Source organism: Xenopus laevis, chromosome 2L, assembly GCF_017654675.1.
Source record: "Xenopus laevis strain J_2021 chromosome 2L, Xenopus_laevis_v10.1, whole genome shotgun sequence".
In the NCBI taxonomy this organism is placed as follows: Eukaryota; Metazoa; Chordata; class Amphibia; order Anura; family Pipidae; genus Xenopus; species Xenopus laevis.
This window is the reverse complement of record NC_054373.1, coordinates 44,280,386-44,416,318: the sequence shown is the minus strand read 5'-3', so window position 1 is coordinate 44,416,318 and position 135,933 is coordinate 44,280,386. Positions and strand designations below refer to the sequence as shown.

At 39.5% G+C, this 135,933-nt stretch overlaps 1 protein-coding gene and 1 long non-coding RNA gene across 15 annotated transcripts; one reads left to right on the top strand and one right to left on the bottom strand.

Annotated features, from left to right (window-relative positions):
* Positions 1-19,857: 19,857 nt before the first annotated feature.
* LOC108708012 lies at positions 19,858-28,639 on the bottom strand. Of its 2 annotated transcripts, XR_005965310.1 has the most exons (4): positions 28,510-28,597; positions 24,643-24,759; positions 23,702-23,781; positions 19,858-20,584 (listed from the first exon to the last, which is right to left on the bottom strand). It is a non-coding gene; the product is annotated as an uncharacterized LOC108708012 (long non-coding RNA). The 2 variants fall into 2 exon arrangements; XR_001934363.2 differs by lacking the exon at positions 24,643-24,759 and having other exon boundaries at positions 28,510-28,639.
* Positions 28,148-120,864, top strand: map7d2.L (MAP7 domain containing 2 L homeolog). Of its 13 annotated transcripts, none has more exons than XM_041581801.1 (18): positions 28,150-28,799; positions 68,966-69,043; positions 73,820-73,983; positions 87,789-87,900; positions 88,465-88,569; positions 91,951-92,061; positions 96,745-96,870; positions 100,928-101,079; positions 105,724-105,851; positions 110,039-110,244; positions 110,868-111,012; positions 111,132-111,336; positions 113,360-113,464; positions 114,185-114,238; positions 116,859-116,928; positions 117,493-117,682; positions 119,915-120,190; positions 120,401-120,864. In XM_041581801.1, exons 1-17 carry the CDS (start codon positions 28,739-28,741, stop codon positions 120,162-120,164), a joined length of 2,262 nt encoding a protein of 753 aa, XP_041437735.1. In that variant the 5' UTR covers positions 28,150-28,738; the 3' UTR covers positions 120,165-120,190; positions 120,401-120,864. The 13 variants fall into 13 exon arrangements, with proteins under 13 accessions (XP_041437738.1, XP_041437739.1, XP_041437735.1 ...); XM_018246255.2 differs by having other exon boundaries at positions 28,154-28,799; positions 110,871-111,012; XM_041581802.1 differs by lacking the exon at positions 28,150-28,799 and adding an exon at positions 61,782-61,859.
* The last annotated feature ends 15,069 nt before the right edge of the window (positions 120,865-135,933 follow it).

The window sequence follows — 135,933 nt, the reverse complement described above, 5'->3', positions numbered from 1 at the left end:
TCCTTTGGATCAACTAGCAGTTAGGCAGATTAAAAAAAAAAAAAGTTGAACTTGATGAACGTGTGTCTTTTTTCAACCTTACTTACTATGTTACTATCTAATTTAAAGGTGAACAAACCCCTTTAAAAAATAAAACGATGTAACCTAAAGACATCTTAAACACTTTGCAGTCTGTTATGTCATATTTGCTTCTGTTGAATACAGCATTTCCTATGTGTTTTTGTTAGTGACCCCAGGCAAACAGAATAAGTAGCGATGCTTAAGCCTTTAAAGGGGAAGTAAAGTCAAAATAAGGCTAGAAATGCTGTATTTTGTATACTAAACATAAACATGAGCTCACTGCACCACAAGCTTAATCAAACAAATGATTTATGTTTTCAAAGTTGGCCACAGAGAGTCACCATCTTGTAACTTTGTTAAACATCTGTGCAAGACCAAGCCTCTGCACATGCTCAGTGTGGTCTGGGCTGCTTATGGATCATCATAAATTATCAAAACAGCACAAGTCAAATAACATCTGCCAGAAGCTGATACAGCAAGACTGATTAATAATCAGAATAGGCAGACTGCACTGGGTCCTGTGTTGTCATGTAATCTAATGTGGATTTTATAGATTTTATATTGTTTAATACAAACTTTCTCCAATTCTGCAGAACCAGTGGCTGCAGCAAATTAATCCTCCAACTAGATCCCAGTTTATCTGTTTAAATCTGGCTCCATGATCTTTGTCCCTGCAGCTGGAGTTGAAAACAGTAAAGGGGATATAAAGGCAAAAATAAAATCCAATACAAATCTCTACACAGTCGCCGACTGCTCTACAGGGAAACAAACAAAGCTGCTTGAGTTCTGCATGGCTGGGAAGTAAGGCGGGGGCTCCCCCTGCTGTTCATAAGTATGATTGTTTCCCTGCAGAGCAGTTAGGGACCGTCTGACAATTCCTATCCACAGCAGTAAATGAAGGGAGAATTTCACTGCATACAGTCAGGTTTCTTATAAAAATGGTAGACATTTTTTAATTAAAGTATATTGGAGATAGGTTTCTTTTTCATTAAAGAAAGTAAAAATGGGATTTTATTTTTTTGCCTTTACATGCCCTTTAAGTGCCACAAATCGTAGAATCTACAGTCTGTGGATAAAGGGATTGAGGTGCCACAGATGATGTGTAGCACTTCTGCATTGTAGAGCAGAGGAGCGACTTGTAAAGCCACTCGCTCCATCCTGCTCGTTCCCCTGCCCCTAGGCAACAAGCTTTTTTTAAAAAATTTTTATTTAGAGCTCTAAATCTCATTTCAGAAGTGGAACTACACAACTACTCAGGCAGATTTAGAAAGCCTGAAAAAAACAATGTATAGTTTTCCTAGGTAAACTAAAAATCCCCCCCCCCAGGAAATGTCCCTAAAATAAAAGAACACAAAATGTTCAAAAATACATCTGGAGTGCAAATAAAATGTGACATTCTGCTGGCACTTAAAGGGTTAATCATGGCTACGGTTCCAGCCTGGCAAGCAAACTGCTGGATGCAGGAGCTGATGTGGCCACCAGTTTCTATCATACAGACACAACCTTGCTTGCTTTTATTGCAGCTGCAGTGTAACCGCATCTCCACTCCTGCCAATTACCTAAATGCAAGAAATGATTGGACAGAGATGCACATCTCCCAACTGTCCCGTTTTTCACGGGACAGTGCCGATATTGACAGCTCAACCCACAGTCCCGGGTTTTTTACTAAAATGTCCGACTTTCTCTTTGATCTCCTGCACTGAACAGCCAGAAAAAGAAACAAGATTTCTTACTTAATTGCCTTTTGGCAGAGAGCCCAGAATAGATACTTTTGTAACAATTTAAGAAAAGCAGGTCTCTTGGGAGAACTTAGACTCAGTTTAAAGGGCAATTCACCTTAATTAGCAAAACCGTAACAACACATACAAACCACAGAAATGTGTTCAAACTTTCATAACCTGCCAAATTGTGTAAAATGGACATGGTAATTAGGGGGTGTGGTCCCTCTTTCTATTTCCAAAGGAGGTATGAAGATGTACAGCCTGTGAACCGCAAACTTTTCAAAGACTCCCCCAGCAGCAGCACCTCCACAGGAATAAGACTGTGTGCGTCTGGAAACAGCAGTAGCTCTCCTAAGCCTTAGGCCGGGGTTCCTTGCCTTCTCAGTCCCCCCATTTCCAGTCACCAGCCGGTTTCCCACTCTGGTAATGCATGTAGGGATTGTTTATGATACTGCTAAATTTCTAGGCAGTAACCAGCCTATTCTGACACATCACACAATAAAAGAGATTAAAAAATGGATGGAGATTCCCTTCCACCACTATCACACACAACAATGAAGATGATTACAGAAACATTATGCCCACCATATTTTAGTCCCAATTTCCTACAAGCGTTAAGGCATTAAACAACTCCCCCAGCCTTTTCTGATTATCGGTGCTTGGTTATTGCTCAGGATTGTGTCACACTTGAAGATATACAGGTATGGGATGCGTTATCCAGAAAACTCTGGATTACAGAATGACCATGTCCCATAGACTCCATTTTATCCAAATAATCCAATTTTTTAAAAATGATTTCCCTTATTCTCTGTAATAATAAAACAGTACCTTGTACTTGATCCAAACTAATATACTGTATAATGAATCCTTATTGGAAGCAAAACCAGCCTATTGGGTTAATTTAATGTTTTCATTATTTTATAGCAGATTGAAGGTATGAAGATTCAAATTACAGAAAGATCCGTTATCTGGAAAACAGCAGGTCCCGAGCATTCTGGATAACAAGTCCCATACCTGTATATCAGTACATGAACATATATATATATATATATATATATATATATATATATATATATATATATATATATATATATATATATATATATATATATATATACAGATATATACAAAAAGGTTAGTAACAGCACTCACGCTTAGGAAAATGTAGATGTGGTGCTCGTCCTCCGGGATGCTCCGGTTAGCTTCCCATAATATGTAAAGACGAAAAGATGGACAGCACTCACTTGTTAATGCTTAAATTCTGTATTGAAAGATAAAAACTTCACATCACCATATATGTGCACATATCATTCGGCGACGTTTCGAGCCATGTTGGCCCTTTCTCAAGCCATGTGTATCAATGGTATAAAGGCATAATCCGTACTCAAAATGGAATTTAAAGTCCAGAGAAGGAAGTGACATGCAATGTATTTTTCACACATAGTGCGGGGCTTCCACCCCATAACCTGAATAGAATCAAAGATAATTAATACATATTTAGTATGATTACAGCAATTGTTACTCACACATACTTTGCAAAAAATGTGGCAAATTAATTATAAAAATAAATACAAATCATAATCTTTATTAAGACCGTAAGGGTGAAGTGTGTGTAGTTTATTGATCCACCACACCTCACGCTGTTTCAATCTTAGCTCTCGATCCCCCCCTCTATTCAGTGGAGGTACAGTTTCCAGCACCATGTATCGTAGCTGGTCACTTGTGTGTCCATGCTCCCGAAAATGCCTAGAAAGTGGCAATGCTAGATTACCTGATTTGATTGTTGATTTATGTTGGGAAATCCGTGACTTCACTTTCTGCACAGTTTCCCCAACATATAGTTTGTTGCATGGGCACACGATCACGTAAACCACATACTGTGACAAACAAGTGTGGTAGCCCCTAATTTGGATTGTCTCCCCAGTATCAGGATGTATAAAATTTTTTCCTCGAATTACATGTTTACATTGTACACAATTTAAACACTGGTACATACCCGTATTTCTGATGCCCAAAAAAGTATTAGTGCCAACATCCTCTTTAGATGTATTGGTTCTAGATAACACAGAACCAATTGTTTTGCCCCTTTTGTACGAGGTCATGGGAGGTGAGGCAAACTCCCTTATTGTGGGATATGCTCTACGTAGTATATACCAGTGTTTACGCAAAATCACATTAACCTTGTTACTCATTGGTCCATATTCACTAATAAAAGTGGTCCTCGGTTCCCTAGTTCTCCTTGTTCTTTTGCTTTTAATTATTTTCTCTGCTCTTTCGAGAACCTGTGAAGGGTAACCTTTCTGTCTGAATTTATCTCTCATCTGTCCAACTTGTACCTCTCTCACTGTGGGATTACTCACTACTCTTTGCACCCGCATCATTTGGCTGATCGGTATAGATTGTTTAGTATGCATCGGATGATTACTCCCATAGTGTAATATTTGGTTTCGATCAGTGGGCTTTGAATATAACCTAGTCTGCAGGCCATGGTCTCTATAAATTAGAACATCCAAAAAAGAAATTTCATTAATACTAAACACATGTGAAAATTTGATGGACGGGTGAAACGCGATGATCTCTATCAGACACACGCAGTGGCCTGGTGGAGATATATCGACTATATATTCGTAGTGTGGCGGGGTGACGTTGGCTCCCTATCACGGTTCCACGAACGCCTGAACGGGTTTCACCCGTCCATCAAATTTTCACATGTGTTTAGTATTAATGAAATTTCTTTTTTGGATGTTCTAATTTATAGAGACCATGGCCTGCAGACTAGGTTATATTCAAAGCCCACTGATCGAAACCAAATATTACACTATGGGAGTAATCATCCGATGCATACTAAACAATCTATACCGATCAGCCAAATGATGCGGGTGCAAAGAGTAGTGAGTAATCCCACAGTGAGAGAGGTACAAGTTGGACAGATGAGAGATAAATTCAGACAGAGAGGTTACCCTTCACAGGTTCTCGAAAGAGCAGAGAAAAAAATTAAAAGCAAAAGAACAAGGAGAACTAGGGAACCGAGGACCACTTTTATTAGTGAATATGGACCAATGAGTAACAAGGTTAATGTGATTTTGCGTAAACACTGGTATATACTACGTAGAGCATATCCCACAATAAGGGAGTTTGCCTCACCTCCCATGACCTCGTACAAAAGGGGCAAAACAATTGGTTCTGTGTTATCTAGAACCAATACATCTAAAGAGGATGTTGGCACTAATACTTTTTTGGGCATCAGAAATACGGGTATGTACCAGTGTTTAAATTGTGTACAATGTAAACATGTAATTCGAGGAAAAATTTTTTATACATCCTGATACTGGGGAGACAATCCAAATTAGGGGCTACCACACTTGTTTGTCACAGTATGTGGTTTACGTGATCGTGTGCCCATGCAACAAACTATATGTTGGGGAAACTGTGCAGAAAGTGAAGTCACGGATTTCCCAACATAAATCAACAATCAAATCAGGTAATCTAGCATTGCCACTTTCTAGGCATTTTCGGGAGCATGGACACACAAGTGACCAGCTACGATACATGGTGCTGGAAACTGTACCTCCACTGAATAGAGGGGGGGATCGAGAGCTAAGATTGAAACAGCGTGAGGTGTGGTGGATCAATAAACTACACACACTTCACCCTTACGGTCTTAATAAAGATTATGATTTGTATTTATTTTTATAATTAATTTGCCACATTTTTTGCAAAGTATGTGTGAGTAACAATTGCTGTAATCATACTAAATATGTATTAATTATCTTTGATTCTATTCAGGTTATGGGGTGGAAGCCCCGCACTATGTGTGAAAAATACATTGCATGTCACTTCCTTCTCTGGACTTTAAATTCCATTTTGAGTACGGATTATGCCTTTATACCATTGATACACATGGCTTGAGAAAGGGCCAACATGGCTCGAAACGTCGCCGAATGATATGTGCACATATATGGTGATGTGAAGTTTTTATCTTTCAATACAGAATTTAAGCATTAACAAGTGAGTGCTGTCCATCTTTTCGTCTTTATATATATATATATATATATATATATATATATATATATATATATATATATATATATATATATATATATGAGTAGTGGTAGTAGTGTATGAGTAGAATGCTAATGTAACCTAGTTAACTGGTACACAATATATGACTTTGGTCACTAGGTGGCATCATAACAAAGCCTAAGTATAACGTATGCATATTAAAGGGCAAGTAAAGTATATATTGTAAACCTTCCAGTGATTACAATTTCTAACCTTAAGCCCCAGGTCAGTGATCCTCTTCACAGAGTGTTGCACGGGGCGTGGGATAGAATTCTGATAACACCGCCATGTTCTGAATTCTTATTTAAAACAGGCCATTTGTTGCCAAGTAATAGTCTATTTGCAGGTGCTGGACAGATACAAACTTTAAATGTAAAACAAATGGTTTTTGTGTTCCACCTGCCACTGAGAAACTTTGTGATAAGGTGCAATATCCCAAAATAGATTCTATTTGTTCTCCCTAATTGGATCAGTCTACTATTAACCCTAGTAACAGTCTCCAGTTACAGTCATATGAAAAAGTTTGGGAACCCCTCTCAGCCTGCATAATAATTTACCCCACTTTCACTCCACATAATTTACTACACTGAATTAATTAGTAATCAGCCTTGTATTGTGACTTTTATATTCTATGTATACTGTATATTGTGAGTTGGTCCCTAAGCTCAGGGATCTGACAACAGCCCAGAGCACCCTGAACCAAATCCTTGAATTCAGCCCCTAGTTTTAGAATTATTTTTTAGCTTGTAATCTTTCCTGTTTGTTCTTAGCATTCACCATTATTTATCTCACCAGAATTAATGGCTCTTTATTACTTATGCACACTCTGTATGGCAGAAATAGCCAGTTAGGATAGAGAAGGTCCAGTGACCGCTAACTGTAATTGTCCTAATGCTTTAAATATATATATATGGACCTTTATGGAAGTGTAAACCAAATTATTATTTCTTTTTGGGTGGAAGGGGGCAAGAAATGGTGGGAAATCAGTGGAGGTAATACAATATATAAAGTTACTTAACATTATTTTTTAACCTTTTATACTGTTTCATAATATATTAGTTTTGCTGAGTATTTGGTGAATGAGGCACACTATGCTCATGTGAACAATGACATTTGATTGCACAATGTTAATAATGACGGCTGGATCATTTTAAGAAAAACTAGCATGTCTGGATCTAATCTAAAGACAGAGTTTGAATGGGATCCCTGTAATCTAATTGCATTGCTGAAAGATCTCTCCAAACTGATGATCAAGCAGGAAAAACGTTAGGCAAATCGGGGTAACTCTGAAGGCATAGTGGCCCTTAATGAACATCATATTCTGTGTTGAATGTTTTTATCTACTATACAACTCCTACACCTGTCAGTATTCTCTTCTAGATGTTAGGCTGTAAAGCAAATAAAGAGAAGCTAAATTGCCTCGCAAGATTTCTTAGAGGATCATTTCTTAATGGTGGAGCAATATGGACCATTTGACCTCACCAGTGTGGTGGTTTATTGTTTATACATTAAATTCAAAGGGAAAAGTCAACAAGCCTAAAGGCCCCCATACACGGTAACCCGATAAAAGATGCTGACAGATCGAGTCGGCAGCTTATTGGCCCGTGTGTCGCGCCATCCAACGGGCATCCCCGATCTATATCTGGCCGAAAGTCGGGCAGATGTTGATTGGGCAGGGCAAAAAATCCCGTCGGATCGCGGTCGCATCTGTTTGTTGATGCGGCACCGCAATTGGACCGTATTGACAGCAATATGATCCAATCGTTGGGCCTAGAGCCCACAATTGGATCAGCCCAATATCAACCCCACCTCAATGTGGGCATATCGGGGAGAGATCCTCTCATTTGGTGACATCGCCAAACGAGTGGATCTCCCTGTGTATGGCCACCTTCAGACATATATATTGTCACTGACAAAGCATGCGACATTCATGATGGCATCTACTTGTTATTATCTTCCCAAGATCTTACTTAGGGGACTTTGTTGCTTGTTTGTTTGTTATATCTGTTGGTCTTTTCTTAACCCTTTAAGTGCCAGCAGAATTTCACATTTTGGTTACGCGAAATGCCAGCCGTTTTTGAAACATTTTGTGCTCTCTCACTTTAGGGGCATTTTCTGAGGGGAAACCTATAGTTTACCTAGGAAAACTATACATTGTTTTTTTCGGTAGAAACTGAGCTTTCTAAATCTGCCGGAGTTTTCATGTATTTCCACCTGTGCAAAAAAATTTATAGTGCTAAATACCAAAAAAAAATGAAAAATTACCATTTTTCATCGTATATCAATTTATACCAGAAAAATATTTCATTTTAGGGATGAAAATCCAACTGATTTGGAAAGCCTTATGTCTCTCGAACGTGCCAATACCAGATATGTATAGTTTTAGGGAGATTTAGGATTTCTGTACAGCAAAAACTCCCGGCAGTATATTACCGAATTTTGAAAGCACTAAGGCAGAAAACGGCATGCTTTAGATTCCAAGGCAAAAAATCCTGAAACCGTAGGTTTACCCCAGAAAACCATACATTTTTGAAAAGTACACATTCTGCCGATTACAAAATGGGTAACTATGTCTCTCTACTCCCAACTACCAAACATAAAAGCTTGTCTGAAAATAGCGGTTTTTCAAAAAAAAATTCAAAATTCTGAAAAATCATTTCAAAGGTTTTATTTTGCTGCTCCGCATATCCCAAACTATATTAGGTACCAAGAAAAAGCACCTGAAATATGATTGCCAGGGGTCCACTGAACAGTTTGATACCCATTATGCATAGGTTTACCAAAGTATCTGGCATTTAGAGACACCAATATGAAGTTAGCACATCCAAATTGATCAGGACTTTACTTCAGCTACTGAGAAATCAACACATTGACTGCATTTTTTGTGGGGTAAAAACACAGAAATATATGTTTACCCCCCAAACCCATATATTTTTGGAAAGTACACATTCTACTGAATCTAAAATGGGTACCCATGCCTTTCTGCTCCAAACTACTGAGTCGCAAGGCTTTCCCAAAATTGTCGGTTTTGGTGAAATATCTGAAAATTGCCTCAAACCTTCAACTTCCCAGCACCATATCGCCCATGTATCATTACGTACTAAGAAAAAGCACCCTAAATATGATTGCCAGGGTTCCTCTGAACATTTTGGTGGTCATTGTTCATAAGTTTACCAAAGTATCTGGCATTTAGAGGCCCCAAAATGAAGTTAGCGCATACAAACAGTCCCGTGGGTAACTTCAGCTAATGAAAGATCAACACATTGACTGCATTTTTGTGGGGTAAAAACACAGAAATATATGTTTACCCCCCAAAACCCATATATTTTTGGAAAGTACACATTCTACCGAATCTAAAATGGGTACCCATGCCTTTCTGCTCCAAACTACTGAGTCGCAAGGCTTTCCCAAAATTGTCGGTTTTGGTGAAATATCTGAAAATTGCCTCAAAGCTTCAACTTCCCAGCACCATATCACCCATGTATCGTTACGCACCAAGAAAAAGCACCCTAAATATGATTGCCAGGGTTCCTCCAAACAATTTGGTGGCCATTGTTCATAGGTTTACCAAAGTATCTGGCATTTAGAGGCCTCAAAATGAAGTTAGCGTATACAAATAGTCCTGTGGGTAACTTCATCTAATGAAAAATCAACACATTGACTGCATTTTTGTGGGGTAAAAACACAGAAATATATGTTTACCCCCCAAACCCATATATTTTTGGAAAGTACACATTCTACTGAATCTAAAATGGGTACCCATGCCTTTCTGCTCCAAACTACTGAGTCGCAAGGCTTTCCCAAAGTTGTCGGTTTTGGTGAAATATCTGAAAATTGCCTCAAAGCTTCAACTTCCCAGCACCATATCACCCATGTGTCATTACGTACTAAGAAAAAGCACCCTAAATATGATTGCCAGGGTTCCTCTGAACATTTTGGTGGTCATTGTTCATAAGTTTACCAAAGTATCTGGCATTTAGAGGCCCCAAAATGAAGTTAGCGCATACAAACAGTCCCGTGGGTAACTTCAGCTAATGAAAGATCAACACATTGACTGCATTTTTGTGGGGTAAAAACACAGAAATATATGTTTACCCCCCAAAACCCATATATTTTTGGAAAGTACACATTCTACCGAATCTAAAATGGGTACCCATGCCTTTCTGCTCCAAACTACTGAGTCGCAAGGCTTTCCCAAAGTTGTCGGTTTTGGTGAAATATCTGAAAATTGCCTCAAAGCTTCAACTTCCCAGCACCATATCACCCATGTGTCATTACGTACTAAGAAAAAGCACCCTAAATATGATTGCCAGGGTTCCTCTGAACATTTTGGTGGCCATTGTTCATAAGTTTACCAAAGTATCTGGCATTTAGAGGCCCCAAAATGAAGTTAGCGCATACAAACAGTCCCGTGGGTAACTTCAGCTAATGAAAAATCAACACATTGACTGCATTTTTGTGGGGTAAAAACACAGAAATATATGTTTACCCCCCAAACCCATACATTTTTGGAAAGTACACATTCTACAGAATCTAAAATGGGTACCCATGCCTTTCTGCTCCAAACTACTGAGTCGCAAGGCTTTCCCACATTTGTCGGTTTTGGTGAAATATATGAAAATTGCCTCAAAGCTTCAACTTCCCAGCACCATATCACCCATGTATCGTTATGCACCAAGAAAAAGCACCCTAAATATGATTGCCAGGGTTCCTCCGAACAGTTTGGTGGCCATTGTTCATAGGTTTACCAAAGTATCTGGCATTTAGAGGCCCCAAAATGAAGTTAGCGCATACAAATAGTCCTGTGGGTAACTTCAGCTAATGAAAGATCAACACATTGACTGCATTTTTGTGGGGTAAAAACACAGAAATATATGTTTACCCCCCAAACCCATACATTTTTGGAAAGTACACATTCTACAGAATCTAAAATGGGTACCCATGCCTTATTGCTCCAAACTACCGAGTCGCAAGGCTTTCCCAAAGTTGCCGGTTTTGGTGAAATATCTGAAAATTGCCTCAAAGCTTCAACTTCCCAGCACCATATCACCCATGTGTCATTACGTACTAAGAAAAAGCACCCTAAATATGATTGCCAGGGTTCCTCTGAACATTTTGGTGGCCATTGTTCATAAGTTTACCAAAGTATCTGGCATTTAGAGGCCCCAAAATGAAGTTAGCGCATACAAACAGTCCCGTGGGTAACTTCAGCTAATGAAAAATCAACACATTGACTGCATTTTTGCGGGGTAAAAACACAGAAATATATGTTTACCCCCCAAACCCATATATTTTTGGAAAGTACACATTCTACGGAATCTAAAATGGGTACCCATGCCTTTCTGCTCCAAACTACTGAGTCGCAAGGCTTTGCCAAATTTGGCGGTTTTGGTGAAATATCTGGAAATTGCCTCAAAGCTTCAACTTTCCAGCATCGTATTGTCCATGTATCATTACCAGCATAAAGCATCCTAAATATAAACATAGGGGTCTACTAAACAGTTTGATGCCCAATATGCATAGATATACCAAACTATGTGGCGCACAGAGACCCCCAAATGACAATATGTATAGACATTTTCACGGCTGACGCGCTGGCTGCTGCAATATAACCACTCGGTGTGTGTATTATGCGACATTAGACCACCTAACAGTACAGAGACCCCAGAAAACCATATATTTTCAGAAAGTACAGATTCTGACGAATCCAATATGGGTAAATAAGTGTTTCTACTGCAAACTGCCAAACTGAAAAGCAATGCTGAACATAACGGTTTTTATCAAATTTCTGAAAATCGTCACAAAGCTTGAATTTTACCCCATTATATGCCCCACATTTCGTAACTTATCAGCATAAAACATCCTAAATATGAACGCCAGGGGTCTACTAAACACTTTGATGCCCAATATGCATAGATATACCAAACTATGTGGCGCACAGAGACCACCAAATGACAATAGTGTATATACATTTTCACGGCTGACGCGCGCTGGCTGCTGCAATATGAGCACCTGGTGTGTGTAATATGCGACATTAGACCCCCCTAACAGTACAGAGACCCCAGAAAACCATATATTTTCAGAAAGTACACATTCTGACGAATCCAATATGGGTAAATATGTGTTCCTACTGCAAACTGCCAAACTGCAAAGCAATGCTGAACGTAACGGTTTTTATCAAATTTCTGAAAATCGTCACAAAGCTTGAATTTTACCCCATTATATGCCCCACATTTCGTAACTTATCAGCATAAAACATCCCAAATATGAACGCCAGGGGTCTACTGAACACTTTGATGCCCAGTATGCATAGATATACCAAACTATGTGGCGCACAGAGACCCCCAAATGACAATAGTGTATATACATTTTCACGGCTGACGCACTGGCAGCTGCAATATAAGCACCTGGTGTGTGTATTATGCGACATTAGACCCCCCTAACAGTACAGAGACCCCAGAAAACCATATATTTTCAGAAAGTACACATTCTGACGAATCCAATATGGGTAAATAAGTGTTTCTACTGCAAACTGCCAAACTGCAAAGCAATGCTGAACATAACGGTTTTTATCAAATTTCTGAAAATTGTCAGAAAGCTTGAATTTTACCCCATTATATGCCACACATTTCGTACCGTATCAGCATAAAACATCCTAAATATGAACGCCAGGGGTCTACTGAACACTTTGATGCCCAATTTGCATAGATATACTAAACTATGTGGCGCACAGAGACCCCCAAATGACAATAGTGTATATACATTTTCACGGCTGACGCGCTGGCTGCTGCAATATGAGCACCTGGTGTGTGTATTATGCGACATTAGACCCCCCTAAAAGTACAGAGACCCCAGAAAACCATATATTTTCAGAAAGTACACATTCTGACGAATCCAATATGGGTAAATAAGTGTTTCTACTGCAAACTGCCAGACTGCAAATCAATGCTGAACGTAACCGTTTTTATCAAATTTCTGAAAATCGTCACAAAGCTTGAATTTTACCCCATTATATGCCCCACATTTCGTAACTTATCAGCATAAAACATCCTAAATATGAACGCCAGGGGTCTACTGAACACTTTGATGCCCAATATGCATAGATATACCAAACTATGTGGCGCACAGAGACCCCCAAATGACAATAGTGTATATACATTTTCACAGCTGACGCGCTGGCTGCTGCAATATAAGCACCTGGTGTGTGTATTATGCGACATTAGACCCCCCTAACAGTACAAAGACCCCAGAAAACCATATATTTTCAGAAAGTACACATTCTGACGAATCCAATATGGGTAAATAAGTGTTTCTACTGCAAACTGCCAAACTGCAAAGCAATGCTGAACATAACGGTTTTTATCAAATTTCTGAAAATTGTCAGAAAGCTTGAATTTTACCCCATTATATGCCACACATTTCGTAACGTATCAGCATAAAACATCCTAAATATGAACGCCAGGGGTCTACTGAACACTTTGATGCCCAATTTGCATAGATATACTAAACTATGTGGCGCACAGAGACCCCCAAATGACAATAGTGTATATACATTTTCACGGCTGACGCGCTGGCTGCTGCAATATGAGCACCTGGTGTGTGTATTATGCGACATTAGACCCCCCTAAAAGTACAGAGACCCCAGAAAACCATATATTTTCAGAAAGTACACATTCTGACGAATCCAATATGGGTAAATAAGTGTTTCTACTGCAAACTGCCAGACTGCAAATCAATGCTGAACGTAACCGTTTTTATCAAATTTCTGAAAATCGTCACAAAGCTTGAATTTTACCCCATTATATGCCCCACATTTCGTAACTTATCAGCATAAAACATCCTAAATATGAACGCCAGGGGTCTACTGAACACTTTGATGCCCAATATGCATAGATATACCAAACTATGTGGCGCACAGAGACCCCCAAATGACAATAGTGTATATACATTTTCACAGCTGACGCGCTGGCTGCTGCAATATAAGCACCTGGTGTGTGTATTATGCGACATTAGACCCCCCTAACAGTACAAAGACCCCAGAAAACCATATATTTTCAGAAAGTACACATTCTGACGAATCCAATATGGGTAAATAAGTGTTTCTACTGCAAACTGCCAAACTGCAAAGCAATGCTGAACATAACGGTTTTTATCAAATTTCTGAAAATTGTCAGAAAGCTTGAATTTTACCCCATTATATGCCCCACATTTCGTAACGTATCAGCATAAAACATCCTAAATATGAACGCCAGAGGTCTACTGAACACTTTGATGCCCAAAATGCATAGATATACCAAACTATGTGGCGCACAGAGACCCCCAAATGGATATATAGTAGATAAAATTTACAAGGCAAAACAAAATAAGGCAGTAAAGGGTGAAATGCAAAAAAATCCAATAAAACCACAAAAATCAATGTTTTTTTTCCAGACTAGTGTTATCAGCTGTCAGAATCACAGTTTGAATATTTTAGATGGGCCAAACAGGTTATACGGCTAGAAAAAAGTGAACACAATATATGCAGAGCTGAAAATGCAATAAAATGGCTAAAAATTCAATAAAATGGCTAAAAATGCACCAAAATACCCAAAATTGCAATATAATCACCGAAATAACATACAAAAGGTATTGCACAGTACGGTTAGCGAATACGCTATGCGTAATGGCAATAAAACATTTTTTTCAGCCAAAAAAAGAAACGATGCGATAAGAAAAAAAAAAAAAAGGCCACAATGCCATGTATGTGCGTGTGCGTGTGTACAAATGGTAAATTACATGTTATGTGCGCGTGTGTGCGTGTGCACATGTGTGTAAGTGCAGTGAGTGTAAGTGACCCCCCCAATCCCCAAAAATGTATGTGTAAGTGTGTGTAAGTGTGAATCTAAGTGTGTATTACTGTAATAAGTGTGTGTTGGTGTGTTTGTGTGTGTAATTGTTGCACTAACCTGAAAAAATCGCTGGAGACTGTTGCAGGCGATCAGGAAGAGCCCCTGGAAGACATCTGCCTCGTGGTTCCTGTCTGTGTGCTGTGGGGGCGGAGATCGACGATCCGGTGCAGGCTGCAGCAGCAGGACACGTAAGTAACACGTGCCTGCTGCTGTTTTTGGGCCCCTGGGCGATCGCGCCCCAGGGGCCACTCGATCCCCTGCTCTGCTCGTTGCCTAGGGGCAGGGGATCGAGCAGGAACGGAGCGAGCGGCTCTAACAGCCGCTCCTCCGCTCCTGAAACAGGAAATGCTGCAGAACGTAGAATCTACGTTCTGTGGCATTTCAAGTACCTTTGCCACAGAACGTAGATTCTACGATCTGTGGCATTTAAAAGGTTAAATCATTTATGTTTCCTCTGGGCCTCCTGCAGTTTGATAGATGCTCTCCCATCATGGCCCATTCATGGACTCAACATCTTCCCAGGCTCCAGTTGTTGCATGTGTGCTAATCAGACACTCTTACCAATGGCTTCTTTGTTACTGAAAGAGAGTGAGAGGTACAGAGAACGACATACAAAGGAACAGTACATGTAAAATAGTCACAGACTAAAAACCACTGGGATAAAGAAGTGAATGGGAGAGGGGAACGTATACAATACATGATGCTGCTTTATAGGGCTTGTGTCTCTAAACAAACACATATTGGAAAGTTCAGTGTGTATAGAAACAACTGTAGTACAACCATAGAAGTGATTGTTTCTCTGAGATGCATCTTTGTGAATGGCAATACCTTCCAGTGTACACAGTTTATAGATATTATGACTCTACAGTTGGAGTGGAAAAGAAGACACTGCTTGTCAAACTGCAAGGCACCATGGGGGCTATTTTGATATTTATATCTGCTATTTATTTGAATGCGTTCTCCTCCCAAAATGTAAAGTATGTTTATTTAAGAATGTGAGGTAAGTTAAAAAGTAATATTTACTACTGCAGATATAGGACACATGTCCCCTTGCAGCCATCTTCCAGAGATACCCGAGGAGACGACACCTACCTGTGATGTGGAAATGCCCAAGAATGAGCTGGAGATACAAAATAATGAAAATGAAGCAGAGACTGAGCTAATAAAGATTTCTTGCAAAAGAGGAAGCAATAAGAGGAAAATAAAGTCTTGCAAGAAGGAACAGAAGACTGACAAGCCAAAGTTAAAGCGAAAAAGATATTTTGCCTTTTATCAATGCTTTGTTCCTGTGCCAAAACAGATCCGCTGTAATGTATAGTTACAGATACTGGTTCCCTTGTGTTTATGGAACTCTTCCTGTAGCTACAATCAGTAGAGAGACATCAGCTTCCATCACCAGAGAGACTGAAAAAACCTGTTGCTTTTATAAATCTGGTCATAGATTTGATATCCACATTACATGCCAGTCTGGACTGTCAACGATGAACCTGACCAAAATCCATGTATTATAGATATTATGTATGGCTTAAGGGTACAGTGTCAGACCATCCTCACCAATACGGATCATCCTCTCCTCTGATCACGGCCGCAGTTAATGAGAAAAGTGGTAATCTGCATGTAATAAGGCATGTGGGGTTGGATCGTCCAAGCAGATGAGGAGGGGGGTCCTTGAGCTTGCAAGGAGAGCCCTCAAAGTCACAGCCCTGGGGGCCCCCGGACATTCCTATCCAACTCTGTAAGGATAACAACTGTGCTACATACATTTTGCAAGAAATTGCTTTTTTTTATTGTAATAAACACAGTAGTCACAGCACTACTGCACATTTATTAGTGCTCTTTCGTAGCATTGAATGAGGGCTCATTTACAACCTGCTACTTCAGTTGAGTACCCAAACAAAGGCAGTTTCTATTTCTGAGATCCGGCATCCCATATTAAGTTGTCCATCAAGTCTAGAGTTTTACTCTGACCAAAATCCTGATTATTACAGCCATTAAATTCATGTGTAACCTGCACTCTTTTACTGATAATCTTTTAATCATAAATGGAGCAATATGAAGAGAAGAGAAGGAAATTTGTCACAGTCTCACGTGATGAATATGGTACAGGTGTGCAAGCTAATATCCAGAGTGGTTGGGACCCGGGGTTTTCTGGATAAGGCATATTTCTAGAATTTGGATCACCATAGGGGTCATTTACATATGCAAATGCACTATGAAGTACAAGCTCAATGTTTTTTCCCAAACAATGCACCCCAGAATTCATCATCATGATAGCAAGGGGACATTACATTTGACTAATTTTTTTGTGTTTTTTTGGCACAATAGACATTAGAAATAGAAATTCTAATATGAATTCATGAGATTTTATGCTGCTGTGAAACTATGCAATGTTTAACCAGAATTCTGGCAGAATTGTAGGCACCCACAAAACATTTTTACATCTAAACCTTTACAGCTGATTTATGAGCAAATTGCACAACTGCAGTTGCTATAGTTACTACCAATCAGGTTTTCGCTTTCATTTCCCAGCTTATAGTAGATAATTGCTGATTGGTTTCTATTGGCAACAGGACTTCAATTTAGGGGAAGCTAGGAGTTGTAGGTGAGCAATATGATGGCTGTTGTAAACGTATACAGGTATGGGACCTGTTATCCAGAATGCTCAGAACCTGGGGTTTTCCGGATAACAGATCTTTCTGTAATTTTGGTCTTCATGCCTTATGTCTACTAGAAATTCATTCAAACATTAAATAAACCCAATAGGCTGGTTTTGCTTCCAATGATTAATTATATCTTAGTTGGGGTCAAGTATAAGCTACTGTTTTATTATTACAGAGAAAAAGGAAATCATTTTTAAAAATTTGGATAATTTGGATATAATGGAGTCTATGGAAGACAGCCATTCCGTAATTCGGAGCTTTCTGGATATCGGGTTTCCGGATAAGGGATCCTATACCTGTATTTAGTATATGGGCAGCAGAGACTTAGCTTACCTATTACCTAACCTTCACTCAATTACTATGTACATGCAGCCATTGGATAAAGGTATGTGCTGTTTTTAGAGATCTATATTAGCAAATATTTGTTCTTCACTCTTTAGTCCACAGCAAAGGTAATATATGAACTTCTATCACTTATATTTTCTGCCTCTATTCAGTGATAATCTGGATAATAAGTAAAAAGTAATGTTCATATCACTGCACTGAATGTGAATTCATATTTAGTGTAATTTAATTAAGCCAATTGGTATGGGAGCTACAATACTTGATACTGCAAGCTATCTGTGCTAAATTTTCTTTTCATCTAAAATGTAAAAAGATCACCCAATCATGGCTGAATTGGCCGATTTTTGTGGAGAAAAGGGTCACAAATAAGGGGGGCAACATGGTAAGAAGAGACTGGAGAAAATAAATAAAATGTGTAGGGAGGGGGGATGATGCAAAAGGTAGAGTAGAAGCTGAATATATATATTACAAAGTGAGAAGAAGCTGAAGAGAAAAGGAAATAAAGGATGAATAATGTGGAACTTTGGCTCTGAGCAGGGAAAGATTTTGATTTGATCAGATCTAGGTGTCTTATACCCCAATCCTCTCATAGGTACCAGAAAAACCATGATCACTAGCAAACAGAATTTGACTAGTACTAATCACTTCTTTACACACCTCTGCAACTACCATGACTTCCCACTGAAGAATTGCTAAAACAAGATCTTGATACAGTCACTCTACAGGTCCTCTCAATTCCTATGGGAATATCTTTGGGCCATTGAACTTGGACCCATGCAAATAATTTTCTATTGGCCCCAGAAGGTATATCCATTAGCTTCTGCATCAAGGCTAAATATATGATAGTCAGCAAATCACTCATTCCTGTTTTGTCCTTCAGCAGGAAGTGCACCATATGGGTTCTCTGAGTAGTCAACAAGTGGATATATTCATTCTCTAACCAATACTCCTTCAGTACATGTCCTAAGCTATATTTATTGCTGGTATAAATTCATGCCAAGTGATCTCTGTTTTTTTAGGGTGTTCCTCTGCACCACTGTCCAGCTATTGCCTTCTGTTTCCACATGGCAGTAACAACTAGCGGAGGGGAAGACTCAGACTTGATCACATACTGGGAGGATGCACCGAATCCAGGATTCAGTTTGGTATTCGGCGAGTCTTTCATGAAGGATTAAGTGGTTCGGCCGAATCCAAAACAGTGGATTTGGTGCATCCATCACATACACTCCACTTGGGCTGTCTCTTTGGAGTTTGTCACAATCTATTGGCAAATCTATAAAATATATGTAATATAGACTACTAATATTTAGCACTGCAATATGAAAAAATGTGACCAGTCTGCAAAATTGGAAAATGGTCTGTCAAAACTGCCTGTCATTATTAAAAATAGTGCCCTTAGAAACCTCAATATATCACCCTGGGGTTGAGGCATAGTTTAATGATATAGTAAAGCTCAGAGGTCCATAAAAACCCTAGATGCAAGTGGGAACCAATACAAAACTGGTAACAGCCTTGCTCATGCTCACCAGCCACGTGCCGGACCGGGCCAGCGGGACACCTGAAAAAAACCCGGTGGGCCACAGAGAGCTGGCGCTCCTGACCTCCCCTGCCCGGTCTCATAAAGAAGAAGCGAAGCAGGTAAGCGCCGGGGGGGGGAGGAGTCCCTGCGCCTGGGGAGGGGGACCCTTGGGAGTGCGGGGACCCTGATATGGCAGCCCTGGTGGCCATGACCCCCCCCAGTCTGACCCTACACCCGGCATTGGAGTGGCTATAAAATAAAGGATATTTTTGGCGAATTATGTAGAAGTTCCGTCTTAAAGGGTAATTACACATGGAACACTTTTTCGCCTATGGATAAGCACATCTCCCATGGATGTCAAAGCAACAGAAAATCCCTTCCACTCTGTAAAAATTCAAATCATGCAATGAACCCTGTGTTATTGAGCAAAAATCTGGAAGCACAGCAAAGTGCTGGACCTTGTATAGAAGACTCCTACCTCCTCTTTCTTTTGCCATTTGTTAAACCTAGTGAATTCCACAAATGATATTGGGTGGGGGGGAAAAGTAAAAAAGTAAAATTTAAAAAAAAAGTAAAAAGTTTACAGATTTCATAGCCAAAAAATAAGGAGCCACTGATTTTTTTTTTCATTTATTACTACTCTTCACAACCCAAAGAATGTATATTGTGTGCAAAAGAATAGAAAGATTTGGTCAGGCAATACAACTTGGTATTAAAGTATAATATACACCTTTGTATACCAGTTTGTTCTCTTATATAATGTGCTTGAAAACTCCAGAAAAAACTGAAAGTTGTAAAACTCAAACAAAAATTAACAGCAGAAGCTCCACAATTTACAATTTCTACCTGAACCTTTACTGTAAATGCATTAATGTACCAACAGTGGGCATCATAACTACAAGAAATTGCAATAAAAATGCCCCATGTACCAGAGCCCAAACACCCCAACCCAACTGTGTTTTCCTTGAAAGAGCTCTATTATATATGTAAAAGTAGAATTAAATAACAGTAAAAGCTTTTCTTGAAAATGAAGCTGAAAGCACTAGTGGTTGGAATTATACTTGCAATCAAAATGCCTCTCATGCTAAAGCCGCTTCCCATTTACTTGAATGAAATTCTGACTGTCTGTGTCACCCACTTTTGCTAGGAGGTGGGTATAACACTGAATAGATTACTATAAAAGATATATTGCTATCAGAACAACGGTCACCAGGGTGCAGGCTGGGTCCATGTGAACTTCAACAATAGGTAGTAATCGGAATAAAACGTGGATCAATGATTAAGTGCAACAAAGCAATATATTGAGTGCTGACGATCTTTGAGTTGAACCTAAACACAAACATATATTTGCATCAGTTAGTGCTACATAAAGGAACTGACAGCCTTATATACTAGTATTAAACGTTATCTAAAATACACTCAATTGATGTGCTCTTCCGAGGAACAGAATTTATTATATTTAGCAAGCAATGAATGATGACTGTGGCAGATAAGTATTCATATGCTTGCTTAAATTTTATTGCTGTAGAAAATAATGATCTTCTATAGTAGTTACAGGCAAAGATAGATGAGTTTGGAGCTTCGGTGCTCTGGTTTATTTGAGGGGGGGGTAAAATTAAACACAGTGGGGCAGATTTACTAAAGATCGAAGTAGCTAACGTTAGTGACAATTCGCTAGCTTTGCCAACAGCAGGGACATCACCAATTCACTAACAGGCGCAAGCGCTAATTCGCTAGCACAGTTTCGGACCCTATCACCAGGCATATTTTCCCTCTGGTGAACAGGTGTTACTCCACAAATTCACTAAAGTGTGGATTTTACTGAACGTTACCTCTTTCACCAGAGTTGACCTCACCACCTCAGACCAGACAAAGTGCTAAAAAGAAGCTAGATCTTCCTCAATCTTCTGTCACTTACATTATATCCTGTTTGCTGAAAATGCATTAAAGTTCCAAAAACGCTGGCGACTTTTCTGAAGCAGAATTGCCTGCAAAAATCCTGACAAGCTTTTTTTGGGTAACCGTTTTTTTCCAGACATTTTATATGGAACATTCCTTTTACAGTGGGCTCATGTGTAGGGCATTATACTAACTCTTTTGTTTTTATTAAGGTTCCCTGGACAAATTTAAGAAAAAGTGGTAACTTCAAGCATTTGCACCAACATTAATAGTAAAGACCTCCATACAACTTTAAATCACCCGCCATATGCAAATTGACCTAAGTGCAAAATCACATGCATTTTTTTTAGGCACAAACGAACGCTAGCACATCTTCACTATGAAATGCTCATACTGCTGAAGTAACACTAGCGATAAGTCGCCAGCGTTCGGTGCCCAGGGCGCAACTTCACATATTAGTGAATTAGCGTAGTGGTAGCGAATTTCCGCCTGGCGAAGTGGTGCGTAGTGTACGAATCGGTCGTTGTCGACAATTCGCGCTTTAGTAAATCTGCCCCAGTGTTGGAAGCAGGCAGGTTACGCCAATGATTGTAACAAAGTGACCCATCACAATGAGTTAGAACTGTACCGCAATCTTGGCAGTACATTTTTGGCTCTAGAGCACCTGGGATTCCATTCACAGATTTAAGTTTTATTGTTTTGTCACCTTAAATTCTCTAGTTAATTCCTCCACTGGTATCACAGTATGGGTCTGATGCTCCACTGACTCTCGGCACAGCAAGCAAATTTCCAGCGCATCCACTTAATCAAAGAGTTTCATTGGTTCCTGGTGTTTTTCACATTGCCTTACTAATATGAGAAATGTTATAAACAGCAAGGGGTCCAGTCATTTCCACCATATTCTCCATAAGACAGAAATGGAAAAATTTGCATCTGGATATGTTTTGGCACTGGGAACATTCCCCTCCAAGTGGATCTCAGCAAAAATGGTGCCCATATTCAACAGAAACAGGTTCTGTAAAGCAATCGGGGCAAATAGAGCAAGTCAGCTCTTCTTTCATTCACTAACTGGATTTCTATTTGCTTCATCCATTGCTGTAAGAAAACAAACGCTAATACACAATGTCATCATTCAACCCACACCAAGAGATGTCCTTTTTTATATTGTAATTACCAATTTGCATGATTCTCTCTTTGTTTCCAAAGAATCCCAGTCAATGTTTAACTTGATAACAAACTACTAAAACAAATACACCATTATGTCTATTTAGTTACCTGAATGGTCCCTGGATCTACTTCTCTTTTAGGGTAAGGACACACTGGACGATTTGTCGCCAACGTTTTTAAAAGTAAATCGCGGCGACAAGACGATCGTCTTTTTTGAACAGACGATTCACAGCGACTATTGGCACAGAGCGATTTGTATCCCATTACTCTGTGCGGTACGTGTCCACCCAAACCGGAAACGGTTTGTGCTTCCCGCTGTAACCTGGCGTCTTTACGTTCTTGCGTCATTGCGTTCGCATTGTAATTTTAATACAATTGCTGCTACTTATCTGTATGTGTGTGCGTGTCTAGGAGATTTCAGTGCTTTTCTAAGTACATGCAATTTCTGATAAATCGCTCGGAAAAGGGTCTCAGTGCGTTTTGGAACTACAGGCGATTCACAAACGCGCTGTGGGCACAGGAGCTGGCGTCTTTCATTTGGTTTTGTTCAGAGACAAAACGAGCGATATGTCGCCGCGATTTGCTTTTTAAAAACGTTGGCGACAAATCGTCCAGTGTGTCCTTACCCTTATACACATCATTTCAACACATTCATTAGATCACACATCAGATACAAGTCACATATGTATGGAGAACAGGCTTTGTTTGTCCTACAGAATAGATCCCTTGAATTTAGTGTGCTCCCAAGTCCCAATGCACTACAAAGCCACATTTACAAAAAGCCGAAATACAAATGTTTCCATTGGTACTTCCCTTTAGTAGTCATGTCTATGTCTGAGGATGTAAGACCTCACAGAAATGACATAGACCAAGGCCAAGATTTATGATTGGGCGCCCCTATGCCAGAGGGTCCTGTGACTGCTTCTCCGCCGTCCCTTACATCTGCGGGCATGCACAGATTTCCATCGGAGCAGTGGGGATTAGGCACACAGGAGATTTAAAGAGGTCTCAGATCTCTTGTGCATTCCTGGTGCTTCTGAACAAATAGGATGTGACTGAGCGGCATGCTGCCCCTGTCTGCCACCCTAAGCCTGGGCCTTTGTGGCCTTCCCACAAAGCAGGGCAACTCATTCTATATGCATCAACCAATAAAAGGAGACATAACGTTAAACCCCATCAAGTCATTTGGGCAATAATGAATAATATATGTGCAGCTTTCACTGTGGGCTAAAAAATGTGCGTGACTAGTAGGGTTTTGGAAGAATTTTTAAAAAAAATCAGCCTGAGACACACATAAGCAGATCCTTCCTATATTGAGAGGAGTATAATGCTCTGGCTGATAATTGTATTTTTACACCTTATGTTTCCTTTAATACTCACTGATTGATGTGTGCATTCTGCCACTAGGTGGTGTTGCTGCAGAGAATCACTGAAAGCAGATGGAAACAACAAGTCCATACCTGTCAAGCAAAACATGCAAAAATACAGTTTTTAATAATTTCATGTACATATTCCTTAGGTCAAAGAAAGCCATTTGTTTCCTTTTTATGCTAAACAGGGTGAGTTTTTTATTGCAGTGGAACATCATGTCTACCTATCTTCACATATTAACATTTTATGCATGTGTCTCTGCACCTAACTCCTCAACATGCAGTAGGAACCACAGCAGCAGCCAGTTACCTACTACTGTATATAGCATATTCATAGGCTGAACTATATTGGTGGTATGATGAAAACAAAGCTTTGAATCCTCAGGGCCACAAAAATGCACTCTTGAGGTACATAGGGTTCAGGGGCCTCCAACTGGACAGCCCTGACAGCAAATATCTACACAGCTCCCAAAGTCAAGAATGTGTCCCTCAATATTCCTCCTTAAGTTGGTCCCTTTAGACAGTCTACCCAATTTACTGTATATCTGGCCAAAACTCAGATATTGTCAAATAAGGCAATCCCAAATCCCAGGCAAATACTGGACTCTGGTCTAGGCATCACATGCCACAATTACTTTGGGTCTGGCCTTCAGATCTCACTGCACAACAATTCACAGGCTCCAACTGAGATGAGCAAGCGAGGAAACAAACATAAATTCCAGGGAAGGAGCTGATAAGGACAAAGCTAAATGTATTCAAACTGAAAAACAACCGAGGGGACCAAGTGCTCAGATCAGCCTGATTTGGCCCTGGGTTGGCAAACGATCTGCTTCTTTGATGAGCTCACCTACCAAGCAGAATGATTAATGTGCAGCTAGTTATAGCCATATGCAGAAATATGTTCACTAGTGATGTTCGGGTTGAACCGAAAACCAGGAAATGAAGGTTTACCTGTGGGTTGGGTGCATCAGGTTGGATGCAAGATACCTTCTTAAAGGACCATCATTAGTAATCACAGGGCCCGAATTATTAGCCCACTGGTTAACTAGGCTCCATGGGTGGTGGGCCCTGCAAACAAGCAGAATGGGGCCCAATGGTAAAAAATTGCATTATACATGTCTCACAACTGCCCGTACAAATCAATCAATTAGAACTGGGAATGGAAAATTCTTGGAGTGCCATAGCTCCACTGGTTCTGGGGCCAATGGCCACTTCTCTGATAAGTATATATCAAGCATGATTATGCCAAAACCCTGTCCATGATTCACCCAAACCCTGCCCATGGGGGCCCTGAGTGTGTACCCCCTTTATGGTGCCCTGCTTTATATCTATTGCCATTGTTCTGTCATTGTTTTCCTTAAGGGTAATGGCACATGGGGGGCTTTGGGTGACAAGCTTTTACTTGGCTTAGGTAATATTGCATCAGTCTTTTTATATAACAAGTGTGAGCAGGAAACTGCCATTCAAGTCAATGAAGACACCTCAGTGGCATGTTTTTGGGCTACTTAAATAATGTGATGGACATGTTCTACTGTTCTGTAACTGAAGGCAGCAGAGCCCTGACACAAATTCCACCCATTTGCACCAATTATAGCTGAAGGCTGAGCACCGTTTAAGGATATCATTTACTGAAAATTGGTGCCTTTTGTGGATTATATAGAGAATAATGGACAACTTCTTATAAAATATAAGGATAAGTCTCTGAGAGGAAGCATGAAGACTTTCGGGTTTATTCGGCCACGCAACTCCCTCGTGACTAATATATTGAAATAACACTCTGTGGAATTGGGTCAAGGTGTATTTTAGGAAAGTAAGGAGACTCCCTGAGAAGAGGGAACGCCTGCCCAGCAGAGTGCTGTAAGTTCTAGCTGCCACTGGGCACCTCACTCACACAATAAAACACCAGACACAGGTTCCCCTTTTAATGGGGGAGGTCAGCCACAGCTTTTATTGAAACCATTAAGAAAAAACAATAACCCAGCATTGCCGTGTTATACCACATTAAGGTTACACCAGATGCTAGCCACCGCAGTCGCAGCGGGCATGTGAAGAGAACACTATTGACCAGACCCAAATGGCAAGGACCAAAAAAAATTATCATCATTGACACTCACCTTTAGGGTAGGAAAGATGGTATATAATGCAAACATCCCCAGTTCCTTCTTAGGGACCACACCCAGAGGGGAGACTCTCAAGTTCGGGAATGGTGGGGAAGAAAAGGGGCCCACCATCCTACCCAATTCCACCTCCTTTTGTAATTTTTTTAGCTACTACCTCAAGGTGTTCTCGAACAGACTTTAGATTAGGGATGCACCGAATCCAGGATTCGGGATTCGGCCTTTTTCAGCAGGATTTGGATTCGGCCGAATCCTTCTGCCTGGCCGAACCGAATCCAAATCCTAATTTGCATATGTAAATTAGGGGTGGGGAGAGAAATCACTTGACTTTTTGTCAAAAAACAAGTAAAATGTTTTCCCCTTCCCACCCCTAATTTGCATATGCAAATTAGGGTTCAGATTCGGTTCGGTATTCGGCCGAATCTTTCGTAAAGGGTTCGGGGGTTCGGCCAAATCCAAAAAAGTGGATTCGGTGCATCCCTACTTTAGATTGCCAGAGAACATGGGTTTGAATTTATCTTGAAAGGAATAAAGAAACTGAACACAACAAGGCACCCGAGAAGGGCTGACTCCCGCTTCTTTTTCTTGGGGTCTAACCAGGGGGACATCTCCAGGATTCTCAGTGGGGACCTCTGGCCTACTTGGGGATTGGTTGGGCTCTTGGCCTTCTTGTAGCATCTGAGGACTGAATTGGCTCCCCACAGAAGGAGCAATCATGCTTAAACTTTCAGGATCTAAAATATCTAAAGTGCCCTTCACTGAACAACCAGCATGCTCCGGGGCACCTAGTGGCCGATGGGCCAAGCCAGCGACTCCTGGTAGAAAGGGTGGCGGCCTCTGTGACATCATAAGCTGGATCCACACATTAGTGGCTTTCCTGTTACATCCTACATCAGACAACAGGCTAATTTCCTCCAGAATTCTTCATCATGCCGCCACCATGCCGAACCCCCGTGGACTAGTGATGTGTGGGTTTCGTTTTCCACGACCCGCAGCCGACCCGACCTCCCTCAATCCGCCCCCACCTGACTTCCCCTTCCTCTTACAGACCTGCGCTGCCCCGCCGTTGATGTCACAAAAGGCGTGAGGTGAGCAGGCATGCGCCTATTAAACCGTGACCTACAAATGGGGAAGCAAGGTTGGCCCAAACGCGCAGGTCTCTCTGTGAATTACGCCGGCCCCCACATCACTACCATGGACTTTATAAGCCCCATAAATTAAATCCTCATATATATAATGCTCTAAACACTTCTAGGGGAATTTTTTCCCAACCACACAAGCCAAAACAGTAAATGCCTGGAGCCAATTGCCAAAAGTTTTGGCAACCTTGGGTGTTTTGTCGTCACTCTTGTCAAATCTCTTCTCCCGGTCAACTGTAACCTGATCCGTGTAAATCAGGGACTGGGATTCAAAATTGGCCCTGGACTTTCAAGTACACAGAGGCCCAAACATCCCCCACCAGCCCACTAAATAGTGACTGTCTATGGCAGGGGTGTCCAACCTTTTGGCTTCTCTGGGCCACATTGGAAAAAGAAAAATTGTCTGGGGCCACACATGAAATACACAAACACTTTTGATTTGTAAAATTAAAGAAAATATACAGAAAAGAACTACAATACCAGTTGGATAACCAGATGAAGCTATACATTGGAATATGGGACACCTGGATATTAAATAGACTTATTATTATATTATTACTAACTGGGCAATGGGCAGAGTCCCCCCTACTCCATAGGTCACCACATTGTTACAACCTGGCATAGTAAGTCTGTTCCTAACAAGACGTCAGACTGAGGTGGTTAATGTGTCTGGACTTAGAGAGCACAAAGTGTTATTTCACTCTCATTTTCTCTTTATTTCCATACATTTATTTCTTAACTCCTTTCTTTTTTTCCCTTCTCTTCCTTTCCTGTCTCCTTCAAGCTGGGCCACATTTATATCCATCCTGAGCAGCAGGTTGGACCCCCTGGTCTATGGCAACTTACAGCAGCCCCTCTTACATTCTCCAGAAGCTACAGACTACCAGTCCGGGCCTGCCTGCTACCCATAGTGTGGGCCCTCCTGCCTGATGGAATGGAGCCCACACTGACTCATGGGGTTGAGGAGAGTGGTGGGGGCTCTGTGCCAGGAAAGATATGGTAAAGGGCTCCAGCCAGGACTGTAATGTGGGGAATGAAAGAAGACGGGGTCGCTAGCAGAGGAGCCCTCAGTAGCAGGAGTCCTGTCTGCAGGCTGAGAGGGAGGGAGCCTGGGGGAGTGAGCAGAGGTGGTGCCTGTGGAAGGAGCAGGGGTTAATGAGGGAAGTACAGGGGCAGCTGCTCTGAGCTTCTGTTTAGCTCGGGATTTACCAGGAGCTGTAGCAGGGGAGAAGCCTGAAGGAGCTGATGAAGGGCCCGCCTCCTCCATGACTTCAGCAGCTGCTGCCCTAGCTCTCCTAGCTGCTCTCCTCCGCTCACTTATAACTGCAGACACGGCTCTTATTTTAGCTGGTGGGGGACTGGGGCTGAGGTGGGTGTGAGTGTAAGACAGTCCCAGGGACCCTCCTTCCAGCCCCTCCCCCCCGGGAGCCACCACTCAGCTCATCACACTCAGCTCATCACACACAGCTCAACACAGGTAAAGCGGATTCATGAGATGCCAAGAGGCAAATCTGCTGGTCCCGCCTCCTGCTCCTCCTACCCAGCTCATTCCCAGCACTCACCTCTCACACTGTCTGTGACTGAGGACTGGGACACTGCGCTGCCCACCGGCGGCCTCAACACCCTCGTACACGGCTTTGCTGAGCTGCTGCTGACTAAGAGATCTCCTCATTCCCACCCTCCAGATGTGACAGGTGGGAGGAGACAACGCTGCAGTCAGTGCGCCTGGATATACACGGGAGGAAGAGACAAGTACCAGGATCGGAATAGACATTTATTGGAGACTGGAAGATGGCGGAAGGGACTGCAAAGACTTCCCCGCAGAGCCCCGGGGTGTCACCAGTGAGTCCAGGTAAGAGGCTCCTGGGGGAGATGCGCTAGTCACAAGGGCACGTAGTGACAGACAGACAGCTCTCCTGAATGGGGTCAGCTTGTTTTTAACCTGCGGATTTAGCTCAAATGGTCTCATCCAAGTATTCTGATCACCGGATTGGATGGATCAAGAGCTGCTTTAGCGGGGAAAGGGCTAATCCTGGGGAGGGAGGGGAGAGAGGCTGCCGGGGAATGTATACGAGCAAATACAGGCCTGGGAATATACAGGAATAAGCATAGGGAAGGGCAAGGGAATATACAGGAATGAGCATAGGGAAATGCCTGGGAATATACAGGAATGAGCACAGGGAAAGCCAATGGAATATACAGGAATGAGCATAGGGAAAGGCTACAGAATATACAGGAATGAGCATAGGGAAGGGCTAGGGAATATAAAGGAATGAGCATAGGGAAAGACTAGGGAATATACAGGAATGAGCATAGGGAATAGATATGGAATATACAGCAATGAGCATAGAGAAATGCCTGGGAATGTACAGGAATGAGTTTATGGAAATACCTGGGGATATACAGGAATGAGCAAGGGGATGTACAGGAACAGTCAGGTAGGGAGACCGGAAACTGTACAGGAGTAGACATAAGGAATTAAGCAGGCCAGACGGGATATACAGGAGCAGCCATAGGGAATTCTATAGATAAGACTGGTAAAGGACAGGAGCAGCTTTCAGTGGTTATAAAGAGAAAGCAGGTAATATGAATAAACAATCCCGTCAGTGGTTATACGGAGCGTGCAGGTATAATACAGGGAGGCCAGGCATTCCTGCATGCAGTGATCAGAGGTTGTAGCAAGCAGCTAAGGAACATGGAATGAGCAGCCAGTCAATACATAAACATATATACCAGAGCAACTACAGGGGATAGTATAGAGAAGACTTGGAATTGAGAGGAATTAGCCTGTAATGTACAAGGAATACAGGGGATGTATACACTGAGCATGCATGACATGCACAGGAGCAGAGTATACAGTGAACATGCATGAAATGCACAGGAGCATAGTATACAGTGAGCATGCATGACATGCACAGGAGCAGAGTATACAGTGAACATGCATGGAATATACAGGAGCAGCCATTAGATAATTAACAGGTTTTCTTCTGCAATAACAGTGTAAAGGTACAGTGAGCAGAGTATACAGTGAACATTCATGAAATGCACAAGAGCAGATTATACAGTGAGCATGCATGGCATGCACAGGAGCAGAGTATACAGTTAGCATGCATGGAATATACAGGAGCAGCCATTAGAAAATTAACAGGTTTTCTGCTGCAATAACAGTGTAAAGGTACAGTGAGCAAAGTGCACAAGGGGTGGTGCATGCTCTCTGCCCTGAGCAGGGAAATCAACCACGTCTGTGTTGTGTTTTATCATTTACCAGAACTATTCAGCCCCACAATCAGGAGGTCCTCTGTCGACATCTGTTGATTTGCATAGAGTTTGATACGTAATAGCTAATCACAATTTTGCTAGTGCTATTTGCAATGTAGAGAGATCAGATGGTCTGTGTGATAATAACTCCCTGTTCATTCCTAAGTTAGAGTCATCCTATTGCTCTTGATTTTGAGTTGCATTTTGCATGAACCAATGTAACAGCTCCTGCATCTGTTTTAGGTGAGTTTCAGATTCTGTGTTTGTTTTGCCTTTGCTGAGCTGCAAACTATTTGGCAGCAAACGCCCAACAGCAATGGTCTTTCTCGGCCCACCAACGGCAGAATTTGCTCTACTGGTTAAACCTGTCCTAGGACTCCTAAAAAAGAATTTGTTGTAGAATAATCTGGTTTTCATATTGCTGGGAACACCTGTAAGATTTGCATTTCATAGACTTGGTGGAAAAGTTATTATTGCAGTGATTTCTGCTCCTTCCCACACGTACACTTTATTTTGTTTAATAATGCAATACTACCCTTTCACTTTCCCACTATCATTTGAGACATGGATATTCTTTTCCCTTCACTTGTTTGTTGCTAAAGTGGTTCCCCGCCCCCCATCATTTCATACACATCTCCATTACTGGAAATCGTCCTTGTAATCTGCTCCAGTGCAGCTCAGCAAAGTGTGTAATGGTTTTTGCCACTAAACTTTGTTTTTGTTTTTTTTTTTTTTTACTGTAATGGATCCCTGGGTGCTTTCTTTGTAAACACCCGGTGTGTTCTATGAGACTGGGTGTTATGGCATCTTAAGGTGGCCATACACGGGCAGATAAAGCTGCCGATATCGGTCGTTTGGACCGATTTGACAGCTTATCTGCCCGTGTATGGGGGCTTCCGACGGGTCTTCCCGATCGATATCTGGCCACGATATCGATCGGGAAGGTTGGATTTTTAACCGACCGACCCATCGGAGCCCCTTGGCGCATCGTAATTCGATCGTTCGGCCATACGGCTGAACGTTCGAATTACCCCCCGATATAGCCATGCTGTTTAGTGGCATATCGGGGAAAGATCCGCTCACCTTTAGTCTTCAAATAATGGAAAACACTGAATGATTTTTAGGATATTGGTTGATTAATGATTCTATGTTATGCATTTGCAGAATTGAATGAATGTATGTAAAAGAGGCAGACAAGTACTTGGTGGTTGTTACATTAAAGGGGACCCGTCACCCAAAAAAAATATTCAAAATCCTATTTTATCACATTAGTCAAGCAAAATGAACTTTAATTACACTATATAAATTATTTGAATCTTGTTTCCTTTAGTCTGGGAATTCATAATTATAACAAGCAGGCAGGAGCCATTTTGTGGACACTGTTATTAAGACAAGCCTTGTATCATCTCAGAATCTTGTTTGTGCACCAGAATGGGGGACCTGATGTCCATCCCCATGCCCTGGTCACACAATTAAATGGTAAAGAGAAAGGGGGAATGTGTGGAGAGCAGTGACATCTAGGAAGTGCTGAATGGAAAGTGAAAGTAATTGTCTGCCCCGCCTCTATGCCACGGGCATAGAGGAGGGGCAGACAATATTTGATTGACAGCTGAGATTTTTAAATGAGCTTACAGCAGCTATGAATGCTTTAATAAAAAATAGAAATTGGATTTCATGTTTAATTTGAAAAGGACTTTTATTATACAGATTTTTGTGTCTGGGTGACAGGTCCACTTTAAAATGCTTTGGATGCTCTTGAATAAACAAGAATACTTATCCTTTAATCTCACTTGCCATTCAGAGCTTCAGCTTGGCCTTGCTGAACAAACTTGTGACTAGTATACACAATACAACTGACAAAGCCAAATTGGGCCTGTCCCCATACACCAAAACAATTAATGGGGTGATAGAGCCAATTGTCAAAAACCAGAGGGCAGTTGGGGATAGTTCTGTAACCACAATAGTTGGTGTTGTTTTGCTAATGTTTAATATATTTTTTATTTGCCATAAGGGAAAAGACAAAGTATCGAAGGAACAGTAACACCAAAAAATGAAAGAAGCAAAACTATAGTTTATATAAACAAGCTGATGTTTAGCCATGGAGGCAGCCATTCAAGCACAGGATACACAGTAGATAACAGATTAGTTCTGAAGAATCCTATTATATACTACATAGATTATCTGGTATCTGCTGTGTAACCTGTGCCTTTTTCTGCTACACAGCAGCTTGTTTATATAAACTATTGTAAAGTTTCTAAAGCAAACACACCCATTTTACTTATGCAGCACCACAGTACATTATATTTTCATTACTTTAAAATACTTATTTTTTGGTGTTACTGTTCCTTTAAGAACAAAAGCTGGAAAAATCCTCACTTTACACTTTATAGCAGTGCAACCCCCCCCTTCCATAGGAGACCTCACTGTATTCCTTTTGGCTTTTTGCTCTGTGTGGCTTCATAAAACAAATCTTGTATTTATGCAGTAGGCCCGAAATTCATAGAATTAGAAATGTATTTGGCGTTTTATATTAATTGTTTCTAATCTTAAAGGGGTGGTTCACATTTCAGTTATGGTCAAATCTAAGCAAAAAAAAATCAACTTTTCAATTGGTCTTCATTATTTATTTATTTTTTTATAGTTTTTTGAATGATTTGCCTTCCTCTGTCTTTTTACAGTTTACAAATGGGGGTCCACTGACCCCATCTAAAAACATTTGCTCTGTAAGGCTACAGATGTATTGTTACTGATACTTTTTAGTGCTCATCTTTCTATTCAGGCCCTCTCCTATTCATATTCCAGTCTCTTATATAAATCAGTGCATGGTTGCTAGGGTAATTTGGACCTTATCAACCAGATTGCTGAAATTGCAAACTAGAGAGCCTCTGAATAATCAGGCCCCAGTGGAAAATCCAATTATTGGCCCTAGGGCCAATGATCTGATCAACCCACACATCACTATAGTACAGGTATCGGACCTGTTATCTAGAATGCTCAGGACCTGGAGTTTTCCAGATAACAAATCTTTCTGTAATTTGGATCTTCATACCTTAAGGGGGAAATTCACTAACGGGTGAAAATTCACCAGCGACGGCTTTGACCAGGCACAACTTCGCACAGACAACGCTAATTCACTAAGTTGCGACGTTTCATCGCCGGCACCGAACATGTGCGAAGTTGCGCTAACTTTACTACGGCAGGCATAGCGAAGTTGCGCTAGCGTTAGATCATTTGCATACGGCGGGAAGTTAAATTTCAATGGACGTATATGTTTCAGCAAATACATTACACTACACAAGCACAGGGAACCTTAATAAAATAAAATAGAGTTGTTATATTGCCCTACACATGTGCCCACAGTATAGTTTATGCGCCATATGTTAGGAAATGTAGGGGGGGAGGAGGGTACCCAAAAAAAATGTACAATCTTTTTCAGCCTATCACCCTGTAAAGAGGAAAAGACGCCAGTGTTTTTGGGACTTGGAAAAAATTTCAACTTTTTTTGGACCAAGTCCTATCTACTCTATTGCACTTCGCCTGGTCTGAGGTGGTGAAGGCAAGTCTGGCGATAGAGGTAACGTTTAGTAAAAACAAAAACGTAGTGAATTTGCGTAGTAACGCTCTTTCGCCTGATCAAAAATACGTCTGCCGTTTGAGTACGAAGTTGTGCTAGAGTCTATCTCCTTCGCTAACGTAATTTCGCCAGCGTTAGCCACTTCGCCCTTTCTTACATTTGCCCCGAAGGGTTAGATCACACGAGGAGCTTCGGGGAGATTTTGTCGCCAGGCGACTAATCGCCTCGTCTTCTGAGCGACTATCTCCCCGAACTGCCTCAGCGTGTTTTCCCATAGGCTATAAAGAAAAGTCGTGTGCGCTAATGCACACGCCACAATGCGTTTCCATAGTCACCCGTAGTTGCCTCAGTGTCCACTAGAAAATCATGTTAACATTAAATAAACCCAATAGGCTGGTTTTGCTTCCAATAAGGATTAATTATATCTTAGTTGGGATCAAGTACAAGCTACTGTATAATTATTGCAGAGGAAAAGGAAATCATTTTTAAAAATTTGGATTATTTGAATAAAATGGAGTCTATGGGAGATGGCCTTTCCGTAATTTGGAACTTTCTGTTTAACGGGTTTCCGGATAACGGATCTAATACCTGTACAGGTAATCGGCTGACTTCTGCTGCATTGTTTTAAGAGCGAGACTGGCGGGTGAAGAGAATAGCAAGGGACAGCCATATACTGTTTTAAATAGTGATTGCATTTACATGTTACAACTACAACATTACTGAAACTATTTTCAGCATCAAAGTTGCTTAGAATTATTTTTCCTTTCATTAGGCAAAACTATTTGGGGTTATGTCCCCTTTAAACATTAATGTTGTTAAGTCATAAAGTTTAAAATATAAGATTATAAGGAATATACTGAGAGGAAGCATTTTTGTTAGGACAGGTGTAGGTGTAGGATGCAGAATGCTTGGGACCTGGGGTTTTCTGGATGAGGGATCTTTCTGTTATTTAGATCACCATACTTTTTAAGTCTGCTTAAAACATTTAGAAATCAATTAAACCCAAAAGGATTGTTTTGCCACCAATATGGATTCATGCAGCTCAGTTACCATCAAGTATAAGATACAATTATGGGACCTGTTATCCAGAATGCTTGGGACCTGTGTTTTAAGGATGAGGGATCTTTCCATAATTTGGATCACCATAATTTTGTCTGCTAAAAAAAATTGACATTCATTAAACCCAATAGGCTATTTTTGCTACTAATAAGGATTAATTATATCTTAATTTGGATCCTGTAGAAGCTACTGTTTCAGTATTACAGAGAAAAGGGAAATTATTATTAAAAATTAAAATTATTTGCTTATAATTCTGAGCTTTCTGGATAAGGGGTTTACAGATAGCGGATCCCATACCTGTACTGTTTTATCATTACATTGAAAAGGGAAGTCTTTGCTGAAAATTATAATTATTTACTTATTATGGAATCTATAGGGGATAGCACTTGATACTTTCACACCTGTAGGATCCTGTGTACTGTGGCATGGATATCATGTGATCAGTGATAAAGCCAAGGTAAAGAGGAAGATCACTTAAGTACTTTTCTCTTAGTACCTTTGCTGTTTAATGGTAGTCTCTGGATGAATATTTCTATCTGTGGTTATGTTGAATTAAATCTTAGGGAAGAGTCTGTTTTGGGACAAAACAGGCAAAAAGCACTAATGCAATGACATAAATCAGTTGTACATAAATCAGTCGCTAGCAATGGTCTGTACCTCATCTTATGGAAGAGCCCTACACCCACATTTGTCCCCCCAACCACTGATTTGTGGGGAAACATTAATATATGTTTTAAAAGGACAACCAATAGCAACCAAATGGATCTTGTTATGAGTTTAAGGAGAAGGAAAGTCGTTTACCACTTGGGGGTGCCAAATGTTAGGCACCCCATCTGAATGTATTTACTTACCTGAAACCCCAGGCTGGTGCTCCTATCAGCAGAAAACTCCGGGGTTATTCCAATGAGCATCACAGAGCCATCCTCTTCCGGCTTCTTCTTTCTTCAAATTTCCCGGGGCAGACGCATGCGCAGAAGAATGAAGTAGCCGACTTTTTAAGTTAAAGTTCGGCTTTTCACTCTAATGCGCATGGGCAGCCGCGTGTAGAAAGAAGAAGCCGGAAGAAGATCGCTCCGTGGTGCTCAGTGGAATAACCCTGGGCCGGTGCAGTTTTTTGCTGATAGGAGCACCGTCCCGGGGTTTCAGGTAAGTAAATACATTCACTTGGGGGTGCCTAACATTTGGCACCCCCAAGTGGTAAACAACTTTCCTTCTCCTTTAAATCAGCTACCAATGCTTTCTGTATGATGAAAGAAAATGTATTCTATTCTATGAACCTTTCCAATATACATTTGTTAAAGGGCAAGGAAAGGTAAACATCATGCTTACTTTAGCATCAAGTTCTGTGTGATAGGAGCGTGTAAAGGTCACTGTACAGTTTCTAGGCATGCTCCTAGCCAGTAATATGTCCATATCTCAGTCTTGAACTTGGCTCTTGGACTTGTAGTAGATTTTCTTGTATTTGACGACTAAGTGGGGATGAACTGATCTGCTTTGTTTCAAGAGTCAGAATCAAAATACAGAAAGAGGAAAACCAATACTGCTTTTAATAGCAATTACATTTACAAATGGCTTTAAGACCATTTTTGGGCAGAGGTCACATTTAACACTGCTGTATCTATTACCAGGGTTTTGTTTGCCAGAGCAGGTACTGTACATTGCCTTCTCCCTGATTCTCAATATTGACATTGGCTATAGCTTTGTGCTACTGTACATCCCTACCTGTTTATAACCAACGTATCCTGCATATTAAAGAGGAACTATAAAAACTACATGGGCAGCTCCTTTAACTACTGTAGCCTTTGGGGCAGTTCAGAAATAGTTCTGAATACTTGTTATAAGTTACCTCTCAGGGGCCCCCTCCCTGTGGTCTCTTTGAAGGCGTATACTCTCCCTTAAGCTGGCCATAGACGCAAAGATCCGATCGTACGTATCATGGTACGATGGGACTTTCCCATCTCCTGACCTTCCACTAACCATCCCGATCAAATAAAGTACAAAAGAACAGATCAGCCGATGTTCTACCCCTGACAGCTATCGTACGAAATTTATGTCCGTCCAAAGCTAGTGACAGTCTCCCTCTGAAAATTGTACGATTGGCAATACATGCAGAGATGTTACCCGCAACATGTCCGATCGACCAAACAACCGATCTCCGCCGTACAAAAAATGTCGGGACTCTCCACACACGGTCCGAAAATCGTATGAATCCTCGATTCGTACGATCAGATCTTTGCGTCTGTGACCAGCTTAACAAATGATTTTTGTGCGATCTGACAAATCCATCAAATTACCATGAGGTTAGTGGGCACCAAACGATCACAATGTAACTGTTTTCCATCCGACATCGGTCAGAAAATTGATTGGTCAGGTGAGAAGATTTTCATGGTTCACAGTGAAATTTAGCCATTGTCCAATTGTTTGCTTCAACTAGACGACATCACTTGAAATAGTCTTTTTTTGGTGACGGACAAATGGTACATTTTCAATGCGACAAGTGCTGCAGCATCTTTCTCCTATTCTAGCTTTAAACTGTGGCTTGGCTGTCAAAAATATTGTTTGACCACTTGTTTTTTATTTTTTCTTCAGTTGTCAGTATTCTTTGTTTTTATTGGTGTGGTATTTTTAATACTTCCATCAGGTACTTTGCTGCCCATTATAATTTGAAAAATAGCCTGAGAACACCTAAATATTTGATATCTCTTTATTAAATCTACAGAACCCACAATACCACCTAATGTACACAAATGGGAAGTAGGTAGGGTCAGACTGGGCCGGCAGGACACCGGGAAAAAACCCCGGTGGGCCCAGGCTCTTTTGGGCCCGCCAGCCCAGTCCTGCTCCTGCACTCCCTCTTCTGCACAAAAAATTTGCAAGCGTGCATGCACGCGTGTGCGTGCACATGCGGTGGGGGTACGCGAGGTATTGTGGCACTTGATCGTTTGCAGCTGGGACCCCCGGACCTGCTGCTGCACTTCCTTTTCTGGAGAAAGAGACCCACCAATGTGCGTACGTGCGCATGCAAAGGGGTATAGGAGGTATCGGCTGGGGGTTCCGGACCCGCTCCTTCATTTTCTCCATCTTCTGCTTACCAGTGCATGGAGGTATCGGTGGCATAGAGTAGTTTGCGACACTGGAAGTAGGGATTGATTATACTCTGTTGAATACAATGTCTCCAGAGGTCCCTGTATAGAAACCACTGCTCGTTAATGTTTTTATAATACATAAAAGCCTATACCTGTAAAATATATCCTTAACTGGATGCATTATGATGTCATCCCTTAAAATTAATTCCTTGGGATGTCACTAGTGAGTGTCACAGAACTCTAGTATTTTATAAGAAACCGTGTAATGATGTATAATCTGTGCTGGATGCAGAATAACAATATTGATGTCATTTACACACAGGATTTCAAGGGCATTAAAAGCCAATTGAAATCAAATCAGTTTGGTGTTACCCAATTAAGTCTGTTTTTAATCTGTCGGGATCATTGTAAGGTTGGCTAATTTCATTTGGCAGCATTGAGGCTTAATAGATGACAAAAAGATGCATAATACCTCTGAACTTTGTCTTCTTGTTACAGTGATGTCACCCTGGGCAGGAGCATAATTTGCATTCCCCTGCCCCATGACCTGTGATTCACCACACACCACTTTCTCCATAGTAATAGTGTGTCTCCAATGGAAAACATGCTGAATATTTAAATAATTGATCCTCCTAGGTGTTCATCTGGCCTGGTTCTGTTATACCCGTGAGTAGGTGTTAACAGAATTTACATACCCTGACCTTTCCCATATAAAAATTCCCTATGACCTGTGCAGCACTACTGCCAAAGCCCACCAAAAGGAGTGATACTGGGGGAGATCCGGAAAGGCCTGATTTGCAGCAGCAGCAAGGAAATTCTTAGAGATTCTCCTGCACAGTGGAGAAAAATAAAGTACAATGAAGTAGGCACTTTGGATAGGGATGGAATTACACAAGGAACTACTGAAACAATATAGAATGAATGAAGAGCCAGTTAGAATGAGGCCAAGTCCCGTATCTAAGAAGCACTTTTTGTTGAATGGAGGAAAACAGCTCAGTGAGAGGGAAAACAAGCCTTCTGCATTTTGTCTCTTTAGTTTCCCACAAATCACAGTCACAGAAAAATCTAAAAGCTTTAGAACTTGCTAATAGTACTGGTGTTGTGCTGTCTCCATGGCTCTAAAAGACTTGGCAAAAATATACCCAGTTGAAAATCAAGTGTAGCGGGCACCCTTTATGTTTCCCTTCATGGACAAAGTATTAGGGCAGAGCTTGTTGACCTTATTGACTTTATGACCGTTTTTTGGAACTGCTTTATTTATCCTACTTTATTTAGCAGGATATCGCTCATTAACCCTTTAAGTGCCAGCAGAATTTCACATTTTGGTTACGCGAAATGCCAGCCATTTTTTAAACTTTTTTGCTCTCTCACTTTAGGGGCATTTTCTGAGGGGAAACCTATAGTTTACCTAGGAAAACTATACATTGTTTTTTTCGGGAGAAACTGAGCTTTTTAAATGTGCCTGAGTTTTCATCTATTTCCACCTCTGCAAAAAGATTTTTAGCGCTAAATACAAAAAAAAATGAAAAATTTCTATTTTTCACAATATATGAATTTATACCAGAAAAATATTTCATTTTACGAATGAAAATCCAACTGATTTGGAAAGCCTCATATCTCTCGAACGTGCCAATACCAGATATGTATAGTTATAGGCAGATTTAGGACTTCTGTACAGCAAAAACTGTCGGCAGTATATTACCGAATTTTGAAAGCAGAAGGCAGAAAATGGCATACTTCAGATTCCAAGGCCACAAAATCCTGAAACATTAGGTTTACCCCAGAAACCCATATATTTTTGAAAAGTACACATTCTGCTGATTCCAAAATGGGTAACTATGTCTCTCTACTCCTAACTACCAAACATCAAAGCTTGTCTGAGCGTAGTGGTTTTTATAAAAATGTATCAAAATTCTGAAAAATCACTTCAAAGGTTTTATTTTGCTGCTCCGCATATCCCACACTGTAATAGGTACCAAGAAAAAGCACCCTGAATATGATTGTCAGGGGTCCACTGAACAGTTCGATGCCCATTGTGCATAGCTTTACCAATTTATCTGGCATTTACAGACCCCAATATGAAGTTAGCACATACAAATTGTCCAGGACTTTACTTCAGCTACTGAAAATCAACACATTGACTGCATTTTTTGTGGGGTAAAAACACAAAAATATATGTTTACCCCCAAAAACCATATATTTTTGGAAAGTACACATTCTACCGAATCTAAAATGGGTACCCATGCCTTTCTGCTCCAAACGACCGAATCGCAAGGCTTTTCCAAAATTGACGGTTTTGGTGAAATATCTGAAAATCGCCTCAAAGCTTCAACTTTCCAGCACCCTATCGCCCATGAATCATTACTTACCAAGAAAACGCACCCTAAATATTATTGCCAGGGGTCCACTGAACAATTTGGTGCCCATGGTGCATAGGTTTACCAAAGTATCAGGCATTTAGAGGCCCCAAAATCAAGTTAGCGCATACAAATAGTCCTGTGGGTAACTTCAGCTAATGAAAAATCAACACATTGACTGCATTTTTTGTGGGGTAAAAACACAGAAATATAGGTTTACCCCCCAAAACCATATATTTTTGGAAAGTACACATTCTACCGAATCTAAAATGGGTACCCATGCCTTTCTGCTCCAAACGACCGAGTCGCAAGGCTTTCCCAAAATTGACGGTTTTGGTGAAATATCTGAAAATCGCCTCAAAGCTTCAACTTTCCAGCACCCTATCGCCCATGAATCATTACTTACCAAGAAAACGCACCCTAAATATTATTGCCAGGGGTCCACTGAACAATTTGGTGCCCATGGTGCATAGTTTTACCAAAGTATCAGGCATTTAGAGGCCCCAAAATGAAGTTAGCGCATACAAATAGTCCTGTGGGTAACTTCAGCTAATGAAAAATCAACACATTGACTGCATTTTTTGTGGGGTAAAAACACAGAAATATAGGTTTACCCCCCAAAACCATATATTTTTGGAAAGTACACATTCTACCGAATCTAAAATGGGTACCCATGCCTTTCTGATCCAAACTACTGAGTCGCAAGGCTTTTCCAAATTTGTCGGTTTTGGTGAAATATCTGAAAATTGCCTCAAAGCTTCAACTTTCCAGCACCATATCACCCATGAATCATTACTTACCAAGAAAACGCACCCTAAATATTATTGCCAGGGGTCCACTGAACAATTTGGTGCCCATGGTGCATAGGTTTACCAAAGTATCAGGCATTTAGATGCCCCAAAATGAAGTTAGCGCATACCAATAGTCCTGTGGGTAACTTCAGCTAATGAAAAATCAACACATTGACTGCATTTTTTGTGGGGTAAAAACACAGAAATATAGGTTTACCCCCCAAAACCATATATTTTTTGAAAGTACACATTCTACCGAATCTAAAATGGGTACCCATGCCTTTCTGCTCCAAACAACCGAGTCGCAAGGCTTTCCCAAAATTGTCGGTTTTGGTGAAATATCTGAAAATTGCCTCAAAGCTTCAACTTTCCAGCATTATATCGCCCATGAATCATTATGTACCAAGAAAAAGCACCCTAAATATGATTGCCAGGGGTCCACTGAACAGTTAGGTGCCCATGGTGCATAGGTGCAGCAAAGTATCAGGCATTTAGAGGCCCCAAAATGAAGTTAGCGCATACAAATAGTCCTGTGGGTAACTTCTGCTAATGAAAAATAAACACATGGACTGCATTTTTTGTGGGGTAAAAACACAGAAATATATGTTTACCCCCCAAAACCATATATTTTTGGAAAGTACACATTCTACCGAATCTAAAATGGGTACCCATGCCTTTCTGCTCCAAACTACTGAGTCGCAAGGCTTTTCCAAATTTGTCGGTTTTGGTGAAATATCTGAAAATTGCCTCAAAGCTTCAACTTTCCAGCACCATATCACCCATGAATCATTACTTACCAAGAAAACGCACCCTAAATGTTATTGCCAGGGGTCCACTGAACAGTTTGGTGCCCATGGTGCATAGGTTTACCAAAGTATCAGGCATTTAGAGGCCCCAAAATGAAGTTAGCGCATACAAATAGTCCTGTGGGTAACTTCAGCTAATGAAAAATCAACACATTGACTGCATTTTTTGTGGGGTAAAAACACAGAAATATAGGTTTACCCCCCAAAACCATATATTTTTGGAAAGTACACATTCTACCGAATCTAAAATGGGTACCCATGCCTTTCTGATCCAAACTACTGAGTCGCAAGGCTTTTCCAAATTTGTCGGTTTTGGTGAAATATCTGAAAATTGCCTCAAAGCTTCAACTTTCCAGCACCATATCACCCATGAATCATTACTTACCAAGAAAACGCACCCTAAATATTATTGCCAGGGGTCCACTGAACAATTTGGTGCCCATGGTGCATAGGTTTACCAAAGTATCAGGCATTTAGATGCCCCAAAATGAAGTTAGCGCATACCAATAGTCCTGTGGGTAACTTCAGCTAATGAAAAATCAACACATTGACTGCATTTTTTGTGGGGTAAAAACACAGAAATATAGGTTTACCCCCCAAAACCATATATTTTTTGAAAGTACACATTCTACCGAATCTAAAATGGGTACCCATGCCTTTCTGCTCCAAACAACCGAGTCGCAAGGCTTTCCCAAAATTGTCGGTTTTGGTGAAATATCTGAAAATTGCCTCAAAGCTTCAACTTTCCAGCATTATATCGCCCATGAATCATTATGTACCAAGAAAAAGCACCCTAAATATGATTGCCAGGGGTCCACTGATCAGTTAGGTGCCCATGGTGCATAGGTGCAGCAAAGTATCTGGCATTTAGAGGCCCCAAAATGAAGTTAGCGCATACAAATAGTCCTGTGGGTAACTTCTGCTAATGAAAAATAAACACATGGACTGCATTTTTTGTGGGGTAAAAACACAGAAATATATGTTTACCCCCCAAAACCATATATTTTTGGAAAGTACACATTCTACCGAATCTAAAATGGGTACCCATGCCTTTCTGCTCCAAACTTCTGAGTCGCAAGGCTTTTCCAAATTTGTCGGTTTTGGTGAAATATCTGAAAATTGCCTCAAAGCTTCAACTTTCCAGCAACATATCACCCATGAATCATTACTTACCAAGAAAACGCACCCTAAATATTATTGCCAGGGGTCCACTGAACAGTTTGGTGCCCATGGTGCATAGGTTTACCAAAGTATCAGGCATTTAGAGGCCCCAAAATGAAGTTAGCGCATACAAATAGTCCTGTGGGTAACTTCAGCTAATGAAAAATCCACACATTGACTGCATTTTTTGTGGGGTAAAAACACAGAAATATAGGTTTACCCCCCAAAACCATATATTTTTGGAAAGTACACATTCTACTGAATCTAAAATGGGTACCCATGCCTTTCTGCTCCAAACGACCGAGTCGCAAGGCTTTCCCAAAATTGTCGGTTTTGGTGAAATATCTGAAAATTGCCTCAAAGCTTCAAATTTCCAGCATCATATCGCCCATGAATCATTATGTACCAAGCAAAAGCACCCTAAATATGATTGCCAGGGGTCCACTGAACAGTTTGGTGCCCATGGTGCATAGGTTTACCAAAGTATCTGGCATTTAGAGGCCCCAAAATGAAGTCAGCGCATATTCAGCTACTGAAAAATCAACAAATTGACTGCATTTTTTGTGGAGTCAAAACACAGAAATATATGTTTACCCCCAAAGCCATATATTTTTGGAAAGTACACATTCTACCGAATCTAAACTGGGTACCCATGCCTTTCTGCTCCAAACGACTGAGTCGCAAGGCTTTCCCAAAATTGGTGGTTTTGGTGAAATACCTGAAAATTGCCTCAAAGCTTCAACTTTCCAGCATCGTACCGTGCATGTATCATTACCAGCATAAAGCATCCTAAATATGAATGTGGCGGGGTCTACTAAACAGTTTGGTGCCCAATATGCATAGATTTACCAAACTATGTTGCATACAGAGACCCCCAGATCCAAATAGGGCATATGAATTTTCATGTATGACACTCAATATAAGCACCTGGTATGTGTATTATGTGCCATGAGACCCCCTACCAGTATGTAGACCCTAGAAAACCATATATTTTCCGAAAGTATACATTCTGATGAATCTAAAGCAGGTAATGACATATTTCTACTGCAAACTACCAAATCGCAAAGCTATGCTAAACATAACGCTTTTTTTGAAATTTCTCAAAATAGTTACAAAGCTTGCATTTTACCCCATTATATACCCCACATTTTGTAACGTACCAGCAAAAAGCATCCTAAATATGAACGCCAGGAGTGTACTGAACAGTTTGATGCCTGATATGAAAAGATTTACCAAACTAGGTGGCATACAGAGACCCCCAAATGAAAATAGTACATATGAATTTTCACGTATGACACTCTGACTTCTACAATACAAGCACCCGGTATTTGTATTATGCACCATAAGACCCCCTAACAGTATGGAGACCCTATAAAACTATACATTTTCCAAAAGTACACATTCTGACGAATCTAAAGCAGGTAATTACATCTTTCTACTGCAAACTACCAAACCGCAAAGCTATGCTAAACATAACGCTTTTTTGAAATTTCTAAAAATAGTCACAAAGCTTGCATTTTACCCCATTATATACCCCACATTTTGTAACGTACCAGCAAAAGGCACCCTAAGTATGAACGCCAGGGGTCTACTGAACAGGTTGATGCCTAGTATGCATAGATAAACCAAACTATGTCGCGCACAGAGACCCCCAAATGAAAATAGTACATATGAATTTTCACGTATGACACTCTGACTTCTACAATACAAGCACCCGGTATTTGTATTATGCACCATAAGACCCCCTAACAGTATGGAGACCCTATAAAACTATACATTTTCCAAAAGTACACATTCTGACGAATCTAAAGCAGGTAATTACATCTTTCTACTGCAAACTTCCAACCTGCAAAGCTATGCTAAACATAACAGTTTTTATGAAATTTCTAAAAATAGTCACAAAGCTTGCATTTTACCCCATTATATACCCCACATTTTGTAACGTACCAGCAAAAGGCACCCTAAGTATGAACGCCAGGGGTCTACTGAACAGGTTGATGCCTGGTATGCATAGATAAACCAAACTATGTCGCGCACAGAGACCCCCAAATGAATATATAGCAGACAAAATTTCCATGGGCAAAACAAAGTAACAAAGAACAGAGCCAAATGGTATAAAATCAGTAAAATCCAACAAAAACACAAAAATCTATGGATTTTTTTTTAGCCTAATGTAATTAGCAGTGAGAATCAAAGTTTGATTATTTTAGCATGGCTAAATAGGTTTTACGGATAGAAATAAGCGAACAACACCTACACAAAACTGAAAATGAAATAAAATGGCTAAACATGCAATAAAATGTCTAAAAAATCACCAATATCACTGAAATTGCAATATAGTCATCGAAATAACATACAAAAGGTATTGCGCAGTGCAATTAGCAAATACGCTATTCGCAATGGCAATAAAACAGTTTTTACAGCCAAAAAAACAGGCAATGCAATAAAAGAAAAAAAAAACACAAAATAATGTATGTGTGCGTACAATATGCAAATTGTGTGTTGTATGCGTGTTGTATTCGTGTTGTATGCGTATGCAAGCGTGTGTAAGTGCTGCGAATATGTGTGACCCCCCTGATCCCCCAAAATTGAATGTATGTGTGTGTAAGTGTGAATGTAAGTGTATTAGTGCAATAAGTGTGTGTTTGTGTGTGGGGGGGGCACTTACCTGGGGTGGCAGGCTGTAGGTAGTCCAGGAGGCTGACTTGGAACATTTGGAGACCGTCTTCTTTTTTGGCCCTGGTGAGTAGGCGGGGCTTGATGATCAGGAAGCGCAGGCAGCAGCAGGGCACCTCGATTTTCCTTGCCTGCTGCTGCCTTGGGGCCCCTGGGCGATCTCGCCCCAGGGGCCACTCGTTCCCCACTTCCGCTCGTTGCCTAGGGGCTAGGGGACGAGTTGGAACGGAGCGAGCGGCTTTACAAGCCGCTCCTCCGTTCAGTAAATGCAGGCAGCAGCAGAGCACGCACATTTCGCGTGTCTGCTGCTGCTTTGGGGCCCCTGGGCGATCGCGACCCAGGGGCCCATCTTTCCCCACCTAGGCTCGTTGCCTAGGGGACGGGGAAGCTGCCAGGGACACTAAGAACGGAGCGAGCGGCTTGTAAAGCCACTCCTCCGTTCTGAAAGTGCAGGCAGCAGCAGGGCACATATGCTGCACGTGCCTGCTGCTGCCTTGGGGCCCCTGGGCGATCGCGACCCAGGGGCCACTTGTTCCCCGCCTAGGCTCGTTGCCTAGGGGCTGGGGAACAAGTCGGAAACGGAGAGAGCGGCTTTACAAGCCGCTCCTCCGTTCAGTAAATGCAGGCAGCAGCAGAGCACGCACATTTCGCGTGCCTGCTGCTGCATTGGGGCCCCTGGGCGATCGCGACCCAGGGGCCCATCTTTCCCCACCTAGGCTTGTTGCCTAGGGGACGGGGAAGCTGCCAGGGACACTAAGAACGGAGCGAGCAGCTTGTAAAGCCACTCCTCCGTTCTGAAAGTGCAGGCAGCAGCAGGGCACATATGCTGCACGTGCCTGCTGCTGCCTTGGGGCCCCTGGGCGATCGCGACCCAGGGGCCACTTGTTCCCCGCCTAGGCTCGTTGCCTAGGGGCTGGGGAACAAGTCGGAACGGAGAGAGCGGCTTTAGAAGCCGCTTCTCCGTTCCCAAACCTGCAAATGCTGCAGAACATAGAATCTACGTTCTGTGGCATTTCAAGTTACTTTGCCACAGAACGTAGATTCTACGTTCTGTGGCACTTAAAGGGTTAAGTAATACATCCTCTCTAGCAGTTTACTTCATTTTGTGTTGCAAGTTTAAAACAGCCAAGCAGATATTGTGGTGTTGTGCCCCTAAAGCTGGATACATGATTTAAGTTCATATGACTTATATTACTCTAATTAAACCACTAATTTCAGCATAGAGAATGACTGCATAATCAACGACCCTATATTACACATAGTATCTGGAATCGGCTTATCCATTTCATTCTGAAATGAAAATTATGTTGGCCCTTGTAAATCAGTGATCTCCAACCATTTGCTTGTGAGCAACATGTTGCCAATCAACCCTTTGGATGTTGTTCCCAGGTGCTTATTTTTGAATTACTGGTTTGGAGGCAAGTTATAGTTACATAAAAAACAGCTGTACTGCCAAACAGAGCCTTCTGTAGCCTGCCATTTCACATAGGACAGGCATGTCCAAAATCTGGCCCGGTGGGCAATTGCGGCCCGTTTTCAAATTTACACCGGCCCGCAGCCTCCGTCATGAAATGAATAATAATGCGGCCCACCAGCACAGTGTGATCAGGAATCCCATAGCAGTAATATTTGGGCACATTAGTGAAATGATCTGCCACTTGGTCTATGCTGCTGCCTGTGTGCTGAAGGTGTTGGCAATAGACACTGGCGCATAGTGATGCGCCGCCCTGACATACTTCTTTAGTTTACTGTGCTGGCACGTCAGTACGGCTATTGACACCTTCAGCCCTAAAGAAGTATGCGAGAGCGGCGCATCACTACGTGCCTGTACGTCTGTTGCTAACACTTAACATCAAATATTATGGCTACGCGATTCCTTGTTTAAACGAGTTAAATGATGTTATTGGTTCAAAGAACATTTTCACCTCACCAAATCTGGCCCTCTTTTAAAAAAGTTTGGACACCCCTGACATACGGGCTACCAAATGGCGAACCACAGGCCTTATATTGCCCTATTTTACCAGGAACAGTTTTCATGCTTGTGTTGCTCCCCAACTCTTTTTTTTTTTTTAATTTGAATGTGGCTCATGGGTATAAAATCCTAAATGATGGGACATTGTTGGTTGTGCTTGCTTCGACCTAGCCTTTGGGCACGGATATTGGATGTCAGACCGGCGCACAGTTAATTGTCCATAGTATCCTACTAGTGTTCCATTGTTTGAGGTTGGGATCTGTGCAGGCCTGTCAATTACTTACCCAACTATCTGGGGAAAACATTTCTCTACAGGTCACACTATGTTCACTGGGCCATTATTGTGCCTCTAGGTAGCATAAAAATCGGTCAAAACCATTATTCTTCCTCCATCACATATTAAAGATAGAGGCAGTTAGTGTTTCTATTGCATTTGCCAAACACAGGCTTCCAGTATATGAAGCACAATTCAACACTCTAGACTAGAGGTTGTGTTTTAACTGCTTCAGAGTCCCAACTGCAGTGACCTGTATGTACACCATTTCACCCATTGATGGTAATGTGCAGCTGCTTAACCATGACCAAACCCATACTCATTAGGAATAGTAGTTCTTCAGTAGTCACTTGCAGAGACAGCTTGACCGTTGCAATGAGTGTTCCAAATAAGTAGATGTGGGTCGATATCTGGTCCTGTTGGTTTTGGCCAGATATTGTTTCAATGAGAACCTGTGACGACACTTTGGCCTACTTCAGACTGCATGTGTAGCAATTATCCAGGTAGTACTGAATCATTTATTTAATTTAGATGTATTTATAGATCTCTAATCTCCTGATTGTCCTGATTACACGTTTACTGTTACTATATCAATACTAGTCACAAGACATAACCTGGATGCCTTTTCACTGAATAATTTATATTATTTATATTAAATGTAGGGTTTACTTTACCTTTATTTTCTCTTGCTTAGCCTGTGAAATGTAAATGCTGATCTTATTGTGTCAACAAAAATTATTTTTGGCATGCTACTATGTATATATGTTGAAAAACCACCAAATGTTTCCCTTGGCTGCCATGGTTGGCTTTTACAGCAACAATATCGGTTATAAACAGGTTATGCCGCTGGCTATGGAGAATTCCTTAGCTAATAATATTTCAGCCTCCGTTGATCTAGCGCAAAAAAAAGATCTAAGGGACATGTTTGTAAACAAGCAAATGTAGTTTTATGTGAAAGAGAGCAATGTTTGACATACAATTAAGCACATATTTATAAAGCTGCAACCACACGATTCTCCTTTACGTGTAAATAACAGTTTATTAAAGTGCACATTCTAGAACTTTTCAAGAATTTATTAAATTCTTTTACAGCAGAGTAGACCTCAAACAGTTGAGCTTAGAGAACTTGCTTGAAACACGTAGAATTAGAAACGTTCATACTTTCTTTATATGAATTTACGAATGCAGGTTTACCAGCTTCTATACTAGATTTCAATGTGTGCCAGTATATAATGTACCTTTATGAGTATATGCCCCTAGAGGCAGATTTGGGGTCCCTGGCTTGGAGCAAGAAAAAGCAGTTCAGCACTTACTAGAATGGTACCCTGGGTTGGTCCATTTTCTGGGAAGAGGAACGGTGGCCAGGGGTCTGGGGTTAATGATTTTAATCGCAGGGGGTACCTAACCTCCCTAGTGATTCATCATTTGATGTTTATTTTTCTTATAAAATACTTTTATGGTCCATCACTGTGAGTTCTCTTATATCGTGAGCAAGACAGTCTTTATATTCCTGATAGCAATGCCATGTTCCTGTTTGCTTGTATTTAAGTCTATTGTTTTACCGCATCAGTTCTCTCTCTATCCAAACATTTAATAACAGTGGCTTGGGGTCACGGAAACCTCTCCCTATTGATATGAATGCAGCAGGTTTGGTGGGAAAAGATGTGACTAAAATAAATATTGTTAATAATGGAGTGGCTGAGGCCAGGCTTCAGTCCATGGAGAGATCTCTGTTCACATGTGCACTGCACTGAAGCAAAGGTAACTGGCACTGTGTGCAAATCAAACAGTAAGGGCCAGATTTATTAAGGGTCGAATTGAGAATTCTAATTTTCGATTTTTTCAAATTCGACTGAGTTATCCAAATTCGATTCGAGTTTTTTTTTTTTAAAAAAAATTTAATTAGATTTTCAAGATTTATCATATTCTAGTCCTTTAAGAATTCGAATTCGACTATTTGCCACCTAAAACCTGTCGAATTACTGTTTAACTCAATGGGAGAGGTCCAGGGATCAATTTGGAGATGTTTGCAGCCTTCCTGACATTCAAGTTTTTTCGAGAGAAAAAACTCGAATTGAGTTTGATCGAATTCGATTAGAATTTTCGGGCCATTTCAGTTCATCCGAGTTTAAAAAATTAGATTTTATTAATAAATTTAATTAAGTCGAATTTCGAATTTCGAATTTATGGGAGTTTAAAAAACTCACATGAATTTTGAAATTTGACCCTTGATAAATGTGCCTCTAAGGGTCAGATTTATAAAGGTTGGAGTTGTGTTTTCCACGAAAAATTTTAGTTTATTTTTGAGTCAAAAATCTATTATAAAAATTGAATTTTTTGAGTTTTTTATTTTAAAAACTCAAATTTTTCAAGGTTTATTATACCCGACCCTGTTAATAACTGAAAATATCTGAAAATACCCCATCTAAAACCTGTCGAGGTCATGTAGAAGTCAATGGCAGAGGTCCCTTGAACCATTTGAAGATGTTAAAAGCCTTCATGATGTTCGAGTTTTCCTTTTGAGGGTTTTGTTCGAAAACTCGAGCAATTCGAGTTTTCAGGTTGTTAACCGAGAACTCGCTAATTTAGTTTTTTTCCATTTGAGATTTTTCTTAAATTAGAAACCATTCGAATTGTGAGTTCATTCAAGTTCATTCACATAACTCTTAAATTCAACCTTTGATAAATAACCCCTAATTGATGGTAAAAAGATCACTATACAACTTACAAAAATGATTGCCTTCTATCTATATAGGTCAATGTCGGCAGCTACCGTAATTCATGTTCAGGCTTTGTTGATTTTAATGGCAGCTACCTGTTATCACAAAGTGGGGTTCAGCTCCAGAACACACAAGTATGCATTTTTGTCCAAAGTTTGCATTTATATGTAATGATAGACAGTTGCTATTCAAGTCAATACAATCGACAATATCCGACTGACGCTAAGTACAGGTTTGGGATCCGTTATCCAGAAAGCTCCAAATTACAGATTTGTGATTAAGACCCCGTTGTATCCAAATAATACAAATTTGTAAAAATGATTTCCTTTTTCTCTGTAATAATAAAACCGTACCCTGTACTTGATAAGATAATTAATTCTTATTGGAAGCAAAACCATCCTAATGAGTTTATGGGGAGGCCCATTTACTATTGGTCGAATATCGAGGGTTAATTAACCCTCGATATTCGACCCTCAAAGTAAAATCCTTCAACTTCGAATATCGAAGTCGAAGGATTTACCGCATTTCATTTGAACGATTCGAAGGATTTAAATCCATCGATCGAATGATTTTCCTTCGATCAAAAAAAGTTAGCAAAGCTTATGGGGACCTTCCCCATAGGCTAACATTGGTGCTCGGTAGGTTTTAGGTGGCAAAGTAACTAGTCAAAGTTTTTTTTAAAGAGACAGTACTTCGACTATCAAATAGTCGAACGATTTTTAGTTTGATTCGTAGTCGAAGTAGCCAATTCGATGGTCGAAGTAGCCAAAAAAAACTTAGAAATGCAAAGTATTTTACATTCGAATCCTTCACTCGAGCTTACTAAATGTGCCCCTAAATGTTTACATGATTTTTTAGTAGACTTAAGGTATGAAGATCCAAAATACGGAAAGATCCTATATCTGGAAAACCCTGGCCTCAAGTATTCTGGATAACAGATCCCATACAGTTACTTGATTTTCATGGAATCTGGTGACCCGCATTCATATTTGAACTAAAGATCTTGCTATAGATCTTTCTGCACATGCCAAATGAGCCCATTGACTGAAATCAATTATTTGCCCTTGGTGTAACTTAGTTGGGAGCCCGAGTTACTTAATTTATCTGTTAAGAACATTCATATCAATATCATGTGATTTTGGTTTTCTGATATTTAGAAATAGTTTCTATTTCCTTTTCACAGTACAGTTGTAGAAACTGCACTGACAATTTGTAAGTTTGCCAAACTGTCATGTATTTTTCATATTGTACGAAGTAGCCATTCCAGTTGTCTATCCCTTGTGTTATAGGTTAGAGTGGTTTTAACTTTCTACAGAAGTAATGAGCATAAGTGTAATGTTTGTATTTATTTGGTTAAGATCTTTCTTTTGGAATATATGGTCTTTATGGGTAGTGTGCCCATGGCTGCATCCTAATGAACAGCTAATTAGCCATTGGCAAGTGAAAATATTGGAGGATACTTTTAGAATACTCCTCCACTCCAAAAATGTTTTTTTCTGCATAGTAAATATAATTCTAAGCAACGTTCCAATGTATGCATTCATTTCACTAAAACTGCAAACTGGAAAGCTGCTGAATAAAAAGCTAAATAACTCAAAAACCATAAATAATAAAAACCAATGGCAAATTACCTCAGAATATCTACCTCATACTAAAAGTTCACTTAAAGGTTCTTCACCTTTGAGATAACTTTTAGTATGATGTAGAGAGGGGTATTCTGAGACAATTTGCAATTGGTTTTCATTTTTTCATTAGTTAAGGTTTTTGAGTTATTTAGATTTTTATTCAGCAGCTCTTCAATTTGCATGTTAGGCAGTCTGGTAGCTAGGGTCCAAATTACCCTAGCAACCATGCACTGATTTCAATAAGAGATTGGGATATAAATCGGAGTGGGCCTGAATATAAAGATGAGTAATAAAAAAATAGCAATAACAATACATTTGTAGCCTTACAGAGTATTTGCTTTTTAGAAGGGGTCAGTGACACCCATTTGAAAGCTGCAAAGAGTCAGAAGAAAAAGGCAAATAATTATAAAACTATATATAAAAAAAAAATAATGAAACCCAATTGAAAAGTTGCGTAGAATCGACCATCATTACTCTCAGAGAAACTCCCAAATGAATATTCCAATCAAGGCGGGTGTTGCCAGAGTGATGATCTCGGTAAACCAGGAACACATCACCTTCCAAATTCCGACTGCTTGGTCATAAAATAGGTTTAAATCGTAATTCGTCATTAGCCGTAATGCAGGTGACCTTCAGAGCTGACTGCTCATTGTTTTTTATAGGGTATTACTCCACAGTAAAGTTAGCCAGTACCTTGTGAATTCCCCTGTGTGTATTTAGGCATTTGTCAATATTCTGATATGATGACAGTGGTGGTAACTTTAAGAACTGATGTTCTGGTTTCAAAACCTGGAATTTCATCTCGTCTAGTGATAAGAGCACAACATTGTAAACATTGGGTGCAAAGGGGCAAGATTAGAAAGGCCACATCCATGGGTGTCCACAGATAGGGGCAAGGAGGGGCACTTGCCCCCCCCCCCCCCCCGGACTTGTAATAAGCTTCTAACCCCTTCAAATAATGGACCATGCCAAAAAAGACACTATAGAAAATATATTTGCTTGATATGAGCTTGTTAAATAGCAGGCCTTCAAATACAGGTATTGGATCTATTATCCAAAATATGCGGAACCTGGGGTTTTCCAGATAACAGATATTTCGGTAATTTGCTAAAAATCATATAAACATTAACTAAAAATAGGATTGGTTTAACACCGGTATGGATTTATGCAGCTGAGTTGGGTCATGTGACAGAAATTACATTCCTAAGCACTGATTATAACTGATGACATCACTAAGCACCATTTATATAGTGAATAAAGTACCCCCTCTTGTAAATTATAAGGATATTATAAGTTACCGAGGAGTTTCATGACCATATCCTCATATTTTGCAACTGGGGGTACTTTATTTATTATAATACACAAGTTTCAGTGAATGATGTGACAGAAATGACATCAGAACTCACCATTTATAACTGATGACATCAGAACTCACCGTTTATAAGGATATAATTTACAAGATATTCATGGCTTTTGTGTATAATACACAAAAGCCATGAATACCTTATAAATGATATCCTTATAAATGGTGAGTAATGATGTCATCAGTTATAAAAGGTGAGTAGTGATGTAATTTTTGTCACATGACTCACGACAACTTGTGTATTATATTAAATAAAGTACCCCCAGTTGCAAAATATGAGGATATGGTCAAGAAACTCCTCGGTAACTTATAATATCCTTATAATTTTGGCCTCTTGTTTTTATATGGTCATGGAACTCAGTGACTTTTAATATCCCTATATTTTACAATAGGGGGTACTTTATTCACTATATAATTTAAAGGTTATATATGGCTCTTGTGTATTATATACCGATGTATTAAAATTACTGTCAAAACTGGGTCATATATACAGGACCTGTTATCCAGAATGCTCTGGACCTGCAGTTTTCTGGATAACTGATTTTTCCATAATGTGGCTCTTCATACTTTAAGTCTACTAGAAAATCATGTAAACATTAAATAAACCCAATAGGCTGATTTTGCTTCCAACAAGTATTAATTATATCTTAGTTTGGATCAAGTACAAGGTATTTTTTTTTATTACAGAAAATAGGCGAAAATATAAATTATTTGGATTAAATGGAGGCTATGGGAGACTGCCTTTCCATAATTCTGAGCTTTCCGGTTAACTGATCCCATACCTGTACTGCTGGGTCTGCTGACTGAATTATCCTTAAACTTATTACTCCTTTCCAGACATTCAATAGGGAGCAATGAACAACTTTAATTATATTGTTCTTATTGGGGCACTTCACACTCAGAAAATGTATTGTTTTATGATCACAATTTGCACAAATTTCTTTTCAGCAACTTTTGTTCAGTTACCTTCTATTTTTTTTTTTTTTAATTCTGCCTCCTCTAGTATTTATTTCGATAATGAATGTTTGTTTCATTAGATGCTGGCTCTATAGATTGCTATCATTTAATACATTGCTTTGTAGTAGTGTGAGGGCCTACCCACAACTCACGGGGGTGCCTGCGGGTCAGGTGAGTTCAGACTGGTGAATAATATGCTGGTGAACAACAACGCGCACCCCTGGTTTTTCCTTACCCCCACTGTATAGGATACAATTATGTAAAGGGCACATAGATCTGATGCAAGATCTAGGTGGGAACCAGTATGACAAATAAGTGCATATACAGAAATCCCTGAGACTCTGATACCAGATTGACACACATCAATTTTTTTTAAATGGTTTTAAATTTATGAATTTCCCCTCAAAATGTTATGTTTTAACCAGGTTCACCTTATCAGTGGATTGAGAACTGTTCATGACATATTCGGCACTTTATTAACTATAAGCACTTTATCAATGAATTTATTTCATAACTTATATGAATTGATTCAAGAATCACACCGAGCAACGGTTTTCTCACAATGAACTTTATTGATTTATTTGAGTAATAATGAATTACACACATCAAATGAAGGGATTTTTGCTTATTTTGCTGTCTTTTTACACACCATGAATTTTACACTAATTAATCTATGGATTGTGCGACATTAATAACTCTTCTGGCAGTTCCTTTCTTTTGGGTATTAAATAATTGTTAATTCATGGAGTTGTCAGCACGTTTATAATATAATCCATGGACTTCGAATTGGCAGTGGTGAATAATTAGAAGGTTTGGGAAACAAATATTCTATTTTAAAGGGTAACTTAACCCCTGGCTAAAATGTGGCTGGAGGAATGTCCGCTGTATGGCATTATAGAAATTAGGTGTATGCTGAGCATGAATTCGGATTAGACACTGAGTGAATGCTCTTCATATTAGAGCTCTGCCATAAATCCCCAGAGAAGTCTCTGCTACTGCTGAAGTGGGAGAATATTGTACTTTTCTCTGGGGCGGGAGGGGCAGAGTGTTCAGACTTTGATATGCCTCCATCTTTGCATAGTACGGCTGCCTAAATCACAGGAATAATATGTTTTACATTGGAAGCTGTAAATGTATAAAATAGTTTGTCTGTGCTGTGCCCATCCATTCCCTGCTCTCGCCTCAGAAGGCTGTCATTTAATCCTTGGGTTCCTTTACACGTGAGCTGTATAATTAGAACTTTGCTTTTCCCCTTCCCATCACCTTGAGTTATATATTTGCCACTAAGCAGATGAGACTCTGGTGACCAATAAACACAGGAAACAGGATTTTGCCATCTGCCCTAACACAGGTTTGTCACATTCACACCTTGTGTCCCTGTATCATTGGGGGGGGGGGGGGGGTGATCAGTTTACAGGAGACATTCTTCACCCGGGGCTGCAAAAAATCTTAATTTCATAGACACAAAAGTGTGCCTTATTATGTGCACATGTATTTTGTGCTGCTAAGTGGGAGCTGCCATATTGTGCATAAAAGATAGGATTTGTTTTCCAATATCATTAGGGTATAAATTTCACAAACTTTCATAGTTTTTCCTTAACAAAGGGAAGCAAAACCCGATAACCCAGTTTCCTCGCTTAAACTGACAAGCTATAGAACATTTTGGGAACCAAAGAAACAACCATTCTGCTTGTTACCCTATATCTACACAACAGGAAAATATTGGGTGTGAGCAGATCACTTCTGTATTAGTATATTAGTATTAGAGCAGGGAACACCCACCCAAGCCTTGTGTTTTACTTGTTTAACTACATCTTTCAGATAACACCCTCCTTCATGCAATTAAGGTGGGGGGAGGCAGAGCAGTCGGCCTATTCTGCCTACTGTATTACTGATTATGATTCACTGGATATGAGGGAGTGGGACTGTACCCTAAACCATAACCCAGGTAATAAGAGTTATAGATGCGTATATATTAATTTGCAGGCACCTTACAAATACGTAAATAGCTTAGGGATATTATTACAGCTGCAGTGACTTTGCCACCATGTTGCCCCAAGATTTATTTGCCTGAACTTAAGAACCTTAAGTGTCAAAGCTGCTTAACCCACAAAGTATTTCAGCTGCTATTGCTGCAAAATGGGACATTTGGGAGGTGGGCAGAAAACCCACCACCAAACTTTAAATTAACTTTTAGTATGACGTAGAGAAGGGTATTCTGAGATGATTTACAATTGGTTTTCGTTTTTTATTATTTGTGGTTTTTGAGTTATTTAGGTGTTTATTCAGCAATTTCCGTAATTTGGTTGCTAGGGTCTGAATTACCCTGGGGTAATTACGCTGAATTACCCTGGGGTCAGCGACCCCCTATTTGAAATCAATCTGCAGATGCAGAAGAAGGCAAGTAATCCAGAAACCATAGCAAGAATAGGACATTTTACATCATACAAAAAGTTAACTTGAAGGTGAATTACCCATTGTATTTGTATGTGTAGGCAGAGAGAATTCTTTGTATTTGCAAAGACTTCTTAAAGGAGAAGGAAAGCTATGTTTGTTTAGGATAGCAGCTGCCATATTAGCTTGATGTGACATCAATTCCTGCCTGGGTCTCTCCCTGCTCACTCTTAGCTCTGAGTTTAGATTACAGCAGGGGAGGGAGAGAGGAGCAAACTGCACATGCTCAAGCCCTAGCCCTGGAGGTTTATGCTGAAAACAGGACGTCTGATACAAAAGCCCATCTGTACGCAATAGAAGGAAAGAAATGTAGTATTTTTTTGACAGAGGACTCAGAGCAGCATTACTGGTGTATTTATATAGACCTTTCTGATAAAGCTTACTTAGTTTTAGCCTTCCCTTCTCCTTTTAAAGGCATTTTCTACACATGTTCCTTATAGTTTTCCCAGAGCCAGCTCCTTGCTGGCAATGGCAGTATAAATGCCGGGCCAGTTTATGTATAATTCTCCCAGGACACATGGCGGGAAAATAGTGTGCAAATGTCATTCATAATTACCCCAGAACACATTGTAGGATAAATGCAGTGCCAGCTGGACCTCACGGATCACATGTCAAAATAAATAAAGGAAGTGTTGGTTTCAGAGTAGAGGGAGTTTATTGATCATCAAATAGAATGTTCTGCAGTGATTACTCAGTCAGTCTGGCAAACCTAGAAGTTAGTATTTCCCCGGCTCTGCACTCCTGGTTCTGCTGGGCTTGCTGTCTGTGTCATTGCTATATAGTGCTTAGCAGAGATTCCACCAAACCAGAAATAGAAGCAGTGCCAACAAGCAAACATTCTAAAGTGCCACCCAGTTTCACATAGAGCTTTACAAGACTGTACTCCCTGCAGCTCTTTAATAGCCAGCAACTATTCTAACTGTGTATTCAGAGATGAGCAAAGTCACCATTAAGTGACAGACACAGTTGCACATGTCGACTTTGTCACACACTGTAACAGGTGATGCCAGTGTTAAGCATATTCCATTTACAGCCTTTCTGCTTGATTTCATTAAGGGCTGGATGCAAATTTTGTAGAAGATGAATGAAGGTGAGGCCTAATTTTTCCCCTAGTGACTCATGTGCTTGTTGTTGTCCTACAGGGGTGGTACCAGATAATCGCAGGCAGAACATTTTCGCATAACAACTATATAGTCAATCACTAGGTCAGGCTAATGTCTGCATCACATGGCTTCACTATATTTGTCTGAAATCCCCATAGCTAGTACTTAGTTCTGCTGTGAGTGAGAATGTCAGACTTGCCAGTTTGATTTTACGTGTGTGCTCTCTCTATATGCCTGTGCTTTGGTGTTTAAAGGAACAGTAACACCAAGAAATTAAAGTGTTTTAAAGTAATGCAAAAAATCATGTAGTGTTGCCATGTATTGGTAAAACTGATCAGCTTGCTTCAGAAACACTACCATAGTTCATATAAACAAGCTGCTGAGTAGCAATGATGGAAATTGAAACAAGGCTATATGGCACAGGTTAAATAATGGATAACATAACATTGTGTTCTACAGAGCTTATCTGATATCTGCTGTGTAACTTGAGCCTTTTCTCCTTTTAATAGCTCCCATGGCTACACAGCAGCTTATTTATATAAACAATAGTAGTGTTTCTGAAGCAAACACAGCAGTTTTAACAGTGCAGGGCAACACTGCATTATATTTTTATTACTTTAAAACACTTTCATTTTTCGATGTTACTGTCCTTTAAAGGTAAACAGAAAGTGCCCTTGCATGTTATGATGAAGGCAGTGAGCTGAACTGCACCATTGACATTTAGGGTTATACATGTATTTTTTAAAGAGTGAAGTTAGAGATCGCCACAGTCCTCTAGAGTGAAATTCCGCCAATCTCCATTCATTTCTATGGGATTTTGAAAGGTGTATTTATCAAAGGACGAACTTTCACTTTCACCCATTGATAAATACTCTTTTGAAAATCCCATAGAAATGAATGGAGAGTGGCGGAATTTCACTCTAGCAAACTGTGGTGTTCGCTAACTTCACTCTTTGATAAATATACCCCTTAGTATGAAATAGACAATGGTATCCAATTCATGCGTCACTGATCATAGAAACCCGGTGGCAAGTTAAATTTCATCTTGAAGAGCAGCAAAATATAACTGTAAGAAATTCACCAGGGCCTGCTCTATGGGGTAGATTTGGCACTTGGACTCTGAAAGGGGTGGTTCATACTTAGTATGTTATAGAATGGCCAACTTTTCAATTGGTCTCCATTATTTATTTTTTATTTAATCTTCTGACTCTTTCCAGCTTTCAAATGGCTGTTACTGACCTTGTCTAAAAAACAAATGCTCTGTAACATTTATTTTAATTGCTCCTTTTTTTTATTACTTGTAAAGGCCCTCTCCTTCTCATATCCCAGTCTCTTATTCAAATCAGTGAATAGTTGCTAGGAAAATTTGGACCCTAGCAACCAGATTGCTAAAACTGCAGACTAGAGCATAAACTAGCTGGAGAAAAAGCTAATTTACTGAGAAACCACAAATAATAATACATGAAAACCAATTACAAATTGTCTCAAAATATCATTCTCTACATCATACTAAAAGTTAACTCAAAGGTAAACAACTCCATTTAATGCTCTAATTACATAACGATAGCTCGTCTCTTGATGATGATGGTGATAGAGAATTGTTCTTTTCCTAACACAGAGCTGGCCTATGAGAGTAGTTGTTGCTGCACAGGCAAAGAAAAACAAATCTCAAAATGTAACCAGGGGTCCCATGTACTGACACTTCTCAGCAAACCTGCTGCCTCGTACAGCTCTTGAAGATTCAGACTTACACAGTGTGGTTGACAACCAGTGTGACTGGCCTCTCAATTTCTTGTCGCTCAATTTCTGACAGTGATCGTTGAGCAGGAGCTTGTACTCTTGAAGCAAGGAGAGTAGAAGACTGACAGTTGAGCTTCTGGGCAACTCTGCATCTTCAAGAGCAGTACAGGGGAGCAGCTCAATTTAAAATAACATTTTAGCATTATGTATACAGTAGTAAGCAATGACAATATGTAATTGGTCTTTATTTGTCATTTATGTGGTGCCAGGAATATAGAAATATTTGTTCTGCAGCTTTCAGGCTAGAAATTCCAACTGCTAGCTGGTCTCTACGGTTTATTTACCCTAGCAACTAGGCAGCGGTTTCCAAGTCAGAATGGGAGAAAGACTAGGAGAAGGCTTTAACAGATAGATCAGCAAAATGGTTCCTCATAGATTTATGGTCCATAGTTAGGCATTTGGTATTCTTACATTCAACAAATTGTTAATTAACTGTGTGTGTGTCCATGTGTTTGGGGGGGTTATATAACCTTGCATAAGTTATCCTTTTATTACTACTTACTTTTCCTTAACATAATGACACTATAAAGGTAGCTATTCACAGTACCATGTCAGTGGGTAGACAGACCTAGTAAAATAACATTGACAAAACTATATTAAAATGAATTGATTAAAAATAATCAGAATGACAATCTAATCAAACTCTCACAGTCCATGTGGACTTTTGGTTGCTGGGGTGTGTGACTCTTGACAACTATATAGCTTGTGCAGTTGCAGGCTAGAAATATATAATATATATATGGAAGCTAATAATTCATAAAGAAAAGAATGATCAACTGAAACATTGCTTAGAATAAGTCAGTCTGTAATCTAGTAAAAGTTGATTTTAAAGGAGAAGGAAAAGTAAACTTTCAAAGTAATGCTGCTCTTTGTCAAAATAAATACTACATTTATTTTCTTCTATTGTGTACACATGGGCTTCTGTATCAGACTTCCTGTTTTCATCTTAAACCTCCTTGCCCTGGGCGTGAGCATGCTCAGTTTGCTCTTCTCTCCCCCCCCCTTCTCTGCTGTAATCTGAGCCCAGAGCTATAGGTGAGCAGGGAGAGACTCAGTCAGGAAGTGGTGTCACACCAAGCTAATACTGCAGCTGCTATCCTAAACAAACAGAGAGCTTCTAGATCTTTTTACTCAGGTATGGTAAAATGTTCTACATAATAAAGTCTAGTCTAGCTTGCACTATTGCAGCTTATCTATTGGCAATAAAATGCTTCTGTAGCTTTCCTTCTCCTTTAAGGTGATATTTCTCCTTTAAAGGAGCAGTATACCCTCTTGTTCAACTTCAGCTTGTGCTTTTTGCCTATTGTTTTAAACAAAAAAGTCTGTGGTTTTGGATATATAACAAGTATATATTCCCTCCCACCCCCCTTTGTTGTAACTGTTTTGACTGCAGGAGTTAATGATGCAGAGGGATTATCTGTGCACTGGTAATCTAAGTATCTATCTCACAAGAACCAAACATGAAGTAGCGAAATTTTACTCAATTTATTTAAATGTTGTTATATGTGCAAGTATAAAATAAAAATAAAGATTTTAAAAAAACAAACAAACATGGAGTAGCTTCAACCTCTCTCTCTTTATCTTGAGGAATTACGTATACTGTAGAATTCTCTTGATTAACACAATAGGCACAAAGTAAGATTAGCACACGCCCTGTTCATTGTTATCAAAATAAAATTGGGGGGGTATACTGGCCCTTTAACAGGCTGGTGGGCTCCGTGTTGCAGTGATTTGCTGAGTTTGTTTCCAGGGTGACTGAAGCAGATGGGTTAGGGCACGCAGCGCCAGTAATAGAGAGGAGCAACGTTTGCCAAGCCTGCTCCTTTTTGTCTCCTTAATTCCATTTGTGCTGGGAGCAGGAAACACCGTGTCTGGGGTGAGTAGTCAGCCCTCTCTCTTTCTCGCAGTCCTTGGTCAGGAGTCCTATCACTTTATTAGGATGTGTCAGAGAACCGCCTCTTGCTCTCTCTTTTATGCTCTTTTAACCCTTTGTTGGATGTGGTGACTGTTCTGTGCAAGGCCTGGGATAGACCGCCTATAATAATGTGTGGGAGTCACAGTGCTGCAATATCTCGCTGCTTCAGCTCATCTACTGTATGACATGATTATAGTTTACATCTTGTCTTTCTATAACAGTTGCCATTCCCATCGGACACTGTCATTCCTTGCTGTATACACTGATCTGTAATCGCAGTTCCTTTCTCAGACATTCAGACCTTACCAGGAGTCCCCAACCTTTTTTTTTACCTGTGAGAGACATTCAAATGTAAAAAGAGTTGGGGAGCAACAGAAGCATGAAAAAGTCCATTGGGGTGCCAAATATGGGTTGTGATTGGTTATTTGGTAGCCCCTATGTGGACTGGCAATATACAAGAGGCTCTACTTGGCACTACTTGAGTTTTTATGCAATTATAACTTGCTTTCAAGCTTGCAATTCAAAAATAAGCACCTGCTTTGAGAGCAACACCCAAGGGGTTGGAGAGCAACATGTTGCTCACAAGCTACTGGTTGGGGATCACTGCCTTACACACTACCCCAAGACTACCCCCCTTTGAAACTGTCTCACCTTACCATACACATTATCCCACAGTGACTGATTTACTACACACACACACACACACACACAGAGCTGCAGTTGCTTCTCCTGACACTATCTATACACAATTCCACAGGTGTAGCCCCTGCACAGAAAATAGATAAATCTGAGGAGCATGTATACAACTGCTCTTTTCACCCCTCCCTAACAACTGCTCTGCCTGTTTGTCATTCCATGTCATTACAATGTTCTGTGCCTTTGAGATTTTACCATTTAACTGATAATTTTGACTTGGGTATTTGCCACGTATTCTGAGATGCCACGTCTGGAGTGTGTCTGTGGGTATGATATGTCAAAGTAATGGTATCTGATGAAATGTACCCACAGGAGCCTCCGAGGACAGGACAATATGTCTACACACTCATTATGATCTAAACACGCTGTTAGGGTTTGTGTGTGAGAGATGGCAAGCGAGTGCAGACCTGCCGGATTGTATGGAGCCCCTGTCGGCACATGCTGTGAGCTGAAGGGAGACAGTTGGGGAGACAATAAATGAGCTACTTAAGGAAATTCCTTTCTTATTATCAGTGTCAGACTGAGTTGGTGTAATGACAGCTAAATGATAGTTACGAAGGGTGTGTGTGGGTGCATGTTTCCTATTGCACACAGACAGTAGGTTTCGCTTACAGACTCACTGTAGCCAGCTAAGGGCCATTAGCCACTGAGCAGCCACACTAGGTAGGGTTGCCATCTGGCCAATAAATAGATACTTAAAATGAATGTAAATGAACAGGACAGAATGATAATAGACATAGGATGGGCAGAACTGTTTCCAGCAAGAGAGACAACCCTTGTTGGAGTGGAGGAATAGGTGCAGTAGGTCGCCCAAGTTGCATTCCTTTGATTGTTGTTCACATTTAACTCCTAACACACTTCAGCAAACCAAGTTGGCATGGCAAAGTCACAATAACTGAATTGCTAACATAGGTACTAAATTGTACCAGGGCAGCCTCAAGTCCTTGCTTTCGTTTTAAAACTAGTAGTAGATTGATCAAAATGAATTATGGATCTGGTGCCGCTGGCAACTGCACTGGTGAATTAGTGCCTATGTTCATGCTTCAGTAGGTTAGTGCTAAAGTGATACCCATGAGGTAGACCCTGTTGGCATGAAGCCAGTGCTTGCCCCTTGGGCCAATGATCTGATGACACAGTATGCTATGGATCCAGGGGTGGAACTACAGGAGGTATAGGGGACCCCATGAAGAGTCATTTCTGGTTACTGGTTAAAAAGGACAATCTCTGGATATGCTGTGGGCCCAGTATCATCTAGCTATGCCACTGTATGGACCTCATACATGGGCTTCTCCTGGACTACTTGTTTGTCCTCATCAAGATCTGAATGAGTCTAGTGTGATAGATATACATCAGGGAACGACATTGTTTGGTCTCATACAACTGCTCTTGGGGTGTAAAAGAACTCTGACATTGCTAATAGAAGGCCCCTCATAGTTTCACACATGGCAACTACACTGACATTTCAGACCAGTCGCATCATAAGAGCACCTAGTAGTAATAATAATTAGTAATACATCATCACTGTGGTAAATGTTTCAACTTTATAAATGTGTTGGCCCACTGTTTATATGCTGGGCCATGGTCCTTTTGAGGAAAGCCTTTCAGAGTCACTGTAAATAAGGCCTGTGTGTATATGGGGAGATGTTACCCATAAAAATATATATATTTACCTTTCTACCAATTTGGATGAATTAAAGGGGACCCGTCACCCAAAAAAATTATTCAAAATCCTATTTCATCACATTAGTCAAGCAAAATTAACTTTAATTACACTATATAAATTATTTGAATCTTGTTTCCTTCAGTCTGGGATTTCAAAATTATAGCAAGCAGGCAGGAGCCATTTTGTGGGCACTGTTATTAAGACAAGCCTTGTGTCATCTCAGAATCTTGTTTGTGCACCAGAATGGGGGACCTGATGTCCATCCCCATGCCCTGGCTACATAATTAAATGGTAAAGAGAACGGGGGAATGTGTGGAGAGCAGTGACATCTAGGGAGTGCTGAATGGAAAGTGAAAGTAATTGTTTGCCCCGCCTCTATGTCACTGGCATAGAGGAGTGGCAGACAATATTTGATTGACAGCTGAGATTTTTAAATGAGCTTACAACAGCTATGAATGCTTTAATATAAAATAGAAATTGGATTTCATGTTTAATTTGAAAAGGACTTTTATTATACAGATTTTTGTGTCTGGATGACAGGTCCACTTTAAAGATTCTCCATACCCTCATAAGTGCAGTATTGTTTGAATACTGACAGATTTGTGGTATCTCTTATTACAATTAAAACCAAGACAGTAGTCCCTGCTATGGTAAGTACCAGTTATGGCCCAATTATGCTGCCCCTGAGTCTATTGAACTTCTCTGCAATATCCCCTTCTGGTTTGTAATGGGACTAAACCAAAAAAGAAAAGAAAGATAGAGTCCGGTAGGTGATAGGAACTTAGGCAAGCCTGACAGTGATACAATGGCTATTTAGGCAAGGCTGAAAATGCAGTTGGAGCAAAAAAAGAAGAATGAGCTCACTCAGAAACAGGCCAGGAAAATTACACCCACAGGGTGAAAAATGGGTGGTGTGACCATTTGCGGGACTGTAGAGGCTTAAGTGCTCGATTTGTAGTTTCTCAGGACACTGAAAAATCATATACAAATATGGTACATAAAGCAGCAATGTGAAAATATATATATATATATATATATATATATATATATATATATACATACACACACATAAATACTTTCCATTATTTTATACACACACACACACACACACACACACACACGCTCGGGACATGGGGTTTTCTGGATGATGGGTCTTTCCCTAATTTTTATCTTTATACCTTAAGTCTACTAGAAAATCATTTAAAGGACCAGTAACGTAAAAAATAAGTTTGTACAAAAAAAAAAACACCAAGACACAGTTAACTTTAAATTCGCAAAGTCTTTATTAAGAAATAATTGACCAATTCTCTGCTTACGCTCCTCTTTAAAAACGGCGACAGGGTGACAATCCATCGTGCGGCAGTCGATTTCTCCTCCCAAGCTATCTCCTATAGAAGGCAGAGATTAGAAATCGAGTGCCGCACAATGGATTGTCGACCATACGCAAGCGGAGAATCGGTAAATTATTTCTTAATGAAGACTTTGCGAATTGAAAGTGTCTTGGTGTTTTTTTTTTTTTTATGTGGAAACAAATTTTTTACTCTTTTTTTTTAAAAAAAATTTTTTATTTTACTGGTCTTTTAAATATTAAATAACCACAATAGGCTGATTTTGCTTCCAATAAGGGTTATTTATGTATTAGTTTGGAGCAAGTACAACAAACTATTTTATTATTACAGAGAAAAAGGAAATCATTTTAAAAAATTTAGATTATTCGATATAATGGAGTCTATGAGAGACTGCCTTTCAGTAATTCGGATCTTTCTGGATATCGGGTTTCTGGATAACGGATCCCATACCAGAGAATATTGCAACAATGGGGTCCCCCCTGGGAACATGGGTAGTAACTTCTAATATCAGTACCGCATGCATGTTACTTGCCAAGAAGATAGTTTAAACTATTTTAAGTGTTTTTTTTTCCCCAGTTTATAGCTTCCTGTGGTTTTAATGTGGGCAAAGTCATGTGTGTGCTCTTGCTCTCCCTGTAATTAGACTATTGTAAAGTAACAGGGAGGTGGGTGGAGGAGATTGCTCTGCAAACACCTGTTATGCTGGTGTCATAAAAGCCAGAGGAAATTACATAAAAGCAAACACAGAGGTGTGCAGAATACTGAAAATCAGTGGCACAGATAAAAGAGACATGTGTGACTTTGATCTAGTGTAATGGAGCATATAAACTAATAATAACACGTTATTTTGCAATAGTTTTCACTTTAGAGCTTTTATGTAGACCGACAATGCAATTTGTCTTCATTTGTTTGGTTATCTTCTTTTTTTTTTTTTACTGTGTTTCTTGAATTGTTTATTTTTTTTTGTTCAGCAGCAGTTCAAAAGCTACCTGGTTGCTAGGATCCAGTTTACCCTAGCAACTAGGCAGCAGTTTGAATGACAGACTGGAAGATGACTTGGAGAGGGTCTGAATAAAAGGCAAAGAAAGAACAACAGTGCAATTGTTGCTAAACAAGCAAAAGTGTTTTTGGCCAGGGTCAGTGCCTAGCAACAACCAGAGAGCATTTTAAACTTAAAAGAGGCAACAGACATAACAAAACTGTAGCCCAAATGTAACTTTACTATGAATAAGCAACTCTGTAATAGGAATGAGTGGGACAGTCCAAGGCCCATGGTCGGGGGGGGGGGGTTCAGGTTGGAAAATGGATGCCATTTAGGGTGCGGGTTGTCATTGCTCATCCACAGCACACCTAGGGGTATATTTATCAAAGAGTGAAGTTAGAGTCCATTCTCCATTAATTTCTATAGGATTTTTAAGAGTATTTATTAATGGGTGAAACTGAAAGTTCATCCATTTGATAAATATGCCTTTGAAAATCTAATAGAGAGTGGCGGAATTTCACTCTAGAGGACTGTGGCGGGTATCGGTGCAAATAATTTCTTGTGCTGTACGCAGAATTCCTAATGTGTAACTCCAGGGGTGACATGCATGTATGTTATCCCACAGGTTGCACCATAAGACAGGAATACAGCCTGTCTGTGTGCTGCAGCACTGCATTTAGAGGAGGCAGGTGGTGGGTGGCATGTGGGCCCCCCAGCTTGTGTATCATTCAGACATATGGGCTAGGGAGCACCAGTAGGAGCAGGAGAACCCTGTACTTTCCACTTGCCTATGGAGCAAGAAAATTCAGAATTTCATATTTAACAACTATTATGTAATTCTACAGAACCAGCTATTAGGGACTGGGACCTGTCTACTGGCAACAATGGTTCAAAAATGGTTAAAGAAAATGTTTACTCTAAATAAAACAGTGACACAGATATGAGATCTGTTATCCATATAACCTCATCAATCATTAGCATCAATCCAACCCTGTGCTATGTCTGATCATGGAAAACCCCCAGGTCAAATCTGCCTAGCTCAGATCTCACATCGATTTAAATTGCAATTGTTTTTGATGCCATTTGTCCTTTAACTAAAAGTCCCATAACTATACTGTAGTTCCTGCTTTAAATACTTGGAAACTGGTTACACGGGTCTGGATTTTATTGCCAAACAACTTGGTCATTGGTCGCACAGTCCTGTTTAATTTCCTCCTCAGGGCACAGAGACTGGAGGACAGGTTATCATTTGTATGGTTCATGGGACTGTTCTGGACAGACTACATTTCATCATCCAAAACACTCCAAAGGAAATAAAAAGCTGTGTGCTGTTAGCAGCATGTGATTATCTTACACCTGCCTGTAGCTACACCTGTCATTACTGGTGTGTCACATGGAGGATTGGTCCAGACCAAGCAAAATATAGCGGTGCTGAGAGTTGTAGTTCACAAGCATGTGGAGGGCCACTTGATGCTGCCCAGGTCTGACAGTGCACTTGCTGATCTACATATTTATGTTGATTATTATGTGTGGACACAACCCTCATCTACTAACCAAATGATCAAGAAAATTGTATGTCTGACTTAATAGCCATAAAAAGCCTTATTTGTGCCTCTTAAATTAATGAGAATATAAGCAAACCCTCCACAAAGTTTATGGGCCATGTTAGGTGTATTTGAAGCTTAGATGTGGCATTATTACACCTCTGTAATCTTCATTTTATTGCTGTATAATCAAATTTTGCTCAGAGTTATATCCCCAGTAACCCACAAATTAAAGGGCAACTAAAGCACCAGATAAACAATATTTTAATAAGCAAGTGGCAGTGCCACTTCCCTTAGATCACAGCCCTAAGCCACTGAAATGAAAGGCCTTTTGTAATCCCTCGACATAGTCATCCTCTCGCAAATCTATGAAGCTGTGCTTGTGCCCTGCCCCTGCAACCATGCAACATCATAGCCATTTTTCTACAGCTCTAGCGCAGCATGTAATTTAGTCTTGGCAATAAATATACAATATAATTAATGAATTTATAATAATTGTTATATTGTGTATAGTTAATAGGCATCTCATGATAATGATAGTGTGGCTAATATATATATATATATATATAGTTACATAGTTAAATCGGGTTGAACAAAGACAGTCCATCAAGTTCAACCCCTCCAAATGAAAACCCAGCATCCACACACACCCCTCCCTACTTTCAGATAAATTCTATATACCCATACCTATACTAACTATAGAGTTTAGTATCACAATAGCCTTTGATATTATGTCTGTCCAAAAAATCATCCAAACCGTTCTTAACAGCATTATATATATATATTTCAGTAGAATAGTGTGTAATAAATTTCCTTTTTCAATGTTTTTCTAGCGATGGACAGCTTTTTCAAGACTGACGAAAGACAAAGGCTGGCAAAAGAAAGACGAGAGGAAAGAGAAAAGTGCCTTGGTAAGTGTCCCTGCCTTGGTTATTCTGCCAAGCTGATAAAACACTCTGTTTCTAAATAGGTGCTCGTTTTCATTTATAAATTTCGTGTTTACCCTTTACTAGTGATGTGCGGGCCGACCCGATACTCGCTGGACCCGCGGGTTCGGGTCGACCTTGCACTGCTCCTCTCTACCTTCAAATGCCGACTTCCAGGTTCAGATTTTATAGTCTCGCTGGCCCTGCCCCTTTTGTGACGTCATCGGGGGCGGGTGGCACGGGTCTATAAAAGGACCCCGGAATTGCGGGTGCGGGCAGGCGCAGGCTGGAGCAGGGCGGGTTAGGGTCAGGAAAACCCTGACCCGCACATCACTACCTTGTACTTTTACAGGGTAAATCTAGTTGCTTGTATTTACTTATTTCAGCCATTAGATGGCAGCGTGTGATGGATATTCCCCAAAGCTAGAGGTGGCTACCCAGAGTCAATCTAAAGGAGTAGATTGCCCAGGAAATGCAATAAAAGATAGGAAGGTATTGCCTAAATTGGGGAGAGTCGGGAATAGGCCAGCTAGCTGAACAGTTTGGGTATTGTGGAGAGGTTTATAGGTATCAGCACCATGGCAGGAATTCTACAAACATAGGACCACAATGATATGGTCAAAGCTAGCAAGGTCCTTATAAATCATTATCGTGGGATAGCTTGGTGTGTGGGTGTATGCCTCCTTGGGCCAGTCACCTGTATTCCGGGGAGGCCTATAGAAGGATTGTAACAGGAGGATGCGTTGCAGTGTGGCCCCTTGTATAATAATATATTATATATAATAATGATGAAAGGAGAACTAAAAAAATGCCAGATGTTATATACTGAACTTGTTGCACCAGCCTAAAGTGTCAGTTTCTCAATAGCAGCAATGATCCAGGACTTCAAACTTGGCACAGGGGGTCACCATCTTGGATAATTCACATGCTCAGTGGGCTCTGAGCAGCTGTTGAGAAGCTAAGCTTAGGGGTTGTTACAAATTATCAAGCAGAAAATGAGGTTGGTCTGTAATATAAGCTGATGCTACAGGACTGGTTATTAAATTCTGATGCTAGTTGCACTGGTTTCTGTGCTGCCATGTAGTAATTATCTGTATTAATTACTAATCAGTCTTATATTGTGAGATTTCTATCCTATGTTTACTGTATATTGGAGTTGGTCCCTGAGCTCAGGAAGTGACAGCAGCACAGAGCATGTGCAGTGAATCAGCAGAAAAGAAGATGGGGAGCTACTGGGGCATCTTTGGAGACACAGATCTTTACTGCTAAAGGGCTGTGGTTGCCTTGGACTGGTACAGAAGCCCAAAACATAATGTACAACATGTCTAGCCTACTTCTTTAGTTAGGCTTTAGTTCTCCTTTAAGGGTAACTTTTGTGTATGGTTAGCAACACTGAGGAACTGCCCTAATTGTCTTAAACACAGGATATTTGATTCGTATTGAATTTCTCAATGGCCACAAAGGCCAGGCTATGCTCTATGGGGAGCACTGGGGACGCTCTGCTCCCCAGTGCTCTGGCACTTGTGCGCCCACTGGGGGTAGTGTGGGCGGGGGCTAGGACCGCGCGGCTGGGTGTTATGACTGCGCAGCCTAGGGGCACCAGCAAATCCGGCGCTGGTATCATCGCAAACTCACAGGTTTAATCACAACCTTTCACTGATGATATTCATATGGTGAGGTGTCCCTTACCTGTATTGTCAACTATACTAGCACCATTCTATTTTTACATCTTGGTATTTAGAATATAGGATTCCTATGCCAATCGACATATCTCCAGTGTTCCTTCCGCACATCCTCAGGCTGTCACACAGCAACAGATCATTCAGGCTTCTGAAGTAAACGTACCAAAGTTCCCATATCAAGAAGGCACCCAGGCTAATGACCAGCGAGACTTGCAGTCCTCACTCCCAGGTTCTGGGCAATACATGGGGTTCCATGTATAAATCAGTGTGGGGCTTTGACAAACACAGCAGCTCAAACATCCAGCAGGTGAAACCAGTACTCACTCCCTACATACAAACCCACGTAACACAAACTCAATTGTACTCACAGCAGCACATTTACTCATAAAATAGAACATTTCTGTGCCGAGTGCACAACCAGCTCTGGCTCCGTGGTGTAACTATGGGGGCCCAAGGAACCCTGCAAAAAGTTTATACCAGGGACCCTCTTCCTGGCTGAAACTGCAGATGACCCACATCTCATATAAGATTGCTTGCCCCAGAAGCACCCCTGCAAAAATGTTTACAACAGGGACCGACCCCCGACTGAAACTGCAGATGACCTGCAGCGCATGTGAAATTGCTTGTAATTGCCTATAAATTCCTCCCTCATTCCATCGATTCAAATTGATAAAATCTTTTTTCCATACTCACATCTACGGTAAGCAATATATATATATATATATATATATATATGTAGTAAAGAATGGACCCGCACTCCAATGTTCTTAGTGAAAAAAATTTTGTGTTTTATTCACAATGCATATCCATGTATATATATACAGTCCAGAAGTTCTTGACGCACACCGTAATTCATGATTCTAGGTCAATACCTGGGTGCTATCTTCACTGGCAAAATTATCCAAATAGCAAAAAAGAAAAAGATGCACACCAGGATTTGTATACAAAAAATTAAAATTCCATATTTATTGATTTACATTAAAATTCAGCCAACGTTTCGGTCTGCTCCTAAGACCTTTATCAAGACCCTTAATTATACATTTTACAAAGGGACTAAGTTTTACCTGCAACTTACTAGCTGCTTTCAAAGTAAAATTTATAGTCAGGTGATCCCACTGGTGTCTAATAAAAGGGCAGCCAAGTATGGGAGTTTTACTTTGAAAGCAGCTAGTAAGTTGCAGGTAAAACTTAGTCCCTTTGTAAAATGTATAATTAAGCAATAGAATTCTTAATGAATCAGATGAAAATTAAGCGTAGGACTGGCCAGATATGGGATGACTTTGACGTAGTTGGCCAGCTTAAATATATTGCAATATATGGACAAACAATCCCTGTGTTGTTTAAAGGGTAAGGCATTTTTTAGTAGCAGTATACAAAAAATGTCTCTGTCTTAAATATATTGATAATGGGTTGAGTGCAGAGGACTCTTGTAGTTGACTTTATATATATATATATATATATATATATATATATATATATATATATATATATATATATATATATATATATATATATATATATATATATATATATATATATATATATATATTCTATATATCTATATCTATATATAAAGCCCAGGGAACTGAATAAACATAAAAGTAATACAGTTCCTGCTGAGCCATTCAAATCAGGCTGTTGTGAATGGTTTCTGCTGTTTATACCAACTACAGATTTAATTTTGTTTGCTGCAAGTTGCTTCAAGGTTGATCAGTGACCCTGAGGCAGAAGTGTGATTAAGGCCAATGGCATGGCAGGTTCAGAATGTAGTGTTTACAAGCAGAGTGGCCACTACATGTGCTTCAGCTGTGAGAAGCGGTGACAGGTCACCACCAGTGTTTTGTGTGTTGTGATGTGACATGCGTTGTAGGCCAAGCAGAGTTTATTTTTGCGGTATCAAAAATCTGATATTGTGCAGTTTAACCACACCATAATTTACTATACTGGTATGGGACCTGTTTTCCAGAATTGTCTGAACCTGGGGTTTTCTAGATAAAGGATCTTTCTGTAATTTAGATCTCCATAACTTAAAGCGATTTTGAAATGTGAAACAGGTTTTTTTTTTTTTTTTTAAATTACATCATTTATTAGTGCTTTTCCAGCAGACTTTTGCAGTGAAATCCGTTTTTCAAAAGAGCAGATTTTTTAATATCTAATTTTGAAATCTAACATGGGGCAAGATATGTTAGTTTCCCAGGTCACGCTTTACTGCTGTGCTGAAAGTTGGACTGATATTAGCTCAACAGCCTATCAACAGAGCAATGGAAATGTAACAATATAACCGCTACCTGATACAAGATAATAGCTCCCTGGTAGATAGGAGAATACCACCCAGTTACATTGAGTAGGAGAAACAAAAACCTGTCTGAAAGCAGTTCCATCCTAAAGTGCTGGCTCTGAAAACACAGGACCAGGCAAAATGCCTACACACCAATATTACAACTAAAAAGAAATATACACCAAGTATTATTTCATTAAAATGGAGTCTATGGGAAATGGCCTTCCTGTAATTCTGAGCTGTCTGATTAACGGCACAAATTGGGCCCATCCTGTTCCAAGTTAGCCAGCAAAACATGCTCCATTTTTAGTGAAAATTTAAAAACATACTATTGGTATGGAGCCCAAGGTATACAGGTATGGAAACCGTTATCCGGTAACCCGTTATCATGAAAGCTCCAAATTACAGGAAGGCCATCTCCCATAGACTCTATTCTATTCAAATATTTCAAAATATTTTTCCTCCATAATAATAAAACAGCGCCTTGTACTTTATGGTAACTTAGGTATAATTAATGCTTATTGAAAAGAAAACAATCGTGTTGGGTTTAATCAATGTTTAAATGATTTTTAGTAGACTTGAGTTTAGTAGACTTAAGGTATGGATATTTAAATTACAGAAAAATCCAGAAATCTGGAAAACCCCAGGTCCTGAACATTCAAGATAACATGTCACATACTTGTATATTCAAGCTCTTCCTATCTATATTGTATATAGTGATTTAGAAAGTGTATATTGTAAGAATGGTACTTTCTAATATTAAACACAGGCTGTTTTCGGTTTTATCTTATTTTATTCCAGCGGCCAGAGAGCAACAGATCCTGGAAAAAGAAAAAAGGGCCCAACTGCAGTATGAAAAGCAGGTGGAAGAGCGTGGGAAGAGGTTGGTGGAGCAGCGGATCAGAGAAGAGCAGAAGAAAGCAGCAGTGGAAGAGAAGAGAAAGTTGAAGATCAGGGAGGAGGAAGTAAGAATGATTGACTTTGGGGTATGGGGAGATCAGTCTCAGGGCCATCCCTGGTAGGCTGACAGAGCAACTGCAGAAAGAAAATTCTCTGTAAATCTTATAATGCAAACTTTTTTTTTATTATTCCGAATTATAAGGATGTGTAATACCTTAAAGGTCAGGGCACACAGGCAGATTCGGGGAGATTAGTGGGCCGGGCGACTAATCTCCCCATACCTGTGTGCCCTGACCCTTAAGCAGAAGTAAACTCAGTGCTTCCAGTGGGCAGATTGTATTGTGGTGCAGTGTGGAATGCTCGCTTAACTTTCATAGGCTTTGGCTGTTGGACACAGAACCTCAGTTTTACCCCAAGAAAATCCTTTTGTTTCTACAGTTAATTATTTATCATTAGAATCTGATTTAAACGTATGCCTTGCTTTGGTGACAATGCCACTTAAAACCATCCAGTCTATGAAAAGCTGATATAAGCTGGTCAGTTTAGCCCCTCTTGAGTTAGCAAATTTTTGGCCCATGTATGGGGCCTGTCTCACCATGTCGATCTTGAAATCTAAGGCTGAAAATTCAGGTGGATGATGACTGCATTGAACCTACTGGTGCCACACAAGCATGCTCTAGGCATCTTTTATAAACATGCTAGCTTGAAGGTACAACTCCTCTAATACAGCATTTAAATCCCAGCAAATGGGAGTTGTAACAGGTAGGTCATAAGCCATTTTGGTACATTAGAAAGACTGACTTTCCAAATGCACCCATGCAGCCTGTTGTCTCGTCAAATGGAATGTGTCTGTCATCCCATTTAATGATATGTAGCACAGGCACATTCAGATACCCTGTGTGCCTTGGGCTTAAAGATTTCTTCCATAGTTAAATAAAGTCAGCCGTAATTTACACTTATCATCAGTTTTCTTGGAGATTCCCCCAGGACACATGCAGAGGATGCATGGATCAAATGTAGCCAGTATTCTTCTTCATTTGGCAAAATTTCCTCTGGGAAAAGTCTCAGACTAAATGTCCCAAGCTTCATTATAATACAGGAATGTGTTGTGTACATCAAGGTGGGGTTGGAGCACAAATAAATAATGGATAGTGCCCAGTCTAGAGTTGGGTCATTTGAGTTTCTGCAGCTTTATTATATGCCAGTTTGTTATGGCATTAAAAAATGAACCTTTTATTAAATAAGCGAAATATGTTTTAATCCTTATTTGTGGAATAAAGCATTGAAATGGGCAAAATTATATTTTGGTGGCTATGTATTCATTATCTTTGGTGGCTAATAATTCATTCATTATTGTTTAGTAAAATACAGTACATGTTACAGTAATGATGAAGCAGGACAATGTTCTACATATGTTTGGGGTTAGTGGAAGTAGGGAATCCGCGCTCTGCCAATTAGCACCTGATGAATGAATGCATCAATCCTCCCGAACAGATGTACCGAACATCCCAAACAATTGAACTTTCAATAGAAGAGAGGAGAGCACTCTGACGCAGATTAACTGCTTGTGATTAATATTTATTTAAGCTGCTATACACAACATGTTTCGGGCTGTAATTGCCCTTTCTCAAGTGTAACAAACACAAAATCACAGTGAACTTTTAAAACACACCCATTAACCCCTTCATTCCCATCATCCAATCAGGAGTGATAAAAAATGTTCAATTTTGTGTCCACAGGTGATCGAAGTAAAAGCGAAATTATCTTCAAAGTGCTTGAATATTTTGTGCAGGAAATGTCCAATCAATTAAATACATTGTATATAATGTTAAAAACTCTCCAGAGAAATACATAATATCAATTGTGCAAATCTTCACCAACCTGTTAAAAACAAATTTCATAAAAGATCACAAAAAGGGGCACTATTTTTTTAAAAAATATACCCTAACTCATTCAGTTTAAAAACAAGGAATCACAATGCTTGAGGCTAGTATTTAAACCATAAATTCTTACCCTATTTCTGTCGTTATTGTAGCATATTATTCTCAATTTTCATGGTCTGCAACGTAAATGAGTTAAATTAACAATTTTATAAATACGGTTTCAAACTCCAAGCATCATTTAAACCATCAGGATGTAATGTGTTCAGTTTCTTTATCCATTTACCTTCTTTTTGTAACAATCTTTTAATTCTATTATCACCTCGCCTATCAAGGGGGGCTTCTTCGAGGACACACCAGCGCAGTTGCATAGGGTTATGCTTACATTCGAAGAAATGTTTAGAGACCGAAGTATCAGTTTGTGTGTTTTCTTTATAATTTCTAATATTATTTTTATGTTCTTGAACCCTTTGTTTCACCTCTCTGGAAGTTTGCCCCACATAACCCAAGCCACAGGGACATTTAAGAAAATATACAACATGAGTTGATTTGCAAGTGGCATATACGTTTAAGTCAATCTCATGTCCTTTTTTGGGATGGTTAATTTTACTGCCTTTTATTATAGAAGAGCAACAATTACAACTCAGACAAGGATACGTTCCCTTCTTTTTCTTGCCATGAAATAAAGATTTCTTCTGGCGTGTATCTGACGGGCATAATATATCTTTAAGAGTGCGACCTCGTTTATAACAAAAAAGAGGAAAAGCACTAAATAGATAACCATATTGTCTGTCAGATTGTAAAAGAGGCCAGTATCTTTTAATGACCTTCTCCATCTTGTTGCTATGTGAATCAAAGGTAGAAACAAAGGTAAGTTTATTGTCTGTGTGTTCTTTCCTCCTAGGGCATAGAAGATTTGCCCGAGGAATAACATCTACTTCTTTTATAGCTTTGTTTATCACATCTGATTTATAACCTCTCTCTTTAAAACGTTTAGTTAATGTCACCTTCGCTTCATCATATTTCTCTGTACGAGAGGTTATTCTTTTAACTCGAGTAAATTGCCCTTTTGGGATTGCTCGTTTCACCTTCGGACTATGAAAACTGCTTATATGTAACAAATTATTCTTATCCACACTTTTCCTGAACAAGTCAGTATTTAGTTCACCATTAGTTAAAGTAATTTTGACATCCAAAAAATTAATTTCCGAATATGAACATTCATGTGTGAATTTAATTGTCTTATGGCTCATGTTTGCTTCCTCAATCATTTTTTCAAGCAAATCCATAGGGCCATTCCAGAACAATAAAATGTCGTCCACGAACCTATAATAGGCAAGGATATTACGACAATAAGGTTCTTTTTTTCAAAAATAATTGTTTTTCAAGATGGTGTACAAACAAATTGGCATAGGATGGCGCTACCGTTGCACCCATCGACGTGCCCTGGGTTTGCCAGTAAAATGTATTCTCAAAGGTGAAATAATTTTTGGTCAATACCATATTAAGGCAATCCAAAATAAAGAAAATTTTTTGATTAGGCAGACTGGTATCAAGCAACACTTCTTCTATACATTCCATTCCTTCATTATGAGGAATGGAAGTGTATAAACTCTGGATGTCAATCCCACAAAGTATAGTCCCTGGTGGGAGTGTCCCCATATTCGTAAGTTTACACAGTAAGTCGGTAGTATCTTTAAGGCATACATTAATATTCAACATTTCTTTCTGTAGGAATGAATCTACAAATATTGACAGAGGCTCCAGTACTGATCCTATGCCCGAGACAATGGGTCGTCCCGGTGGTTTATTCAATGTTTTATGTACTTTTGGCAATAGGTACAGTACTGGAACTCTGGGATATCTTGTAGTCAAAAATTCCTTTTCTGTATTATTAATAGTCATATTAAGCCAAGCATCTTCGACCATATTATCTATCTGTCTCTTGATGCTAAGTGTGGGGTCACAATCAATTTTTGCATAATGACCTGGGGTGTCTAGCTGCCTAAATGCTTCTATATTATAATCCAGTTTGTTCAACACCACTATACTTCCTCCCTTATCGGCTTTACGGATAATTATATCACTATTTAGTTGTAAAGATTTAAGGGCATTACGTTCATTTGGATCTAGCGCCGCCACGCTACTAGGAGAACTCTCCAAAATGACTGCCAATAGATCCTCTGAAAATTGTCACACCTTTGCTTATACTGAAAGTGAAATCCAGCGGATTCTAATAGAGGCAGAACAAGATTTGGAAGCACAGAAAGAATTATGCTTCACAAAAGACCCTGCAAAAGACTTATTTAATCTGCAAAGAAAAGAAGTGAGTCTCTCACTACATCAGAGTACCCTGATACGGTATGTAAAAGCTAAACAAATTCCTCGAGGTTTGCGCCTAGATATCTCTCCAAATTTATGTACAGATGATCCAATACTCATGCAGAGATGGCACGAAATTACCAACAAATGCAGTTTAGATCTAATGGTATTAATGATTGAACGTGCCCACTGTAAACTTACCGATCTGAAACAGCAGATCGCCACACAAAAAACTGAGTTGACGGTGAAAATTGGAGTCGAAGAAGCAGAGCGGTTGTTGAAGCGTCATAATGAGAACCTTGATAAACTCCGTCAGACGATACTGTCACGGAAAGTGACGAAGTTCGCAAGGGACGAGGAGGATTACGCAAAGGAACGCGTCTATACTTGGCGCCAAGACCGATCGAGACAGCGTTCGGAAGGAGGGCCCCCAAGGTTTGGACCACCAGGCCAACGACGTTACAGGACGCCATGGAGAGAAAGGCGCAGCTCCGCAGCCTTCACAAGCAGCGAGGATGAAATCTCCAGCAGCGCCCAGCAGCATTTTTTAGGCGCACGCACAGAGGAAGGAGACGCGGTAAAATTCAAACAGCGCATCAACCCCAGGACGCCGATAGACAGAGATCATTATCCGAGGAGGGACAGATACCCACCAAGGTAAATAACCTTGTTATTAACTTATCATCACATGAACTTTCATCTAGTGAACTTACTGTGCTCAATAAAGGGCTAGGTTTTGTCCCTACATACAAGACATCGGTTGAAGATTGGGAAATTGACTTTCTAAAATTTATACGGAAACTTAAACTCAAAATGTGTTTTCCTGAAAGTATTATGGTGGAACCAGTAAGTAAATTTAAAAAGCCTAGCATAATGATCCCTGATATATCTAGCGACGCCTTACATTCATTTGAACATATTGTTCTCTCAGAAATGAGAAAAGTGTGGGACATTAATAAACAGCATAACACCACTAATCTCAGTTCAAATGAACGTAATGCCCTTAAATCTTTACAACTAAATAGTGATATAATTATCCGTAAAGCCGATAAGGGAGGAAGTATAGTGGTGTTGAACAAACTGGATTATAATATAGAAGCATTTAGGCAGCTAGACACCCCAGGTCATTATGCAAAAATTGATTGTGACCCCACACTTAGCATCAAGAGACAGATAGATAATATGGTCGAAGATGCTTGGCTTAATATGACTATTAATAATACAGAAAAGGAATTTTTGACTACAAGATATCCCAGAGTTCCAGTACTGTACCTATTGCCAAAAGTACATAAAACATTGAATAAACCACCGGGACGACCCATTGTCTCGGGCATAGGATCAGTACTGGAGCCTCTGTCAATATTTGTAGATTCATTCCTACAGAAAGAAATGTTGAATATTAATGTATGCCTTAAAGATACTACCGACTTACTGTGTAAACTTACGAATATGGGGACACTCCCACCAGGGACTATACTTTGTGGGATTGACATCCAGAGTTTATACACTTCCATTCCTCATAATGAAGGAATGGAATGTATAGAAGAAGTGTTGCTTGATACCAGTCTGCCTAATCAAAAAATTTTCTTTATTTTGGATTGCCTTAATATGGTATTGACCAAAAATTATTTCACCTTTGAGAATACATTTTACTGGCAAACCCAGGGCACGTCGATGGGTGCAACGGTAGCGCCATCCTATGCCAATTTGTTTGTACACCATCTTGAAAAACAATTATTTTTGAAAAAAGAACCTTATTGTCGTAATATCCTTGCCTATTATAGGTTCGTGGACGACATTTTATTGTTCTGGAATGGCCCTATGGATTTGCTTGAAAAAATGATTGAGGAAGCAAACATGAGCCATAAGACAATTAAATTCACACATGAATGTTCATATTCGGAAATTAATTTTTTGGATGTCAAAATTACTTTAACTAATGGTGAACTAAATACTGACTTGTTCAGGAAAAGTGTGGATAAGAATAATTTGTTACATATAAGCAGTTTTCATAGTCCGAAGGTGAAACGAGCAATCCCAAAAGGGCAATTTACTCGAGTTAAAAGAATAACCTCTCGTACAGAGAAATATGATGAAGCGAAGGTGACATTAACTAAACGTTTTAAAGAGAGAGGTTATAAATCAGATGTGATAAACAAAGCTATAAAAGAAGTAGATGTTATTCCTCGGGCAAATCTTCTATGCCCTAGGAGGAAAGAACACACAGACAATAAACTTACCTTTGTTTCTACCTTTGATTCACATAGCAACAAGATGGAGAAGGTCATTAAAAGATACTGGCCTCTTTTACAATCTGACAGACAATATGGTTATCTATTTAGTGCTTTTCCTCTTTTTTGTTATAAACGAGGTCGCACTCTTAAAGATATATTATGCCCGTCAGATACACGCCAGAAGAAATCTTTATTTCATGGCAAGAAAAAGAAGGGAACGTATCCTTGTCTGAGTTGTAATTGTTGCTCTTCTATAATAAAAGGCAGTAAAATTAACCATCCCAAAAAAGGACATGAGATTGACTTAAACGTATATGCCACTTGCAAATCAACTCATGTTGTATATTTTCTTAAATGTCCCTGTGGCTTGGGTTATGTGGGGCAAACTTCCAGAGAGGTGAAACAAAGGGTTCAAGAACATAAAAATAATATTAGAAATTATAAAGAAAACACACAAACTGATACTTCGGTCTCTAAACATTTCTTCGAATGTAAGCATAACCCTATGCAACTGCGCTGGTGTGTCCTCGAAGAAGCCCCCCTTGATAGGCGAGGTGATAATAGAATTAAAAGATTGTTACAAAAAGAAGGTAAATGGATAAAGAAACTGAACACATTACATCCTGATGGTTTAAATGATGCTTGGAGTTTGAAACCGTATTTATAAAATTGTTAATTTAACTCATTTACGTTGCAGACCATGAAAATTGAGAATAATATGCTACAATAACGACAGAAATAGGGTAAGAATTTATGGTTTAAATACTAGCCTCAAGCATTGTGATTCCTTGTTTTTAAACTGAATGAGTTAGGGTATATTTTTTAAAAAAATAGTGCCCCTTTTTGTGATCTTTTATGAAATTTGTTTTTAACAGGTTGGTGAAGATTTGCACAATTGATATTATGTATTTCTCTGGAGAGTTTTTAACATTATATACAATGTATTTAATTGATTGGACATTTCCTGCACAAAATATTCAAGCACTTTGAAGATAATTTCGCTTTTACTTCGATCACCTGTGGACACAAAATTGAACATTTTTTATCACTCCTGATTGGATGATGGGAATGAAGGGGTTAATGGGTGTGTTTTAAAAGTTCACTGTGATTTTGTGTTTGTTACACTTGAGAAAGGGCAATTACAGCCCGAAACATGTTGTGTATAGCAGCTTAAATAAATATTAATCACAAGCAGTTAATCTGCGTCAGAGTGCTCTCCTCTCTTCTATTGAAAGTTCATATGTTTGGGGTTAACTGACCAAACAAAGTGTCTTCATGCCCATGACAATATTAGATGTAGCATATAATTGTAGTAATAGCAATCCAAAGAAAAGCAAGTTGATTATTTTTGCTGATCACTTCTCCCAAGGGAATTAGGCTGGTTACATACAGTGAAACTGAATGGTCAGATCTCTCATTTTAGAGAGATTAGGCCATGTTCTACTATAACTATATATATATATATATATATATATATATCTATATATATCTATATCTATATCTATATCTCTATATATATATATATATATATCTATAGATATATATATATATATATATATATATATATATATATATATATATATATATATATATATATATATATATATATATATATATATATATATATATAGTTTCTCCAAACTGAGTGCACTCAAACCACAAAAAACATCAATGCCTAGGTGCAGGTTAAAAAATGTCATACAATATCAATTATCACAAACCGCACTCCGAGGACTTAAAATAAACACAAGGTGTGGAGTATATATATATATATATATATATATATATATATAGTGTAATGTGTTTAGTAATATATGGCTTTTGCTGCTGGGATTTGTATCTTCCTCAATTCCATGATGGTGACAAAGTAACAACAGGGGGGAAGGAATATACATAAATAGGAAGAATGCAATTAAGAGACTGCTGGTTCCTTTAAAATGCTTCTTCTATTAAAGATAATTCCATCAGTCTTGGCATTTGTTAGGGTTGCAATATCTATTTAACCTTTGGGAATCAATAGAGGTCACTCAGCTGTTGTTCTGCCAACATTACATCTAGCTCTTCCCCATGAATTACATTAGTCCTCGGTCTTTCATTGGTGCAGTAGCAATTGTTTCCCGTTTGTCTGTGCCTGTTGTGCTTTTTGTAGATGTGATAGTGGCTCAGTATTGATTTTCTTTGTCTGCTAAAGAGCAGAAATATTAAACCTTCCCATGCTGAAGGGGATATATCTCACATGAGATATGACAGCCACCTCTTGTCCTATGGTAGCATACATAGCCTTCTGTTTTCAGCATTATTTTTTTACAGACTTACGGTGGCTGAGCCGAAAGAAACCATTTAGTGCAGTGGTCCCCAACAAGTGGCTTGCGAGCAACATGCCCCCATGAATGTTGCTCCCAGTGGCCTCAAATTTTAATTCTTGGTTTGGAGAAAAGTTTTGTTTGCAAAAAAAAAAACAGAGCATGTGGGATGCCAGGCCACCTAGGGGCTACCTAATTGCCAATCACAGCCCTTATATGGCACCTGAAGGAACTTTTTATTTGGCCAGAAGGGACAAATGCTGCAAAATGCTTACTGCTAGTTATTGGCATTGTCAGGGGCAGACATAGAGCAGAAGACCTTAGAATTATGGATTCTATAAACATAATTGTGTTCCAAATGAATACAGTGCTGTTTTCTGCCTTTGTTTTTAATCAAGTATTCACTCTGCTCTTAGTTTAGCAAAAATCTTAGCTGTTGGTGTTATAGGTTACTGCTGTGCGGTGAACATTTGAGCTACCTGGTCATTTTCTACCTAAAAAGAAAAAAACAAACTTGCTTGTTGATCTATCATCTTAGTTCAGCTCTCTGACTGTTTGAGGTGGTAGTTTTTTTATACACAGGTTTCCGGGGCTTGGAAAATCTAAGGGAGTAACAAGCCAATCCTAAATCTGCTGCTGTCAACAGGCCCAAGTGATATGACTTCACAGATATAAAACATGCAGAAAGAACTTGTAATCATAACCACCCATAGTTGTTCACTGTTCCACCTTCTCATGACCAGTAGAAGCCAGTGGTTCCATGCTGAGACAGATTGCAGTGCTTCCATCACTTCTTTTATAGTATAGCCTAACATGGAGTATGTTCATAGTCTGTCCCCCCCCTGTACTGTATTTAAAGGGGACCTGTCACTCAAAAAAAATATTAAAAATCCTATTTTATGACATTATTCAAGCAAAATAAAATGTAATTACACTGTATAAAGTATCTGAATCTTGTTTCATTTGGTCTGGAAATTCATGATAATAGCAAGCAGGCAAGAGCCGGCCCATATTGTGGACACTGTTATTAAGGCAAGCCTTGCATAATCTCAAAATCATCTCAAAATATTGTTTGTGCATCAGAATGGGGGACCTGATGTCCATTCCAATGCACTGGTTACACAATTAAATGGTTAAGAGAACTGGGGGGATGTGGGGAGAGCAGTGACATCTAGAAAGTGCTGAATGGAAAGTGAAAGTAATTGTCTGCCCCGCCTCTATGCCTAAGGCATAGAGGAGTGGCAGGCAATATTTGATTGACAGCTAAAATTTTTAAACAAGTTTACAACAGCTATGAATACATTAATAATAAAAATAATTTGGATTTCATGTTTAATTTGAAAAGGACTTTTATTATACAGATTTTTATGTCTGAGTGACAGGTCCACTTTAATAGCCAGTGTCAAACAATTGCTATACAGTAAGTATATAAATTATAGTGTTGAGTACAGAACCGCGTTTATTTTGTCTTTTTATATTACTGCCCCTTATACAGAGCCAGTGGCGAAACTAGATGTTTCTGGGCCCCACAGAAAATTCATTTTAGGGCCCCCATCATATGCAAAGGTTGTCCTGTTTTACCAATTTATGTTGAATTGCTGGTTAATTACGGCCTCATGCGGCCCCTATAAATCCTGTATATAAAGCTGTAGGGTCTACTTCCTGTGTAGTTACGTCGCTGTACAGAGCTGTGTCTCTACTCTTATTATTTACCTGTCTTGCTTATATATCTGGCAGCTCTTGGCCACAAATGTAAAGATGCTTATATGGACAGATCTGAACATCATTCAGCCTTTGGTTCCACAATAACATAATATGCGGGGTGTGATTGAGCAGTAAGCAGCATTCATGGACTATTGCAGTCCAATGCTGGATCTGATTGATACCTGAGAAACTGGATCAGATACTGATCTGGCACAGAATTAATTTTGGTGCCGTACACAGGCCAATAATAGGTTATTATATACCTATTCTTTATCTGTCGCTCTGTCACATCTGTCATTATCGATCTTAATTTCAATAGCTATCTGCTCGGTGCTGTGCATTCTAATTGTTAGTGTACAGCTATATATAATATATATGTGACTTGAGTTATATAATGAGATTATTTGTCATTTAAAAATAATAGCTTGTGTTTGATATTCCTCCAACCTGTCACAGTGCACGTGGGAATACATACATTTGTTGTTGAGAAGAGGGAGTTTAGACCCATGTATATTTGGGTGCCTTTATGTTAATGCAATAGAGCTGCAGTCAGGCTGTATTTGAATTTGCAGCAAAAGCTGAGTAGCTGCCAAGGAGACTGACTTGCAATAGAAGTTCTCGTGTAAGTGTCTGCTGTGCGTATCTATACTCAGTAGTGATGGGTGAATTTGCACCGTTTCGCTTCGCCGAAAAATTTGCGAACTTCGCACGAAACGGCACCTGTGTCTCGTTTTTGACGCCGGCGCCCATTTTTGACGAAAATTGTTTTTGGCGCAAATTTGCAGCGAATTCGCGCCTGGTGAATAAATTCGCCCATCACTAATACTCTTCCGTGAGGCACTTGCGTTGTTTCTCTGCTGCTGACTGTAACGGCAGGATGGGGTGCCTCTGTCGGGTCCTGCTGCAATATCACCCCTGCTTAGGGTTGCCACCTTTTCTGGAAAAAAATACTGGCCTTCCTATATATTTATCTTTTTTCCCTAATAACATTGGGATGAACCATCATTTTTACCGGCAAAATACCAGGCTGGTGGCAACCCTACCCTTGCTGGAATTTTTTTTTAGGTAAGCCAGGAGTTGTATTAGATACATTACTACTTTGTGATTAGAAATCATTGCCATCATCAGCATAAGCTTTTCTCCTCTGTGGAGTACCCATGGGACACATGCTAAACCATATATTCCATCGGATATTGACGCTTTGTGTGTCAATAATCCACCTGTCAATTTGATTTCATTACATTTAATCAGGAAATATGCTAAAGAAGAATAAATTACCCAGAGGTATTATACTGACTTATCACAGAAATGGAAAATGTGGATCTTGTGAACATGAGGATGGATGAAACGGAACTAAATTTAAATCTAGTGGGCACCTACATATATAGAGTAAAGCTGGGGAGGAAAAGAAAGATGGAAATAGAAATTAATAAGTAGGTATCAGGTTCTCAGCAGTCTTGTTGCAAGTTTGAGGAAGGATTGAATACTCCTGAGTAGAACTTGCTTTTCGGTTTAAAGGACTAAACCCTAAAAATTAATATGGCTAAAATGCCATATTTATAAACTGCACTTATTGCACCAGCCTAAAGTTCAGCTTGTCAATAGCAGTAATGATCCAGGACTTCAAACTTGTCACAGGGGGTCACCATCTTGGAAAGTGTCTGTGACACTCACTTGCTCAGTAGCCTCTGAGCAGCTGTTGAGAAGCTAAATATGTTAAGTAAAGAAATAAAATGATTTTATAGGGAGTGCGGGTCCTGATAACGCTATTTTATATATACTGGTTTTGACCATGCACCCTGCTTTTGGCTTTAAAGGATAAGTAAACTATTAAAATAAGTGAATGTAAAATTGATGAGGGGGCTTTTCTAAGAACTACATTCATTATTTATTTTCTTTTAAAGGAGAAGGAAAGCTACTGAAGCAGTTTATCGCCAATAGATTAGCCACAATTGTGCAAGCTATAACACTATATTTATTCTTTAGAATGCTTTACCATACCTGAGAAAACCGCTCTAGAACCTCTCTATGTTAGTTTAGCATAGCAGCCGCCATATTAGCTTGGTGTGACATCACTTCCTGCCTGAGTCTCTCCCTGCTCACTTATAGCTCTGGGCTCAGATTACAGCAGGGATGGGAGAAAAGGGAGGGGGAGAAAGGAGCAAACTGAGCATGCTCAAGCCCTAGCCCTGGAGGTTTATGCTGAAAACAGGAAGTCTGATACAGAAGTCCATCTATACACAATAGAAGGAAAGAAATGTGGTGTTTTTTTGACAGAGGACTCACAGCAGCTTAATTTGAGGGTTTACTCATTAATATGAATGAATTTAGTTCCAACCGCGCCACCTGCTGGTCAGTTTCCCACCAGTCTGACCACCAAGTAGTCAAGGAAGTTGTCAGGAGAAAGAAAGAGGCTGCTCTGATGTTCTTCTGCTTAGGAAAGATTTAAGAAAGGTTTCTAATTTTATTCCTAAGCAGAAGAACATCAGATCAGCCTCTTTCTCCTGACAACTTTCTTCACTACTTGCTGGTCAAACTGGTGGGAAACTGACCAGCAGGTGGCGCTGTTGGAACTAAATTCATTCATATTAACAATACATGTAAAAAGAAAATAAATAATGAATATAAACTGCAAAAGTGCTTACAATAGCACCCTCATCAATTTTACATTCACTTTACTTTAAAGATTTACTTATCCTTTAAACATCAGAGTGCAGGCACTAAATGAACTCACGTGTGTGTGTATAAATATACATATATACAGATATATGGTATGAAATATTCATCTATTCAAATAAACTTGATATTTACATGGTAGAGCAGGTTTGCACAGTTAAACTACAACTTCCAATATCTCTGCCGACTACAGGATGATGGGAGTTATAGTTCAGTACCAGCTGGGAGCAGCAGATTGGACAATATTGTGCTTTCTTAATTTATAAGGATGCTATAAAATAAAAATAAAAAATGCAAGCTACAGGCACCCTGGCTCCAGTTGACATGCTAAGAAGCAATGGCTGTTGTTGGGAGTCACTGCGCTTCTGTGAGGAGCCCAGGGCAGTGGATGACTTTGCAGGTTGCCTGTGTTTAGAAGGAGATTAATAAAACATGAGTTGTCCTGAGATTGTGACTGATCTGATTGGCTGTCGTGCCACAATGGAACTGATGCGGAATCCAATGATGCAACTTGTGTTATTTACTTACCAGAACCCCCAGTGGAGGCCAATGACAGTGATCACAGACGCCTCCTCCCTGCTCACTAAGCACTGCCCATCCTCCTCTGACTAATTAGGGATCTCATCTGGCGACACCAGCACTTGTTACTAGAGCATCAGCAGCAGCATAGATTCACTGAGTGACAGCCTGCCTTCTGCATCTCTTGTCCCAGCTCTGCTCATTTTTTGGTGGTTCTTGTGTATTTGGCTAGGAGCGCTTAGAGGCCATGATGCGTCGCGCCCAGGAACGTAGTCAGCAACTGGAGCAGAAACAGAAGAGATGGTCCTGGGGTGGGGCCCTTGTGGCAGGAGCCGGCAGAGATGGTAAGTAGCCTACACCTGCATTGCAGGGCTGCTTTATAAGAATAAATTGCCACATGTAATATGTACGGCGCACCTAGTATTCTCCACTTGCTCTACTGACCCACTTCTTCCTACTTCTCTGCCTGCGCTACTCTAACAGGGATGCTGTGACGCTCAGGCAATGAATAGTGTGTGTGTATCTGCTCGCTGGAGGCTGGGCGTGCCAGTCATTAGGTGCAGCATCACCCACTGACTTTATAAAAAGAAAGCGACCAGCATAGTTTGTTAGACCGCCAAGGTCTCATCTTTGGGCAGACTCTCAGCACATGAAGGGTTAATATCCTCTGACAATGGAAAAGGTCCATCATAGTTTCATTTTAGCCGGCGGCGGAACAAAGGCAGTGACATGGCACATATCGGTGACTTTTTGTGTCTCAGATAACGATTTCTTTGAATTCAGTGCCAGCGTGGAGATTTTACTTTAACTATTGGAACAATGTTTATTGCAGTGTGTGTGTGTGTGTTCTCTTCCCAGGCTCCTTTAATGTGTCCCCTCTTGTCTCGCTCTGGTTTTATGCTGTGCAGGTGACCCCGAGTGCCCCATTCCCCCTGAGCTAGCTTTAGCTGCCAACACCCTTCTTCCAGACCCTGTGAGCTCTGCCGCTGCTGCTGCTGCCGAATCCTCCAATGGTATTTCACAACCACAGTGCCATTGTGTCACCTTGTTTCCTTCATTCATCGAGCCCTTTTGTCTTGAGTCTGAGTTACTAGCCCAGTCCAGTGTGTTCAGATAACTGATTGGTATCATTCTGTTTGTTCATCTTCATCACCAGTACAGAATCCCAGTGTCACTGTGCATGTCTCCCATGGGAGCCTCGTCCTCATTCCATTTTCTGTTTAACTATTGCCAAACCTGGAAAGTCTGCTCTCATTCACTTGTGGTTTTAGAACCTTTCTGCCTATCTATAGTGTTAACGTGGGTGCTGATGTTAACTCTGCATTTGCCATGGACTAATAATCTCTTTGCTTCCACTGACCATAAAGCAGGGATTATGAGGCTGAGGCCTTCCAGCCTATACAGCTCCCAGCATCTTGTTGGCTGACTGAAGCTGCTGGGGGCTGTAGTTCCATAGACCTTTAGGGTAGGGTTATCAGATTGGATAAACAAATCAGGAACGTGTCTAGAACACCTTATTCTCATAGGTATCCTTGGATTTTCACATGATCTGGTAACTGTACTGTAGAACCGGTGACAACATAATCTAGGACAAATATATAGTTATTGATTAAATTATCTACTCTATTGCCCGAAAATCCATGGTGTCTAATTGCCGGATATGGATTTCTGTCCAATATATATGTGTCTGCGCAGTCTGCTCAGTAATTCTCCTTAAAAAACAGTAATGACTAAAAAAGAAATTATTTTAAAGTGCTGTGTTTGCTTCAGTAAGTATACTAGTATAGTTTATATAAACAAGCTGCTGTGTAGTCATGGGGGCAGCCATTCAAGCACAGGACCCACAGTAGATAACAGATACACTGTGTAGTATCTCATTGTATACTACAGAGCTTATGTTATCTGTTGTGTGTTCTTTGCCTTTTCTCCTTTTTCATCTTTGAATGGCTGCCCCCATGGCTAAAGAGCACCTTGTTTATATAAACTATTATAGTCTTTCTGAAGCAAACACACTGGTTGTACCAAGGTAGGGCAACAGTACATTATATTTTCGTTACTTTAAAACACTTTAATTTTTTTGGTGTTACTGTTCCTTTAAGCCTATAGAACAATAATCCGATTTTCTTTTCTTCCTGAAGTTTGTAAATGACAGGAGGTAGGTTTATTGTCATTTACAGATTTATCTCTGTATAAAGAAGTTGTTCTGTAATACTCTCAAGTATACATGGGAGTAAAAGCTGTGTGGTTTGCCTTGGTGGAGAAAAGTCTTTGTAGAAAACATAAAAGAATTATCTATTTCTAACTATTCTCTAATGGGAATAATCACTTTCGCCATACAGTAAAACAATATAGCAGCTTTGACAAAAAGGCGTTTTAATTGTATAAAAGTAAAGTCCTGTGCATCTGGCAAACTGTTTCCTCCTGTCCTCGAGGGAAAATACATAGAGAATTAAACTTAAATCTTTAGGTTATAATTGAATGTGAACAGCAATGTGACTGTTAAGTAGTATCAGTGCAAGAAACATTGGCACTTCTGTAAGTAGAGTTTATGGGCGGCCCAGCACCCAGGCCTAGCAGATATCCAATATTAGCTCTTTCAATTGTAATTGGAATATATGAATTGCAAATTGGTGCAGTGTCTGGGAATATAATGCAAACCTAGGATTTCCTTGTCCCAAGAGAAGCTTTAGGTATTACTTGCACATTTTAATCACTGCCCCTTGACTAGTCACCATCATTCCTATCCCGCAAGACTTTGGCAGCAGAATTTAAAATAGAAATTTGTCAGCCTGACAAGAAAAAGTCATTAAAGGACAAGGAAAGCCTAAAGACAATATTTTGTGCAGGGGAAGGTGTACCTCAATACAGGCTAGATGGTTTCACAAAAGCTCATGGTTTCACAAAAGAAAAAAATCCTACCCAAAAATGCATAGTTTTGCCCTCAAGGCCAAGACCGGCTTGCATGCTCAATAGGTATTCTTCTGATTTAGTGCATGCACAGATGTATTACTTGTGAGCTTGTTTTTTTCTGTGAGACCCGTCTTGCTGTCAGGAATTTTCACACATGCCCAGATCATCGGAAATGATGGCAGACGCTAGATGCTACAGAATGGAAAAACTACAAGACAAAATTTTTAGATTTAAAACTGGTATTTGGAAAAACAAAGTTAGCAATCTGGGAGAGCAAGAAGCTACTAGTTAAATGATGTAGGAAGTAAAAAAAAGGCTTTCTTTGTCCTTTAAACTCCTGCCTTCAGCATCGCATAATATGGTGTTTCATAGATATGTTGGTAGCTCCCACTTTTAAAATATAAAAGCCATTGTCACATACAGCAAGTTACTGAGGAGTTCCATGACCGTGCAGGTCATGGAACTCTGAGATGAATTTCAATATCCTCATATTTTGCAACAGGGGGTACTTTATATATTATAATACATACATTTCAGTGAGTCATGTGACAGAAATGACATCAGTAAGCTCTGATTATAACTGATGACATCAATAAGCATTTATAAGGCTCATGTGTATTATATAGTGAATAAAGTACCCCCTATTGTAAAATATAAGGACAAAAATCCGGCGACAACTCACATGCGACAGAAATAAGGTAAGTGAATGTCGGATGAAGTCGCAGCATTGATCCGACACGACTGTCGGATGCAGATGCTGCACCCTGCGTCTGCATCAGACAGTCGCGTCGGATTAACGATGTGACTTCATCAGACATTTCTATCTCTTACCTTATTTCCGTTGCATGTGATTTGTCGCCAACATTTTGTGTAGTCCTACCCTAAGGGAAAATGTAGTGTCCTGAATATGTTAAGTATGCAGGGCCGGGGTGAGCATTGGGAGAGTGCTGTCTTTAGCAGTTAAAGTAGGTCTGAATGAATTTCACTTGCCCACTAGGCCACTTCAACTTTTATAAATGAAAGTTGTCTAACCCAGACTGAAGTGTATTCCTTGCATGATTCTGTAATGTTCTAAAGTTTAAAAAAAGCTTCTTTTTTTTTTTACAATAAAATTGAAAAAAAAAAATGAATAATAAAAATAAAAAAATATGCTTTTGTCATCACCATTCTACAGTCCGACACAAAAGTCATGCTTTGCTTTGTAGACTTGCTTAGCAGCCATTATTATTAGTGTATGACTTGGAAGGAATGATCATACATCAAGCTTACAGAATAGTTTGAGCGCCTCCTACTGGTAGCTGGATGAATAATCACACTGGCTCGTTGGATAACACAAGCATAAAATACACCTTCCGCCTAAATGTCAATCATCCTTTTCATAACTCAAATCATCCTCTTTAGAATATTGTTTTATAATCGTTATATTTTATTAAGGCAGACATGTGCCGCTATTATATAAATATTTCAAATGCATCTCTCTGCAGCCTGTGACAAACTTTCATCCTCTACAATGAGTCTACAAAGGCCAGTGGAGTCACCAATCAGTAAGAGGCTCTCCGCTTCTACAGCGGCAATCACACATTCCCTTGACAGAGGCAAGTGACCTGGCTGTTCCCTGTGTACCTGTCCTGCATATTCCTCTCCCTGTGCTATCCTCCTTTCTAGCTATCACACTCTCTCTCTCTCTGTCTCAACTCCATTGCTGGAAGCCTCATCTTTCACATAAGGGATGCACCGAATCTAGCATTCAGGTTAGGATTTGGCCAAATCTGGGCATTTTTTTTGCTGGACTTAGATTTGGCCCAATTCTGAGAGACTGAACTCACTTTCATATTGAGCTAAATTTTGGTAGAGTATTCAGTATTCTGCCAAATCCAAAAAGGTTTGTTTCAGTGCATCCCAACTTTGGATGAGTAACTTTGGTTTGTCTTATGTAAAGTACAAGTGAAGCTAAATACTAGAGGGGTTATTTACTAAACTCCGATTGCAAAAATCACTAAAAATGTTTGATTTTTTTTTTTTAAACTTTTGAAAAATCACAAATTTTTCTGAATTTATTTAACCCCAAGGATGGAAACATCTGAATGGGAAAATCCAGCATCTCAGACCTGTCGAGGTTGCAAATAAGTCAATGGGAGAAGTCCCAGTAATTTTTTGATGTGTGCTGGGTTTCGTGCAATACCTCAAAGTTTTCGGGCAAAAATCTGAGTTTTCGGTTGAAAAATCCGTAAATGTAATAATAAATAAGCGCAAAAAACACAAGCGGATTTGATTGGAGTTTGTAGCAGAAAATATTGAGATAAATTTGGACTTTGATAAATAACCCCCTAGGTGTTCAGGCAGGAGAGTTTCTAGAGTCTCAATAACTGAGAGCACACGTGTTATCAGTTCATCTGCTGTGGCTATAATAGCCTTACAACAGGACCTCCTGCGCCATGGAATCTTGAAGATTAGGAAAATACTAAAAGCAAATAACCTCCGGTGCCCTACTGAAGAAACAATTGTTTAACTACATTTGACTTTTTTTTCAGCAGTGCTGCTAATTCATTCGTAGTGAGTTTCTATCTTCTGTGTGTGAAGTCATTTAAATCAGATCTCTGGTTTATGTTAAATTGTATTCAACATAAGGTAAGCCAACATATGAAGAAACCATATGTGGGAAAAGTGAGGGCCTCCCTGTGATTCGGTAACTGTCAGAGACAACTTTATAAGTAGTAACGTGAAGTATTTGCTGTCTGTATGAGTTCATCGTCTCTTTTCCCGTGAAATTCGTGAATGGGCGAAAAATTAGTGAAACGCAAGTTTTGACACCAGCAACAATTTGCGGGCATCAAAATTTACGCAGGTGACAATTCCGAGCTGGCGTCATTTGATGTGCATTAAAGTCAATGGTGTCTTAAATTGCCGTCGCAAATTCATATCTCACCCATCACTAATATTGTGTGAAAAAAGAGAATGTTTCAGTGCATTATACTCTTCTAAATGACAAGGAATATGTTTAAAAACTGTGTGTCTGATTCATTGAAAAATCCCCCCAAACCCTCCTAGTCATCTCATAGCTCACGTGTTCCACTTCCCGCCACTGAATTCTCTGGCCATACAAGGGAGCCGGTGGCACAGAGCTCATTGCACGGTAGGATAGGAACCAATCAGCAGCTAGGCTGACCTGATAGGGAACTGAAGCTTGTTTTGCCTGTTTGACTGCAGGGCTAAGATTGATTACTGCCCTCTTACTGGGACCCTTAAAACACGCCCCCCATTAGAAAAACGGACATGGACTGTAGCACATTTATAGGGAGCTCCAATATGGGGGTTACTTTTATAGATAATATTAATTTCTTAACCAAAGTAAAACCAGCACCATATATTAATCATTATTGCCTACAATATTTAGTAGAGACAATTTTATACATCTCCTGTAACATCAAACAGCTCCACTTTTGTCTCATATATCTTTTGTTCCTTTTCATACATTCTCCCAATCATAAACTTATATTAACTTCTCTTGGGAAGACAGGCAGCTGCCTACAGTAATTTCCATTTATAAATAAGCATTATCTCTGTTAAATAATAGACCTCAGATTGTTTGGCTGTGGGCTTAAAACCTTTGCTTTTATGACATTGCAGATGGCTTCTCCTTTGTATGATGTCAACACCAACGATAATGCTCGAATATCATCTTTAAAAGATTGTGATTTTATGCGGAGGTGGTAGCACACCCTGGCAATCACCGTACCATAATTATCTCCTTAATTGCTGTAAAAACAGTAAGGGTGTACTTACATTTATTACACATGGCTTTTTCTTGTTGGCTTATATCGTGTTGAATATACAAAAAGAAAAAAAGAAAATCAGTTATGTATAATTAGTGCTGTACGGCTATGTTTATCTAATTTAAGAATAATAATTGCTAGATCATTCTGATGTTAAACTGAAGACTTCAAATAGGGTGGACTCTCCTTTTCTCCTCATCATTACATGGAATTTACATAAAGCCACGGGGAAATAAAAGTCATTAATGGGAATTAAATATACTGCATGTGAATGATTGTGCAAATTCTTATTTTGTGGCCCTATTTGGAAATAATATTGCAAATTGTATAGTTTGCACCGTTTTTCTCTTATTACCTATGATACGGTATTCTTTTTCCCAGGAGTGTTTTAAAAACTAGATCATGAATATGACATTTCCGATTAATATTAAGTACACACATTTGGAAAAACAAATGCAGCTCTCTCCTATGAAATGCAAGCTGTGTTGTTTCTATGTCTCCTTTGATAAATTGCCCTGCCAACAATTGTATGGTAAGAGATTATGAAAGCAGATCTCTAAAGGAATCGTATTGCTGGGTAAGCCTTCTATCCAATCAAAATAATATCCCACTACAGTGTGATTCTTAAGTGGAGAAGGCATATTACGCTTTTTAAAGGGGAATACATGATGATATTCAAAATGCCCCGTTCCAGGACTGAAACCTGCCTCCATTGTTTGTATACAAAGGTTAAAGGAACAGTTCAGTGTACAGATAAAAAAATATTTCAAATATAGTTAGTAAATCAAAACTGTAATCTAAAGGCTGGAGTGAGCAGATATTGAATAGAACAGAACCCAACTTCCTGTTTGCAGCTCTCTAACTCTTAGTTAGTCAGCGACTTGAAGGGGGCCTGCATGGGACATAACTGTTCAGTGAGTTTGCAACTGATCCTTAATGAAAACTATAGAGGAAATTAAAATTTAATATAAGCTTCCTCATACTGAAATAAGAAACTTTCAGAAACGGTACATCATTTTTAATTGATTGTATTTCAAAAGTTTCTTATTTCAGTATGATGAAGCTTATGTTAAATTTTAATTTTCACGATAGTTACCCTTTAGCACGCAGGTCAGATTTAAATGGCTATGACCAAGAGAGCTGCAAAGCAGCAAGTAGTGTTCTGGCTGTTATGTTACACATCCAGTCACTCCAGCCTTTAAACATTTCATTTTGTCTCACTAACTATATTGAGAACATGTTTTATTTTGCACTTATATCCTATTTACTTGCTAAGAAGGTCGATCAATAAGAATTTTAGTTGGGACAGATGGACTGAGATCCAATAATTTAGCAAGGATTTAACAAGAAAGTCAAGCACAGATCAAAGAAAGTCTCTCTGAGGAAAGTTTGCCTGAGTTTGTCTGCACTGATATCAGTTAGAAAAGAGCATAGGAACGTACATGTATTGGGCACCTGAATGCACATTAAGTCAGAACACTACACTTTCTCCTTAAAAAGCTCCATGATCAGTCAAACTTATATTTCATTCCATTTGTATGCCTTTTCTCAGACCTTATTTCATGATTCCATCTTTTACAAGTGTCATTTCATGTCATAAATGTTTTATATATTTAATTTGCCACCCTGTGTGCAGTGTTTGCTAGTGTTGTTTGTGTGTTTCTCTTTGTGGTTTGTAGTACTGCCTAATGCATGGGATTCTTGTTATTTGGCTACAGCAGGATTTTTGGTCTAGGCCTCAGGTTGTGGGACAGCATGAGATCAGCCCCCCCCCCTCAACATGGCTATAAAATTAAAATATGGTGGTAATAATAGAAATATCTAAAAATAAAAAAAAAACAGTCATGGCTGAATTTGACCACCTACTACCTTTTAATCTGGACCCCCCTTCCACTGCTTTAACACCCCATAATTAAGGAACTACACAAATGAATGTTTTTCATTCAACGAAGTTCTGTTGGAGGATGTTGAGAGCTACATATTTCCCCTTGCTTGTTAGACATATGCACATGGGGTTTATGGGGTTTACTCTCATGTACTGTGCTCTACACTGGTTCCACATGGAAAGATGCCCGTCTTTTCCTTACTGTGTATATGTCTGTCTTTGTGTGTTCGTGGCTATTTGCTTGTGTTTTTGTGTATTTATAGCAATTTGCTTGTCATGTGTGTTTATGGGGATATACCTGTGTTTCTTGTGTGTTTATGGGGATACAAAGTACCTGTGTTTCTTGTGTGTTTGTGTGGATATACCTGTGTTTCTTGTGTTAATGGGTGAATGCCTGTGTTTATAGAATTATACTTGTGTTTTGTGTGTTTATGGGTCTAATGCCTGTATCTTGTGCATTATGGGGATATGCTTTAGTATTTTGTGTTTATGGGTGATATACCTGTGCCCTGTCGATTGTAGAGCTATATGTGTGTGCCAACACTTGTTTAGCTTCATCCCCATTTATTTGTTCATTTGCTTTTGTTTTAATTTTGACATGCTTTGCTTCCATCCTTCAGCCCATCGCATGCACCTTAGCCCCAGTGAAAATTTCATTGTATCTCGACTGTTGACTCCAACACATTCCTCTTTAGCCAGGAGCAGGAGTATGGCTGTGCTCAATGAACCGTGTCTCTCACTGTCAGGTAATATGGAAAGGAAATGAATGGGGAGAATGTGATGAGGTATTGAGCATAGAGCCGGCTGTGCCAAATTCTGTTTATAGGATTAAATATGGAAGCTGACATGTTCAGTTCTGTTATGCTACATAGCATTGTAGTACTCAAGATCCATAAGGTTACAGGGGCAATTGTAAAAAAAAATTGTAATAACCTATTGACCTTTTTGACTCATAAACAGGGCCAGATTTTCTATACAGACACTCTAGGGCACATGCAGTTTGTTAAATCCAGTAATGGACCTTGAGTGGGTTTATTGCTTCTGAAATTAAAAGTTCATTAGTACAGGTTTGGGACCTGTTATCCAGAATGCTTAGGACCTGGGGTTTTAGAGATAAAGGGGTTTTCAATACTTGGTCTATTAAAAAATATAATTGAATTATTAAATTAACCCAAAAGGATTGTTTTGCCTCCAACAAGGATTAATTATAGCATAGACGGGATCAAGTGCAATGAACTTTTTTATTGTTACAGAGAAAAAAGGAAATCTTTCTTTAAACATTCGAATTATTTGATTAAAATAGAGTCCATGCGAGATGGTATTCCCATAATTTTGAGCTTTCGGGATAACAGATCCCATAGTGTATTTGTAACACAAATCTACATGTAGCAGCTCGTATACCTTGATGAAACTTGCCATATTTGATTTTGAATGGGACACTTTTACAGCAGAAGGTGACTGAGTTTTCTTTTAAGAAATCTCATTTCTCTTTGCCTTATTCATTTTTTAACAAATCATTGCCGAAGAATCCAGTTTTAGAATATGAGTGCTAAAAGGAAGGCAATGTATTTCCATCTCTTTATATATATTTAGTGATCCTCTATCTGCTGGGCTGGATTTGCTAATGAAATATTTAAAAAAAAAATGAAAGCTTTAAAAAACCCAAGTGGCTGTTATATTAGATGTGGGCATAACATCAGCTCATATAACTTTCATTGTTCTCATAACAGAGCAATATAAAAAATTACAGTTTCTCTTCTAGATCTGGAAAGCAATCTATATTGCTATAATTTATTCATGTGTGTGGCACTATAGGGAGAGATTGCCTTAAAAGTAACTTTTTGGCTGTTGAATTTGGCATTCTCACAAGTTGCAACTGAGGCATGAGTACAACAGAAATATTCCTCCCTGTCTATTATAAAGTGACAGGCAACTTTTTATACTTTATCTTCTAAAAGATAATAATGAAAGCTTTTACCTATATGCCTGGATAACGACTAATAGGATAATTTATTATTATTATCATTCATTATTGTGGGGCAAGGCACAAAGCGTAAAAATCCTTGAGCTCTGCTCTTTGCACCAGATTTTTAATCAATCACCAGATGCAGATCTTATCCATTGCAACCACTGCTTTGGGTGCAAGTATGCCTCCTTACTGCTTACTGTGAAAGACCGGTGTGGCTTATGGTGACCATACACTATAATATCCGCTTGTTTAGCGAGGTTGCCAGATAAGTGGATCTTTTCCCAAAATGCCCACCTAAGGTGGGCAATATAGTGCTTTAATCCGATGTAGGGTCAAATACTCAAGTTACAACTGCAGGAATATGAGGCGTCGGAGCGAGGACCACATCAACTAGCTTATGCAGTCACTGTTCTGATGGGAAAATCAAACCTCATCAGGTGATATCAATTGGGTGGGTTTGTTGGAGGCAGACATACACAGGCAGAAAAAGTACAGAATCAGTCTAAGACCAAGGGAAGATGGAGCATATTTTTTTCAGGCTGGGAGAAGTGGATCTACTCCATGCCCCATCTCCATTGAATTGAATAAGATACGCTTGTGTGCAGTTACACGCAGCAGAGGAGAGGTTAGCCCAAATACACAAAAGCAGGCATTTCCAGGCCAACCTCAACTCCTCACTGCTGCATGTGACTGCGGAAAAGCGGTTTAAATAAGTGGAGATGAGGCACGAATCATATCTGCTTCTTTCTGTCTGAAAAAAATCCCATCTGCCCTTGAGCTAAAGGGACGATTACATTTGCCCATGTATGGCCACCTTTGGTCTATTTTGCTAGAAGTCTTGAAAAGACCGGTTCCATCACAGTTAATTCTGGTTGGTTTACTCCTGTTGTACACTTGTAGTACAGTTTACCTTGCCTCTAGCATAATAACACTGATATTATAATACATCTGCATTACACATGTCATCAGTGATACTAGGTTTCCCTTTACCCAGTGTTTGTGCAATGAGGACTCAATTGTATGATATCTACATTTAAACCAGCTGATTCCCAAGCCACTGAATACATAGGTACAAATGCCTATTGTTTTGTTTTGTCTTTTACTTTGAACAGGTTTGAATAGTTTTCTCGGAAATAAATCTGAAGTTGTATCTATCCTTCGTCTCTAAGGAAAAAACAAAACAATGGTTTTATGAACCCATGTTACTGGGAATAGACAAGCCAACAATATACATATGAGATTGCACTGACAGTATGCTGTGTACTGTTTGTGTGATTGAAGATGAGACTAAAATGCATCAGTTATAAATGTTATATACTTACATTGGGTTGAAGACCAAAGTTTGTCAAGTTCAACTCCTCCAAATGATGCTAAGTGTGTGTATATATATATATATATATATATATATATATATATATATATATATATATATATATATATATCTGTACAAACTGATGTGGAGCGGTATCCCAGTCCGCGACTTAGTCCAAATAATGGACAAAACATATATCCAAAGCTTCGAAACGTTGCAGCAATTTTTTGCACATAAAGGACTTTTTTACTTGCAATTGGAGTCTGGACTTCTTTGTTTGGATATATATATATATATATATATATATATATTGTAATGTTATATGTATAGTAATGTTAGTGCTATGTAATACATTATTTACTGTAAGAGTGGAAGCAAAAATTAGGTTGGTGCAGTCGCTTATCCATTCTAAACCTTTTTAGCTCTCCTGCTTCATTGAGAGGTCACATATGGTAACACTGCCTTTTAGATATTAGAGCATGTGTGCTGGTTGTTATTAACTTGCCGTGGCATACTCATGTTTATGTGGGCCATGGACAGAAGGGCAAGTTATGATACTGATGGGAAAAGTTAGATCACTCCTAATGTTATTCCCATTCATTGGTCAGCCAGTAACCTATGTATCCCAATCAGGCCTGGACTGGGAGTCAAAATAGACCCTGCCAATCTAAGTACACAGAGGCCAAAACAGCCCCCTACCAGCCCACTATATGGTAACTTTCTATTGAACTATACAGCAGCCCCTCTGACATTTGCCAGAACCCACAGATTGCCAGTCCGGGCCTGATCCCAATGGAATTCTTTCACCAATCAGATTTTAATATCTTACCAATCAACTCAATTCAATGTTGATGGATCACTTAGCAGCTTGGCTGGTCAATGGTTGGTGAATTCACTAAAAACTCCTGGCTGTCTGGGCTTTTTAAACACCAAATCCATTATTTGGGATTCAGCCAAATCTCTGAATCCTTCTTGAAAGATTCGGCCGAATACCGTACCGAATCCGAATTCTAATTTGCATATGTAAATTAGGGACAGGAAGGGAAAAATGTGTAAAAAAAAAAAAAATGTTTTACTTCCTTGTTTTGTGACAAAAAGTTACGTGATTTCCCTTCCCACCCCTAATTTGCATATGCAAATTTGGATTCCGTTCAGCCAAACACAAGGATTCGGTACATCCCTAGTTTTATTTCAATTGCTTCCCCTCTGTAGCTTCTAACTCTTTACACAGCTACTGTTGCGTCCTGGCTGAGTGATGCCTAATAGCTTCAGAAATGTCCTTATTGCAGTTGCAACTTGTCAGTAGGTGATGAAATAATAGCAGCACCCTACAAGTAATGTATTATTATAAGTGTGCATTTCCTTGGTTTTTTTTTTTTGACTCGCTGTTATTTGTGTCAGTAAGTGAATACCTTTATTTTACCTTTATGTAATATATTTGTTTTGTTCCCCCTTTTCTCTCTCCACTAACATTTCCTCTGTGTGTTCTCTTATTCCTCGCTTTTATGTTATAACTCTCTAGTCTTTCATGTCTGTCCTCGTGTAGCACCTGCTAGTCCCCTTAAATCCCCCTTCAAGTCCTCTCCTGTACGGAGTGCAGAACGGCGGAAGAACCTTCCACCTGGAAATGGGTCCGATGGAGTTAAAACCCCCACCTCCCCAGACTCTGTACAGGTCAGTTCCTTTCATTTCTCTAAATGTTGCAGTCATTCATTTACCATATAGTTGAATAAAGATGTCTTATTTGTTGGTTAAAAGGGCAGTTCACCTTTCAATAAACTTTTATTGAAAAAGTTCTAAGACAAGTTGTTCTAAGACAAGTTGTAGTTGGTCTTCATATATTATTTTATTCTTGTTTTTGATTTATTTTGCTTATTTGTTCAGAAGCCTTTAGCCGTTAGCTGGTTGCTAGGGTCCAATTTAGCCTAGCAACCAGGTAGTGGTTTGAATTATAGACTGGAAAGGAGAGAGACTTAAAGGGGCGGTTCACTTTTAAGTTAATGTTTAGTATGTTATAGAATGGCCAATTCAATGCAACTTTTCAATTGGCCTTCATTGTGTTTTTTTTAGTTATTTGCCTCCTTCTTCTGACTCTTTCCAGACTTCAAATGGGGGTTACTGACCCCATCTAAAAATGAAATTGTCTGTAAGGCTACAAATGTATTGCTATTGCTTCTTTTTATTACTCCTCTTTCTATTCAGGTCTCTCCTATTCATATTCCAGTCTCTTATTCAAATCAATGCATGGTTGCTAGGGTAATTGGACCCTATCAACCAGATTGCAAACTAGAGCTTAAAAAATCTAAACCACAAATAATATATCACTCTCTACATTATACTAAAAGTTAATTTGAAGGCAAACAACCCCTTTAACAGAAACATAATTAATACACGGTAACAATAACAACAACATTTTAGCTTCAGAAAGCAATAGATATTTGTTTGCCAGGGTCAGCGACTACTATTTGAAAGCTAGAAAGAGGCAGAAGACGAAGAAGGGTTTGCATATAGTGACAGTTATATGATTAAGCATTTTGTGGCTTATAAGATCAAGGGGCAGATTTACTAAGGGTCGAAGTGAATTATAGGGAAATTATAGGGAAATTCAAAGTAATTTTTTGTATACTTCGACCATCGAATACTACGACTTGAATTTACTTCAACTTCGATTCTAAGTAAAAATCGTTCGAATATGCGACCATTTGATAATCGAAGTACTGTCTCTTTAAAAAAACTTTGACTTCAATTCTTCGCCAAAGTAAACCTGCCGAAGTGCTATGTTAGCCTATGGGGACCTTCTACAAACTTTTTTAAAGTCTTCACACATCGAATAAAAATCCTTCGATCGTACGCTAAAATCATTGAACGATTTAATCGTTCGGTCGAACGATTTTTATTCCTTTGTAGGATTGCCAAATTTGGTGAAAAAACGTCAAATTCGAATTCAAAGTTTTTTAATTCAAAGGTCAAATTTCAAAGTTTTTTGTTCAACCCTTGATAAATCTGCCCCTAATTGTGAGTGAAAGGATAGCAAACCTGGCACAACCGCCGAATGCCATTAATATATATTTATATACGCTATTTATGCCTATTCTAGAAGAATAACATTAAAACAAGTATTCTACATATGCCCTTAAGATCAAAGATAAATAATGTGTGGCATTTATCAGTGGTTTAGTGATTCACTTTAAATAGATGGCATTAAAGGAGAAAGAAAGGTCCAATCCATGGAGGATGCCAAATGAAAAAAATTGCACTGCCAGTACTTGCAAGCGAGCAATCCTCTTCCTTCCTTCTTCTTTCTCCAAAATCTAAATCTTTTTGTTAAAATCCAGCTTTTAAGTCTACTGCTTATGTGCGCCTGCACGAAGAAAGGATTGCTCGCTCGCAAGTGCCAGTTGTCTGCTAACAGGAGCACTGGCCCGGGGTATCGGGTAAATCATTACAATCCCTAGGGGGTGCCCTAACATTTGGCACCCCTTGGATTGGAGCTTTACTTCTCCTTTAATATGTACACAGCAGTATTGTCAATCTGTGTTGTTCTTTGTGTTTGTGCTGACTGCCGAACAATTGGAACAGCAGGAAGAGAAGGGAAGTCGTAGATGGAAACGCCGGAAGACACCTTGCTCAGATCGGACAAGCATGGTGCCCCAACTAGTAGTCCAATTTCCAGAACCCACCAGCACACCCTGGCCTCTCCAGCATAAGTTGGCCCGGTGCACAGTCAGAAGGGATCGGCAACCCCACTTGTAGTCAGCGTAATAGAAGAAAAACTGGCACTCAGAGCTCAATGCATGCGGGCAAAGCCCTGCGTGTTTATTACAATGTAACGTTTCGGGGGCGGGCCCCGTGTCTGACGAAGGGGCCCGCCCCCGAAACGTTACATTGTAATAAACACGCAGGGCTTTGCCCGCATGCATTGAGCTCTGAGTGCCAGTTTTTCTTCTATTACGCTGCCCCAACTAGTACAAACTTTCTTTTAGGGTGACCTAATTTAAAAATCTGTTAAACATTAAAAGGTGTTTATTAAATATATTTCACAACTTACATTGGTAAGTAGTTACCTAGTTAAGTTGGGTTGAAAAAGGACCATAGCCCATCAAGTTCAACCCCTCCACATGAATCCCAGCGCACATACCTAAACTCACCTACTGAAACTAAATATATACCAATATCTATATTAATTGTAGATTTTAGTACACTGTATCAGTATAACCTTTGGTATAATGCTTTATAAGAAATCATCCAAGCCCCTCTTAAAGGTGTTAACAGAATCAGCCATCACAACATCACCTGGCAGTACATTCCACAACCTCACTGTCCTGACTGTGAAGAACCACCTACGTTGCTACAAATGAAAGTTCTTTTCTTCTAGTCTGAAGGGGTGGCCTCTGGTCTGATGATCCATTTTATGGAAAAAAAAAGACCATTCCTCCATTCTGACATCCATTCTGATGTAGCTAGCTTGTGATCAGGATCATTCACTCCAGGAGATGGCCTCATACACGGCGTTTCAGAAGTGGAGTCTGTTTGGATTTATTCTCCACGCCTCATTTAAACAAGAAATCACGTAGTCATAATATTTGGGCACATGATTAGTGAAATGATCTGCCATTTGATCTAAACTGCTGCCTGTGTGCTGAAGGTGTTAGCAATAGACACGTCAATAAGCACGTCAGTACGTCTATTGCACCTTCAGCCCTAAAGAAGTATGCGAGAGCGGCGCATCACTATGTCCCAGTATTTGTCTATTGCCAACACCTTCAGCACACAGGCAGCAGTATAGACCAAGTGGCAGATCATTTCACTAATGTGCCCAAATATTACTGCTACGCGATTCCTGATTGCACTGTGCTGGGGGGGCACATTATTATTAATTTCATGATGGAGGCTGAGGGCCAGTGTAAATTTCAAAATGGCCCGCAATTGGCCCCCGGGCCTGACTTTGAACATGCCTGGTTTAGAACTTTTATATTATTTCTGCCAAAGTGCATAACTTTGCATTTCCATTGCATTTTCCAGTTTGCTGCCCAGTTTTCTAATCTAGCAAAACATTCTGCAAAGTGGCAGCATCCTGCATAGAACGTATAGTTTTTGCTATCATAGCAAAAATAGAAATAGTACTTTCAATGCCCACATCTAGGTCATTAAAAAACAAGTTGTAAATCAAAACCACATCTAGGTCATTAATAAACAAGTTGTAAATCAAAGGACCAAGTGCAGACACTTGGGTACTCCACTGAACAACAATGGTCGTATCAGAAAATATTCAATTTTCCACCACTGTAATCTATCCTTCAGCAAGTTCTCTTTTCAATTACAAATACGATGTCCAAGGCCAATATTCCTTTATTTAACCATTAACTTTCTGTGAGATACTGTATCAAATGCTTTAGATAAGTCCAAGTAGATTAAATCCACTGCCATTGCAGAATCAAGGTTCCTGCTCACCTCCTCATAAAAGGCAATTAAATTTGTTTGGCATGATCGGTTACGCTTAAAACCATGCTGGCACAAACTCATAGTATTATGATTTTCAATCCAGTCAACAATCCAGTCAGACTAACCGGCCTATAGTTTTGAGGCTGAGAACGGGATCCTGCATTAGTAATTCACCAGTCTCTCTGCACTGTTCCAGACCTCAATGAATCCTGATTAAGTAAATTAAGTAAAGAGGTATGGCAATCACAGAGCTAAGCCTTTATTATTTTTTCTGCAGTTGTGTATGTATTTTAGGACATGCATGCCCTCAGCCCAAGATTTAGCTGAACTAAATCTGCTCTAATTTGCATATTTATTGATTTAATAAATTATTTTTATATAAAAATCTGGCGTGGGCATAATTAATAGATTTATCCTGGGTTTTAGACAGATGTCACTGTTGCACTGGAATTTAAGAGTCTATGGATTGGTTTCTGTTGCCAAGATATTGTATTTTACATTCTTGCCACAAAGCCAGTCATAGAACTCATTTGGTTGAGAACATTACACATTATTGAGAAATACTCCTTTTTGGATTTGGGTACCCTGGGCATATAGCTGGGTATTTATTATATACTTGCAGGTACTATATGAATACACAATAATATACTTGGTAACTTCTGTGTGCTTACAAAACTGGGAGTCTGTGCCATGACTAGGTCTTTCTTCACAAAATGACACTAATAACTGGTTCAGGCCAAACAATCCTATCAGAAGTATTTTGTTTTCGCTCGTAATGTCAATATTTTCAGGCAATGCATTCACTTGAGAAGTGTTTTTAATTATTCACTACCCATTCCATAACTGTGACCTTCCAAATGATTGTCACATTGACAGACTGAAAAACAGAAGAAAGAAAAGAGGCCCTCAACTCCTGTTCCTACAAGTGCAGTTGGTTCCGCTCTCCGTAGATCTGAGTCACCAGCCACTATCTCCAAGAGATCCTCCTCACCAGCCACCTCAAAGTAAGAACAGTTTAGGATATAGATGTTTTGCATATTTCAGAAATACCTGTCGCATCAGCAGGGCAGAAACTAGGGGTAGGCAGAAGAGGCACGTGCCTAGGGCGCAAAGATTGGGGGCACCAGGCACCTATCTCATAAGCAGCCTACCCCTAGTTTGGAAAGTGTTACCTCAGTGACCTTGCTGACGTCAAAGTGCATCCTTGGTGGCGCACATGCTTTCTCGGTTGCGTACTATTGCGCACTGCTGGGGCTGAAGTGGCCGGCTGGCTTGGCCCTGCACTGGTGCTTATGCTAGGGGAAATTAGAAAGTAAGCTCAGGTAAGGCAAAAACGTATGTGGATGAACACCTAAAGCACTTAATAATATGACTGGCTGCACAATAGGAATAAAGATAATTGTTTAAGTTTTAAAAATGCTGATGTTAAAAATCTGTCTTAATTCTCTTGCCATGTGTATTTTCAATAGACACAAGCACTGATGCTCATTTTCTATAATGAAGATTGAAACTGCCATATACATATAGTGCCCACCCTGCCTGTTTCCCAGCACATTTACATTTTTGGCAGGCCACAGAACATAAAGCCTGGGTCTGGAACTTAGTCACTGTCCTATAGTAAACCCAACCTTTCTTGTAGTGGTGTTTATACATGTGTTGTAAAAAAATATACATATATTTGTAGGGGGCTGCAATTATGGCTTTTCCCATGCAACACTGTTTTTATCTACCAAAATAATAATGTTTTAGCTTTTTTTTTTAGGGCTTGCTGCATTTTTGGTTTTTAAGCCACGAGTAGTACTTTTCAGATCGACAGTATGTCCTCCACAAAGAAACAGATTTGAAATGTGTTCATCTGTAAGAAGGTGGAGTGGGCTCCAGCATTATTCATTATCTCAACTGTTATTGAGCACTCATTTTATATAAAATAAAGGGCTCCTGAGAAGAGGTGTCATGTCCATAGATGTTCTGAGACTATCGCACCAGTATACCGAAGTAACCAATCGTAACGTTACTAGACAGCAGACATCTGGTTTAGCATAATACGGTGCAAGCTTTGTGCCTCTTACTGCATTTATACTTACACAGTAGAAAGTGATTTTCGCAGTATTATGGGAAGTAGCAGTGCAAACTATAATAAAGAGGCCATCGGGTAAGGCAGGGCAGTAAAGTGAGAGAAACTGGAGCAAGCCACCATTTTGAACCATGCTTTTGTGGCCCTTAGTGCTCTAGTACTATGACAATACTGCCAGACACTCCTTATAAGACACCATTGACCCTAGGCAGAAGTGTAAGAGCAAGAGTGTTCTTATTAGTGCTCATGCAGAAACTTTCTGGGGTCTGTCTGCACTTAGTCTTAAAGAAAAACAACCCTTACATCCTGAGAAATATTTCTGCCTATGAACTCACATCTACAATGAGATTCATTTTTCTTTATATCTGTTCTCATTCCAATCATGTATAAAAGAAAGTAGGTCATATGCAATGTCTCAGTCTCAGGTGTTTGGTAGTGGTGTCCGCCTGTATCTCCCTGTGTCTTACATTGGCAAAGCATTTCACATTCTTTTCTGTGGGGAATGGTGACGAGTGATTTACAGTGTTTTGACTCCCACACAGGGGTGTAACTACAGAGGAAGCAGACCCTGCGGCTGCAGGGGGGCCCAGGAGCTACAGTATAGGAGGACCAAATAATGAGCAATTTCAACTTATGTTTGGTAGAACAGGACAATCTCTGGATATGTTGAGGGCCCTAAAAAATAATTTGCTGTGGGGCCCCAGTAACATCTAGTTACTCCACTGCTGCCACAGTTCTAATCTACATATATTCAGTAGTGGATGCATTTTCCATAGGAACATAAAGTTGCTTTCTACCAATACTCCTCTTCACCATAGGCCTGCATATTAGTATCCCTTTCACTTACAGTATATTGATGTACACAGGCAAGCGATCATTTAGAAACTAGAATGCTATTTATAACACTTAAACACTTATGAAAGAGCTAAACTAAGATAAATAACCTTCAATCAAGAGCCAATGGCCAGATGATGTAAAAGAAATAGGTGTTCTTATGTCCAATCTAATTCATTTAAATGTGTTTCTGATCTATTTTGAGTGGGGCCCATACTAACACAGATCTCAGAACCTTATGAAGAAATAATGAAATGTATTATTGCCTTAAATGGGAGTTATGGCAGATTGCATAACAAGCTTATTGACCCTGTAAAATTATTAAGGGAACTTCAATAGTTATACACATGTATGTTCAGCATTTTTCCTGCTGTAAATTTGTTTTCATATGTTTTGGGAAGCTGGGCATCCAAACTTTTGGGCAATGTTTGTTGGGCAAGATGAAATCAGTCTATGATCCATAGCATAAGTGTATTTGCCATAGGAAAAATGTCCAATCATTAAATATCTAAAAATGAAAAAAGAAACAAAGAACAAAGAACGGTACAGGTTTATTAAACACCCAATCCAATCTATTGAATATTTGTTAATAATGAATAATAATACAGTTAAAAGGCACTGTGTGCATTTAAAGAGTGTTTCCCATTTTTCAAAGATGAAAGCAGGGTTATAGTTAAAACTCATTCATATACAAATCAGGAGGAATTCTGGAAAGGAAGCCCAGGGTCATTCCTAAAACTTCAATTTACAAGGAATACTCTGGAGGTCTCATCCACTTGGTTTTAAAAAAAAAAAAAGCACAACCAGAGCAGTATACTGATTAGATTCCCAATTACATACTGCTTTCATTCTTATTGGATTTCCAATCACTATTTGGGAATTTAGGGAAACAAGCCCAGGATCTCTCCTAAGGGGCACACTGCCTGAATATCCTAATAATCCTAACAAACTTTTCTACTTAACTATCAACATTTTAATGCCAAAATACATTAAGGAGAAGCATGTCCTTTAAATAAATGGTTGTTTTACATTTAATTCTCTGTGATTATCTAGTTAAATAAGAGTCCATGTTATTATTAAAGTACCTAAATATTTCAGGAAAAGGGAATATACATCAATGCTGGCAACAGAAGAAGGGTAACTCTACTAATTAGAACTGCCATTCTAAAGAGAAGCCCTCCAAAGCATGTTTAATATACTATGCGTTTAAAATTGGCATCTTTATAGGATATCATCATTTTAATATAATCATTAATAAACTGTCCATCTGACATGATCACTACTTGGAATATGTTGAACAGAGCGATTAATAACTGAAATCCATTTTGGGCTGTAATTTAATGAGGGGCTGTCATTGGTCATTCAGTGCTGGTGCTATTATAAGAGAGATTGTTTGGCCAAATAGACCATACTATAGACCACACAAAGAGAATTCTATGTTCAGTAAGAAATAGATTAAACTGTTTGTGCGTGTGTGTGTATCTGGGCCAGACAGAAGAGGTACCTGCCTTGAAGGCAACAAAAGGGGGGCGCTGGACAGGTACCTGTCTTCTGCCAACCCCAAATCTGTGTTTGCTGCTCTCCTCTGCATCGCTCTCCTCTCCCCTCCATCACTCTGCCCTGCCTACAGCACTTGCGCACACTTTGCGGCAGGGGGTGCACGCATAAGGGGGAGTACGTTGGCCGGCCAGGTTGCCTAGAGCATCCTGACGGCTTGGCCCGGCACTGCGCATCAGAACAGTTGGATTAAATCCCCTTTCATTTCAGGGATTAGGTAATCTCCAAATTTAAAATGTCTTTGACAGTCCATCTACCATAGATGCACTTTAACCTAGGTGTTAATAATATGTTAGTAGAGTATTGAGGGACAAAGTCCCGCCCAAAAAGAACAAAGTCCAATCTGTCCCTATGTGGAACAGCTGAAAATGCACAACCCTACATTGGGGAAACCATCAGCTACATAAAACATACGCAATGGTCACCCCTCCAAACCATCGACTTAATAGAACATTTAATTCAAATTCCACTGTGTTGTTTATGTGCACCTATGGTTGATGGACTCCCTTTGATTCATGCGATATATGTATAATGATTAATGATGTAATGGTACATAGGGGGAGGCCATGCCCATGGATGATGTCATCACTCAGTTTTTGGTGCTCTTTTTATTTTAAGTTCTACTGTGTTTGGTACAGATTTCACTTCCTAAAGACAGCTCAAGTTTGGCACTGAATAAAACCAATTTCATACAGCTTAGAATGAACTATTCTCTAATGTTTCTAGGACACTTCCAAAGTCATTCTCACAATCTCCAGTGAAGGCAACAGCTTCTCCTGTCAGGTTCCAAGGGACCCCTAATTTTGGCCAGGAGACATCCAAGAAGAAAAGTGAGAAAGAAGTATCCAGCCCTAGGGTTGAGAATGTACCAGCAGTTGATGCTATAAAATCAGAAAAAAGTGCCAGCTCTGCAGGAAAGACAGAGGCTGAAAGTAAGTATAGTAGAAAGGAGGTTATAAATTAATACTGAGATAATGTGTGAGGCTCTTGATATGGAACTGCAGTCAAATCGAAATAGTGACTGCAATTAAAACGTTATGTGGCTTTTGGATTTGGTAGTTCTTTCAGTGTCATGCAGGGTTTATATTTAAGTATATTTAAAGGTACAGAAAGCAATTACTGTATGATTAATCTAATTTGAACTTCTCTAACATGTAAAAGACAAAACGTTTTTCCTTCTTCTTATACTATCTTTCAAGATATTAAAATTGCAAATGTGATTTTCTCTCTAATTCAATGGCAGTAGGGTTCAGCCTGAAAGCTTATTTCTATTTACTCCTGATAAACCATCTGGAAAGCCAGCTAGGGTGAGATTTGTATGCTGTCATAGATATTCTTGGAACAATTTTTTCCTATATCTGTAACCTTGCTATGAATCAAGTAGGACCCTAACAAAAAGGTTAGACTTCCAGCAGGGGCTTGAGTAGAAAAAAAGTCTAGCAATGACGGCTCTATACCCTTTTCCCAAGAGGAAAGTAATATTTGCAAAAAATATATATATAGTTGCCCAGTACTGTAAAGTTTTGCTGTAAAATCAGTATTCTTTCCAATGCATTAGGTACAGGGAGTACTGGAAAGATCACTGCTGGCACAACTGATGCAGAGGAAGCTGCAAAAATCTTGGCAGAGAAGAGACGCCAAGCTCGCCTGCAGAAAGAGCAAGAAGAACAGGAGAAGCGTGAGCGAGATGAACTGGAAAGGTGAATATAGAATTCCTAAATGTTGTACTGTAGGGGGCCGCACCCAACATGCTGACAGAGCATTTGGTTTGTGCAGTTTTATATACTACTTCCAAAATGGAGGACTGTTATTTTTATAGGCAAAAAAAGGAGGAGGCTCGACAGAAGGCAGAGGAAGAAAGAATTCACTTGGAAGAGGAAGCAAGAAAACTGGCAGAGAAGAGAAAGCAAGAAGAAGAAACAGCTAAAAGAAAAGCAGAAGAAGAAGCTAAGCTGAAAGCGGAAGAAGAAAGATTACAGAAGGAAAAGCAGGAAAAGGAAATGCAGGCTTATTTGGAAAAACAGGTATTATATATATACGTACCCACAGTTGTTCTTCAAAATTAGCTTTTCAGTTAGAAAAAATGCATTGACAAAAATTGATGCACTGAAAATGGAACATGCAACCACACCCTTCCTCCTCTTGAAATGAATCATGTTTTGCCAGATTCTTCATTAGTTGTATAAATGGCAGGTTACACAATACTATAAATAATCAGACAGGCAGACATATTGCATACCTTATGGATAAGGTACAGATGGCATTTATGCCAGTGTTGAGCTCAAATTTGAGATGCCGCTAATATATTACCAATTAAGTGACATAAAGCAGTAGCGTTCAGCAGTGTCATACAACCAATGTTCTATCTGTAAATATCTGAACAGAGCTAGAATATGGAGTTCTGATTGCCATTGTACAAAAAGTATTCAGAAACTGACCTGGAGCTCCACAACTGGGCTTGTGTTCTTTATGGGGGGAATAAAAGACCTAAGTTCTAGCACATAACATACAGCTGTGCATTGAAGTTCAGTGCAGGAAATTCTAAGGGAAAAAAAAACTCTTTTCCAATTGTACAAAATATACAAGACCATTTATGTGACACAAGTAAAGAACATTCCAAGGGAAACTGTAATCGCTTATGTTGAGTATACTTAAGGTATGGAGATTCAAATTTCAGAAAGATAAGTTATCCAGAAAGCCCCAGGTTAGGGTTGCCACCTTTTCCGGAAAAAAATACCGGCCTTCCTATATATTTATAATTTTTCCCTATTAATAAAATTGGGATCAACCAACGTTTTTACCGGCCAGGCCGGTAAAATACCAGCAAGGTGGCAATTGGTAAGTCCAATACCTGTACAGTATGTAAATCACTGTGAGAATTACTGTTGACTGCCTTCTGCTTCACTGAGTCAGAACCAACATGCAGATAGGAACAAATACATTGTACTGTTTTCAGTTGCATTGTAAAATTAAAGAGGCACCTTTTAAGTTTACTTTTAATATTTTATACAATATCCTATTTCTAGCAACTTTGTAATTGGCCTTCATTATTTATAGTTTTTTAATTATTTGCCTTTTCTACCTCTTTCTAGCTTTTAGATGGGGTCAGTGACCCCAGCAGACAAAAACGATTGCTCTTTGAGACTACAATTTTATTGTTATTGTTAACAAAAAGCAAAACAACTTAAAGACCACAAAAAATAAATCATGAAGGCCAATTGCAAATTGTCTCGGAATATCAACATCTACATCATACTAAGGGGCCGATTCACTAAATTCGAGTGAAGGATTCGAAGTAAAAAAACTTCGAATTTCGAAGTATTTTTTGGGCTACTTCTACCATCGAATGGGCTACTTCGACCTTCGACTACGACTTTGAATCGAAGGATTCGAACTAAAAATCGTTCAACTATTCGACCATTCGATAGTCGAAGTACTGTCTCTTTAAAAAAAACTTCGACCCCCTACTTCGGCAGCTAAAAGCTACCGAAGTCAATGTTAGCCTATGGGGAAGGTCCCCATAGGCTTTCCTAAATTTTTTCGATCGAAGGATATTCCTTCGATCGTTGGATTAAAATCCTTCGAATCGTTCGATTCGAAGGATTTAATCGTTCGATCGCAGGAATAATCCTTTGATCGTACGATCACAGTATTTGTGCTAAATCCTTCGACTACGATATTCGAAGTCGAAGGATTTTAATTCCTAGTCGAATATCGAGGGTTAATTAACCCTCGATATTCGACCCTTAGTGATTTAGCCCCTAAAAGTTATTCTAAAGGTGAACCACCCCTGTAATATAATTTGAGAAATTGCTGCTTTAAGCAAAAAGAAAAAAATCCCATAAACCGGTGTAAAGTTCCCCTTTAAATATAAGAATGTTTCCCCAAGTTACGTATTATCTTTAATATATTATATAATCGCCCAACCCAGTTTTTTCTGAGGTTTGTTGCTTCTGTCCCCAGCCATGCATCAAAATGTGTCTGTTTATAAAATCTTTACAGGTTATGTATCTCTTTATAAGGTGTAACATGATTTTTCATTGGTAGAAGGAAGAGGCTGAGGCAAAAGCTCGGGAAGTGGCTGAAGCGATGAGACTGGAGAGAGAACAGATCATTCAGCAGATTGAACAGGAGCGCCTGGAGAGGAAGAAGGTGGGCACTTGTTTCTGTTAATCATTTCATATCCAGTTTTGAGAATGAAAATTTAGTATCCCAAACTGCTTTATACCCAGAATTACAGGGCCACAATATTAAAAGTTGGTTAAATTTTAGACAAATATTATCCTGTAAGGTTTTTCCCTTTTCATAGCTTGGCTGTAACACTACAATTTTTCTGTATTGATGTTTCTTCCGAGGCTCTTCCCTTCTGATCTCATGTTTGTCTGAATAAATTAATCCAGTTGCTGGGACCTCCCTTTCGCTTTGCAATTTATTTGTTCTGCTGTTGGCTGAAGGAGTGGATCAGTGAGTGGCTCTCAACATGTGCAGCCTGGAAGCTGATTGGCCACAAATATACTGTTTATTTGACCAACAGGCAAAATACCTTCAAACAATCCAATATATTATATATGTAATGCTGAAAGACATGAATTGATCACAGTTGACCAATAAAAACTATTATCGGCTGATAGTTGACCCTGTATAGCTAATTTATTGGTCATTTGCTGGAATTGCTAGAGACCTGCATGTCTGGCTTGTGATTTGCCCATGCACACATGTTGCTGGAGTGTATTACAATCCAACTAATCTTCTTGCAAAATAAATCATTCGCTAAAGTGAACCCACATGTGGCCTATATTCAAAATATCTTTTAGCAAGAACTTGTGAATCTCTTGAGATGGAAACATTCTAATCTGAATTTCATTTTTACAGAGAATTGATGAGATCATGAAAAGGACTAGGAAAAGTGAAACCCCAGATATCAAGGTATTTTGAAACTAGAGTTATTGCTCATCTGCACTAAAGTTTTATTTTGCTTTATGTTCCAGAATCGCAAAAGGCCATTACAGTTATTTTCATTTTTGTTTCATTTTCATATTTGTTTGTTTCCTTCCCTGTTGTGCTCAATGGCCACAATTCTATCTCTTTTTATAACGGGTCACTGTGACCACAGATCCTCTGTTTCTGATATGGTTTATATTAGAGCAGCCTATAAAACTAAACCCCTAATTTTATATTAGTGTTGAGTCGCCTTGGTACAACCAATGATATTCAAGCTACAAGATTGAGCATTTGGGTTTAAGGAGCACATTTACTAAGGGTCAAAGTGAATTTTCGAATTCAAAAACGTTGAATTTCGAAGTAATTTTTGGGTACTTCGAACATCGAATAGGCCATTCGATTCGAATTGAAAAAAATTCAAATATTCGACATTCGAAAATCTAAGTACTGTCTCTTTACAAAACTTCGAATTCAACACTTCGCCACCTTAAACCTGCCAAATTGCTATGTTAGCCTATGGGGACCTCCTTGAACAGGGGTAGGCAACCCGCGGCTCCGGAGCCTCATGCGGCTTTTCATCCTGCTTGCTGGCGGCTTCTTGAGTGGGTGACTGTGGTAAGCTAACGGCTAGCTAACCGCGGTCGCACACCACAGGTGTGAGGGCTGTATAGACGTCCCAGGCAAGACCGAGCCGCAGCAAGATGATTCATCATGGTCCTTACTGCAGTCACACACTCAAGACAAGAGAGGGAACATCAGCAGAAGTCACATTAAACAGATAAGAACACTAACATTTAATAGGGCTAGTCATTGTTTAATTTATTTCAAAGTAGGCCTACACATACACACTGCACTTCTTTTTGTTGTATTCTGTTGTTGTAACAGTTAACATTAAAAAAAGGTTAAAACTTTTAAAGGTTTATAAGCTGTGTTTTATGTTTTGCGGCTCCAGATTATTTTTGTTTAGTGGAAGAGGGGGCAAAATGGCTCTTTTGATAGTAAAGTTTGCTGACCACTGTCCTAGAACCTATAGGCAATATTTGACTAAGTTTTTAGAAGTTGAAGGTTTTTGTTTTGAAAATCATTCGATCGATTAAATCATTCGAATCGCTCGATCGATTAAATCGTTCGATTCGAATGATTTCTACGATCGATCAAACGATTTTAATTTGATCGTAAACAGCTAAATTCAAACAAAAAAAACCTTTGACTATCGAATTTTTTCAATTCGATGGTCGAATTTCGAAGTTTTAGCACTTCGAAATTCGACCCTTAGTAAATGTGCCCTTAAATGTTTCAGGCACAGGGGAAAAGGAATGACACTGATTACCAACCATTATAGCACCACTGTGCCCTCATTTTTTTTTTTTATTATTTTTTTTTTTTAAAAGCTTTATTAAGAACTTCCAGCAATACAGAGTCAAATAGCATGTACAATTATAGCATATATACAATATAGTTGCTTAAATGGTATCATCCACACTTACATTGTCCAACCGCAAATATTTCAGTCAACAAGATATTATAACACCATAATCATATCTTATAACATGCCCTAATGTTGTCGTTACTCACACCAAAAGAAGTTTGTGTATTGTGGTTAAAGTAGGAAAAGGATAAGAAAAGAGGAAGATACGAAAAAAAAAAAAAAAAAAGAAGGGGGGTAAAAGGGGGGTGCAGCAGGGAGATATTGCCCTCATTTTTTACCCTTTTATTTTTTATTATGCCTATAGTAAATATTAAGATGTGAAAGTATAACTATGTATCTGTTTATCCTATAGTTACATGACGAAACATTGCTTATTCACTGCATAGTTCTGCCATTGTTTTAGTCTGACTGGCCACAGCCTTTCCATATACCTCCCATATCCCAACCATTACAGGAAGCCAGAAGGGGGGAATGGTCTAATGATCAAAGGGGCGTGGTAAGATCTCACCAGTGAGAAACAGCTGAAGATGAAATTATACATAGAATTCACAGAATTCGAGGCAAAATCCCCTTTAGTTTCCTCTGACACTGTAACAAGAAATATAGTTAAATAATTCCTCCGCAACCAGAAAATTCTGCAGGGAAAAATCTGTGCTTACAATTAGGGTTGCCACCTTTTATAAAAAAAATTTACCGGCTGCTGGGTGGGGCCTCAAATGGGTGGGACGCGACGTCAAAAGGGGCGGGCGTGACGTCAAAAGGGGCGGGGCCACGCAACGGAGACCTGCGGACGCTCGAAGAGGCAAAAGAAAAGGTAAGTTGCAGGGGATTGGGGGCAGGCCGAGGGCTCCTTTTGATTGTATTACAAATTTACTACATTGCCGGTAAATTTGAAATACCGGCCTCGGCCTTGGCATGTGTTTTACCGGCCAGGCCGGTAAAATACCGGCCGGGTGGCAACCCTACTTACAATGCAATAGTCTGTCCCAAAATAAAATACACTAATAATAATAAAAAAAAAACATGCACAATGGTGCCACAAAATAATAAATATCATGAGACAATAGTTTCCATTTATTATCTTAGTTTTTGTCATAAAGGTGAAACATTTATTACGAATCATTATCATGAAACAATGCTAATCAATTATCATCAATCATTTTTTTTTCTCCCCAGAAAGAACCGTCAAAGCCAGAGATTCCACCATCTTTGAATCTAGAAAATACTGCAAAACCAGAGGAAAATGGTAAATATATTTACTTTAGAAGCGTTTTAATATTTATCATTGGCGAGTACACACTGAAAAGATGATTAAAACAGCAAGAAATGTTTATACATAATAATAGTAAGGATTGAGGTCTTAAAGGGGTGGTTCACCTTTAAGGTAACTTTTAGTATGTTATAGAATAGCCAATTCTATGCAACTTTTCAATTGGTTTTCATTGTTTATTTTTTATAGTTTTATTGTTATTTGCCTTTTTGCTTCTGACTCTTTGCAGCTTTCAAATGGGCGTCACTGACCCCTTCTAAAAAGCAAATAAATACTCTGTAAGGCTACAAACATATTGTTATTGCTAATTTTTATTACTCGTCTTTCTATTCAGGCCTCTCCTATTCATATTCCAGTCTCTTATTCAAATCAATTCATGGTTGCTAGGGGAATTTGTACCCTTAAAGGAGGGTTGTGGGTGCACTCCTAAGGCCATATAAAAACATATTTAAGTACAATAATCCCCTGTCTAAATGATTCAATGAATATGCACTAAAATGAATATGCACAAAATGAATATCTTCACTGATTCCCTTCTAGTGCAAGTCAATGGGTTATCCAGTTTTCAGGAGACTAAACCTGCAACAGCCCAAAGCCTAGAGAGCAGACCCCAGCAAATGTTCACTAATGGCCTCAAACCAACTGCTGAGCTTTATCATTTGGAAGGATATGATGCTAAATGCAACAGCATTGATGATTCTACTGATGAAGTCCAGTCAATGGATGTGAGGTATGAGATTTAGCTGTTTCTCCACAATGCTTATTTTCCATCTTGTAACATATTGGAGCCAATTTATTAATACTGGTTCATTTCCTGTTAAAGTTTTCCAGTCACTTGAAATTTATTAATATATTTTTAATATAATAATATAATAATAATATATTTTCTCCACTGTAACGATTCCATCCAGCATTGAAAATAATTGTCCAAATCACGTTTGGGAATGAATGATTTGGATGGGTGTTAGTACTCCGCATTGCTGCTGAGTTGCACTAAACATTAACCACCCATTGAAAATGAATGCGCTTGGAATTTGTTTCTTAACATTATCATAAGTGGGGGAAACATACTGTATGTATATCAAAGCAATACATGGGAGGGGGCCCATGTATGACATCCAAATGTATTGCTAAATAAAGCAACCAGAGATACAGTGCTCAATTTGGTCTACTGATTGTATTGTTTCTGTGTATAAGATTGAAAATACAGGTATGTGATTTATTATCGGGAATGCTTGGGCCTGGGTTTTACTGGAAAAGGGGTCTTTCTGTAATAAGGAACAGCATATCTTAAGGCTAGGGCCACATGGGGCCAAAATAATTTTGTATCAATATGGTTCCAAGCAGCTTAGTTACCATCAAGTACAAGCTACTGTTTTATTATTATTATTATTATTTTTATTATTATAGAGACAAGGGAAATACTTTTTAAAAATGAACTTAAATGGAAGGTGGGCTTGCTGAATAACTGGTTTCCAGATAAGGGATTCCCATATATAGGCCATCTGCGCAACCGGTGTAAAAGCCCCAGTCCTATAAGAAAAATGATAAATATGCAGGTTTGAAAGGCTCAATGTGTAATATAGACAGTGGCAGTATGAATTATCAAAATGCTTAAATTTTAGAATTTTACTTGTCATGTTTGGTTATTTATTCACTTTCACTTGTAACACTTACACTTCATAAAGGGTTTGACACCCGAAACATGTTGTGTAATTAAACGCATTTTGCAGTAATTTCTGCTTGGCCTTTTCCTACCTCATGAATGTTCTAGATGAAAATGTGTATAAATGTGTTTATACAAAGAAATCACAATAATTACATACATAGAACATATAGAGTTACATACATAATGACAAATGAAGAAGGCCCTGTGCAAAAGAGCATACAATCTATAGGGGAAGGGGATGAGATATAAGGAGTGGGCAAGATCAGGCAGTTGAGAGATGTAGCATATGGTATTGCATTTGGTAGCTAAACCGAGCGAAGGTATGTTTCTCTGAATAAGTGTGTTTAAGAGATCTTTTGAAAGCAATATGTTGGGAGAAAGTCGGACGGACTGTGGGAGAGAATTCCAGAGGAGGGGTGCAGCCCTTGCAAAGTCTTGAATGAGAACATGTGAGGAGGTAATTAGAGAAGAGTTGAGAAGCAGGTCAGTAGAGGAGCGTACAACTTGCAAAATTCACAGACGGACTTCACCGGAACAGTAGACACTCAGGGAACCAGCGTTTAAAACTGTAAATGCTTTATTAGACGCAGATTAAAATCACCAGCGGGCAGGGGATGTGCGCTTGCCGGGGGTCTCCAGTAGAGGAGCGTAGTAAGCAGATGGGTGAATATCTAGAGGCAGAGTTATGAAGTGCCAGGGTCAGGGTCATTAGTTTGAATTTTATTCTGAAAGGTAATGGAAGCCAGTGCAGGGATTGGCAGAGTGGCATGGAGGCAGAGGAGGAGTGGTTGCTGAGGTGTATAAGCCTGGCAGCAGTGTTCATTATGGACTGGAGAGGTGACAGTCTCTGGCGGAGAAGGCTAATTAATAGAGAGTTACAGTAGTCTAGACGTGATATGATGAGAGAGTGAATAAGAATTTTGGTGGCATCTTGGGTGAAAGTGACCTGATTAAATAATGTGAGGCGTGAAGAACAGGTCAGAATCTATAACTCTATAATAAATACTTCTGGGATGTTACAGGTGTTAGTTGGGGGACTCTTTGTCCATCTACCAATAAGATTAAACAGATTTAGCCATATATACCTTCTACTTGTTTCCATTTAGTCACAATTAAGGTACTTACATTTGTACTGTAAGGCTTACTGGAAAGTAAGTGGGGTTGGAATGCACAAGGGATCTGGTAAGACATAACTGGATGGGACCAGGACAGATCAAGGCTTGTCCTCAAAGCTCCAGGATATTTAATTAGGAATGTTGATGGCTACCGTCTAATCTTTTTTTTCTTCCACAGTCCAGTTTCTAAGGAAGAGCTAATATCCATACCAGAGTTTTCGCCAGTTAATGACCTTATTCCCAGTATGCCCTTGGCCCAAAATGGTACAAGCAATTCCAGAGCCTTGGAGGATCTTCTAGACTTCACTGGCCAAGCAACATACTCCAAAATATCCAGCGAGGGCATCAATATCGATGACTGTAATAGAAATCTAATCGATGGATTTAGCAGTCCGGCTCAGGAATCAAAGCTCAATTCAATCTGCTGATCTGAAGTACAGTCAGTGTAATTAAGGTAATCGCATGTATAAAATGCTGTGTGTTAAAGGGTTATTGGTGAGCAAGTATTACCTTTAAGTTGCAAATGTATTCACTTATAAAATGCAAACATAAGGTCACCCTGGGTGACCCTAAACTAATAAATGGAAATGCTACAGAATAGTCTCTATTATTTCTCAGATTGTGTAATTACTGCTGACTCCATCTCCATTATATCATTTAACAGGGTCGGCGCTGTAACTTGACGAAGGAGACGCTTTGAGCTGGCGCTAAGACAATGAGCTGCTTCCGGGGGATCTCGAACACTGGATTTATAATATCAGGGCTGAACATAATTTGCAAGTCTCTCTATATAATGTTGTTAAAGAGCTCTGCTTCAGCGCAGATGGCTCCTCGGCTGCATCTCATTCTCACATAGAAATTTCTTTGGACTAGAAAACAATCTTGTCTTTATTGGCACAGCAAGTAGTGTAATAATTGGATTCCGTACAAGTCGGTTTTCATTTCAGCTCTTAGAATCTGATCTATAACATAGGTAGGTGGTCACTGGAAGAATTGATTCTCTTTTTTTGTTTTGAAAAGGAATGTATACTGAGCACTTTACATAGCAGGAAAGGATTGGCCTGCAAGATCATGTAGAAACAAATGATATGTGTGAGGTATATTGACATGCATCATCTAAATGGCAGTCACAAAGTGCCCGGCTGCTGAAGAACAGTCGTGGTGTGTGATAAGCTTGATCAAGGCGTACCCAAATGAGATTCCGTCCAAAGTGAGTTGAAATAGTGGAGCTGTTAGTATCGTGCATACTGAAGAACAGTTTTGATTCCCGAAAAGCTAAATTAGAAGATGTATATAGAGGTCTACCCTGTCGGCTATTGAGTGTAATTGCACAAGGCTTCATTGATGGGGGGGGAAACCCAAAACTGGTGAGGCATTGTGACCTATTAAAAGAAATTCTGTTTTGTTGTAAATATACTTCTTGGTACTTGGGAACCTTCACCTGTGTTGTACTTGCTCACAATAGCCTCACTTTCAGTGACTAACTGCCCTTACATAGTCCAAAAAAAACCCAGCGGTTGCAGCAGGGGCATTGTGTCCTTGCACATAACTGTGTGACCACTGGGCAGCAGATTGCAGACCATAAAAATGCAACTTTATATGAGAAGAAGCAAGTCCTTCCCATCTGTTAAGGTTTAGTTGCACCAGCAGTGGGTGATCATCATCTCATGTAACTGACTGACAGGTACGGATGAGTCTGCCCATAAGTATGTAAGAAAAACATCGCTGCGGGAGTCGCAAAGTGGAGCTTGTTGCAGGTGAACAATGAAAAATGCCCATCCAGCTCTAAGTTCCCAACATATGCTGACAGGCTTGAAGGAGGTAACCTCCTTGTTGTAAATCCACCAGTCCACATCATAGATCTTTTTAATTCTTCCTGTGCAGTTCTGCAATTTGTGTGTATACTGAAACGTAGGCACCAGGAACTGAGCTTTTTTCCGTTCATGCAAACTTCCAATTAGACTTTAAATTATAAAATCACTGCCAGAAATTAAAAGTGATATTATATAAAGGATGGTCAACTACAACACCCAGCATACCGCTAAGGGTAGAGACACATGCTCAGATTCTGGGAGGTTTAGTTGCCCGACGATAAATCACCTCTTCTTTGGGGCGACTAATCTCCCCGAACTTCCTCCCGCCTGCTAGAATCTAAATCGCCGGCGGGATGGGCCTGGGAGCGGTTCATTTTCCGAAGTCGCCTGAAGTTTCCTCGTGAGGCACCTTTGGGCGACTTTGGAAAACGAAGCGCACCAATTGCCATCCCGCTAGTGATTTACATTCTAGCCCACGGGAGGCAATTCTTGGAGATTAGTCGCCCCGAAGAAGAGGAAATTTGACGCTAGGCGACTAAGGGCAGAGACGCACGTCAAGTGACAAATCTCCTCTTCGGGGCGACTAATCTCCCTGAACTGCCTCCCGCCAGCTAGAATGTAAATTGCCGGTGGGAGGCAGTTCAGGGAGATTAGTCGCCCCGAAGAAGAAGAGATTTGTTGCTTGACGACTAATCTCCCCCCGAATCTGAGCGTGTGTCTCTGCCCTAAAAGCTAAAGGGTGCTCAGAGTTGTACTTAAAACACTGGGGCGGAGGAATCACATGTCTGCCATCGCTGTATAGAAGATTTGTATTTGGCTGAATGCTTCATTTGTGGCATTCATTTACTTGTATGTAGTGCTGGGTGCGTTCTCAGGTAGATTTGGGGAGCTGTACTGAAGTCTGGCCACTTGCTAGTAAGTATCACTGCCTAGTAGACTGATGCACTGTATAGGTGTGCTACTGAGTGTGAGTGTACTCACTGAGTAAACATGAAGTGCCATACGCTGTAACGTTAGCAAGGTTATTTGGTGAATTTGATCATTGTTTATTTATCTGTATATATTCTGTTATGATTTTGTCCTGGTTTTACAAAACTGTCATTCTCTGTAACAAGCTAAAAACAATAAACCATTTGCTTAGGCAGCCATTCAGTAATGATCAGTATGTTGGCGTTGTTCTATATATAAATACAAATATATACATATATATATATAACACTTACTTGCCATTCTCATTGATTTCCATGCAAAGCAAGTAATAAAGGGAGTATTCAGTTCATACAGGCTGCTAATGCAGGTCCTAAATGAAGAACATGCATTCTATGCATAATACAGAACATGGGTGTTTCACTTAGGGATGCACTTAATCCACTATTTGGGATTCGGCCGAACCCTTTGTGAAAGATTCGGCCAAATACCGAATCAAATCCGAATCCTAATTTGCCTATGCAAATTATAGACAGGAAAGGGAAAATAATGTTTTACTTCCTTGTTTTGAGACAAAAAGCCACGTGATTTCCCTTCCCACACCTAATTTACATATGCAAGTTCAGATTTGTCCGAATCCTGCTGAAAAAGGCAAAATCCTGGCCGAATCCCAAACTGATTGCTGGATTTAGTGCATCCCTAGTTTTACTCTGGTGTCACATGATGCTGAAAATCATCCAAAATCAACCCATGCCATTTTCCTTTCACTTCAATGGGAAAAGCCTGACAGATCCAGTTTTGGCAGGTTTTTTTTTTAATATCCCAGGGGCATATCCAGGCTGCAAAGAGCCAGTACTACTGAAGGGAAACTTACACCTGAAAATGCAGACAAACACATATATAAATATCTTCATTAGAATATAGCATAGAAGCCTCATTATTTCTATTAGACCCCAGATTAGATTAGATTGGCCACATACAGAATTGAATCATACCTCCCAACATTTAAAAATCAGAAATCGGGACAAATAATTCTGCCCTGCCAAAATTTTTTGACCACGTCAATTTTGTCGCCACACCCCCTGACTACCATGTCCATTATACAAAATTTGGCTGGTTATGGAAAGTTTGAACACACTTCTGGGTGTTTTAGAGATATGTTTTGTGTAATTACAGTTTTGCTAATGCAGGTGAATTGCCCTTTAAGCTGTAAGCCTCAGTTCTCCCAAGAGGCCTTCTTATATTAAATAGTTAGAATGATATCTTTGCTTATCTTAAATTGTTACAAATGTATGCAGGTTCTGAGTATGCTGGGCTCTCTGCCAAAAGGTCTCTTATTTAATTAAGTTTTAGAAACTTTGTATCTTTTTCTGGCATCAGTGCAGGAGATCACCCAAAATCTCGGAACATTTCAGTAACAATCCGGGACTGTGGGATGAGCTGTAATAATACGGGACCGTCCCGCAAAAAAACAGGACAGTTGGGAGATATGCTGATTAGATCCAATTATTCAGCCTTCTGGCCAAAGATGAATTTAAAAGGATTCTTAATCCGGTGCAACAAATAGCCACAGGACACAAATCTCAATGCTATCCAATCATTCACCCTGTAGGGAGGTCATGTCACCAGTAGTTTTCCCATCTTTGTACTGCAAATAAGCAACAATCATCTAGAATATTGCTGTCTACATATGTCAAGCAGAAATAACTGACATTGAATGAATGCAGACAATGCATTTCTATTCCAGGTGTTAGTAAATGAACTTGTTTATGTTAAAGAAAACATACATCTGGTACTGCAGTTGTGAGTTACACCTGTATGGCCCTGTATGTCATGCAGCTTAAAACCAGTATCTGATTCCAAGCATTGTGTGTGTTAGCGATGGGTGAATTTGTCCCGTTTCACCAAAAAATTTGCCGCCTGCAGCAATTTTGATGCCCGCATTAGTTAATGGGTGTCTGAAAAATTTTGACGTGCAACAGTTTTTATGTGACTAGTCTGACGTGCGGGCAATTATTTTTTTTGACCCAGCAAATTTTCACTGCAGTTTCGTGAATTTATTCCCTGCTGGTAAAACGCGGAAATTTTCCATGCATTCGCACCTGCCGAGTTTATTGGCCCATCATTCGTGTGTGTGTGTATGTGTGTGTATAGGGGGGCACTACATCCCCTTTTGTTTATGTGAAAGGCAACATAAACCTGCCGGCTGCGCTATAAGCTTTAGCATGGTGACATCCAAATAATTCGTCACTGCAAATCCAACTTCAAAACTTCATGTTCGTACGTTTGTGATATATTGTTCTTATACAGAAGTCGACGCAAATGTGGATATTTTATTATAAATTATAGATTCATAATTGGCATGTCATGTATAGCATGTATAGATCCGTGAAATACATTTCTGTTTTGAAACTAATCTGTGTCCTGTTCCTTTTATTTAATTATTGTATTGTATGTGTGTATGTATATATGTGTATGTATGTATATATATATATATATATATATATATATATATATATATATATATATATATATATATATATATATTCTCATATGAAAACCAGAAGCGTACAAGGGTGTAATACAGGGGGATTTTGGCTCTAGTTGGAACTAAATAGATACAGTAGATAGTGTGTGGATGCCAATTCAGTTGTAGGCACTACCCAGTGTTTGAATGTATATAATAGGAGCAGTAAACAATAAATAAGGGAAAAGAACTCACAGTTCGCCCCAGTCTGAGGGTACATATGATACAAACCAAAAAAAAGATGAGTATTCCCAAAAATAATAAAAGATTTAAAAGTACAAAAACATTTATTAGAATATAAGGACCAAAGCATGACGCGTTTCATGCCTCCTGGGACACTCTCATAGACTTACTCATAGGCTCTAGTTGGGACTAGTTTAAAGTTCATTATCATCCTGTATTTATATAGTGCCAGCAAGTTACCCAGCGCTTTACATTCATTTATAACAATTATTTAAAAACAGAGTAAAAATAGGATCAGTTGGAACACAGAAAATTTTCAAATGTTTCCCCTGTGAATTATTTTACTTGAACATTCAGGGTCATTTCAAGTCACAGAGCTGCATCGGATTTCATTTAAAGTGCAATCAGTGTGGCCCTTCTAGGTGGATTTTCTAGATTTATAAGTGATCTGGTAAACCTACAGTGAATTTTTTTGATAAAAGCACAAAAGCGCAGGCAGGGAATATTTACCAGAATTAAAAAAAAAAAAGACGTGTTTAGTACAACAGTACTAGGATGTGGATATCATTTACACAGAGAAAACAATGCTCTTTGCTGGTAGGACATGGGTTAATGACTGGGTGTGGTATTTGTTAGGCACCCACCAGTAGTAATAATTTGTAACTTCAAGATCCTGGGCTGGTACAACAGCTGGATACTGCCATCTTGCCTCCTGGCTCAGTAATCCCAAAGCCCAGGGCTTTACAAGTGCAGGTTTCTGCTCATGTATTCCAATTGTTTTTATTAAAGGTTTTTTTCCACAGGAGAACTAAACCCTAAAAATGAATATGGCTAAAATTGCCATATTGTACATACTGAACTTATAGCACCAGCCTAAAGTTTCAGCTTGTCAATAGCAGCAATGACCCAGGACTTCAAACTTGTCACAGGGGGGGGGTCACCATCTTGGAAAGTGTCTGTGACACTCACATGCTCAGTGGGCTCTGAGTAGCTGTTGAGAATCTAAGCAGAAAAGAAGATGGGGAGCTACTGGGGCATCTTTGGAGACACAGATCTTTACTGCTAAAGGGATGTGGTTGCCTAGTGCTGGTACAGAAGCCCAAAACATAATGTACAACATTTCTAGTTTCTTCTTTAATTCTCCTTTGGGGTAAGTCCACACTGGGCGTTTTGGGGAGATTTGGTCGTCTGGCGACTAATCGCCTCGTCTTTGCAGCGACCAATCTCCCTAAATTCCTTCCTTGACTCAGCGCCGGCTTAAAATGCAAAAACGCCAGTGCTAATAAGACGCGGCAGTTCGTTTTCCGAAGTTGCCTCACGAGGAAACTTCGGGTTCTCCAGTTTGTAATGCCATCAGTTAACTGGTTGCTAGGATCCACTTTACCCTAACAACCAGGCAGTTATCTGAATGACAGACTGGAATATGAATAGGAGTGGGCCTGAATTTAAAGAAAAGTCATAAAAAGTTACAATAACAAGTACCCCCCCCCAAACAACCAGATTTTAAATTGCAAAGTGAACATTGGCAAACCAGGAAGGCAAATCAATGTGCAAAAAATGAAGACCAATTGAAAGAATCCTAACAATAGGACATTTTATAATGCACTCAAAGTTACTGTAAAGGTGAACTACTCCTTTCTATTCATTGGCTACTGAATGGCATGTGAAACCTCAACTTGCACAGTGCACCAGGCAAACAGGACATGCAAACACCCTCTTCAATTGTGTGCAGTTAATTGTGCGACATTGAGTGGGTGGGGTATTGCACTTTAAAGGGGTGGTTCACCTTTAAGGTGATTTTTCATATGTTCTAGAATGTCCAATTCTAAGCACCAATTTCAATTGGTTTTCATTATTTATTTTTTATAGTTTTATAGTTATTTGCCTTTTTCTTCTGACTCTTTGCAGCTTTCAAATGGGCGTCGCTGACCCCTTCTAAAAAACAAATGCTCTGTAAGGCTACAAATGTAGTTATTGTTACTTTTTATTACTGATCCTCCTATTCAGCCCCTCTCCTATTCATATTATAGTTTCTTATTCAAATAAGTGCATGGTTGCTAAGGGAATTTGCACCCTAGCAACCAGATTGCTTAAAATGCAAATTGAAGCTATGTCGAATAAAAAGCTAAATAACTCAAAAAACTTAAATAAAGAAAATGAAAACGAGGAAAATATATGTAAGTACAGCATTTTTGTGCACTTAGCACTGGGCTGGTCAATAGTAAATAAGCCCCTTAATCTTCAAGGTATAAATACAACAGAGATACATGTGAAAGTGTCATAAAAGTGGGTGCTGTTGCCTGAAAGTCAGGTTTAACCATCAGTAGCGTCTAGACATACCTGTAATTATAAGGCCCTGCCTGAGAATTTCATGCAGGTAATATAAGTGACAGGTTGACAAATGAAATCACTTATTGTTTGTATATACAAGGCAAGACTCGTATCGAATGTTTTGGGAAAGATGTAAAAGGGTCTGTTACCTTTAAATTAACTTTTAGTACTGAAGTGCTAGTCTGAGACAATTTGCAATGGGTCTTCATTTTTTTTTTTGAATTACTGTATTTAACCTTCTGTTCAGCTGCGCTCCTGTCTGGCATTTCAGCATCTAGCTGGTTGCTAGGGCCAAACTACCCTAGCAACCAATGAGTGAGAGACTGGGATATGAATAAGAAAAGGACCTGAAAAGAAAGATAAGTCATAAAATGGTAGCCGCAGAGAGCAATAGCTTTTTGGCTGCAGGGGTCAGTGACCCTCATTTTAAAAGTAAGGAGAAAAGTCAACTAATTATTAAAAATGAAGACCAACAAAAATTTGATTAGAACTATAGAAAATTAAAATAAAGACCAACTGAAATTTCATTTGTGACAAAATGTTCCCTTCTAACGTTATATACCTGCAGAAAACCATTCCGGCAATAATGGAAAACACGTGGAACTGCCGACTCCGCTCCGGGGCTGGAAACCAAACAGTTCAATTGGAGGTTTACTGATCTGATTAAACTACATGATTTACAGTCTCTTTGTCTATTACTGGCCATCTTTATTGTTTGAGATGTTGCAGAACTACAACTGACAGAATCTGCTTGCCTTATAGAGTGAGGCTGGGAATGTTAGCGTCTGTCTATCTCTGCTCTAGAATGGCATTGAATGTGCATAGCATCTGATGGGGAATTATGATTCGATCCCCAAGCTGCTGTGGCCAAACCCTACATGAGGGGTCATTTACAACTGCAAATACAATCTGCAATTACAGATGCAATTTGCAGTTGTTTTTGTTATTTGTGGTTTTTAAGTTATTTTTATTCAGTAGCTCTCCAGTTTGCAATTTCAGCAATCTGGTTGATAGGGTCCAAATTACCACAGACACCATGCATTGATTTGAATAAGAGACGGGAATATGAATAGGAGAGTAATCAAAAGTAATGAGTAATAAAAAGCAGCAATAACAATACATTTGTAGCATCACAGAGCATTGTTTTTTTAGATGGGGTTAATGACCCCCATTTGAAAGCTGGGAAGAAAATAAAAAGGCAAATAATTAAAAAAAATTTTTAAAAAACTATTTAATGAAATTTACCCCAGCACTCCAACATACAGCCCCTGGGAAGCCTATTTTTGCACAATTGAACTGCAACTAACACAAAAGAGACACTTTTAGTTACATGCATTAACTGATGCACCCCGTCAGTTGCAGTTCAGTTGTGCAAAAATAGGCTTCCCAGGGGGCTGTATGTTGGAGTGCTGGGGTAAATTTCTTTTAATTTGTATATCAAGCCTAGTGGCGTAACTAGACCCCTAAGGGCCCTGGTACGTATATCTACAACTGGCCCCCCTACGTGAAACAGACCCCACCCCCCACCGGGGAATTGGACTGGAACACAGTCTCCCATAGACTCCATTATAATCAAATAATTCAACTTTTTAAAACTGATTTCCTTTTTCTGTGTAATAATAAAACAGTAGCTTGTACTTGATCCAAACTAAGATATAATTAATCCTTATTGGAAGCAAAACCAGCCTATTGGGTTTAGTTAATGTTTACATGATTTTCTAGTAGACTTAAGGTATGAAGATCCAAATTACGGAAAGATCCATTATCTGAAAACCTCCAGGTCCTGAGCATTCTGGATAACAGGTCCCATACCTGTACTCAAAGGATATAAGCACAGGAGTCTGAAATACATTTTTTACTGTGTTAATGACAAGGGTTAATCAGTGTAGCATTAAAGGAGTTGTTCACCTTTACATTAACTTTAATATGGTGCACAGAGGGAATTTCTTAGAAACTTTGGTTTTTTCATTTTTTTTATTTGCGGTTTGCATTATTTAGCTTTTTATTCAGCATCACTTTGCAATTTCAGCAGTCTGGTTGCTAGTGACCAAATTACCCTAGCAACTATGAATTGATTTGAATGAAATATTGGAATATGAATTGCAGAGAGCCTGAATGAAAAAAAAAACAAGTACCAATAACAATAAATGTATAGCCTTACAAGTCATTGTTGTTTAGATGGGGGTCAGTGATCCCCATTTGAAAGCTGGAAAAACTCAGAAGGAGAGAACTGAATAAATATTAAAAGAAAAGAATGAAGACCAATTGAAATGTTGGTTAGAATTTACCATTCAATAACATACTAAAAGTTAATCTGAAGGTGAACCACCCATTTAATGTTACACTATGGGGGGCAATGGGTGTAAAATTAGGGACAACAGGATATGAAATCAAGGAAAAGCAATGCATTATATTTCAGACTGAGGGGACTGGGATAGTTTTACTGTATCTCTCTCTGTACAGACTATGAGCAAACTTAGGGGACTGTTCCTGCTGAATTGTGCTTAGTACAGGGGAATACCTATGCTGCCATAGTTCTATGGGATCTCTCTGTAAAGGCTATGAGCAAACTAAGGGGTGTTACCGCAGAAGTTAGACCATGCCCACAGGGCTGGATTTAGTGGGCAGGTGCCCAGAGGCAACGCGGTCCTGACGCCCACCCTAGGCCCGGGCCTTTGTGGCCTCACCACAAATCAGGGCCTGCATGCCCACTTTGAATATTTATAGATAGATGAGCATCTATTTTAGCTCTTTCTAAAGTATCTCATTGTTCTGAAAAAAAAAAGCCACTAATGCAATTTCATTTATAATGCCCATAAAACACTCAGAATGCAGACCAGAGCTGCCAGAAAGGGGAGAGCAAGAAAAACATTTTCTTAGGGCTCTTCCTAATGAATACGGACAGTGCTTCACCCTGCACAACCCCGCCCGGCACCTCTCCATTCACTTATCACTTATTAAGTTATTATTTATTTCCCACAGCACGCCCACACCACACTCCAGACTACTAGGGCTAGGGTTGCCACCTTTAGTGATAAAAATAACCGGCCGGTGGGGGGCGGGTACAAAAAGGAGGCGGTCCATGATGCAAAAAGGGTCGGGGCTATGCATTGTGCCACAAAAAGGGGCGGCGCAACATCGAGACGATGTGAGGAACACTTTTAAAAAAAGGTAAGTTCTGAGCAAATGAGGGCAGGCCGAGGGTTTTTTTTAAAGGATATTGCAAATTACAGGCAACTGCATTGCCTGTAAATTTGTAATATCAGCCCCTGGCCTTGGCAGGTGTTTTACCGGCTAGGGCGGTAAAATACCGGCCGGGTGGCAACCCTAACTAGGACTGCAGCCGGCTACAGTGTGGCAGGATCTGCCGGGGCCCTGTGGGGGGTGCGGGTCCTGGTCCAATTGTACCCCCTGCTCCCCCGGTAGTTATGCCACTGAATGGAAGGAAGAATGAAGAGGTTATAAAGAAAAGGAGGATTTGACCCAACAGCGCTTAGCACCACTTCGGTTATACTCAGAACCAGCCTGTTAATCTATTAGCTAAGTTTTAAGAAAGAATCGATTTGAATCAGAAGAACAATTTGAAAATTCAGGGAACGCCGACGCATGTTTCGCTAAAGAGCTTTGTCAAGGCGGAAAACCCTTTATTTATATAGCTCTAACATATTCTGCAGAGCTCATGATCCACATCAGTCCCTGCCCCAGTGGAGCTTACAATCAAAGCTCCCTATCACATTCACACACTAGAAGTCACTTAATCTGTATGTGTTGGCATTCTGAAGTACAGACAGAAAACCCACAAAAGAATGCTCTGGCTGGAATCAAACTCAAGACCCCAGCACTGCAAGACTGGTGCAGCTTAGAGGTGAAATGGCAAAAGTCTGGGTGAAATATTTAACTACTGGATTGTGTTGCCCTAGTGGCTGAGGCACTTTCAGACAGCAGGTGTCCTAGATATTCAGAATGTGCATCTGTTCGGGGTTTTAGAAGAATAATTTGTTTGCATATGAAATTGAAAAGTGCCCTGTTGTGTGAAAAACTCTGCTGTGAATAAAACACAAGCGCAGACCTGCTTGAAGTTACACTGGGAATTGCCATTTCTGTCATTTGTGCAAATACCTAGGGATGGGCGAATTTGACCCGTTACGTCTCCTAATTGGTATTGTGAGATTTAAATATATATTACTGATCATCTGGGGCACCTATTGGTCAGAAGAGTGCTGCTTTGATATGTTCTGAATCTGAAAGGCCTGGTAATACAATATGTGTAGAACAGTGATCCCCAAGCAGAGGCTCGCGAGCACCATGTTGCTCACCAACCCCTTGGATGTTGATTCTAGTGGCCTTGAAGCAGGTGATTATTTTAGAATTTTGTGGCATCAAAACTTTGTATACTGCCAAAAAGAGCCTACTGTAGGCAGCCAGTCCATATATGGGCTAACCAATAGCCAATCACAGGCCTTATTTGGCATCCCCAGGAACTTTTTGCATGATCATGTTGCTCCCCAAATTTTTTTTATATTTTAATTTGACTCATGGGTAAAAAACATTGGGGACCCCTGGTGTAGACTATGCAGTACTACCCCAAGCCTCGCGTTATGGATGGACGTCAAGTGTCTCATGAAGCATGGCTGAAATCCAACCCTAAAACATTGTTTATTTTCACTATGCTATTGATTGAGTTAAACCACTACGTATTGGAATGATTGTACGATCTTGTCTTAATAGTTACTGCTGTTAGCCTAACATGTCCTTTCCTGGCTAATTGATGCACGCTTCAATGCATAGGTGCACACATAGGTGCTGCCACTCTGATTGGTACATGTGATGCCGAGTGCAGTGCCCTAGGGAACACGCAGCAGTACAAACACTGAGTGTGGGGATGGAGAGTTGCCATTATTTACATGCATTCAAGACCTAAGGCTGGAGCAGAGAAGCCTTACCCTCATCAAGTGAAGAAAAATAGTTACCCGTGGTAAAGAGATTTAATTGAGGAAAGTTTGATGGGAAAATGAATAGAAAAGTATCACTTAATAAGGTACCTCCGTCATGGCACTCTAAAGGGACAGAGAGAACAGCATGAAACAGCATGTAGATCTACATTCTGGTGAGTTGTTGCCAGACAAACATGGAATAATAACTAAACTATTGTAAACTCGCAATTCAATAAAAACATGGAAAATAAAGGAAACGCAGGATCTGCAGATATTTTCAACTGCAAACCAAACTGTGGGGATTGTCCTACTGGCAGAGGAAAATACAGATGACACAGATTTGGGGTATGTGAATGGGTACTTGAATCCATCAATCTGTTTAATTGTTTTGAATAGTGGAGCACCATATAAATATAGTTAAAATGCACCTAATTTTGTTCAAATATTATGATATAGACTAATAAGAATGTTGACGGCCTGATGTACCAAACCATGTCCATATACACCCCAAACCCCTTCCACTTCACTGTAAGTTGTAAGGACCACAACTGTCACATGGAAGATTTGCTTTGCAAACAACACCAGAATGATCACAGCTCACAAATACCATTACACTGACGTATAGTATGTTTTTTATTTGTTTCACAAGCATGTAAGCCTGTTATTCATTGGTGTCTAGTCTATTATCGAGCAGCGTGTATGAAACAATGAAACCCAACTGACCTGTAGGGAGTGGCCCAAGGGACTAGAGGACTAGAGCAACTGGTATTGCAAATTCCACTCCTGTGCAGAATGGCCCGTGCCTATAGGTTTAATACTATAAGAAATAAAAGAGAAAGTACAACGTACTTATACATTGTGAAAGTAAACACAAATACAAATCAGACCAGTCAGGCTAATTGCTTAGCACAGTTGAAGTACGAATATTTATCTTGCACAGGGACAGGTAACTTTCTTTTATTTACACTGTATATAAAAATTGACAATATACATGTAAGTTATATCTATAAAGAAGTTGCTCATGTGACACTTGCCTGTGTATGGTGGCCCTAGAGTCGTACACTGGCTAAGAGTCATGAGAAAGTAAGTGATCGTAGCCTTCAGGAATATTTATATGTTGGACATATACAGTATCTCTTCTGTCTATAAATGTTCAGTAAAACATCCAGACACTGTTTTTTCTCCCCAGTATTTATCTATCCTTGTGTATTGCCTATTGGGAGCTGCCAAATTATATCTCACCACAACAACCAATCAAATCTGATCCAGAGATTTCAGAGGAATAAATCCAATGTATTCTGCATTGATTTATTACACACAACAACTCTCCGCTAAGAGAAAACAAATTGCTCAGACTGTGCATTCTGTCTTTATATGAAGTTTGTGCTGCTCTCAGCAGACGTTACAGAAGGGGAGGATAATGTCACTTTATACTGTTCCTGTATAAGTCTGTCCTGACCTTTTTGTAATTCTTTCCACAGACACCTGTCCCTTATGTGTCACACGACAACCCCACAGACCAAGAACTTGTTAATTGGCTGAGGGAACTTGGAGCTACTGACGATGCAGTAAACCAGGTAAAAAACGACGTGTGGGATTTTCCCAAGTTCAGTCTTATTGGCAAGCAGCTCTCTTATTTCTTGTTACCATGCATAACAAATAAAGGTATCCATGGAACAGCTGGATAAGACTAGGGTGCAGATTTATTAAGGGTCAAATTGAAAATTTAAGTTTTCTAATTTTCTTATTGTCTAAATTGTCAAATTTGAGAAGTGAATTATCCAAACTTCAATCTAATTTTTAAATATAATTCAAATTCGATTTTCGAGATCTGGCCCATTAAGAATTCGATTTAGACTATTCGCAACCTAAAACACGCCAAGTTCATGTACAAGTCATATAAAAGATAATTGATCTTTCCATAATAATAATTGATCTTTCCAAAATAATGTAAAGGTGAACAACTCCTTTAATGCTACACTGATTAACCCTTGTCATTAACACAGTAAAAAATGTATTTCAGACTCCTGTGCTTATATCCTTTGAGTACAGGTATGGGACCTGTTATCCAGAATGCTCAGGACCTGGAGGTTTCCAGATAATGGATCTTTCCGTAATTTGGATCTTCATACCTTAAGTCAACTAGAAAATCATGTAAACATTAACTTAACCCAATAGGCTGGTTTTGCTTCCAATAAGGATTAATTATATCTTAGTTTGGATCAAGTACAAGCTACTGTTTTATTATTACAGAGAAAATGGAAATAATTTTAAAAAATTTGGATTATTTCATTATTATGGAGTCTGCAGGAGACGACCTTTCTGTAATTCTGAGTTTTCTGGATAACGGAAGAGAACTGAGAATCAAGTCGTTGAAGAAATTATATGTGGCAACGTTTGTGTTGTGCTTCATGCCCACAGCTTGTTCCTAACAGGAAAGAGCAACTGAACTATTAATATGTGTCAGTGTAGGAGGAATGTGCAATATCTTACAAAACCCTCACAAACAAATAAACAGATGTGCATCTTGCAATGTAATATTCTTTATTAGACAATTCATACACATAACAACATGGCTCTTTTATATTCTGTTTCTTACTATTTTCATTGACACCCTAATGGCCTCCCAGAGGGCACCTATACCACACAGTCATGTGCTTGTTTTGTACAAAAATAACAGTCACAGTTGTTTTTCCACTGGTGGTTGGGGGGGTCACTGAATCCTTTCACAACTTTCAAAGCTAACTGTGCCACTCCATCATTTTCATTTCATTTCTAGGAGTCCCTTGTGCTGCACAATAGAGAAAAATCTGACTTTACTTACTGTTCATGCCCAAGCTGGGGGCGCCTGGGAATAAGTAAGATGGTGGAGTGGTGCTCTGGAAATGTGTTCCCTGGGCCATGCAGTTTTTACTGAAGAGGAGAACTTGGACCTTTCTTTGTCCTTTAAAGGAGAAGGAAAGGCTGAGTTTACTTGGGGTTGCCAAAAGTTAGGCACCCCCAGTTGAATGTATTTACTTACCTTAAACCCCAGGCCGGTGCTCCTATCAGCAGAAAACTGCACCAGGCCGGGAATTCTTCCAGTGAGCACAACGGAGTGATCCACTTTCAGCTTTCTCTGTGCGACTGAGCATGTGCAGTAACGGGAAAAGCCGAACTTTAATGAAGAAGTCGGCTATTTCCTTCTACTGGGCATGTGTCTGCCCTGGGAAATTTGAAGAAAGTAGAAGGAAGATGATCGATCTGTGGTGCTCGCTGGAAGAACCTCCGGATCGGTGCAGTTTTCTCCTGATAGGAGCACCAGCCTGGGGTGTCAGGTAAGTATATATAAGCATTTGAGGGTGCACAACTTTTGGCACCCTCAATTAAATAGGACTTTCTTTCTCCATTAAAGGATATGAGACTTTTCAAGTCTGTGTAGAATTGTTTAGCCCCTTCCAAAAGACATCCCCTTGTGTGATGTGCTCCTTAACCCCTTCCT

Excerpts from the sequence above, each read along its gene's own strand:
- map7d2.L (XM_041581801.1), top strand. The coding sequence starts at position 28,739 with ATGGCGGAAGGGACTGCAAAGACTTCCCCGCAGAGCCCCGGGGTGTCA. Across the intron at positions 111,013-111,131 it reads GAGCGAGATGAACTGGAAAG|GCAAAAAAAGGAGGAGGCTC; the intron begins GTGAATATAGAA and ends TTATTTTTATAG. Across the intron at positions 113,465-114,184 it reads AGCGCCTGGAGAGGAAGAAG|AGAATTGATGAGATCATGAA; the intron begins GTGGGCACTTGT and ends TCATTTTTACAG.